Source organism: Equus przewalskii, chromosome 5, assembly GCF_037783145.1.
Source record: "Equus przewalskii isolate Varuska chromosome 5, EquPr2, whole genome shotgun sequence".
Classification (NCBI taxonomy): Eukaryota; Metazoa; Chordata; class Mammalia; order Perissodactyla; family Equidae; genus Equus; species Equus przewalskii.
The window spans coordinates 23127439-23271617 of NC_091835.1; the positions used below are offsets into that span (position 1 = coordinate 23127439).

Below are 144179 nucleotides of genomic sequence, written 5' to 3' on the forward strand. Positions count from 1 at the left end.
GCCCTTTGTCCCACAACGCTGTGTGGGGGACCACGTGAGGCTGTACACCTACAGGGTCAGCTGCGTCCCTCGAGGTTGGAGGAGGAGAGGCGGAGACAGGGACATGCCCCCACTTCTTCTTATTAAAACTCACTCCAGGACCTGAGTGAGGGGCGGCTGAGCTGGGTCTTGTGCGGCTTCTAAAACGTGATCCCTTTGTCTCTCCGTGAAGGAGGCATTTGCCTGCGGTCAAAGGGGTGCTTCCTGCTGGACCCACCTTTTCTCAACACTCCCTTCGTCCTGACCCTTCCCCTGACCACCTGTACAACCCACTCAGCCAGTGGCTTTGAATGGCACAAAGCATTTCGCTGCAGGACAAGGAATCCTCGGGGCAAAATCTCGTTCATGGGGTCCATATCCTTCGAGAGACATGATACTTCAGTTCCGCTCTCCACACCAGCCCTCTGCTGGTTTGGCTTCACCGGCAACTTTCCAAAGAAGATTAGGGCCACTGAGGAAGCGACTGCCTTTGCATTGGGCCCAGCTCAACCTCTCCTGGTAAGAATGTTCATGGCACATCCATCGCGATTGTAACCAGCAGCTCCCCAGAGTCTGCCCACAAAATCCCGTCCCTCCTCCTGACCTGCGGTCGGCTCCTCTGAGCCACATCTGCTCTCAGTGTTCCCTACTGTCTGCTGCGTGCACTCCACCCAACATTAATCATCTGCCTTCTCGAACTCTTTGCATTTAGAATTTCGCTGAAATCCCCAAGGTCTTTCCCTACCATATGATCTGAGTCACTAACTTCACAGATGTCATGAACTTCCCATTTCTCTTGTTCATGATCTTAGGAAAATATTAGCATCCAACTCCACATTCTTACAACACAGCTATTATTTCATTACCACCTTTACTCCCCATTCCACACTCGGAGGTTTGTTTCCAACCCAACAGATGATTACCAGTTTGGCTCCGTGCACCCACCTCACCACGTCTGCCTGACATTATTGTAACAGAACTATTCTCTTTGGACAATGGGCTGGAAAACCTCAAGATTGAGAAGTTGTGGCTTTTTCCAAAATCAGAAAGCAAGTTGAAGGAGGCAACAGGAAAACAACCATTTTTCTTTCGAACCTGCTCCATGGTTGAGAGATTGTGTTGTCAACTGTGTGTGTGTGTGTGTGTGTCTGTGTGTCTGTGTCTGCGTATGCATGTGCATGTGCATTTTAATGCGCATTTTAATAATGTTGCTTTCTGATCTTAGCTGGATGGGGACAGTGCCCCAGGGTCAACCCGGGAGGCTGTGTGGGCGCTGTGGTTTGGCAAACCTCACACTCATCCCCAACTCACTTCTCTCTTGCCTGACTCCAGGTTGACTCTCTCAATCTCCTTTCAGCAAGCGGTGGCCATGTGACATACTTCTGGATGGTGAGACTGAACAGGCCAACATAGGCTAGGCTATGCTGTGGTAACAAATTCACCCTGAAATATCAGGAGTTTAACACAGTAGGGTTGATTTTCACTCACATTGCACCCCCCCCTTGTGGATCTACTGGGCTTTCCACTCCACACAGTCCCACAGGCGCCCAGGCCGACGAAGGCTTTTCCATTCTGTGGCTGTAGCATCTGGAACATTTGGTACGCAAGGTTGCTGCCACCGGGGAGAGGAAGATGGGGACATTTCGGACTTTCAACTGCCATGACTGTAAAGTACCAGGTGTCACTTTTGCCCACTGCCTATCGGACAGAACTTACCTCATATTCTCAACGTAACTGCAAGGAACGCTAAGAAGTGTAGAGAACCAATCTTTCGGAGTCTTGGGTAAGCACTAATTGCCACAGAGATATAAGTAGAAGAACACTGGGGTCCGGGGGTTATTTCTGGAAAAATTTTTGCTTTCCTGATGAAAAGGACAAACATCACCACCACCCCTCCTTCTACCTCGTGCGTGGACTTGATGGCCGGCAGTGGGGCAGCCATCTTGTGACTGTGACACAGCAAACCAACATGCTAAGGACTGTGGAGTAGAAAGAGCTTTTGATGACGCTGATGGCCTGCGTCCCTGGCCCTGGCTTGCTGACTCCAGACTTCCTGTTCTGGGAGACGCTCAACCTCATTGGTTTAGGCCACTGTAGGTTGTACGCTCTCTGACTTGCACACAAACTCATTCCTAAAGGATACTGAAGGCTTTGAAGAGAGGGTACGATTTCAGAAACTATTTGCCACAAAAATTATATGATTGTGGAGGGGGCAGGAAGGGAGAAGGAGGAAAAGAGAGGGGGGGCATGGAGGGAGGGATGAGGAAGGAAAGTGAGGCAAGAGAAGAGGGGAAGGTACCCCAGACATGAGGCTCTGTTAGAACAGAGTTGATACACAATTCCTGCTTCTTGGTACAACGACTGTCTATCCAGCCAGGAGTTGTTCTGGTTAAGGTCCCACTCTGCAGGGACAGCCTTGGAGGTCAGGACTCTGTCGTGACCACCAAAAGACTAGTAGAAAGTTCCTGAGCCCTCATTACCAACAAACAGAACCAGACTACTAAACAGTAAGCATATGTCATTTGTGGCCCCTGGGCTCTTACGATGGAGACGACACTGAATTGATTGGCCCTCTTTGCCCAGCCAGTGAGCTCCTCCAGAGATGGGGAACTCCTCGGGGCTTCCACTCCAAGTTCCGATCCCACTGAATCCTTCAGGTTGAAGGAGCATCTTGCTGGCCGGCAGGCCCTCCCCTCTCACCCTGGTTAGCCAGAGTGAGACTCCGCCCCTTTTCCTTTCTACCCATCCACCTCCCCACCCGCAACAAACCTCAAGGCTGGTGCAGCACAATCCGAGTGAACAGTTAGGAGCCAGAAGGGCATCACATCCCAGGTTTCCTGACATCTTAATATTGGACCTTCTTTGATTTAGACCCTTGGGCCAGTTCCGAAGCTCACGCTCCAGGTCTGCGTCCTGGGGTCCTCTTCCTCGCTTCTCTCTCCCCGCTTCCTCCCTCCCTTGACCCCGACGGACAGGCCCACTTATTCCTAATGCAGACTTCTTAGCTCTGTCTTTTGTTTCTTGGTCTTCTACTAACCCACAGTCCCGAAGACAAGGCCAGAGACTTCTGCTTTCCGCTGTACATTTTCCAGTATTCTCACATCCCCACTCACTCATAGATGCCCCAACACACAAACGAGCTATGAGGGGAGACTGGGTTAACACCAATCCTTTTCCACACGGCTTGTGCCTATGGACCAGCCTCTCATCTCCTCTTCCCCAGTTGTTCCAGGTTTCCCACAGATGAATGCTATCAGGACCCCGAAGTCCATGAGACTTTTCAGTCCTTCTGTCTACGTTTGCTGGGAGATTAGATTCCAAGAAGGAGGGACCCCTGCGTTTCCATGGGTCCGACCCCTGCATGCGTCTTCCCCGCCAAGCACAGAGCTCGCGCACAGTCTGCACAGGTGTTTCCTGCCATGACCTGCTGCTCCTCTGCGACTCGGTGAGGGGTGGGAATGGTTAGAGACCCACACACGCCCCTTCCAGCTTGAGGCTGCCTCAGAGCCCTCTGAAAGCCCCTGCGCCTGTGGGATCCCCTTTGTTACCTGCCACCGTCTTCTCCCTCCTCCCCACGCCCTGAGCAAGTGGGAGTTTCCATTTCCCGTTTCAGGGTCATTTGTTAAAGCCAGCCAGGCAGAAAAGTCAGGGTTGGGGGTTGCATTTGGCAAGAGAGCCAGGCTGGAGATTAGGAAAACTGGATTCCAGACGCTGCTCTGCCACAGGTCAGCGCACTGACCCGGGGCAAGTCACCTCTCCTCGGGCCTCTGTTGCCTCATTTGACTAACAATGGTTCAAAATAACTGGATTACTCCTAAAACACCGTCCGTTTTTAAAAGGTGTCTCTCAGCAAGTTGCGCTCCTGACTTTTCCACGACCTCCCTGGAGTCTTACTACGATGCTAGAAGGTTCCAGAACTTTCCTTTTTGACCCTGGAGACACTGACTCCACTCCCGTCCTGACTTTCCTCTGACCTCGGGTTATTCTTTGGCGGCTGAGACGTCCCCGCATCTGCGGTTTTACTGCAGCCGAGTTGCTCTGCGGTTCACAAACAGCTTATTGTTTTCTTCTTTTCTCTTGAATCACAGTCAAGAGTTTCAAAGGGGATAAAACAGGACGGTCCCGCAGGAGCTGTTGTGCAGCCCAAACACTGTAAGCCCGTGGGTGTGTCTGTCATCAGTTCTTGCACAGACTTCATGGGGCCACCACAGCCTAGTTTCTGAATCGCTCTAGGAGGGTGTTTGACAACTGAATAGGAGGGAGTTGCCAGGGAGCTGCCCCTCCAATATCTTCTGTCTGTATGAGTTTTAATTGGATACCCAGAGGCGTAGAAATGATTTCTTTCCAGGAATAAAAGAATCTCTAAAGAGCTAAGCCTGCAGCCCCCTGGGGAGCCAAATGAACAAGGGTGTGCAGTGAGCTCTTTCAGGAATGCAATGCTGTGTCCCGTGATCCTCAGGGATAAAGAGGAAAACTTTAGAGTTATCCACACCTATGGAAGAATGGAAGATGGCTAAACAAGTCCCACCTGTAAGGGAATTGTCACGCATCCTATTTTATGGACTGGCCAGCTACTTACTTCCCGTTGGCAGATGGTTCAAATGAACCCAGGGATTAGGTCCAGAGGAGATCATTTTGAAAATCTAAGTCGCAGTAAGTAAGAAAATCTATGGGAAAGTGGTTAACACAATACTCAGCATTTTGTGGAAATCCTATAAATATTAATTTTTTTCTCCCATACGCAAATTGTCAAATAAGGCAATTTGTAGGGTAATCTGGACTGGTAGGGAGGTTAAAGGTGGTGTAGTAACTATTTCCCAAGACGGCGGCAGTACCACCTGCCATCCCACACGCTCTTCTGTAATGTGACCTCGCTTCTCGCCCATGAAGAGGGATAGTGTCTTTCTCCTTCCCTGGAATCTGGGCATTTCCCTGTGAGCTTTCTTGACCGATAGAATGTGGCAGAAATGGTGCTGCATAACATCCAGGGCTGAGCCTAAGGATTCTATATCTTATACTTTTGAGTCTTTGAGGAGCCTGACTTCGCTGATACCATCATGCTGTGAAGAAGCACAAGCTAGCCAGTGAGAAAGAGTGGCCATGTGGAGGAGCACCCGGATGCCAGACCTGTGAGTGAAGCCTTCTAAGACCTTCCAGCCCAGTCCAGCCCAGGCAGCAGGTGAATGCAGACTAGCCAATGAGCCCAACTGATAACACATGAAACAGAAGAACCACCTGGCCAGAATTCCTGACCCACGCGCTCACGAACAAATAAAATGATGGCTGTTTGAAACCACTAAACTTAGGGCTTTTTTCTTTGTACAGGAATGGATAAATCAAGTTTTGCAGAACAAATCTAACAGAGAACCAAAGAATTTTACCTTCCCATAGGATTTCTTTCTATCCTCCCTAAATTCTTAATACGATGAATGTACTTTCAAAAGTAAGTGTTCCAGAAAGGTTGTCAAAGGATCTGTGAATTCATTAACTTAACAAGACTTTGTGAAACATTTTCAATATTAAACATTTTAGTATACATATAATCCCAATCCTCAGGGAGTCTAAAATCTAAGTGTGTAGACTAGACATATACACATGGAATGTTGAGAAACTACAAAGCACTAAGAAGAAAGCCAAGTCACCATTAATTCCTCCTCCAGCCCTGACTTTCCATCAGCCCGTGGGGCTGGTATATAACTTACCCCAGAGAAGACTCTTTGAGTCTCTTCCTGCTTCCTCCTCTGATTCTTAGCCCCTGGCTTGTGTCCACATGCTCCCTAGACAAATGACCACCTCAAGATAATTTGCTCACACTTCCGGGCAGGAAGAAAGAAAAGAAAAGGGCAACACTCAAAAGGAAATGCCAGCTCTATCTGTCCCTTTTCGTCAAGAGAGCAGTCTCATTCCTGGGAGCCTCACCTACGAAATTGCTGCTAAATCTTCTTAGTCAGAACTAGGGGACAAGTCTATCCTTAGCTGCAAGGGATCCTGGGCACACTCTGACACCCATTGGCTTCTATGGATAAGGGAAAAGGGATGGGCCTCCACTGGGTGTTAGAAGTAAGGGAGGGAAGACTGTAGGTTGGGCAGCCAATTAGTAGTGTCCACCATAGTCAGAAAGTTAGCAGGCTAAAAAGGTGTTTGGACAAGACTAAATATGGTGGGCAGATGGCAGGAGGGGGTTGACATGGGCTTCTCTCTCTCCTGGGTGCTTTTGCATGGAAGGAGGAAAGAGTACATATACATACATACTAATCACCATGCAATGTTTGGACTTTGGTATTTGAGGCTGATTCTCTGACTTGCCTTGCTCAACATCTTCTCCAACTCTACTTAATGTGTCTTTTTGCTCTACAAAAGCTATAAGCTAAAAACTATATTTCCCTGACTCCCTTGCAGCCAGGATTCCATTGTGACTTAGCCTGTGCCAATCAGAAGCAATCCTTCAAGACATGCATTCGGAAGTGAGTTGAGTTGGGAGAGAAGCAGGTCATCACAAGGCTCCGGAGGCAGCACTGAAGGCATGGTTCCCCACTCGATATGCAGCTTCCTGGGCTGCCCACTTCTATGGCACAGGAGATGTTCCTGGAAGCTCAACTGGAATCCTGTTCTCCAGCACCCCAATGACCCTGCTGTCCATTTAACAACAGAAGTAACTCCTTTTCTGAACTGGCCAGCATGACTCTGTTCTCTGTCACTGAAGCTTGATCACAGCATCATAGAGCCCTCGATCTGTTTCAGCTTCTCCCACTCGCTAGCTGTGTGACTGACCTTAGACAAGTTACTATGTCTCTCCAAGCCACAGCCTCTTTTCTCTAAAATGGAATTCTTGCCTGGATTGATTGAGAAACTGCGTGCAGTGTGCTCTGCATGGTGCCTGACCCAGAGCGAATGTTCAACAAATATTCGCTGTCACCACCTTATCTCTGAACCTTTAGGAGCAATGCAGTGGAAGTAGGTGTCAGATGGGGAGTGGTACTAGAGAGACGTCCTGACATAAGATGATGGCTTTGTACTCTTCAGGGTGCAAAGGGAAGTGGCACACAGGAGCCCAGACTTGGAGTCCTCATTAGTAACGTCCAGCTCCTCTAGTAAAGTGTGAGACCCTGGGGGTCTTAGGCTGAATTTCAATCCTATTTATATTTCCTTTAGCTTCTAGCAGAAAACTATTACAGAGGAGCGTGAGAATGTCCTGGGTGAGAGCTCCAAAGGCTGAGAATGGTATTGGAACCAGAAGCCATGCAATTACTAGCTATGGAACACCACTCCTGTGCTCAACCTCTGCTAAAAGTAGCTGTGATGGTGAACAGGACAGACACTGCCATTCTCTCCGCAGATTTCCCAGTCTAGCACAGGAAACAGCTGCTTAAAGCATTACACTTATGTACATTAACATTAGGATAGATGCTATGGAAGAAGGGAGCACAGTGATGGTGTGGGTGTAGTCTCTGACCCAAGGGAGGGTTTTTCTGAAGAAATCATATTTAGGCTGAAGTCTAATCAAAGAAATAAATCTGTATCAGCTACTTCAGTTCCCCCAGGGGTTTTTTAGTGGCCAAGAAGCTTTTGGTGCCAAGTGTAGTTTGCAGGGAGAGGAACGTAAGTAGATGATGCTGAAGGCAATAGGGAGACAAGGCAGACTGTGGAGGACAAAGCTGTGTGGTAGAGGTTGGGATGGCAGCCGTATGCAGGATACAAAGGAGAATGGAGGGCAGGGGCAGAGGTCATGGGCCTTGGACCTGGACCACTTCAATGGGGATGGAAAAGCAGGTGAAAGAAACCATTTTTGCAGAGAACCTGCAGATTTGGCTACATGTACCCATGCTTCCTTCTCCTTCAGGATCTCCTCAGAAGGTAAAAATGAGGTGAATGTAATCACTTAGTTGGCCCAGCTTCTCCTTGGGGAGCTTTGACCACCCACCTGTGTGTGCCCATCAACAGCTGCAGTCCCACAATTGTTTGGGTGTTGATCTGTCTTAATCCCCTTGATAATGTGGGACCTCAGCGGAGAAAGGATGCCTCCATCTCTGCACCACAATGCCTACAGCTTAAGTGTCCAGGAAGTGGTGGCCAGCAGCGGGAATGATGGTGGATGGCGCTCAGGAAATGTTTATGGAATGAGACCAGGCACCAAGGAGTGACACCACTTTATTAAATAATGAATAACATGGTGACAACCCATTCCCTCTGACTCTCAGAGGAGTGTCCTATCTGCCAGCTAGCAGTGCCCACTGAGGATAGGATGTTGCAATAGATAATAGCTGAGACGTATTGAGCCAAGTCCTGGGCTCAACATGGCTGAGAGCACTGTGGAATGCCTTGGTGGGTGCAGGGAGAGGAAATGGCAGAGGGGAGACGCCAAGTCGATGGAATGGCAGCTCCTTGCTGGAAGATTGAAGGCAGCCAGGGAAGGAGAAGGCCTGGCTTTGGATGCTGTCTGCTCCTCTTCCAGGGTGATGCAGGGAAGGGCAGTAAAATGGAAGTGTCGGTGTCTACTCTGCCCAATTCATAGCATCACAGGTAAGCCCAGATGAGTCAAAGAGGGAAAGAGCTTCTGAGGGCCGTAAAGATGCAACGACTTACTAGTTGAAACATCGCAGGACTGCAGAGTGCAAACTGAGACTGCCTAGGTTGAATCTTGCAGACCATGTGGACTAACATGGCCAGGCTAGCAGCACCAAGTAGACTTGCCGGAGAAGGTGAATTCTGAGCAGAACTTAGAAGCAGGAAATGTATGAATTTGAAGAGAGGAGAGAGAACCCTTCTGGTCACCCTTCCATTTGGTGCCCACCTTATGTAGCTCACTGGATTAGTTCTACAGTTCGCGAGGTTGGCATGCTTTCCAAATGAGACAGAGCAGGAGCTCCGCATGGGTGTCTCCATGCTGCTTGGGCTTCCTCACAGCATGGTGGCTAGATTCCAAGAAGGAGCATTCCAGGAGGACAACATCAGTGTGCAATTGCTCATCAAGCCTCCACTTACATTACACTTGCTGGTGTTCTTTTAGTTGAAGCTGGTCACACGGCCACATCCAGGGGCAATGCGGGAAAGGACCACGTGAGAACCTGAATACCAGGAAGCACTGTTCTTTGGGGGCCCCACAGTAATAGTTTACCACAAAGAGTGGCCAAACGCAACCAAACTAATCAATTTAAAATCATACTAGCATTTTATTGATTTTTTTTTACTTTTTATTGAAGTATAACATACCTATAGAAATGTGCAAAAATCATAATACACACCTTCATGGATTTTCACATATTGAGTACACCCATGTACTCGACATTCGGATCAAGAAACAAAACATTACCAGCACCCCAGAAGCCCCACTTACGCTCCTTTTCGCTCAGTCCCCATTTCCACCCCACTCAGGGGAACCACTCTCTTGACATCTAATAACACCGATTCACTTTGCAAGTTTTTTTTTAACTTTATATTGATGAAGTGAATGACTCCCATCAATGGTTTCTTTTGTTCAACATTCTTTGTGAGTTTATCCACATTGTTCTGTATAATTGTTGTTTGCTCATTTTCATATGATATTCCATTGTATGACTCAACATATTTTATTTATCTGTTCTATTATTAATTTGCTTAGTTTCCAATTTGGGACTGGTGCAAATAGTGTCACCACAAACATTCTAGTACATGTCTCTTGGGAGCGTATCTGTGTATTACTGTTGAGTATATACCTAGGAACAAAATTGCTGGATCCTGAGGTACACATGTGCTTTTAGTAGACAGCACAAAACCGTTTTCCAAAATGATTATGTGAGTTTCCATGTTCACTGGGGTGCATGAAAGTTCTCTTAGCTCCAAACTTTTTCCATCCTTTTCGTTTTAGACATTTTGATGGGTTTGTAGTAACATTGCATTGTGGTTTTAATTTGAATTTTCCTAATGATTAATGAAGTTGAGCACTTCTTCATAGGTTTATTGGCCATTTGGATTTCCTCTTTTGTTTAATGCCTTTCCAAATACTCTGCCAATTTTAAAATCTGATTATTTTGTCTTTTCCTTTTTGCTTTGTATGGGTTCTTTATATATTCTGGGTATGAATCCTTTGTCAGATGTATCTTCTTTCATTCTATATATTATCTTTTCTCTGTATTAGTGATAGCTTTTGATGACTAGGTTTCCATTTTAATGTAGTCTAATTTATCACATTTTTTGTTTATGGTTATTGCTTTTTATATCATAATCAAGAAATCTGTGCCGGCTCCAAGATCACAAAGATATTATCCTGTGATTCCTTCTAAAAGTTTCATTGCCTTACTTCCACATTTAGGTTAATATGGAATTGAATTTTGTGGATGGTGTGAGATAGGGGGCTAAGATTTTTAAACAATAAAATGCGGATATATCCACTTGACCCAGCACCTTTCTTTGAAAAAAAACATCTGTTTAGTCTGCTTGGGCTGCCATAACAAAACATCACAACCTACGTTGCTTAAACAATAGACATTTATTTATTTACAGTTCTGGAGGCTAGAACTCCATGATCAAGGCACCAACAAATTCAATTTCTGGTGAAAGCTCCCTTCCTCATTGTAGATGGTTGCCTTCTCCCTGTATCCTCACATGGCCTTTCCTCCATGTGCACGCAGAGAGAGAGAGAGGGAGGGAGAGAGGAAGGGAGGGAGAGAGAGAGGGAGGGAGGGAGAGCTCTGGTCTATCTTCCTCTTCTTACGAGGGCACCAGTCCTATCGGATGAGAGCCCCACCTTTAAGACTTCATTTACCTTAATTACCTCCCTAAAGGCCCCATCTCCAATACAGCCACATTGAGGGTTCGGGCTTTAACGTAAGAATTGGGCGGGGATGCAGTTCTGTCTATAACAACATCCTTTACACACTGTTCTCCAGTGCCTCATTTTTCATAAACCAGGTAACACATGCATGCATCCGTTACTGAGGTCTCCATTCTGTTCCACTGGTCTATTTGTCCATCCTCCTACCAACACTGCACTTTCTTCATTAGTGTAGCTTTACAATAGCTCTTGATATCTGGTAGTGTATGTTTGAACAGCTTTGTTCTTCTTTAAGATTGCCTTGGCAATATTGGCCCTGTGAATTTCCACATTTTTAGAGCCAGCATGTGAAATGCCATGGAATAAGCCTTTCAAGTTTTCGTTTTTTGTTTTATTTTGTTTTGGCGACGAAGATTGATCCAGAGGTAGCCTCTGTTGCTAATCTTCCTCTTTTTGTCTGAGGAAGATTGTCACTGAGCTAATATCTATGCCAATCTTCCTCTATTTTGTATGTGGGATGTCGTCTCAGCATGGCTTGATGAGCAGTGTGTAGGTCTGCACCCAGAATCTGAACCTGCAAACCCTGGGCTGGAGAAGCAGAGCACACAAGCTTAACCACTACACCACCGGGCTGGCCCCAAAGCCCTTCAAGTTTTGACTGAGATTTTTTTGAACCTATAGATTACTTTAAGTAAGACTGGCATTTTTACAATATCGGATTTTTCAATCAATGAACATGATATAATCCCTCCTTTTACATACAGGAAAAAACTTAAACGAAGATCTGACACTTGGTAGTGTTGAGGATCTTGGAGGGGCTTACACTGAAGAGGGAGTCACAAGTCCACCCATACGCATGAAGAATTGTAGGATCTATTACTTTGAAAGTGGGGCCTCCATCAGCAAGGAGATGAGTACTCTAGAGGAAAAGCAGCGTCAACGGGAGCACGGTGGCACCAAGGCTTAGAGGATCAAAGGAGCATCGAGCCAGGAGTCAAAATTCGTAGCTTCCTAATAAGCTGTCAATCCTTAGCCAAGAATATTGTCTCTGTGTCTCAGAGTTATCGAATATAAGAAACAATCATAATCTTTATCCTGCTACTTCATGTGGTATCTGTAGGAACAAATGAGACAAAGTATACGGAAATTCCCTCTAAATTACAGGATTCTATTCAAATAGAAGCTATCTTTATTTCTACCACACAGCTACTTCACAGGATTGCTGTGAGGAAACAGATTACCAATTTGCGCTTTGCTGACGATCCAGAATGGTAGATGCCAAGAATTGCAAATTAAATAACTGGAAGCAGATTCTTAGGAAAATAGTCCACCAAGCGTGAATGTTTTTAATAAGGCATCGCTTAGCTAAAATTTAACCTGGAAGCCATCCTTGACTCTTTCTTTCTTTACAGTCACCTTCAGTCATCAAGTCCTACATTTTAAATGTTGCTAAACGATGCACTCCTTCCCATGCTCAATTCTCATCCCTCCAGTCCTCGCGTCTTAGAATGGGTGACCCAGGAAAGAGAGCCTGAGGCAGAATCATATATGCTACTATCTTAGCAGGAAGTGCATCCCCTGGGAAACAGCCATGAGCAAGGAGGGGAGTGAGCCGGGGGAAACAAAAGAGAGAGCCAATGTGAGAGTGGAGGCCCCACAAGATGACCACTACTTGGTAGCAAGTTTACTTGCTGGCTAGATCTGATGGGACCATTTTCTGAGAATGTCCAAATCTCTGATTGATCCATCCTAGAGGAGGAAGGGGACATAAATTCTCCACCTGCTCCTGTTCTCTACTGGCCTAGGGTTCACCCCATGGGACTTTAATTCCCCTCATTTTTTCAGGTTGCACATGTATGAGCACTCGGGTGGAGTTAGGAGGTGGGAGAGGAGGCACTGAAGGATTGTGTCGGTGTGATTCCTTGGGATCCATGCAGAGCTGGTCAGAGCAGTGGCTGGTGTAGCACAAGTAGCCAAAGGCCCTGGAAACAGATGAGAGACAAAGGAAGTGTCTGATACCCCTGGCTACCATACTCTCTCACCCGAGTGAGGGCTTCGAGGCCTTCCCAATGTCCAATTCAATGCCTAATCTCAACACACATCCAAAGTATTGGATGAATGACCTTACTGTCTCTTCCTTTAAAAACCTTCCTTATAATGTCATTTTCTACAAAGGGAATCTGTCTTCTCTAACGTCATCTGTTACTTGAGATAGTAGGAAGAGAAATAGAACATGATTTGATACAGAGCCTGGGGTATTAGAAATTGGATTCAAATTCTCTTCTGCTCCACACTTGCTTTGTGACCTTTGATATCTCTGAAATGTGATGATTTCAATTGTAAAATAGGGATAATAATGGTCCTACCAAATAAGATGTTGTGAATATCAAATAGGTAACTATATGTTGGACCACTTAACAGAAAGTAAGGCACAAGGAAGCCTTCAGTGAATGTCAGCTGTCATCAACAACAAAATCATCATTGTCATCATTGTCATCAGCGTCAGAATCACCATCATCATTATCATGAATATCAGCAGCATCACCATCATCAGCAGCATCAGCATCAGCAGCATCGCCATCAGCAGCAGCAGCAGCATCAGCAGCAGCAGCAGCATCATCATGAACATCAGCAGCAGCAGCAGCATCACCATCATCATCAGCATCAGCAGCATCAGCAGCATCACCATCATCACCATCATCATCATAATTGTCATCAACATCAGCATCGCCATCATCAGCGCTGTCATTGTCATTGCTGTCATCATTGTTATCTTATGGTTATTAGGACCCTGCTTTGCTGCTGTCAGTGGTGTGATGTGTTTTCTTCATCTAGAAAACAGAAGTATTAATGATCTCTTCTTAAGACTTTTGGAAGAATAGGATGAGTCAAATTTGTGAAAAAGCTTTATCAACTCTGGTGCCATCTCTGAAGATCAGGGGGTCACCATTGCTCTGACTTCCCTCATAATTCTCAAGCTTCTCAGGATTTGAAATACATTTTAAAAAGGGAAAGCCAGAAAGAGTGGCTTGGATAGAGAAGGAGAGGGTGATGCCTCTCAACAGAGATAGAGAGAGAGACTTATGATACACTGTTTCCCGGGAGCATCACCTCACTCGATCCCCAGGACAGCCCTCCAAGGAAGGATTTATTACCTCCTCTTGCAAATGAGGAAAAGAAAGCTCAAAGAGATCAAGGAATACACCCAAGTTCACAGGACTAGTAAATCACGGAGCCAGGACCGTGTCATTCCATCCCCACTCCCTCCCAACACAGCGCTCCACTTTTGACGTTAGGAGTCCTCTAAATCTCTAGACTCAAACAGTCACTTCTGCACAGTTTGAAAACCAGAAATTAATTCCTGGGCCCGTGGGAATGCTCTTAGAGCAGAGATAATTCTGCAGTCTATCCTTGCGTATATTCTCTGCACATCTCCACTTCCACCTGGTTTAGAGCCATAAGTCAATCTTTTAGCCACTAAGCTAAATTCCCAGGGTGCTCTTAAGATACAGAAATTCCAGCAGTAAATAGCAAAACTGTTAGGCCAGATTAAACTTGCCAAAGTGATTTGAGCAGAACTGAGAAAAATGGACCCCCTTGAAATGATATGCTATCAGCCAACAGTAACATAACCCTGGAAACCAACCTTTCAGTTTATTATTCAACATGCAGAACACATGGTAGGAAGGAGACTTGGCCAAAATCTAGCATCAACAGCGGGTGTGGAAAATGTGAGCTGGGTTTAATTTACTTTTCATTCCCTCTCTCTCTCTTTTTTTTTGCTTTTTCCCAATAAAATGATCCGTGTGGGGAATTCCCTGATTCTGACATTTGGAATCTCCAGAGTCTGTCTGGAAGGTGACTAATGATAGTGCAGCCCCTGAACTAAAGATTGTGATCAGAGGGAGACGGACGAAAGGGAGCAGAGCAGATGTGTGACAAAGCAGGAATCATGCAGATTCAGACGGGGGGCCCATGTCGCAGTGGGGAGGGGTGCATCACAGACATTGAGAGGCAATTTGGTCTCCATTTTCTCTCCCTTTTTCTTGTAACAGCTTAAAAATGGAAAACAAATGCTGTGGGGGACTTTATTTTTCTAGGGAATTGATACCATTTTTTTAAAAAAGACCAACTTGTGCCTACACAGGGCAGTTTTTTTATGACAGCTGAGGACTGCACAATCCTCTCAGCCCCTCTCTGAGGGCCTCTTTAGCTCCGGTCGGTGGACACAAACAACTCTAAGCAAATACTGCACACTCTTGTCTATTTTCACTCCTTCTTTTTAGCTTTGTTTCTGAAGAGGCCCCTCCACTAAGGTGACATTGAGATAAGTACGTCACCTTAGCTATGAAGGAAATATACTGTAATCTTATAACCAGGTGGGTAATTTAATTATAAAATTATTCAGACACCTGGGACAAGGCCCAGATGACAGTGCCATCCTGTTTCTCTTCTCAGCCTGTGTTTTGCATTGTAACTATCATTGTGTTTTATTTGTTTATTTATTTTGCTGAGGAAGATTGGCCCTGCGCTAACATCTGTTACCAATCTTCCTCTTTTTGCTTGAGGAAGATTGTCCCCGAGCTAACATCTGTGCCATTCTTCCTCTACTTTACATATGGGACGCCACCACAGCATGGCTTGATGAGCAGTGTGTAGGTCTGCATCTGGGATCCAAACCCATGAACACGTGAACCCCAGGCTGCCAAAGCAGAGTGTGTGAACTCAACCACTACGCGACTGGGCTGTCCCCAAGCATTGTGTTTTAGAGTAACTTGGGGCATTTGCATTGATTTAGTCTTTCTTCTCACAGCTTCAGCCCGAAGCCCATCCCATGTGTGTGCAAGGGCTTTCGGACGGGTGGACACTTGCTGTGAACTCTCTCTCTCTCTCTCTGGGCCTGACTTCTTCTCTCTCTTTCTCTCTCTCCTGGAGGCTCAAAAAGTCCTTCTTCAATCTTTCCTGTGTGAAAGTGCTTCTAAAATCTGAAATTATGCCATTTTATGACACACATACGTCTTTGTCCTATGTATTTAATATCAGATTGTTACATTAATTGAACCAGGTAGGATTTATTCAAAGAAAGCCAATAACCAACAGATGCTGGTTGAAATCCTTTGATCTTGGGTTTCACAGCAATCATTTAACCCTTGTTATTATATTATACCCTCTGTTCCATTTTCCTTTTATAAGAAATATGTAGCCACTAGCCATCCAACTGTTCATTCTTTTGCAAACATCTATTCCATGGTACTTTTGTCCAGATCCCAGACAAACAAAGCCTATTAATATTGCAGGAAAGGGTGGTGGACATGCTAGGTTTTTGATATTTTTCATTAGTGACATCCTTGGAAATGTCTTAAGACTGTCCCAGCATGTCATAGGCACAAATCAGTTGAGAGGCCCCAGTTGGTAGAGATGAGGTGGGTGACCGGTCACTGAGCCAATGCACACTGTTTGAGTCCCCACCATGCTGTAGGGGCAGCCGCAGAAGGGATCCCCCATTTACAGGTGGGTTGGCCAAAACTGGACAACGCCCTTCTTCCGATTTATTTGCTTCTGGAACTGAGATATGATGCTCCAAGGGAAGCAGCCCTTGGCCGCCTGCCCTGTGGAAAAGATGACCTTATGTGTAGTCAGGAATTCTCCTGGAAGATAAGGGGCTGGAAGTCCAGTTCCCATTGCCCCCACCCCTCTCTTCAGGTCAGATATCAGCCCCTGGGTGATAGTCCTCTGATCTATTTCAGTCTGGAAAACAGTATCCTCCAGAATGGGCCGCTCTGGCCGTCATTGCATGGGCCCTTGGGGGGGACTCTGAAATGCTACTGACAGTTTCCATCAGCAATGAGCACGTCAGCAGGTGGGGACAGAGGCCCAAGGCCGCGCCAGTGGTAGGTGAGTCAGGGGGAGCGAAGGAGCCCGTGTCTCACCCACAGCAGCTGGGCCTGCTCTTCTCACTCATCTTGGACCCCAAACAGATGCAGCTCCTGAGTCTGGCAATTTCCTTCACCCCACCCCCACCCCCATGAACCTCTCCTCATGCCCAGGTCAGTGGTTCCTCCTCTTAAAGGGTCTGGAGGACCCTGGGAGGGCAGGGCTAGCATGATGTGGGGCCCCTCAGCCCCAGGAGCCTGGGCGCAGCTTTGATGTCCACTTGCTGCAAGGTCTTGAGTGCCCTGGGCTGCAGGTTCCTCATCAGGAGAAGTTTTTTCTTTTCTTTACTTTTTTTTTTTTTTTTGAGGAAGACTGGCCCTGAGCTAACATCTGTGCCCATCTTCCTCCACTTTATATGTTGGAAGCCTGCCACAGCATCGTTTGATGAGTGGTGTGTAGGTCTGCACCCAGGATCTGAACCCGCGAACCCCAGGCTGTCACAGCAGAGTGCATGAACTTAACGGCTGCGCCACTGGGCAGGCTCCAGGAGAAGTGTTATTTTTAATGGGTCTTGCTCATCTGACCTTTTATGACCCTGAGTATTTGCCGTGTGCTGAGGGCATTCATCGAAATATGATAAACCCAGGAGCCAGCCCTCTGCAAAGGGGCCTTCAATCTCCGCCTGAGGTGAGCTGTGAAGGGAAGTTCACTCCTAAAACCTTAGAGGCAAACCCGTTTCCATTTGTCAGCTGCATCCTGGACAGATGGGCTTGGCCAGCAGGCACGAGGAGGCCACGATTTCTCTGGAAATTCTAGCCACGTGAGAAGGTTTGGGACCCACTCAGGCAGCTAAGCCCTGAGGCCCAGCGGCCAATTTAGAATGATATCAGCCTCCCTAATTCAAAGAAAACCAGCGTAGTCAACCAATATTTGCAAGTCCCCACTTGGAGACAGATGCAGGCTTTTTGGTGCCTGTATTTAAAGACATTAAAGACGTTTCTACCCTGTATTTAAAACCCTGCCCTGTGATTCTCGGTCACAGAATACGTATGTCAGGGAGAGCTCGCAACAACTTGAAGTGAATGCTTTTCACCCGTTGTCAGAGTCGGTATTTACCTTTGAAGACAAAGAGGTCAGACCTTGTCAAAGGGAGGCTAAGTCAGCGAGCTTGGGTATTTTGTTCAAAGAATGTCGTTAAACTGACATCCCTTAGAAAATGCTGGAATTTTTATCTTAATGGAGAAATGTCAACTAGCCCATTGTGACAAGAATGCACTTGTCACAATAATTTCAACTATTAGTCTTGAGGGATTTCAGGGCACAAGTTCCCTTTTCCGCACCTCATTTTGTGTGTTTCTATTGATCTTTATTTCTTTTTCATGTTGGAGGTGAGGCACCCTGCTCGGTCTTCTGACTCTGGGACAGCAGCGATTTTCCACGACCAAGACCCTCCCCAGCTGCGTCCCCTGGAGCAGGGAACGTGAGGTTTTCTTGTTGACCACTCTTCACCCCAGAGACATGTCCTCAAATTCATCCAAGTTGGAGTCAGCCAGTTGTTGGTCTGGTCACAAATATGAGCAGCACCCAGCGAGGTCCTCCCGGTGACCCTGTCGGGGGTGGCACAGGAAGGCAGCCTGCTCTCCATCGTGCCACGGCCCAAGCCCTCAGCCTGCAGGCAAGCAGCTTTGACAAGCAAAGAGGCGCAGGCACCACTGCCTTCTATGGAAGGCCCCCATGCACCAGCAGCCTCAGTGTTAATTTAAGAAGTTGACCAAGACTATTTGGCGCAGTCCCTGGAAACCGAAGAAGGTGGGAGAGTGATAAACAAAGTTCTTGCTTCGTTAAAAGCACATTTGTAAAAGATTAGGCCTGGCAGAAAAATGACAATGACAGCTAAAATTTTTAAAATCAAGTCATTCTTTCCCAAGAGATTTCTTCCAGACCCTGGCGGATTCAAAATGCTGGGTTCTCTCTTCCAACAGAACCCTAACATCTGAGTTAGGGTGAGCCAAGTGTCAGTTCCTTTATTGTTTTCAAACAAGAAGAACTTTTTTCCCCAAAGTGACCCCATCTCTCAAGCCCATAGCAAGAATGAGGCCTGCTAGGCACATGCCTAGACTTGGCTCCATCCTGAAACATGGGGCGAATGTGGAAAGTACAGGGTGAGTGTTCGTAGGAACAATGGACCTTTGATGTTTTGGTAAACACGGCTTCTGTTAGAAGTCACTCATAAGACTGAACGGCTGCGGCAGAGGAAGGAACTGGGAAAGTGTGGATGGAGGAAAGTGAAATTTTAGTAGTGGCTTGATAGCCATCTTCGTCTCTTTGAAAAAGGAACTGTATAAATATTCTGTAATTCCAGAGGGCAGACCTAGGGCCAATGGGGAAATTACAGAAGGAAGATTCCTAATTAATGGAAGAATTTTCCAACAACTAGCACATCTCAAATAGAAAATGGAGAATGCTTAGTCAGCCCCATTCCTCGACGCGCTGAGGCCCATCATTTCCTGATATTGAGGAGGGGATCCTACAGTGGGGGCAGGGGAATGGGACTAAATTAACATCTGCCTATGACCTAAAAATTGTTTGATTCTAGCTTATTGCACAATGCTCCATAGAAAAAGTTTACAGGTCAGAAGCTCGGAAAACAGTTGTTCTTGCCCATTTTACTGTTTACTTGTCAAATCCTTTTCTGAATGAGGATTCATTTGATAAAGCAAAAACATTTTAACATTCTCTGCTGGTCCGAAAGCCTCATATTTCCTCACTGAATCATTCTAATCTGTGCACATGGACAGCATTCTTGCTCCTGGTGCCAAGAAGTACAATCAACTGAGGGAGAGTGTTTCTTAAATAACAGTGGCATTTCCAGTTGGCGAAACATAGATTATTTTTGCTATGAAATTGATTTCTTAAGACCTTGTGATTAATTATGTCTGTAAAACAGAAAATCCATCAAAGACAAAGTATTTTTCCCTTCAGAAAACACAAATTCCTACAATGTCATTGACTACATATGACATTCTATTAGTAGGCACCTTGTCTCCAAAGATATATTTGGGCTCACTTTCCACTCTGTCTTCCCGGGCTCTTGGGAGATGGATGGCCCACGACAAAACCAGGAGAACACTTGGTGCCATTCTGCTGGTTCTTGAGAATCGAAACGACATTTCTACCCTGTACTTGCTCTGCAGGAAGAGCCCTATGGGGGAAATAATGAAAGATGATTCCATTTCCAATGTGATAGGGATATTTTGGTGAGTCCTGTTGGCCTTACCTTCCACATGGAGCCAGAATCCTAGCACTTTCCGCAGCATCTGCTGGTAACCCCCAGGCCCAAGCAGGGCAATCACGTGGCACTATTCCAACAGTGTTTGTGCAGTGGCGCCCTCTAGGATCATGCAGACACAGCCTATAAGTGGCAGCCCTATCACACACCTGGATTATTGCACTTGCCTCCTAACCAAGCTACCTGAATCCATTTCGCCCTCTTTTTGTTTATTCTAAACATAGCAGCCAAAGTGATTCTGTTACAACCACAATTGGATCACACAACTCCACAGTTCCAGCCCCTCCAAGGGCTTCTCATCCCAACCAGAGTCAAACCCAGAGTCCTCCAGAGGCCTCAGCGCCCGCGTGCTCCAGCTCCTCCCAGCCTCTCTGACTCACCCCCAGCCCAGCTGCACTGACTCTCTATTTCTAGGACAGGCTACCATGGCTCTGGACCTCGCTATTTTTGGTCCCTCTGTCAGGAATTCTTTCTTTCTATGGGCATCATCATGGCCGGCTCTCTCTCCTTTTTTAAATCTTCAATGCAAATGTCACCTTCTCAGAGGAGCTTTGCCCAACCACTCTTGTTAAAATTTCGGCTGCCCCGTCACATTCCCTTTCTCTCTCTCCTGCTTTAGGTTTTCCATAGCACTTACCCCCACTGACAGACTACATAACTTACCTACCTGTCTTTTTTCCTCACAAGGAAGCAACATGTCTGATGGTAGACATTTCTGTCTTCGTCACTTCTGTATCTCCACTGACTGGAGCATGCCTGGCACATCATAGGCCCTTGATGAATATTTTTTGAATGAATAAATGGGTGGATGGATGGATGGATGGATGGATGAAAGGATGGATGGATGGATGATGGATAGATGGATGGATGGATGGATGGAAGGATGGAAGGATGAATGGATGGATGGACGGATGGATGGAAGGAAGGATGAATGGATAGATGGATGGATGGGCGGTTGGATGGATCCCTTCCTCCAAACCAGAGAAAGAACAGTGTGCTACATAAGAAGCGCCTAAAGTTGAGAATACTGGGACCACGGTGGAGATTCTGATTCAGTAGGTTTGGAGCAGGGCTGAGGAATCATTATAATGAGCTCCCCGGGGTTTATCATGTACATTGAAGTTTGAGTTCAACGGATGAGAGAGAGAGGTCTGCAAAAGACTTTCCATTGACCTAACCACTCAGCAAAAGGATTTGGGATGGGCAGACTATTCAGGGAAACATTCTCTGGGAAGAATGGAATTTGAGAAGAGGTGGCAGTGGCCCCCTTTTGTTTGAAGAGCATGATGGCTGTCATGTGTCCTCCTTCAAGTTTTCTCAGACTGCCTACACAATGTCCTGAATTCCTCCTGGAAAAGACATCAGTTGAGCGTGCACTACGGTCTTCTCCTTCCTCGACAGCGAGGTCACTCACCTCCTTCTTTCCTTGCCAGGAAAGCGATGGGAACTTGGAGCAGCCCAGATTCCTCACAGCACGCCGAAACCCTGCCACCTGTTGTACTAATCAAACCTCACTTTTAACTAGCACCTCTTATGCTCTCGGCTCGCCACGTGTGTCTGCATTGCCTTCTCAGGAGTCACTCCATCTAGCATTGTGGCAGTTACTTTCAAGCTAGAAGACACTTCTGAGTTCCACAGTATTCTATGCTTACCTGTTTCACGGCACTCATCTACGCAGCATTGTGAAGGATCTGTGACACAGATGTCCAGGCACCTATCATCACCAAGGCCTAAAATGAGTGGGCGCTCAATAAGCATTTGCAGACAGGGAGGAGGGAAGAAAGAGACGGAAAGGGAGACAGAGTGAGGCCACAGTGGTTTAGCAGAATAAGGCACAAAGCACCAACTTGACAAAGAAATGGGGAAAAAAAAGTAGCAGAAGATAACAAGAAGAGAGTATATAGGCTTTTACTAGATGCTGTCAGAGCCCACCAATGTCACCTTGGCACCCTCCGTTCATGGATATGCCCTTGGCTTCTTGATGCAAGTCCCTGGGACCCCCTGTTTGAGGACTTTCTCTGGCTGCAGAACCAGGCTTGGCTGAACAAGCTGGAGAGTTAACATCCTGGAGAAGCCCTCAGCCTCTAAGGAAAGGAGTGGGTGGGAAAGTATCCAGCTTCCCACCCTAAGGGGGGACAACTTGGGAGCACGTTCTCTGTAATCTGCGAGAGTTCCCCAAACGTCCAGCAGCAGCTCTGCTCATTAGGGCAGGTGCATTGGGTTCCCACCCTTCCCGACTCACTTGCCATTGCTTTTTAGGATCACCTCCAAACCTCATGGTCTGCACTCACATCTTGGTCATGAGGTCTGCTTCTGAGGGAGCCCAACCTAAGACAAGCCCCAACAGAAGGTGAAGGCACTTGCACAGATGTGAGACACATAAAAAGCACACGTGAGCCCCGAGTGGTTCTGAAAACGCAAAGAGTTATTAAAAACCTGGGGAAAACCTCAGACCTGGCACAAGGGCTGACTAGTTGTAAAAATAGTTTACAGCAATTGCACGCTTCCAGCCCGACTCCAGACAGTGCAATGCTTTAATTCCCTGTTCTGTGCAGATTGATTTCTTGACTTCTTATTTTCATTGATCTATTTATACTCTTCTGCTGTAGGAAAAGTTCACCTGTGTAGCTCAGAGCCCTTTTGTGTTCAAGCAGCTCCCAGGAATCACCTATGGAGGAGAGTCAAGCTCTGGGCATGTGGGATGGCCAGGGTCCACCCTGGGAAGTGGCCCCTGCAGGAAAAAAAAAGTTAACATCAAGAACTGAAATGTACATAGAATGGATTCCCTTTTAAGCGTATGGGCAGTTATTTAGTCTGATTTTTTTTCTATATGAAATTTATGGACACAAATGACCCATTATATAATGACCCTGCCTGCTTCAAGTTGACTTCCTTGCTGGGGGTTGGGGTCAGACCTGTGCTCGCTGTTCTTCCCTTCACAGCGTGTGAGTAGAGTAACCTCCTCTAACCACAGACGTGTTCCTCTCCAGAATGCCACCTTCCCCAGAGCTGATGCAATGTCTGTTCACCATCAAATCCTCCACAACCAGCCCCCTGCCTTATAAATATTCAGGAGATGCCGCTCAAGTGAATGACAGATGGAAGGATGGATGGGTGGGTGGTTTTCTGCTGGCTTTCCATTCCACAGGTGTCTGGAAACCCTTTTTCCAAGAATCTGTCTTCTCCATTAAGATGGCCATGTTTTAAAGGGATACTTTGGAGGGAGGTATAAGTTTTTACACAGTCTGAGAGTTTGTCTTTTAATAGAATAGTTTAACACATTTATTTGGCCATATTAACTGATTTGCTTGGTCTTAATTCTGCCATCTTAGTTTATGTTTCCCTCATGTTTCCAATTTAATTTCCTACTTTTTGCCATATTGCTTAATTAAGCAATGCTTGCTCTTGTTTCTCTTTATGATTTGTATAGTTTCTGTTTATTTATAAGAACAGTAATGCCTAAGTTTATGAGTAGAACAGCAATGCCTAAAATATACATATATCTATAATTACAAAAACGAAACTTTTTCCCTCAATGTTTATAACTTGCCTCTCCTAGCTCCTCCACATAGGATGAAAGAATTAGCATGTAACATGTTAATACATTTTTTTCTCTTGTCCTACCTCCCTTCCAAGATTTTGCTCAAGTCACTGGGAATTTGAAGTGCAGACTACTATCCTTAAGTTATTTGTACATAACAGATCATTTCTTTTTAGTATGATTTTTTTAACTTTTGCATTAAGTTGTATATCTTGTTATCAATGTTTACTTACTCATTGCGCATTTCCTGTCATTTATTTTATACCATGTCTTCATTACTGTTGCTTCTCATGTTTTGATCCCTGCTCAGTTTTCAAGGGATCTTCGCTGACGACTTTTGCTGTCGGCTGTAAGGCTCCTTCCAGTTCTGAGGACGTCCTGATGTGGCCACAGTAAGGGGCAACTTGGCAATATTGCAGGCTGGGGTCACGTGTTTCCCGTCAAAACTCAGAAGCCAGTGCTCCACTGGGACTGGTATTTCATGCTGCAAAGAAGTCTGAGTGCCAGGCTGTTTCGCTTTTTTTGGCAGGCCACCTGTGCTTCTGGAAGTCTCAGATCTTCACAAACAATGTCTAGTTATAGGCTTCTCGTCTTTAAATCCAAAATGCAAACGGCTTTGCTTTTTTCTGATTATAAATGTGATAAATGTGGATTGGCTATTTCAGAGCTGTCCTTCGATTTCCAAAGCCAGTGGTCTTCAGGGTGAGATATTTCCTCGAGCTGAGCCCCTTCTTTTAAATCATGGATGCTGTCTGGATATCTTAGGTTTTTCTGCTGGCTGACCGTTCAGGGGAGGGATAGGATTGTCCCTGTGGCCTCACTAAGCTCTTTTAGCGCAGACAGTGGGGAGAGAGACAAAGTACGTTGTCTCAACGCCGATGTTTCAAGTACACAGGTCCCAGTGCCGAGGTGACTTCGGGAGCAGCCCCTCTCAAGAGGTGCACCCAGCTGGTGGGAGGGCTGCCTGTCTGCCAGAGGCCCCGAGATGCCAAGGCGCACCCTCCCAAAGAGGCACCGTGAGAGGGCTGCCCTTACTAGCTGTACCCCCACACAGAGCAGCCCCACGGCGAGCCTAACAGCATTGCTGAGACCGCTGCCCACCTCCCGCTCACCTCCAGCCTTTGCCCTCCAGTCGGGAATCACTGCATCCAAGTAGCCTCCTGGGAGGCGGCTCTGCCCAGAGCAGCGCGCAGTAGGGACTTCACAGCTGTGACCAAAGACTTCCTTTTGGGTTTTCCTTGGTTGCCTGAAGTCGGGACCCTGCCCCGACCCCTGCCCTCCTCTCTAACTGCCATGGGAGCCCTCCTAAGGTTGCAATTCTCCAGAGGCTCCTGAGCCCCTTGAGGGAACCATGGTTCCTTTCAGCGACGATTCGGTGCCCGTTCTCTGATCTGTTTCGGGAACGTGACTGCATCCGATTGTTGGAAAACACCAGTGCTCCATCCAAAGTGGGGCCGGGGCCTTCAATTTAGAAAGACACAGCTAGCCTTCGGGGGAAACCCACCGTGAGCATGTCAGCCCTCTGTATATCTCTTCTCTGAAACAACGACCACATTCTTTGTAGTTTCCAATTCCCCTATAAACACAAATGCTGTCTCATATTCCTGGCTAACTTTAAATTAGGAATGTTTTGTTACTTTCCGTGTCTTCGAGAAAGAGACCACATATTTCCACCTTTTATTCCTCATAACAACCGCGGCTTTGGAAGGTAATACCGGACTGACCCAGGCCCATCGCTTGTTTGCACAGTGGAATTATGGGAAGTACAAATATACAAGTATTTGCAAGACAGGTATTTGAATGTAATATTTTATTCTTTTTTCTAGAGAGCTTGGAAAAGGTCTTGACCCACCCTACATGTGAAGCAATTATTTTTCTGGACAGCTCCCCGACGTTCCCAAGGAGAGAAAGAAAATGACAGGTAATTAAAGGAAAGCATGCCACAGGTCCTCCATCCAAACATGGCAGGAGAGGGCTCGCCACACCTAATTTATCAATGCTTGTTTCTCCTGCCTGAGCCAAGCACACAGAACTGCTCAGCAAACGGAGAAAGAGAAAGGGAAAGTCATTCTTCACCTTTTCCAGAAATGTATTTTTGTTTTGGTCAATTTCCCAAATAAATTACGGCCTTGTCTTGCTGCTGCATTGGTAGAATTCTTGCGAGTTGTATTTAGGATTTTTAAAAGCTGTGCAAAAACCCAAACGTATTTAAAATGTAAAAAGAAAAGTTAGCCAAATAGAGTGCTGGATTTTTTGCATTGTTCCACTGGCTCAAGTTGGAACTTAATCATCACAACCATTCAGTCCACGGTGCCTGCATCAAGATGGAGCACAAATCCCAAATTCAAGAGTCGGGACGTCTTGTTTCCATGTAACTCATTAGGCATTTCCCCCTGTGCTGTGATAAATGTTTCTCTCAGCCAGGAACGTCACATCACGTGTGCCGCAGAGTGGTTCTCAGGACATGCAAGCTAATGATGCCTGTGGTTTCAAAACTTTAGTGTTATTATTTGTGTAGGGCATTTAAAAGGTCTGTAGACAGGTTATTAAGAAGATGCTGAGCACTGAAAACATTATTAGACCTTATTATTGTTTATCGTGCCCAGATGTTACGCATTTCAAGCCCCCCAAAGGACTGGCAGGAATGTCAGATACCAAAAGCTTCCTTTTCCTTGTGGATATTGAGTCTACACTTTCCTCATTAAAAACAAGATGTTTGTGCCGAGCACGTGGCGTCCGTCTGGGCAAAGCCTCAGTTCTCAATAAAGCGACATTGTTCAAATAAGACTCGTGACATAACTGAAGAGCAAAACAAAGCTTTGGCTACTGTCGGAAATTCTGGTCTGAAAAAACAAAAAACAGGTGTATGATGTGTGCACATTTTAATTTTATAGAATTTCCTGTTTGGAAAGGAGACTAACAGGGTACACATCCAGGATGAAATAAATCGTGCCAGCCAATGTGCAGAGGGACAATTTTAAAGGAAACTTCTGTTTTTAATGAAAATGAAAGCAAGACAAAGCAAACCTTGACAAGTGTTAAAATGTACTAAATTCTTAGAAAGGCCTAGGAACCCACTCATTGCTATCAGATTTTTAGCTGTTAGTTAAGATACATCATTGGGAGGCCAGCCTGGTGGTGCAGTGGTTAAGTTCGCACGTTCCGCTTCTCAGCAGCCCGGGGTTCATGGGTTCAGATCCCAGGTGTGGATATGGCACTGCTTGGCACACCATGCTGTAGTAGGCGTCCCACATATAAAGTGGAGGAAGATGGGCACGGATGTTAGCTCAGGGCCCGTCTTCCTCAGCAAAAAGAGGAGGATTGGCAACAGTTATCTCAGGGCTAATCTTCCTCCAAAAAAAAAAAAAAGATACATCATGGGAAACTTATAGTTTGACCAGCAAAATTAGTCCTGCCAGCTCCATTAGATATTAAACTAATTGTATTGTAAAGCAAATAATTGAAATAATGAGGAACTAGTTTTTAAAAAGACATATAGAGCTGCACAACAGAATAAACAGAAATAAGGTTATTATAATAAGAATTCAGTATATAATAAATAAGCATTCTATTCAAAGAAAAGAAGAATTATATAACAATTGATGTTGGGATGGCTTGTAAGAATTTGGAGAAAACTAATCTAGAATGAAACCCAATATGAGCTGTATTTACAGGCTCTCTTGCCTGTTGGCTTGGCCAATGGAGGAAGACAGCAGGAAGAACAGAGGACAGGGTGTGCAGGGTAGTTTTCCCCAGTTCCCCAGGCCAGTTGGCTGCCAGAAGGCTGCTCCTCTGTCCTGAAGGCCACAGCTTGGCATAGCCAGCCTTTCCATACAGCTATCCAGGACTAGCAAACTGCTTACACATTTGCTCCTTTATGGGTAGGGATGATCACAGTTTCCAGCCACTGCCAGGCCCAGCGTGCTCATTGTTCCGGGTTGATTCCCCTCTGCCCTGCTGATGCTACTGTGGTGATCCTCAAGCTTCCCCCAGTTACACAGTTCTAGGGCCGTCTGTTACCCCTGGGCTGCCAAGTGAATGAGGAGCCCCGGGTACGGCCACTAAGTTTCACTTCACATACGATTTTAGATTCTGAAGTTTATCTCTAGGACCAGAGATTGACACTGTGGTTCCGATTCATGCTCACCGGACATGCAAACGACCGGCTGATGGGGATTAACATCATGCTGTAACTCAGTGGGTCTCCATCGGGGACAGCTCAAGGGACCTTTGGTAATGTCTGGAGATATTCGTGGTTGATACAACTCGGAGGCGAGGTGCTACTGGCCTGCTGTGGGTAGAGGCCAGAGATGCTGCTAAGCATCCTACGATGTGCAGGATGGCCCCCACAACAAAGAATGATCCAGCCCAGAATGTCATGAATGCTGCTCTTGTGACCCTTGCTCTGACTACTGGGAGGAACAAGGCATTCATAGCAGCAGGTCAGCAAAGATGACTTCTCCAGTGGGAAGCCAATAAGCCTATTGGAAAATAAAATTTATGCCATTGACCCATCAGTGAGCACTGGCCAGAGGTTGAGGAGTGGCTGGGTGATCTTAAGAAACAGTGTTATCAAGCTCAGAAAGCCCAGTATATCCATTTACAGTCTCGGGATGGGCCTCCCACTTGAACTGGGAATCTCCCATTGGCTGCTCAGAAGAGCCCACTAGTGTGGCTGTATGGGGAGTGTGTACGATGTGGCCTCAGTGTAGGACCGTTGGGATTCGGATCCAGTTCCTATCACTTATCACTTGCTCTGGTTAATTTTTTAGTCTCTCTTAGGTTCTGTTTCATCATTTGTAAAATGTGGCTACTCATGGTAGCAAATTTTTTAGGGTAGTATAAGGATTAAATGAGATAATACATGTGAAATCTCATGCTAAACTCCTATGAATATGGCCCTGGAGAGTCCTGTGGTCAAACCTCTTGTACAATATACTGGGTTAAACGAAATTAATCAGGATTGGCTTCTTTTCTGTGTAAGACCTTTCAGAGGCTTTAAAGTGTTACTGAGCATTTCGACTTTCTAAGAGAGGGACACAATGCTCAAACAGCCCCAAGCCTGGGCACCACCCAATGCCACTCTGAAAGGGACGCTTATTATCTCACAGAAGTAACCTCCAGCACACACTGCCGGAAACACTACTGGACCTCTGCAACATGCTGGTAAATGACCCAGAGTGGTGATTTATATACACAGCCTGTTTATATATGTAGCCTGTTGATGTGATGGATGACATTAATTCATTTTCAAATATCGAACCAGCCTGACACACCCGGGATAAATCCCACCCGTTTAAGGTATACAATTTTTTCCATAAACTATTGAATTTGATTTGCTAATATTTTATTGGGGATTTTTGCATCTGTATTCATGAGAGATATTGGTCTGTGGTTTTCTTTTCTTGAAACATCTTTTTCTTTGGTATTAGGGTAATCCTGGCCTCGTAGAATGAATTAGGAAGTATTCTCTCCGCTTCTATCCTCTGAAAGATACTGTAGAGAATTGGTATAATTTCTATCTTAAATGTTTGATAGACTTCACCAGTGAATCTGTCTAGGCCTGACACTTTCTTATTCGGAAGATTATTAATTATTGATTCAGTTTCTTCAAAAGACACATTACCTATTTATTCTTGTGTGAGTTTTGGCAAATTATGTCTTTCAAGGAATTGGTCCATTTCAACTAAGTTATCAAATTCTGGAGCACGGAATTGTTCATAGCCTTTCTTTATTATACTTTTAAGAGCTCATTAATATTATATTGGTCACTTTGAGCTTCTATTTCAGAGGGTGGTACTCTGATTTCACCCAAATCAAAGTCCACCCTTTGGGAGTCTATAGCTATGTTGGCCAATTTTATCCACCTGACTTTTCATTGTTTTCCTTTGCTGAACTTTTAACACTGGCCTGGATTTTGGTTTTTGGGTTTTTTAAAAAGCTTGGCACCTGAGCTAACAACTGTTACCGATCTTCTTTTTTTTTCTTCTTCCTCCAAAAGCCTCCCAGTACATAGTTGTATATTCTAGCCGTAGGTCCTTCTGGTTGTGCTGTGTAGGATGCTGCCTCAACATGGCTCAATCTGCGCCCGGGTCTGAACCAGTGAAACACTATGCCACTGAAGAGGAGCGTAGGAACTTAACCACTCAGCCACAGGGCCAGCCCAGTGCTGAGCTGGCTTTTAGATTTCCATTGTTTTCAAACATGTACAATATCTTTGGTCATTTAAGGGAGAACATATTTTGTTTTTCAACATTTACCCTTATTAGCTTAATTCAAAAAACAAACAGTTAAATTGGACTACCTGCTCTGAGTCCATATGAAATATAAAAAAACCTCTCTCTACATTATTGTGGGTTCAATTCAAGCAACTGAAATAAATTCACACATAGAGATGATAGGGATTACATTATTTGTCAGAGTCAAAAGCATGTATATTTGAAATATGTTAATAAACCATAAAACATTTTACAAAATATAGAAACATTTAGTCTCAATCTTGAGTTCTGGAACTATGTCACTTAAAAAAAAAAACAGGTAAGGGGCTGGCCCAGTGGCGCAGCGGTTAAGTGCGCACGTTCTGCTTCGGTGGCCAGGGGTTCACCGGTTCGGATCCCGGGTGTGGACGTGGCACCGCTTGGCAAGCCATGCTGTGGTAGGCGTCCCACGTATAAAGTAGAGGAAGATGGGCATGGATGTTAGCTCAGGGCCAGTCTTCCTCAGCAAAAAGAGGAGGCTTGGTAGCAGTTATCTCAGGGCTAATCTTCCTCAAAAAAAAAAAAAAACAGGTAAATCCAAATTACAGAATAACACCTAAAGAAATTAGTACTGAATGAAAAGGAAATGAATTTTGGAATGCCAAGCTTCATGTACCAATAACTCAAAGTTTGGGGAAAATACTGAAGCCCCCCATTCTAATTTCTGGGTGATCACTTATTTGAGTAACACATCCCACATCCAGAGGCCACTTAACTCTATAGGTTAGACAACAGAAAAGAAACCAATCAAGCCATGGAGTACCAAAGCAGACAAGGAAACCCATCTGTTATGTGAAGAATTATGTCCCCCCAAATTCATATGTTACAGTCCTAACGCCCAGTACCTCAGAACGTGACTGTATTTGGAGATAGTGGGGTTTTTTGTTTTTTTTGAGGAAGATTAGCCCTGAGCTAACATCTGCTGCTAAGCCTCCTCTTTTTGCTGAGGAAGATCGACCCTGAGCTAATATCCATGCCCATCTTCCTCTACTTTACACGTGGGATGCCTACCACAGCATGGTATGCCAAGCGGTGCCATGTCCACACCCAGGATCCGAACCGGCGAGCCCCAGGCCGCCGAAGCTGAACATGCGCACTTAACCGCTGCGCCACCGGACCGGCCCCTGGAGATAGTGTCTTTAAAGAGGTGATTAAGTTAAAAAGAGGTCATTAGGGTGAGCTTTCACCCAAGTGACTGGTGTCCTCATAAGAAGGGGAGATTAGGACACAGACACACACAGAGGAATAACCACATGAAGACAGAGAGAAAAGATGGCCATCAACAAACCAAGGAGAGAGACCTCAGGAGAAACTAACCTTGCTGACACTTTGATCTTGGACTTCCAGCCTCCAGAACTGTGAGGAAATCAGTTTCTGATTTTTAAGTCACTCAGTCCATGATGCTTGTCACGGCAGCCCTGAAAGATAATACACTGAGTCCGGTGTTGGCCATCCTTTGAGCACATCCCCAAGTGCAAATCCCATTATCAAGAGCCATAGTTGTCACTTGATAGCGTGCCACTGGAGTATGTCATCACGTAGACTGGCTTTTCTTGTCATGGGTTCTTTCTTTGAAATGTAACCAATGCTTCTCTTTATGTGTTCAGCTTATCAAGGTTTTCCAGCATAGCCATGGAATCCAGTTTCCATGTTAAGATGGAATGATTCACCGGGGACCCTAGATGTTAAATGACGCACCCAGGACCCTAGAGCTGGCAGGACACCTGCCCTTGGCTAGACTGAATTCAGAGGCTGACACTGCCCCCACAGTGTTGTGTGCCTCTCCCAAACAGATGGGATTTCAGAACCAACAGCCTGTAAGCCCTAGGCCAGCAGATGCTGAGCACACCCCAATGCCTCACTGTCATAAAGCAAGGGTTCTAATGCCAGCCTCCTTGTTCTGACAGAGGCAAGTTCCTACACGTGTGGGAAAGATGTTGTTGAGATAATTGAACTGTGCCGTCAATTGCAAACAGCTCCAAGCACAGAGCCATAAACAAAGAAGCCAGACACATGGAACGCCATACTTCAGCATTTCCAGATAGCCCAGTCTTTATGCACCCCCGTTTTTCAGTCAAAGAGCTATCATTGGTTTTAATTGTTCCAATCAATATCAAAATAATTTCAGAGAGTCATTTAATGCAAGGGTGACTCATTTTACACAAAGCAATTAAACTCATTTAACACAGTGACAGGCACTGGTCATGCTGAGCACACCCAATTGCTGTCATTATTTTAGAGCGAGATCTCTGATCCAGGATTTCCTGTGGGGGCTGGTTCACACCGCACTTGGATAGATAAACAAAGAATAACATTTCAAACAGATGTTAATGCAGATTTAATATAATTCATCGTAAATTCGTAACAAAACTATTTTAAGAATCCTTTCCTTAAAATGTTTAAACACTATTTAAAATGCCACGCTTTACATAACGGTGGAGCATTTGAAAGATAACTTCAAGTTCAAGAATGAAACAAAGATAATCATGATCTCCATTACTTTTATATTTTTTAAGCTCCCCACAACACAACAACACAGGAAAATAAATAACAAGTAAATTCACTGGAGAGAGATCTAAAATGTCAGGCGCTACCTGGGCACGGGAGCACAGAGGCGAGTCAGTTAGATGATCTTCCAACCCACACGGCATTTACCTTCTAGGGGGGAAAAAGACAATGAGCACAAGAATAAATAAATGGGTGAATGGCGGGTCACAATAAATGTAATGAATAAAAGTCCAAAAGGGTAGCATAGTAGCAAGTGACAGAGAGGGGCATCTATTTAAATGAGCAATCAGACCTCTGTGAGTTGGTGACACTTGAACTGAAATCCAAATCCAGAGAAGAGTGCAGCCCTTCAAAGATTTGGGGAAGAATATTATAGGCAGAGGGGAAAGCATGTGCGAAGGCCCTGAGGCAGGAACAACCTTGGCATTTTCCAAGGGATAGAATGAAAACAGTGAACATGGAGCACCCAGCACAGGGGGGAGAGTAAATCATGACAAGACCTCAGAGGAAACAAGACCACATGTGCAGGGATATTGGGATTCCATCAATGGGCAATGGAGATCCATCAATGGATGAATGGATAAACATGTAGTCTAGCCACACTGTGGAATATTATGCAGCCTTGAAAAGGAAAGAACTTCTGGCGTATGCTACAATGTAAGTGAACTCAAGGACATTATGCTAAGTGAAATAAGCCAGCCACCAAGTACAAATGCTGTATGACTCTACTTATATGAGGAATATAAGTAGTCAAATTCACAGAGACAGAAAGTAGAATTGTGGGTGCCAGGGGCTGGGGGAGGGGGAGTGAGGAGCTGTTGTTCAATGGATGCAGAACTTCAGTCTTGCAAGATGAGAACGTTCTGGAGATCTGTTACACAATAATGTAAATATACTCAACACGACTGAACTTTACACTTAAAAGTGGTCAAAATGGTAAATTTTATGTGATTTTTTTGCCATAATTAAAAATATTTTTAAGAGTTTGAAAGGGTAATAAGGAACTGTGGGAGAGTTTTAACCAGCGAGCAGCTACGCTTGGATTTTTAAAATATTATTAGTTGGAGATGACCTGACTCTACTCCTACAAAAGTCTAAGAGACAAACTTTTCGAAAACCTAAGGGTTGGTACAAAGACCTCTGTGAAGGGGATGACTATAAGGAAAATATACAGAAAAAAAGTTAAAAAGTCATTAGTCACGGAAAACAAACACACAAACCATTGTGAAATTCAAGACCCTGTTCATAAAAGACTCAAGGATGCGAAATAATACTCAATCAAATTGCTTACATGTGATAGCATCATCAAAAACATGCAAAGTGACTGAGGGGTGCTCCATAGATTGTTACAGGATGGATGAGCAAAATTATAAAGGCTTGTTAAGAGGTTAAAGAAAAAGAAACAGTGGCGAAGCATCGTGTTCTATTTTACAGATAAAATGTGATTCCAATGAAAATATAAATAGGGTCCTTTTTTTTATAACTCAGCCAAATGGTGATAAATTCATCAGCACAGTAAAATAGGTGGGAACAATTGTAGATTTCTCATGAAGGCAGGGAAGCTGAAGTCTCAGCCCGCCTCGTTTTCTCCGGTCCTTCACAGCAGGCACTGAGACATTTTGTGTTTATAATTTTGTCTTGTTTTTCTTAAGAGCGCTCCCAAATTATATAGGCTTCGTGCTCCACAAGATTGGGAGTCTTCCCTGTGTGGGAATATTAAAAAATACTCCAAATAGAAGGAAATGAATTGAAGCTTAGCCTTTTTAGAAACCACAGTATGAGCTCCTGTAACAGTAATAAAAAACCAGGTGGAATTGTGAAGAAATAGAAATAAAGATGAATGGAAAGAATACGCACAGCAGAAGAGACCCCGTATAATATATTATTACACAATCTTCTGAAAACAAAGGGGCCAGGATGAACCGTAACATAAACAATGTTGGGATAATCTGGCAGCAACTTGGAGAAAAGCTCATTTATATCCGTACTTTACTCCATAATCCCTGAATGAAGGAGGTTGTTTAATCATTACAAGCATTTTTATAGAGAAAAATTGGCAGCAATATATCCTGCCTTTGAAGAAATGATCAAGAATATAACTTTTTCAATATTGAACGGGATATGAAGAAAACTGATGAATAATTCAATTTACATTTTTTTTTACTATACTAATTGATTAAAATAAAAAGTACTAGCTAAAATGTAGAGGAAAACACATAAGATAAAACGTTTACCTGAATTTTCTTAGCAAATATGGTTAACATTGATAATGCCCTTTGAAAATACTCACGCAGATTTGGAAGGACTTAAAAACCCTCATAATAAAATGAGTCAGGGCCAAGTACAAAATATATGCACACAAAAGAAAGTAAAAATAACAAACCAGTACTTGAAAAAGAAATTAATATAAAAGCAAATGTAAAATACAATTTTATACTTAAATTAGAGAAATAGTTTAAATAATCACATCTGTTGCTGGCAAAATTGGGATGGAACTAATACAAAGTACACTTGCATATGTGCATAAGTGTGTGTAAAATGTACAGTTGATAGCATTGCAAATCAGGACAAACCTCTTGTAGATAGCCAGACTATGGCAACTAAATTTTTTACCTAGTTTTCCTACTTATAGAAATTTCTGGAAGGAATGATTAAAGGAAATGATTAAATAGAAGATACACGCTATATTTAAAAAGGTAATCATTGACACACTATTGTTAAAGAAAAAATAAGAGCAACTTAAATTTTGAATATCAGAGAAATTGATAAGTAAATTTTGGTACTTTAGTGGAATGTACATGGTCATTAAGCATAACAGTTGAAAGACCAGGTAGAAACCTGGGACAAGCATATGATATAACATAAAATCAACCAACTGCAAGAACCCAGCCCCAAGATGAGCAAATGTCTACCCCTACCCATGATCCAATGGAGTAGAGAAGAAGAAGTTAAATTCAACATTTCTTTGGCCCTCGGTGTGTATGTGTGTGTGCGTCTGGGTGTCTGTGTGTATGTATGGACATGAGATGTGGAAGAGGGGAAGGGTGCTCAGAACTAATGGGGAATCGCCAGATATCATAACTGCTTTAAGTAAGAAAATAGTGGATTCCCCATATTTTATAAAAGAATCCATATTTCCATACTGTGGTTCTATTAAGATTCTGCCTGTCAAGACTAGACTCTCTTAAATGTCAAACCCAGAATGAAGACGTCCATTACCTGCACATAAACCACGAGATCTTGGCAGGCAATTTCTAGACATCAAAAGAGTGCGTAAGGAATTCCAAATAAAAATCGAATCGTACTTTCATTGGCTTAAAAGAGTTTTCTTTCTTCTCACTCTCCTGTTCTTGGTCATGGAACCAGTCTACATCAAATACAATGTTATTTTCCACTTGGGGAGAAATATGACTCAGTGTGACTTTAGCCTTTCAAACTTAAACCTTTGGAGCCAAGTTCCAGTCGGGAAACGAAATTTTATAGCACAGTTAAAAGTAAAGAATGGGAATACTGTGAAATCCTTAACAATTTTCAGCTTTATCACATACTCCATCATCGACACTTAGATGGGTTAATGACCTTAGTGGATGTGTTCATCACCCGTACAGCTCCACCTGAGTTCACGTTCCTATAAATACAAAATTTACTGCAAATTGTGTGTGTTTTAGATGAAAGAATGTGACTTTTATAAAATGAACACTTCGATATTACAAATCAAACAGAAGGGCTTTGAACATATGTTTAAGTAAATAGTATTTAGGTTCATTTTCTATCGAAAGTATATATTATTTGTTTGTGATATAGATGTGTTTTTCAAGGCCCTCTTGAGCTGATTCCATCATATTCACCATGGGGGAGAATCAGTATAGAATCCTCAAATTTTCATATGAAATCAGCACTTAGAACAATGCCTGGCATATGGTAAGCACTACATAGTGTTCATCTGTTATTATTATTATTAATAATTATTATTACTGTTATGAGGGGTACATGTGTTTTCTGAGACCTAGCCAATAATAGAGAATGTTTGGGAGAAGCATCAATGGGCTCAAATGAATATTTTGTAAATGGTGATTTTTATGTAGCAGTCCTGAAGACATTGACCAAGGATGAAATTGGTCAATGAAGACATTGACCAAGAGTAGAATATATTCATATGCAGCACCAACCCTGTGCTTTACAACCCGCAGAAAACATGTGATAATTCATTTTGAAAGAGACAGAGGTCATGGCCTTAGAGAATGAACTCATGTGACATTCAAGGTTAAATACACCATGGGCACGGATTTGGATTATAAACACCACACCACTTCTGGGGGTTCTTTCATGGCTGGGTATTAATTTTAAATTGGCTAGGTTACAGCTGGGGGAAACTGGAGGGGGCCAGAAACAAAAGACCACAAGGGAAATAGTGGAGAAAAATAAACTTTTTAGTTCTTGTTTTTTAAGAGAAGATGAGAATGAGGAAGGAATCGGTTAGCTCGTAGGTTGACTGCAACAGTGGCTCCTCGTTCTTCAACCCCCCTCCCGTAGCCACATGTGAATTTATAGTGAGCCCTGGCTCTGACCTTGGAACCAGTGTAGCCAAGGGTATGTGAGCAAGCGTGATGCGGGCAGAGGTTTGAAATGTGCTTGTGCGATGGGGCTTACTCACTCACGTCCTTCTGCAGTCACCTAAGAATGGGCCTGGGCTAGGTTTCTATTGGGTAAGAAACCATGAACAGAGCCAAGGGTTCCAGTTGCCCCAGCTGAGGCCACCCTGGATCAGCCAACAGCCAGTGGAACCGGGACCTGGGCTCCCAACTGCAATCAGCAGAGCTGCCTGGATGATGACCTCCCCAGAATAGGCAGCAATAACCGTCCATCTTCTCTCCTAAACATTGCCGAGATCTGTCGACGTCTCCTCATCTATGCAATTATCACCAGGATCATTGATTCATTGAAAAAACTGTCTATTCAGTATTTGTTCTATCTGAGGCATTGAGCCAGTTGCCAGACCCCAATAGGGAGCAAGCCAGGTGAGTTCCTTGAGACTCATTGGTCTTTATGCATCTACTCCAGCTCACCTGGACTACCATCTCCACACCGTTCTCAGGGTGACGTTCAATACCAGTATCTCATTCTATCACGTGCTACTAAGGCCTCCTGTGGCTCTTCCTTGATCTGAGGTGGAAATCCTTAATGTGGACCAAGGGTCCTACCCCTTCAGCCACATCTTCCACCACACTCCCCATTGACACCTGTACTTCCCAGTCACTATGCTTCCTCTTACTTTGGAGGCTTTGTACTTTCTAGTCCTTCTGTTGGCAATGCTGCTCCTTCCAGTTCCCAGCAGGTTAACTCATTCTCTAACAAGCCTAACGAGTTCAGGTTCCCTCTTACAGGCTCTCACAATGCGATGCTCTGCTCCTTCATCTTAATCACCGGATTGGTGGTTTTACAGGACGATGATTGGATCAGTATCTGTGCCCCACCTCCCCACTCCTAATCTATAAACTCCATTATGTTCCCAGAATCCAGGTCCCTGGTCAATAAATATTTGTTGAAAGAATGAATAGCATAACTTCTCCTTCAAATACGAAGACGCAAGAATTAGGAAGGTCACGTAACTTACTCAACATCACACACTGAGTAAATGTGCAAGTCTGAATTGGAACCCAGAGTCTCTGATCCCCAAATCCACCCTCTCAAGCTTCCTTCTCCTGCTAGGACTGTGCTCTTAGAAAGAGCCAGCAGCTTTGCCTCCACTCGCACTACGACCTGAGCTGATCCTCTTACCTCAGCAGCCTGGCCAGCGGTCCACCAAGCATAGGGACACAGGGCTACAGATGAGCTTCCTTGGATCAGAATTCTCATTACCGCTGTGTCCACAATTGCTCTGCATCCAGGGGACTGCAGGAGAATAGGGACGTTTCTCTTTGTTTCCACAAACTTCTCTGGCCTTTACTTTTCATTATCTAAAAAAAGAAACCTCGACCGTGTAGACCATGCAAAGACTTCACTTGTTTCAAGGCATCAGCAGCTCATGAAACGGTATGTCTTTGTTGGCACAGAGAAAGGCCACAGAGGCCAGATTTCTATTAAAAGTGGCTAGTTAAGCAACAGTCCTGAGGCAACCGAGGAGGTGATTAATGTGCTGACACAGTGATCGATGATAAACCTAATAGAGCTTGAAGGAAATTAATGATATTTTGAATCTTTAATAATGGTCCGTAACTATCTAAAAGAGATATCTCCATCACCATGAAATGCTTTTAAAAAGCAAAAGGGGCTTGGATGACAACTGAGCAAAAACTTCATATGCATGCACACGAGGGATAGAGGGAAACAGAAAACGAAAATAATTCAGTGTGCCAGAGTGGTGGGAGTGGGTTTGAGCCATTATTTTCATTTCCTTTGATAGTAGCACGATGGGGTTTTGTGCTATCAATTTTCTTAAAAATAAAACACCAAATGGAATGCAATCTTCTTCAAAATAGATGTATGTTTTTCATGAGAATATAAAGATTAAGTTAATTTATGCCCTTTTGCCTGGCCACCAGCAACAAAAACCCTCTCTGTTCCATCCTACAAATGTAAGCTACATGCAGGGCCATTGTTCTGGAGTTTTTGTCTATTAAGAGTTTGGGAAAATGCACGCTCACCCCAAGAGGAAAGGGTCAGATGCCAGAAGAAGGAATGCCTTCGGAGACAATGGATCATTGTGTTACCCGGGGTCCTGATTAATCATCTGCATCTTCGGGAAAATTCTAAGTAGTGCTGCTGGAGACGCCTCGGGTTTAAGGCTGCATCCGAAGGGGAAGGGAGGCACGTTCTGAGCGAATCTGTGAGTCTCTCAGCATAACGGAATTCACGGTCTGGGACGCCATCCCCGGCTTGCAGCAAGCTTTAATTAAATTCTCACTTCTTCACACCCTGGTTTCTTTCACCACTAATTGAATGGGAATATTCTTTCAGATCATGAATAAAATTCCTGTGAAATTACAATATCTGGCCATCAGCAGCATGGTAAGACATCACAGATTTGGAAGGTCTCTTCCCAGCAGCCACGTAGCAAGTCTGCGGGCTCTGACACTGCCCCGCGTGCAACTGCGGAAGGTTACATCATTTCAAAACCGTGTCTAAGCACCTTCTCTGCACAGTTGGCAAATCAGTCACAGGATTGCTTTATAATGATGCAGTTATCTGAGTAGCTAATCATGCCTCGCCTGTATTTAGTTCACTTCCTCTGAGGAGCTGAGAGAGATGTCCCGTGATGACAAACTGAGCATTAAAATAGTCCACTAAGCCTTACGTTCCCTGAATACCACGAAGGTTGGCTTTGCTCTCGCGACGAAGGGGGAGCTGTTTCTTCGATTTAAGGATTGTCTTCAATGATCCTTCCAAAAAGTGACCAGTTTTGATCTACATGATGCCAAACCAACCAGAAAGGAAAAGACGATTCACCCCTGAGTTGCTGATTAAATGTGCAGACTGTTAAATGGCCTGACCTGCCAATTCATTCAAACAGCCCCCGTGAATGCCAGGCCAGGCACATGGAGTCACACACAGACTTATTCCCCCAGCAAACAAATTTGATTCCTGAACTGCAATTTTTGGATTAAAGAAATGTTGACAGTCCTTTGACAGAGACAGAAGGAAAGACAGGACCCAGAGAGGAACTGGTCTGTGGAGGGTTCTCCCTTCTTACGGTCCCTTCCAAGATCTGCAACTAAAAAGGGAGTACTGAGGACAAGAAGGAAATGACAGGATGATGTGAATAAGGAGGAGAGACAGGACATCTTAACCAGAGACTGTTTCCTTCTGAGAATAAAATAGCCAGAAACTCACCTGTGTGAAAAAAGAAGGGGAGAAAAATTTGTGAAAGAGACCAGAGCAATTTCAAGGCCTCCCTGTGCAACCGAACTCAATGGGTCCATCTCTTCGCGAGTGTGGAGCCAAAAAACACAGCCAAGGTTGAAGTGGATGAAGAAAAAAGATTTATTGCTCACGCATGCAATGGAAAACACTGGGGATAGCTCCAGAAGCAGTGCCGCCAGAGTGCAGAGTATATGTTACAACTGTGTAACAACTGGGCCTGATCAGGGCGCATGTGCAGGTTGTTACATCATAGATTCAATGCACCATGCCATTTAGAGCTGCAGCAGTTTGCAGGGGTCCTGCTGCAACTCTGTCAGTTTCACTTAGGATGGCAACATCTGCAAAAACGAGGACATCATCTTCGGAAAACAAGCACATTTAGTTTCCTCCTTGTCTGGAATACATTTGACAGACTTTTAGTTATGGATCAGGTTTTCAGTAACCCTTTGTTTGCCTGGGTTCTGGTCATACCTGGCCCCCATTAGCCACAAAGTTGCAGCCCTGTTGAAACAAAACACACCAAGCCACATCACCCTAGCCCTGTTTAATGTCCCGGCTGCTGCTCTCTTCTTCCTCCCTCAGCGCCTGTCCATGCAGCCCTCCTCCAGGAAAGCTGGGGTCACTGATGTGATAAATACCTTGCAGAACTGAGTTCTGATTTCAGTTTTGCTACCAGGTAACTGTGACCTCAGCATGCTGGGCCTCAGTGTCCTCAGTGAACAGCAGGAGTGCTGGTCCACGTGACTGCTCCATCCGTGTCCAGACTTACTGCTCTAAGACTAGGCTTGGTGTACTTTCTGGTGCCAGTAATACAGCAGTCACCCTTTTAGATGTCACAAAAGAGTCTCCATGGTGGGTGGTCTGACATCAGGGTTATTTACTATTTTCTTATGCACCATGGGCAGCTTACAAAGATGTTACAATGTTACAAAGAAAGTGATCTGGGTCTTAGCAGAAGGACTGGTGAATGTTATACTGGCTTCTTTAGAATTACTAGCCTTTCATGGATAGGGAGTGGTATCTTACACAAGCTTAGCATTATTCTAGGTCTATTACATGCTTCTTTCCAGTGGCCTGGCATTTCAGCCAGTGCTTTTGGAGATTTTCCTTTGCAGGCTCTGCTGACTGCTACAAAGGACATTACATAAAGACATAGTTAAAAAAAAAAAAAAGACATAGTTATTCTGTAGGGTCTCAGAATCTGGTTGAGGAAATCAGGAAGACTCCAAGTTTTCTGGCTGGACAAATTAGACAGAATCAGAAAATAGCTAGGCACAAAGAGCTGATAAGAGAACAAAATGAAAGGCAATACAGTATAGTGGAAACGGCAGAATCAGACCCTTGGGTTCTATGTTAACTAATATTCTCCCTTCATCTCTTAGGACTCAATCTTCTTACTTACTAAATGGGGGAGCTGGACAACATGGTCCCCAAGGTCCCTGTATGGAATACAAAAAATTGCCCCAAACGCCATGCTATAATTAACTTAGAGAAGCAGAGAAAAAGTGTGTACAGGGTGGTTTGGGCCACTCAGTGTGCGATAGAGGTTGGGACATGCAGTATGGGTCATAGTTGGAAATGTTCACAGGGCAAGGCTGGGGAGGCCACTGGAGACCATTGGACACAGAGGACGTAGAAGGCTTAGATGCCCAAGGTGGCCAGGAGCGTGGTGGCCAGGAGCATGGTGCCAACTACAGGGGGCAAGAGGGTGAGAGAGAGCACTGGGCTGAATAGGTGAGATGCTGACCCCTTTCCAATGAGGTCTGTAACCTTTCCATTTTGTCCCACTGACACCAGGGAGCCTGTGAAGATTCAGAGGAGGGGATGCTGTGATCAAAGGGGTATTGCTACAGGGGGGTCTGACTGTCCCTACCAATACATGGTCGTGGGGCATCTCCCTGCCCTTGCCTGAGAGGCTTCTGGTGACACCATCATTACAGTGTCTCCAGGGTTTGTTCCGTATTGAGAGGACACGACAGGTAAAGAAGCTGAGACAATATCAGGGATCCCCAAAGACCTGGCATCCTGTTGAGACTTCTACCAGGTGGGATCTCCCCCGTAATTTGACGCCTTCAGGAGCATAGAGGTTTTGAGCTGTTCTTGATGCCAAAAATGATGTGACAAGCTGGGAAATGGGGAAAATAGAGTCAGTTCCCTTGAGAAGTCGCCCACAGGAAGATCAAACACACACACACAAAACCCACCATACATACCACCATGAACCAGAACGCGCCTCATTTTTAGCCAACATAGGGGATGAGAAAGAGGAGGTTGTCATGTAATCAGACTCTTGATTCACTGACCACCAGAACTGAAGCAATTTTCAGGACTACAGGTGCAAATTCAAATGGAAAGGGAGGACCAATCTTTAAACTCAAGCGTGGTTTTCGGAGAGGGAATCTCCATGACTAACTGGAGGCTAATAAATATTTCTTTCACAGCTGTTGAAACGTTTACACCGTTCTCCATTAAGACAAGATGACTCGGTGACAATGTTACAAAGAAAGTGATCTGAGTCTAGCTGAAGGACTGGGGAATGTTATACTGGCTTCTTCAGAATGAGTAGGCTTCCATGGATAGGAAGTGTATCTTATAAAAGCTTAGCATTATTCCAGGTCTATTACATGCTTCTTTCAAGTGGCCTGGCTAAAATTATTTAGGAAGATAGAAATTTAAATATGACCTTAGTAGATACAAAACAATCTAGTGTAGTCCTTTAGATTTTTCTCAGAAAGCAAGTTAAGGTAAAATTTCTAACTAATTCTTACAAGAATGCAGGGGGGCAGTGGGAGAAGAATCCAATGAGAGGAGCCATCAGTCAGTCGCTCCAACCCAGGGCAGGCAGATTTTTCACTCTGGGACTGCCCTTTGTGCATCTGGGCACCTGCAGCGTCTGCTTACCTGGTCAGAGCTGCTCAGCTTTTCAAGGTTAGTCTAGAAACAACTGCAGAATTGAAGAAGTGCAATCATGTTTGCTAGCAAACTGGCCACTGGGGTCCACTGGGCTTCCAGCATTCCAGCCAGCTCTGGCCCTCTGCCTCCTGCTGTCCTCTTGCTCTGAATCTAGCCCTCAGGTCCCCCTCACTGATGAAGTCACCACTGACGACCAGTCCACACCCAGTGCTGGCCTCCTCTCCCTGGTCCCTAATGCTAACTCAGCCTTGGCCACAGTCCGTTCCCCAGCCACCACTCACCAAGCCTTAGGAGCAGGATGCAGTGAGTGCAGCAGGCAGATCTTCCAAGCACCCACCTACCTTATGCAGAGCCATGAGCTCCATGGAGCTGAGCCGTATCCTCCACTGTCTTGTTGTTACTTTTGGTCTCCAGCACAGGGCCTATGCAAGCTGGGTGCTCAGCAAACACTCTTTGAATAAGTCATCAGAAGAAAGCTGGGGGCAATCCCATTATCCTTGAGTTCATATAATGCTTTAATTCTAATTCTTAGGAAGTATTTGTGAAGATGGAGTTTGAGCTGGGCCTTGCACTATGGACGGGAATTCTGCAAGCTGATGTGTGCTCTCTTCTTCCATCCCAAGCCAACAGACATCACTAATTGATCACCCACTGACAAGCATCACTAGTTGATTGCTGCTCCCTTTCCACCGGAGCTTTGCAAACCTTTTCAATGCAGGCCCCCAGGCTCGCACACCCAGGTCCATGAGGTGCACCCTATTTACTGTCCTGTCCCTGTTTTAGATTGTGACCAGCCATTCTTGTACCCAGCTCAGAATCAAAGGGGTTCCCGAAGGGACAGGCAACCACTGATAACTCAGGGGCCTTGGTGTCTTCTCAGGTCTTAAACTTTCCTCCTCCTCTCACGTTTGGTCATAACTCCATGTCTGCCCACACCCAGAGCCATCTTCCGCCATGCCTCACACAGGGCAGGAAGAGAACACAGTCCTCATTCGCTGTCCACGTAACCTTGAGAGCAATTCCAACAGTGTCAACATCAGAGACAAAATGACACATTGGGACCTTCTTTGGCTTTCTGAGAAGGGAGGAAGAGAGAAAAAGACCTTTTATTAGTCATTAGCTTTGTGTCACACACTTGAACAAGCATTTTCAAACTGGGATCTCATTAAATGATTTAACAGTTCTGAGAGGCCTATTATTTAGATGGATAGATAGATAAACAGACAGACAGGTAGATAGGTGGATAGAAAGATGGAATTTTTTAACCACCAGTATCAAGCAATGCCAGTAACTAAGCCAGCTTGTTTGACCAATAAATACCAAGTTTGGGTATTTCTGACTTTTTCTTACAGGCTTTTGCTGCTGTTGTCAAGTGCTCAAGTTTCCCTAATAGGCAGTCAGACCATGCCCAAGATTAGGAATTCTTTGCAATTTGCTATCAGTCTCTCAAGAGCAGGCAGACATCAAATGGGCTGTAATTAGGGTTTGAAGCCCACGAGATTCTTTTGTCCTCTTCTGGTCCCCTACCATATTCTTGTATTCTCAACCAATAGTAATCTTTTGAAGTCCCTGACTTTCTAAGCTTCAAAGTTCTCTCAGTGCCTTAGGAACAAGAGACTCTTGAAGTAGAAATGCTAAATGGTATACTATGCACAATATAAATAATATACATCTAAGAATATCCAGGACTTCACAACCATTTGTATTAGTGTAGCACAGATGTGAGAGTCTACCCTTGTACGCTGTCTTATTATAAGCATCAGAGTAGAAGAAACCTGGGCAGCTGGGGACCCTTGTTCATTCACATTGGATTTTATCAGTTTTCCCTCCACGATATGTTCAACATGAGACCATCTGAATGTGGCCCAGTGGCTCTCCTGTGCGATCACGCAACTGTTTTCATCAAAGGAAGCAAATACTTTCCCCCGTTATTTTACGGGGCTTGTCATTCAAAATGCTCCTGAGAGAGTTTAAAGCCTTGAGAATTTATAAATATTCTTCATTAGGACACTATTTTTTTAATGAAATCCTAGCCTCCTTTTGACATCTCGCTTTCCTAATTAAAGGTGTAATAACAGCAATGGTGATAAACCCAAGTACCCGGCTCTCTCCGTGCCAGGCATGAGGCTTTGTTCTTTGTCTGCAGCATCTCAGTCAACTTTTGTGAGAGCCCCATTTAAAGATGCGCAAACTGTGGCTGGGAGAGGTTTAGACGATTTGCCTAAGATCAACAATCAGTGACACATGGAGCCAGGATTGGAATACAACCGAAGCCAGTATTTTTCCTCTTCTCTTTAAATTCAGCTTCCCTTTCTTGTTTTCATATAATACGGAAAAACGTTCTTCAATTGATGGATCCCATATATATGGTTTACTTCTGTAACGTTTTAAAAATCTAAGGCCGTCTACAGGTTCTATCCATCAGCAATTATTTCATTCCATGAAATGGGAGGTAGCAGTATTTTCATTTGGCAGGTTGTAAACTCAGTCAGACGGAATCAAATCATTACCCTCAAGCTCACCACAGGAAGGTGGCCCCATTACCTTAAAAAAGAAAAAAAAACCCTCCCTTGTTCATTAGCCTACCTCACAAATATCCTCCACAGTTTATTGCTGCTTTCATTTCTTGGCTCTCTGTAAGGTTTTTCTCCCAGATGTTCTTAATTTGGAGGTTATTTTCCAATTCACATGAGCCCTTCAGTCCTGTAAATATTTGACTTCAGTATTTTCTATGGCTTGGAGAACTTTCTAGTGGTCACTTCAAATATTGCTACAGAATTTTCTCCGCTCCTTTAAGGTTGGTGTGTAAATGGGGAGCATGGTAGCAGATATCTTGCTGGCTCTGTGAACCATTTTTTCTCAGACTTTGATGTCTAGACATGCAGGGTGCAATTTATGCCTTAAGGAAATGTAGGCATGTCCTTTAAGCATAGATAGGGGTAGCTCTTAGGAATGACTATTTTTCCAGTTCATTTCTCCTCCATGTTAGGATCTTCATGTTTGATTTTAAAAAGCTCTCTCCACCTGTCTTCGCTGGTGCATCTCCATCCAGCACATCGGGCAGTCTTGGCTTACCCATGTTTCACGTAGGAAATGCCTTTAGACTCTCCTCACAGTCTCAGGCCGGACCTGCCCCTTGCACATCAGCCTTTCTGCTCCACCCCTTCCCATAACACTGCTAACCAGAGTCCCTCCCTAGAATGCCGTCCTCCCCCAGCCTACCTGCCCTTGGGTCATTTTAATTAATACGCCCTAATAACCATGTTAATATTAATACATCGTATTAATCAGTACTAAATCACTTTTGTGTCTTCTAAGGACACATTCACATAACTAATCTGACTTTCGGAAAATTCTATTCATTTGAAGTTACACAGACTTTTTCTTTTGCACTGATTTACCAACTGACAGCTATAAAAGACAACTAAAAATATTTTTCCCTGTTCATTCCTAAAAGCAATGGCTTCGTTTTGGTGTTACGTTTCCTATTGCAAGAAAATAACATTCTTTATCCTGCAAAAAAATTAGAATGCTATAATTTAAATCATCAGTGGATATGAAAAAAGTCTTATTACCGCATCTGGTCCATCTTGCTAATAGAGGAATGTTGTCGATGATGTGCTGTCTAACTTTTTTTGGTAAGATGTTGATAAATAGCATGTTTATAAATGGCTCACATAATGGATTTTTAACAACTTCCTTAAGAAATAATTTTATGTTCCCCTAAGATTTTCCTGCTACGAAGGAAAGATTTTCCTGCCACTCGTCCTAAATTTCCTTCTGACAGATTTGGTGGCTGACTAAGGTGATAATTTCATTAGGTACTTTATATTGCCAGCACGTAGCTGGCATAAAGGGTCATGAAACTTCAGAGCAGGAAGGGACCTATGAGGCACAAAATCACACAGACCACATGGTTATTATCTTCCCTGTTCAATTCAAATGAAATTGTATATGTTGGTTTATTGACCGGAAAATAGTCTCAACGTGTTTTTAAATGAGAAAGATGCATTTTGTACAACAGTATATTGAGTACCATTTGGGGTGAGGGAGGGGTCATCTGTCTGTGTTGTCTGCTTGTTAGAAACGCACGTGTTAGCTGGGCATCACTGAGTCTCTGGACCATCCGTCCACTTGAGGCGACATGTAGAGAGAAGAGCCGTCCACCCTGAGAGCAGAGAAGCCGTCTTCCACCCGGCTCTCGCTCTGTAGCCCTTCTGTCTCTCCTCCCTGGCCTGAGAGAAGCACCCACACTAGATTTTCTGCAGCCACCATGAGGTGATTCGTTTCTGTAGCTGCTGGCGACCTCTGGTTCTCATCTTTCTCTCCATTCATTAAGAAAATGTTTTTATTTGATTTTTTTTCCCCAGTGGATCTCCTCTGGGAGAAGAGCTTGGGAATTAGGGACCCTACCAATATTTTTCCTTTCAGTTTTCCCTTTTTAGGACACAGAGTTGTTCCCTCAAGGAAGGAAAAAACTAGGTCAGAGAAGGTTCCAGTGTACTCCCACACTAGACCTGAAAACGCTGCTCCATCCTCCCACTAGCCCCCTCCAGGCTTCTCAATCACTTGTGGTGACTTTTCTCTCTGGGCCGTTCTGTCCTTCCCTGCAATTTGGTTTCTATCCTCTTCCCGCCTGCTCCCCCTCCCTAGGTCAGACACGTCTCCACGTATGGATCCCACCTGGGGTAGAGCTGGAGCACTTCCCATTGAATTCCTGGGCCTCATTTAAATGAGGGGACATGACCGCACTTGTCTCCTGTGTCCCCAAACATTCCACAGCCGTGTGGGCGGACTTATCTGCCAAAAACGCAGAAAGGACTGCAGAAAGTGAGGAGTCACCTGGCTCCAAACACCATCGGGATCAGGCCCAGCTCCAAACCAGTCACTCCATTTAATTAAGACCTGAAAGGAATAGGATCCTGGTGGGCACATTTCACAGTGTTCATGGCTGTTTCTAGAAGGTGTGGGTGACGGTAGTTTTTTCCATTTACTTATCAGTGTTGTTTTCATTTTCTTCCTAACATATTAACATTGTAATGTTATTTGCTGTAATAGAGATGTGGGTTACTGACAAAAGGCAGCGGCAGTGAGAATGGAGAGAAAGAAGAAGATTGGAGCATTATTAAGGAATAGACCTGGTGACCACCAAGGAGTGAGGGAGACACTGACCCCAATACTTGGTGGGGTATTAACATATAAATATTGGGCACCCAGGAGGAAGGACGTGTGGCAGATGCCAGGGTGGCCTCAACATCCTCTCCTTGCCGTCCCACTGTATAGTAATTTTGCTAAAAGTGCTTTGGGGCCATTGACTCCATTCTGGTTCTAGACATGCCCACCCCACTGCTGATCTAACTTAGTCAGCCTGATCGCATCCACCTGGTCCACCTGTGGTCCACACAGCACAGTTCTGAGCCAAGCAATAGATGATATTCCCCTGGTCCTCGGAATCACTTCAAGCGGGATCCTACCAACATAAAGCTCCAGACTTGATGGCTGTGGAAAGACCCTCTCCTTCTTATCATGTGTGTTAAGGAAGCAGGGAGTCCAGACAACAGTGGCAGCCATCCCAGCTTTGAATGAAACCAACACAGTAGAAGGCCAAGCAGACACACAGAAACAAATTGGATCCTTGGTGGCAGTGTGGAGCCACTGGACCAGCCTACCCAATGCCCTTCCTACCACTGGGCTTTCCAGTCAATGAGCCAATCCACGACCTGATTGTTTAGAGCATCCCAACCAATGCAGAGCTCACTGGGGGTGAGGGAGGAGATGAGAAAATGAGATCCTTTGGGGAGATGATGAAGTCTAAACTCTGGTGAGATATGCAGCAGGCACATCCAGGAAGCAGTTAGAAAGTGGATCCTGAGCTTGGGATAGACCTTTAGGCTCAGGAATGGACTTTGGAGTTATCAAAATATGTATCAGTCAGCTACGGCTGCGTAACAAACCACCTCCCAAGGCTCAGATGCATACACACATACAAGATGCCCCACACGTTTGCAGGCCAATTGGGGCAGCTCTGCTCATCTCTGCTAAGCTTGGCTGGGCTCAGGTTCCAGAACACAAGCTTAGTTCCAGCTCATTCTGTGGGTTTCTTCTTTTCCTGGGACCAGCAGGCTACTTCAGGCACATTCTTCTCCCTGTGATGGCAAAAGTACAGGAGGGCAAGCCCAGCCCTGCCAGCACATTTACAGTTTCTTGCCTGCATGACATTTATGAGCATTCCATTGGCCAAAGCAAATCACATAAACAGGTCCAACTTCCATGGGCTGGGGACACATACACTGCTTCTACTTCAGAGGCATATTGAAAAGGGTGTGGTTAAAGGGAGAAGTGAAAAATTTGGGAAAATATTGCTGTTTGCCACTTGGCACCACTCCAGATGAAACCGTGGGGATGGCTGAAATGTCCCCAAGAAAGTAGGTCAAGTGAGATAAGGAATAGCCACAGTGGCAGAGCAGAAGATGGACCCATGAAGGACATGAAGAAGGATCTTCCTTTATTCATTCCACAAATATTTACTGATGCCAATTACAGGCCAAGCTCTGTTCCTGTTTCTAGGGAAAAAGACTCTGACAAAAAGCCCTCCCCATGAAGCGTCTACTCCACTGAGAAATTAGGGCAACCAACAAGATATAAGATAAATATTAAAATATATAGGATACTAGCTTTTAAGTGTGAGTGAGGAAAAATATAAAGCAGAGAAATGACGTGAGTCTGTGGTGTTGGGGAAGGGGTTGAAATGTTAGTTCTGGTGGCCAGAGAAGGAGGCGCCGAGAAGGTGCCATGTGAGTGAAGCCCTGAAAGAAATTGGGGAGGGCAACTTGAAATACCCAAGGGGGCAGCATTCAGGCAGAAGGAACAGAAAGTGCACAGACATGAGGCAGGAGTGCGCTGGTGCATTCTGGGCACGGTGGGCAGGCCACATGACTTGAGTGGAATGAGCAAGGGAAAGACAAGTAAGGCAGGGTCACGGGACCCTTGAGTGTCGTAATGAGGATGTGGGCCTTGACTGAGTGAGTTGGTGACCAGTGGGGATTTTGCTCGGGAAAGGGAGCAGAAACCTGATCTGACTTGTAAGAGGACCGCTTTGGCTGCTTTATTGACCATATTGACAAAGGCTGTAGTGGGGCTGAGGGAGGCGGTGGCGGAGGAAAGCCAGAAGCAGGGAGACTAGTTAGAAGGCAGTGGCAGCAATCCAGCTGGGGCAGAACGGGAGCCAGAGCCTCTCCTGGATCCCAGCCCCTGGTGCTCTGCAGCTGGTTGGGCCTCAGGCCCACGCCTGCTCTGGGCCCACACCGGCTGGACCTGAGGCATTGGCCCCTGTGATGACCACCAGCTCTGGACTCTGTCTTTCTCTCCCGTCATGGCAGCCATTTGGTTCTCTGGTCCAGCCCCCCTTTCAACCCTGCTTCCCACATTCCTCCCTCCATCTCTGGCTGCACTTGCTTCACAGGCCAACCAGGGCCCCACCCCAGAGCATGAACAACTTTCCCCCCCCCGGCCTCAGTCTCTTTGCTGCAAACCTTAGCACAGATGCCTCCTCATGGAAATCAGAGACAAGTTTGTTTTGTCTCCCCCCACCCCACCAACTGTACCCAGGGACCATCAGCCCAGCAGAGTGACAGAGGGGGCGTCTTTGGGCAAGGTCTTAGGGCTGCAGCCAGCGACACAAGAGGACTAAGGCTGATTCAAGGATGCAGTAACCGGAAATGGGTCAAAGACAGAAAACAGAGAGGAGCGGGCCCTGAGCAGAGGCAACGTCCAAAACATCATGGGCACACAGACTCCCCACACATCAAAAGACAGTGTGGACTCTCCCTCGGAAAAAATGCACAGGCGTGGAAACCTCTGGAGACAACTTCTGGAGTTTTCTGATTCTCTGAAGTGTTCCCTGGACCTCCAACTAATAAGCCTGAGGATCTGGCTTTTCTGAACAAACTTCAGAACAAGTTGCGTGAGCAGCAACTCTCTCTGCCGCAGCCGCCGTCCACGCCAGGTTCTTGCCGACTCTTAAGGAGGCATTTTATAACATCAGTCTCACTCCTAGCTCACCCCAGCCTTCTTATTGCCTGGAGGAAATTCTCCACTCCCTCCTCCACACTCCAGCGCTCAGCCCTCCCTGCACGTGACAGTCCTCTCCCTGCAAGGACATCAGTCACCTGCCTCTGTGCCATCACGGCAGCTTGTCAACACTCCTGGTTCCATTTACCTGGGCCTCTCCCTACGACACCGTGAGGCCCTGGAGAGGAGAGGGACACTCCCCTGCACCCTGGCTTCCCCGCCATCACCAAGGGCTGGCAGCGAGAGATGCTCAGTAAATTCTGAGCATGTGGATGGGTGCAGAAACGGCTCAGACCCCAACTTTGATTGCTTCCTAATTCTCGGATGTGACTAAGAGGCATTAGCTGCTTCAAAACTCAGACTAAAGGTCTTTCACAAAGGTCTGTTGAGATGACACAGCGTTGCATGGTCTAATGAGTCTTTTTATGAATTACCCCTGGAATGCAAAGCACCCCAATACTCCAAAACTTCACTACACCTCTTTCTTACTCGGAAAATCGACTCCCTTTGCTTCTCATGGTAAAAGTTTTACAGTGGCATTTGGCATGAAGCAACCCAAGTCTATGGAACCCAAACCCCCCCAAGGCATATGTTACCTTAACATCTACGGCCGGCCTGGGATGAACTGTAGGGGAAGAAGGAAGACAGAAGACGGGGAGGCAGGGGGGCAGCTGGGAGATCTGGTGGCCCCAAAGGCACCGAGGGGAGCTGGGAACCATGGAGGGACCTGGAAGGGCAAGCCAGTGTGCCTGGAGAACAGCTGTTGAATATGCAGAATTGAAACCAGTCATTATCAGGCAAAACTCCATTTCACAGGGGGTCAAAATGTAATAACCTTGCAGAAGTAGATGTGGACATTTGATAACCAGTTTCTCGGAGGGCTTCATCAGATATCTCAAAATCCAGAAAAGGGGGACATTCCAGCTACGGAGGGGAATAGCCGCCAGCACTGAGGAAAATGGGGCATCCCTCAGAGAGCATATTTGGGGTGCTGAGCCCTGGGTTCAATTCCATGGGCAGGGCACAGGAGCAGGGGAGGGGCTCTTTCTCTGTGGCCTGGCACCATGGGGAGCAGCTCTGGCTCAGAGCAACCAATGGATTCAGGGCTGGGAGAGGGGGATGTAGGAGTTGCCCAAGGTGTGTCTATGATCCTATATAGGGACAGTCTGGTCTCCCTCTGGGAAGGAGTAAAAGTCAGACTGTGTTAATTCCATGTAAAACAGCATAGACACCTTCTGGAGCCAGAGTGATGCAATAAACATCCCAGTCGGATTGCATCTGTCCTCTGTTCAAAAGCTTCTCCTGGTTCCCCTTCTCACTCAGAACACTCCTCACTATGGCCTTCAAGGCCACTTGACTCCTCTGACCCCATTTTCTAATGCCTCCCGCACCCCGCTCCATCACGCTGGCCTCGTTGCTCCCACCTCAGGGCCTTTGCACATGATGCACCCTCTTTCTGAAACACCCCTCCCTTGTAGAGCTGCCTGGCTTACTCCTGCACTTCCTGGAAGTCTCTGCTCCGTAGGCCCCACCAGGACGGGGCCTTGGATGTGCTGACTGCCGTATCCCCAAAAATTTGCTGAATGAGCTGAATAACAAATGAACCAAATATTCCCTCTCTACCTACACATTGCAGTATGTGGAGGCCCTCTCAATGGCTGCCCGGGGGGCCTGTGTGCAGTTTTTTTCCCACCGGTGCCAACAATCAGTGGCCTACATTAGGCTCCTGGCAAAGCCCAGAGGAGGCGTCTGCTGACTAGGCCTCCCTCCTTTTTAAGCTCTGTATCTAAATCGATTCAGATTGTTAGAAACAAGCTCCCAGACCGCCCTTCATTCATCTCTCTCTCCCCTCTGCGCAGCCGTGGTTCACCATCCTGGCTATGGGTCTTATCAAAGCCCAGAGTGAGAAAGAATATTTTTGTTCTTATTGCACTTTTTTTTCTTAATAAACCCCAATAGGCTTCAAATGCATCAGCGTCCCCAAGTTTCCCACCCGGCGTACCTAATGTGTAATTGCCATTTTTAATGGTAACATATTTTAACTGGACAGATTAGTCTAAGAGAAGACATTTGGAGCAGCGTTTGCTTCTTTGAGCATATTGTTATTGCGATGGATAAAGGACAATGATAACATCAGATTAAATTCTACCTCTTAATGGAAAATTAACTTGGAAACCAAACAGTTTAGGATTTCCGTTTCCTGGAGCTGTGGTTTCCAGTTTGTGGGTGGCAGAGCCCTGGGGGGCAGCAGAGTTCTGTCCTCCTTCAAGGGGCCTGCAGTCACTGTGGCCACAAAGGCCACCTACGTGCTGAATAGATGCCTGATGTGCCAAAGGTTGATTGTCGTTTAAATACGTCCCCATGGGGCTTTGGGATCAACAAGTTAGGACTTCACATAAGTACCCTTCCATCAGTCTGCACCACTCCGTACCCATTATCACACAGGAGGTGCCCAAACTGCCAACCTCACAGAGAACTCTGTACTCACGAGGATTAGAACAACGGTTTCATCCTTTGGAATCTTTGGGGGAACCCAGTGTATTCAGAGTGAGATATCTGTCGTCAGAAGGTCATGGAGACATGAAGGAAAAGCTCAACTACAAGCCACTGGGAGACTTCATGTTCTTAGCCAACGATTACCGGGGAATTTTCTTTTTTCAAGTGTCTTGTCTGATACTCAACTCCCTTCATGTTCCTATCCACTCTCTCCGTGTAATCCAGCAACTCAACAACCATACAACCGCGGTCTGCATTCACTCTGTAATACGTCCCGGATGCGAAAATAAACGCTGCCGCATCAGACACCTGGCTGCTTGCGGTCAGCTAACCACAAACATATTTTTCTGGAAGAGCGACTTCTGTGTGCATGGCAGCCACTCACAGGACCTTCCTTATCTGCCTCTGACTCCCTGTGTCGGCCTCTGAAAAAAGCTGGCCTTCAGATCAGTGGGCAATCAAGGACTGCATGCGGGGGTCTTGGTTCCAGAACATGTGGAGATTACAGTCGCAGGAGGTCCACACACAGGCGGGAAGAGGAATAACACCTGGAGGGGATTTTAGGGCCTCACTCCGTCCACGTCTGTGTAAATAGGATGAGACTGGACGCATCTGAAAGAAGGGATCAGCCGCTGACATTTTCTATCAACTCATTTAAGATCATTGCTAAATTCTGAGTTACCCTTGATATACAAGACCTGTGAATATCAAGACGTGTGTGCACAAACGTGTGTCTTAGAGACTCAGCATCCCACTATTTGTGCATGGCACTGACTCTGCCATTCACATGCTTGGGGCCAGCGTTATATAACTCTGGTGGGAAAACCCAACTAGAGGATTATCATTCAGTCCCATGGCTTCTGCACCAGGGGCGAGAGGGGCAGACGAAACACCCAGGTAGAGAAAAATATGGACGCATCCCCTCCTTGGATCAGAACAGTCCACTGTCACCTGTATACAAATTTATTTATTTTATTATTCATTATTTAAATTTGTACAAAAGTTCTCCATCTAAGGAAGAAGTTTGAAATCCACTGCTGTAGTCTAAGTTTTCAGTAAGACGTAAATAAACTGCTTTACCTGAATCAGCAATGCATTCATTTTGTGATTAAAAGGCCAAACCTTTTTTGTTGAGAACTAGCAAATTGAATTCTACAAATGTTATAGCAGTGTCGTTTGGTGAGCAATTAAAGCAATGGCATAAGTTCTCTGCCGTCGTGAAGGTGGGGTGGGAGAGATGAAAAGCAGCACAGGTGGTAGAGTCAGGTGACCTGGATCACATTCCCCAGGTGGCCCTGAGTGAGCATTTAACCACCGCCATCTGTATCTGTCACATTAGGGGAGACCACTCTCTCCTGCAGATGCTCTCTTCCGGCCCCCAGGGCTGTAACTACCACCTGCATTCTGATGACTCTTGATCTGTCCCTTGTTGCAGAACCCTGCCACCTCCAGCTGCCCACTCCATGTCCCACAGCGTTCTAGATCTCAAAATGGACAAATTGAATTCTTCCCCACCCCATCTCCACCATTCCCCATCTTGATTGGTGGCACCTACACCTCCAGAGTTTCTGCATCTAGCAACTATAGGCTCAAAGAGAAGCCACATCTAAGGACTTTCCCTCCAGAGCGTGTTTCCAGCCCACTCTTTCCCAGACTCCCCTATGACTGCCTCCTGCTTGGACCATTGCAGTAGCTGCCTAATTGATCTTTGTATATCTGAACCCGTTTCTTCCAATATTCCTTTCCCAATCAACAAGAATTCTTCTGAAACACCAGGCTGCTAATCCATCTCTTTGGCTTGAAATACTTCCCTGGCTCCCATAGATCCCAGTTATAGCTCCTTAATGGGGCATGACCTGGCTCCTAACCACCAGTCTGGGTCCATCTCAATGCCCTACTCCTTATCCTGACACTCTAGCAACAAGGCGTCTTCTACGCAGATCAGCCACCATTCTTCCTGGGTGTTGCTGTTCCCTCTACATAATATCCCACCCATCCATACCACAGCCACCCAAAAGGAATGCTGTTTGCTTTTCCAAGCCCAGTCCAGGTTTCAGATCCTCAAGGAAGTGCTCCCTGCTTGCCACACAGAGAGAGACTCTCTCAGAATAATTATTGCATTCCTCACTCTGCCTCGTGCACTGTCTTCCCAGTGCATTCCTCTCTTCCCAATAGCTAGCATGATGCTGAGATGCAGTGAGTGTGCCATGAATATTTGTGGGATAGATGGATGGATGAAAATATCCACAAGTTGTTACAGCAGAAATGTCCTTCTGCTGAAAATATGTGCGGAAAACCTTTGACAGTCCTCAGATCCACTTTTGGAAAGACTCGTTTTATTCAAACACATTTACCGATGAAACTGTCCTTTAATAAAATGTGTCAATATCTCACACTAACTCCATTTTGTAGGCTACCCTTGCTTAACGAGAAAGAAATAATGGTAACATTTCGGCTGTCATAAGAGGAACTTAATATTGAATCTAAAACAGTTAAATTCTACCAGCATAAGACTATTTCCTAAAGAAGTCAGAAAGAAATGGTCATTTGGTTACGTTGCTGGGAAAGGTGGTGAATAAGGGCTATTTATCACCCAGAAAGAGAATAAATTTCTGCTTAGAATCTCTAGCACTGTTTTTCCTCTATTCTTTTAAATTACAAAGCAGGAATAAAGAGACAAACCCTAGAACTGCAAAATGATTTAGAATAAGCAAAGGTAGATAGACTCCAGAGAGATCCATAATCCAGCTTCCAGGCTGGCTCTTATAACATTCCCATTTTTTCTTGATGCCCCTGCCCGGCTCTGCTGCCCATGGTCCTTTCCTCGGGGTCACAGGGACTCCGCCCTCTGGGGAGTCTAAACCTTCCACCCACATGAGCAGCACCTCTGCGTTTACTAATTAGACCTATTTAAGTCAGAAATCCAGTGCCTTGTGCAATTAGGCATTTAATCATTATTTGAGGCTGATGATGATTTTTATAAGTTGGCCAAGGTCATTTAAACCCAATCAACTTGAGTTCAATCTAAACTCCAAGAAGTTGCTCATTTACAGTTTTGATCTGTTTCATATTTGGTAAATTTGTTTTCCCTCTGACAGCACTGGTTTGCTAAAATATTTCAGTCAATAAAATGTTTTAGTAATCTCTTGCATGGTGAGGTTCTGAGATGCCGGCCTTGTGGACACACGTACAAAGCTTTATGAATGTTTTATCTTCCATACGAGCTTTCCATCCCCTTACATGTTTTCTCGTTGCTTCCTTGGGATTTCCTTTTTCTATTGTTTCAGTTTTATCTATCGTCAATGTGTCTCTTTTTTTCCCACAAGATTAAAGTAATTTTTACACCAAAAACTAAGATCCTCTGTCACCAGCTGGTGATAAGATGGAAATGTGGCATCCGGCAATGACATTTATCTTAACAGAATAAGTAATTTATCATTAAATTCTAAATATAAATCTAGTCCAGGAAAAAATGAAGCACCGTTTGTATTCCTTAGCCTTTTTTTTCCCCATAAAAGAGCCTCAGGATCCCTTTTACTGCATGTATCATTTCTTTTCCAAGTCTAATTTGTTAAATGATTTCCTAGCATAGCACGTACCAAAAACTCTATCCTGCGCCAAGCCTTAGAATGATTAAACAGCCGCTATAGCATTCCCCTGTTGAGATTTGCCTTATTATTTATCGTAGGTAGCACACACAGCAGTGGAGCTCAGCAGCTGCTTGTCACAGTGGAATGCTTGCCTTGTGCCAGTAGCTGCGCTGTGATTGACTTGCATGACAACCTTATGAGGTTGGCATTGTTATTCCCATTCTACAGACGAGGACACTGAGGGTCGGAGCATTTAAATAATTTACCCGGCGTCACAGAGCTGGGAAAAGCAATGAAGCCAGAAGCTAGACTCCCACAGGTCTGAATTAAAACCCAGACAGTCACTATATCATAGATGTATCTAGTTTGCCCTTACAGATACCCAGAACTGGCTCTGTGGCCTTTGAGAAAGCGTACATGACATGCTCTCCTCAGTTTTCCCACTAGTGCTAGCAAGGCTTCCTTGAAATTGAAAAGTTGATTTGTGTGGTCTCCATGGGCACCCAATCTTTAAGACTGGAGACCCCATGGACCTCCTCCTCTGTGGGACTCTTGAGAAATCTGAGAGCGGAGCTCTGAGCAAGAAACCAGAGGGTCACCCTAAACCCAGAGACGACAGAATACCCTCCTGAGGGCTGTCAGACTCTAAATTCTAACTTTTGACTCAATTCTGAGTTCCGGTAACTCCCTTGATTCTTCATGAATTGTAAAGACAAGACAGAGCAAAAAAGCAGGCCTGCAGGAAATTAGAACTCCCTCCATGGAATGCTCGTAGCCTTGGGCACACCTGGATGCTCTTTACACCCCCATTTTTAATCACGTCTTTAAAAATCACTTCACTGGGCACATACTACTCACCAGCTGCCACACTAAGAGCTTCACATACACCACAGGAATTCCACCCACCTATGACCAGGATGCTGGCTGACTGCGGGCCGGCAGCAAAGGCTTTGCCATCTGTGATTGACAGCAGCGCCAAGCTTCCCAAATGGCGACATCTGAACAGGCGAAAAATTAGGCAGAGCAGCTTCCTAAGTTGCTCCCTTTATTGATCCATCCAAAGAACACACAACATTAGGAAAAAAGCCACCTGCATTTCTATATGTTGTAGTTATATGCTTTTCTCCCTCTATTTTTGAGAAAGAAGGGGAAAAAAAGAACAGTCCTTGGTTCTGCATTTCCCTAATGATTACTGATGTTGAGCATCTTTTTAGGAGCCTGTTGGCCATCTGTACATATTCTTTGGAAAAATGTCTGTTCGTATCCTCTGCCCATTTTCTGATTGGGTTGTTCGTTTTTTTGTTATTGAGTTGTAGGAGTTCTTTATATATCTTGGAAATTAACCCCTTATGTGACAGGTGATTTGCAAATATTTTCTCCTAGTTGGTGGGTTGTCTTTTCATTTTGTTGATGGTTTCCTTTGCTCAATAAAAGAAAAAAAAAAAATGAGAGGCTGTCCCCATGGCACACCGGTTATGTTCACACACTCCACTTTGGTGGCCCAGGGTTTTGCCAGTTCGGATCCTGGGCGTGGACATAGCACGCTCATCAGGCCATGCTGAGGCGGCCTCCCACATAGAAGAACGAGAAGGACCTACAACTAGAATATACAACTATGTGCTGGGGGGCTTTGGGGAGAAGAAGAAGAAGAAAAGAAAGATTGGCAACAGATGTGAGCTCAGAGGCAATAATTAAAAAAAAAAAAAAAGAAACAGTCTTTGGAATATACAGATGATCATAGAAAAAAAGAGAAGACAAGGGACATTTAGAGTATCCACAAGTTGACACTTTATGTACATGCCTCTGATTATGGTAAAGTTAGACTTTTGAAACTTAAATAAAATTGTTTACACGCTTGTGTTAATTGATAAGAAGCCACCATGTGGTCAGAGCCCAAGAGAATTTCTTCTTGAGACGAAAGATCAGTGCAGGAAAATAGTCTTTCAGATGGTCGCTTTTTCAACATTATTTTTTAACAAAGAAAACTTGCCCATTTTGAGGTGTATTACCTCTGAAGCTAATCCTACGAAGCAGACCCCAAGATATGCTCAACCTGTCACTGACACCTAATAGCCCAGGGCAGGTGTTCTCCTGGATCAATAGACGTTATATTTGTGACCTCCAAGGAAACGGAGCAAACTTGAATTTCCTTCGTAGAAATCTCTCTCCTTAGCTCTCTTTCCTTCTTCCGCTTTGTCAGTTCCACAGCTTGTGTATGTGTATGTGTGTGTGTGGATATGTGTAATCTATCTACACGTAGGTAAAGGAGTATCTTTTAAAGACTGGCCAAACCCCTTCCGCGCCCTGATCCGGTCCCCAGCACACTCGCCTTTCCTCCTCAAGCCCACCGTCCCAGTCAGCTCCGGCTGCCATAACACAATACCGTAGACTGAGCGACTTACACAACAGACGCTTATTTCTCACAGTTCTGCAGCTGCAAGTCCAAGATCAGGGTGACAACACAGTTGGGCTCTGGTGAGAGCCCTCTTTCTGGCTTGCAGACAGCTGCCTTCTCGCTGTGTCCTCAAATGGCAGAGAGAGAGTTCTGGTGTCTCCCCCTCTTCTTATAAGGGCACCAGTTCTACGGAATCAGAGCTCCACTCTTATGACTTCATTTAACCTTAATCACCTCCCTAAAGGCCTTATCTCCAACCCAGTCGCATAGGTCCATTATGGTTTGAATATATGAATTTGGGGGGGGACACAGTGGGTCCATAACACCTGTCTAAAGCAGCCTCAAGCCTTGAGACTTCTCTGGAGAGAGTCAGAACTCATGCTCCCCAGATTCCAGAGGGTGGGAGTCAAGTTTCCCAGTGGGTCCCATTGAAACCCCCTCACCTGGCTCTGGGTGTGCAGGAAGCATCCTCTCCTGTCTCACACAGGAGCTGGGGGATGCTCTGCACCTCAGCATCTTTCCCCAAAGCAGTCCCAGCCCACTGTCCTCTCCTGCCACCTGGTGTGAATTTGCATAGATTTGGGGCAAGTCATAATGCTGGGAAAAGCCACTTTGTCATCATTTCCCATGTCTCGCTCGTGTGTCTCTCCCCTCCTGGCTTTAGGAAATTGATTCTTGGCATTGTTGTGTCATTCTCTGATAAAACTCTGAGTTAGGAAAGTCTCATTTTAACATCCTGCGACAGTCATGAACATCTACTCAGTGATAAAAGCAGATGATAAAAGAAAATTTATCATTTCATATCAGTTTTACTTTATTAAAGTAAATATTTATAGTAAACCCCAAAAGAATAGGCATTAAAATGGTGTGGGAAGTAGAGTTATGAGTGATTCTCATTTTCTTTTAGCTTCTCTGTATGTAACAATTTCTTTTTGCAACGGACATGTGTTTCCTTTATAATCACAGGAAAACACCAAAAATGTTATTATTCAAAATTTGAAAATAAGATGTAGAAAAGACTACATTGCCGTCAGGGTTGTATTACTCAATCTTGAGCAATTTCCTGTAAAAGGAAAATAATTTTCGCAGATTCCTATGGGTGACAAATTCTTTCATCATAATGTTTCTTAAATATGCACAAACATAAGGCTAGTTATGACTCCTTATGCACCAGCAACTGGCATTTGCAGCGGACAGACAAAAAGAAAGGCCTCAAAAATGAATAAAATTCAAATCAATGATATCATTAGCTATGACATATTATGTTATTTTCTGAAACAAAATTGCTAGTTCTGGGTTTATAGTAGAAAAATGTATGAGTGGCTTCTCGTTTACTCGTCATTGCCTGGAATATATTTCATTGTTTAGCTTGTGGAACCACCGTTTGAATTACCACTATTATCACTGGCATAATTTACCCTTTTTATTTTTTTATGTATTCTCCTAGTTATTTTTAACTGCCAATCCATTATGTTGACAGGCCAATCATTTTAAAAGTGTATTCCAAAATGCAATAATGAAAAATCAAAATACGCCATTTAATGAAAACTTTCTCATGGCCCGTCTCCTGCTACATTTACTGCCAACTGACGGTCGCAATTGGTTCTAGGTGAAGTAGATGAAGCTGGGACCTGGCAGACGCATCCTGTGAGCAGAGAGTGTTGGGACAGCTGTGGCTCACGTCCTCTTGTCTCCATCACCAGGTGCAGTGGGAGGTCTAAATTCACCCACCACGCACGTCTGTCGAACCTTGACAAGCCTTTATTCTTAAAGTAAACTATGACTTCATATGTGGTTGGTGCAACTGCATAACTTTAATATTAAGGATGCCTCTGCCCTTATTAATCCAGGACCATTAAAAGAATCTCATGGGGTCGGCCCAGTGGCATAGTGGTTAAGTTCGCACGTTCCACTGCTCTGGGTTCGCAGGTTCGGATCCCGGGCACGGACCTAGCACCGCTAGTCAAGCCACGCTGTGGTGGCATCCCACATAAAATAGAAGAAGATGGGAAGAGATTTTAGCTCAGCCACAATCTTCTTCAAGCAAAAAGGGGAAGACTGGCAACAGGTGTTAGCTCAGGGCCAATCTTCCTCACACACACACACACAGAATCTCACTTTGTAATCCTAGGTCTTTTAAATTATGTCAAAGCAAAGTCTTCACTCGTTAAAAAACTTAAGAAAGTGAAGTTTTTGCCTGTGACAGTGATTGCAGCTATGGAGAAGTTTTGCTATACCTGCTTAAAGAATTGAACTTGAGATAATGGCAGACAAGGGAGGAGGCAGCCCTGTGACATTAGGCTTATTTTCTGAGACCACAGGGCACTGAAGTGGTGAGAAATGTAAGTGTGGGCCTTGAAACAACATGGAAAAAGTGATTTTCCAGATAATCCCAAGTAGGTCTATGCTAATTTTTTTTGTAAGTATTGTAGGGAGGAAGAACTATTCCTCTGCCCTCTGGGTCCTTCTGGCTGGTCTAAAAATTAAAGTGACGTGAGGCAGAATAACAGGAGGAAATCAAACAAAATTTAATAGCAGGTACACAGGGGAGAAACCCAGGAAAACTGAATAACTCACCTAAATGGCTGAAGCCACCACCTTAAATATCATCCTCAGCTGAAGACAAAGGAGGATGTTGGGGGAAATGGGGATGGGTTGGGACTTCAAGGGGAAGCAGGCAATTCACATGGAGATGGAAAAGCAAATGTTGTGTAAACAAATGCTTGCCATACCTTGAAAACAATGGGAGATGGGGAGGACTTGGTTTAGATGGGCCTTGCTAGTTTCCTCCCTGTCTACCACCTAGTTAGATTCTACTTAGTGTCTATGGTATTAGCTCCTTCCTGGAACAAGCCTTCTATCTTAAATTCTTTTAGGCAGTTAGGGGGAAGTTCAAAGTTTCTTTCAGAGTCTTTTGTTCTTAAAAACAATCAAGCCAAAGAGATACATTTTGGGGTGGCAAATTCTGATCCCTCACAGGATGCTCTTCAACCCAGTAAAAAATCAATAAATATTTATTGAGCACCTGTTTAATATATAAGAAACAGTTTTCTATCTCTTAATTTCCCAAATTGCACCTTCCCATGTGAAAGCTCCAAGAAGCACACTCCTTCTGTGTTGGCATAAAGGTCAGCTCTGTTTTCAAGTCGTGAAAGAATACATTATCCTTGCAACAGCATGAATTTTACTGGTGTTTTACTACTTTGGGGGAAAATAGAACTCTTCACTTATTCCTTGTTCAATTAGCATTTTTGAGCACTGAGATGCATGGTTTGCATATATCTTGGGAAGAGAGGGTTTCAATATTCATAAGGCAAGGTCACTGCTCTTAAAATGCTTATTATTCTCAGTGTGGAGAGTCCCCTCCTAGGCCTGGCTCACACTACACAGCAGGGCTAGCCCTTCCCCACTCCAGGGGAAGAAATTCCTTTTGATCCTCCCCATTTCAGGCCAGCAGAAACTTTTTGCAAAGAAAGCAAGAAAGGTAGCACAGAGCTGCTTTGTTAAGGGGCCCGTTTTGCAAATGTAACCTGCCCAAGCAAACTCTTCGTCTGGAAAGTCTAGGGTTTCCCCACGGGACAGAAATTGTCCTTCCTATTGTCAGACAGAATCAAGCAGTGGTTTTTCCTGCTCCAGAAAGGTGGTCCTCATTTCCTATGAGGAGATTTTCCATACTGCCTGACATAGGTTAGATGAAATTTTGAGCAGAGGGAGAGACAGAGCAAAGAGAATGTTTTCCACTGAGGGTGAAACTTGCATAACATTAGGCTGGTTTCCAATACTTGATGTTTTCCTTGTCCATGCAAACATCTATCATTAATTACTTAATGTTTGTCTTGAAGTCAACTCCTTTGAAAATTTAAATAATTTATTCCTATCATAGGCAAAAACATCCATGAAAACACTGGTTTAGTTATATTTTCCAGTTGTATTTTCTCTGGTTCACATTAAAATAATATATAACTAAAAATAAAAAATATTCTGGCCAGGCCCTGTGGCTAGTGGTTAAGTTCTGGCGCTCCACTTCAGCGGCCTGGGGTGTGTGGGGTGTGGGTTCAGATCCTGGGTGTGGACCTCTACCACTCATCAAGCCATGCTGTGGCAGTGACCCACATACAGACCAGAGGAAGACTGGCAACATCTGTTAGCTCAAGGCCAATCTTCCTCGCCAAAAATGAAACAAAACAAAAAATTCAATATTCATCTATCTGCCATGTAAAATCCTCTCAAATATCATTTGTGGAATGTCACCACACTTGAGAAATACTGATTTAATGCAACCTTAATGATGTTGAGTTCCTGCAATCAGCAGTGGTGGCATGGGACCCAACAAGAAAACAATGCAGGTCATAGCAGAGATGGGCATTGAAGACAGTTAGGGGACCAAGAACCTAGAACTCTGCAGCCCTGCAGCCCTGACTTTGGTGCCAGCTCCACTACTGAGCACAGAACCTATCTTCTTTAGACCTCAATTTCTTCGATTGGAATAATATCTCCTTATTCACCATATATCATAGCCAGGTACCTGAGGGTTACTGTAAATTTCCAGTAAGAACCTTGTTCCCAACATAGACACAGATGGAAAGAAGTAAATCTTGTTAATTTGCTATTTTCTGGTTTAACCTGCAGGGTGATTCAAGGGTCACAAGGATTTATGAGCTTTTTTTGCAGAAGAGAATGCCTTTAAGGAAGTTACAATCACCAGATAAACAGTCCTCAGCTGTCATTGACGCCCAGAAGTCTGATTACCTAAGGGTGTATCTGGAATGAAAGAAACACATTTCCCCCTTTGTTTCTTCAAAACTCCTTTTCCCAAGCCCCTTTAGCTCTATAAACCCCCCTGCTTTCTCCTTTTGTTAAGGTGGGTTTGAGAAAACCTATCCTCCTGGCTTCTCCTTTGGGTCAATTCGAATAAACCCTTCTCCATTTCCAAGCACCAGTGTCTTGGTAATTGGCTTACTGTTCTTCAGGCACAGGAACTTGAGACTAAGAGGTTTGGCATCACTATTGTGAGTATTGACATTCATTCATTCACAGACATTTATTAAGCACTCTTATGGGGTACCAAGCACTGTGCTTGGTTCCCAACTCCAGGCAGGAACCCCATCCATGTAACATGCATGTGTCATCATCATCTCTAAGTTACCTATTCAGTCTCTCTATATACACATTCATCCACAGTACAATTTAGTTACTTTCAATTAATGTCCTTATTTCTAATTTTCCAATTAAAGAACTGCAGAATACCTGGGCATGCGTGCACATTCTTAGGATCAGACGTTAACTTTAATGCAGACTAGTTCCTGCCTGCATGGAGTCCCCTGTCTACTGTTAATGAAGAGACATTAATCAACCAATTTCACAAGTTCATATATAATTACAATCCAGGGAAAGTCCAGGGAACAGAGAGCATATGACAAGAGCATATAACACAAAAGCTTGATCTGAATTAAGAAGTAAATGAGATAATGTATATAAAACCTTTTGAAATAGCCTGTTATCCTTGTTCACCTGGTATTGATGGTGAAATAAAACGAGGAGGAATTCCCAGTCTTTGATCCAGGCTAGGCTAGAGGCATTTCCAGTGTTCCAAGAAAGAACACCACCGGACCATCTATTTAGAAGTTGATTTCTCATTAAATCACTCCATGTTCATGGTCACTTATGGTTCCGTAGAGTTTCTTTTAATTAATTTCTTTCTTTGTACTTTTCCAATTAAAGAGCCACTTTGTGATATTGTCTATAAAAGAACGTCTGGACAGTGTGGACCCTGCAGATGATGAAGTCACCACATTAATGCTCGGTAAAGGCTGACCCAATAGAGTATGTAGGTCATGCATCAACAGATGGCATATTTTCATAAAAATCTAGAGTACATCACCAACCGCCCAATGGAACACCGTGGAAGTAATTGGAGACATTCCAAAAGACTGCACATTACATGCTTCTAACTCCATTTATCTAACTGAGGTTGTAGGGTGATTAATCGGATAACACAATAGTGATTTAAAATATTTATTTTTACCATGACATATCATTTATCCAATTTTACTTCTAAACATCACCTGGGTTTTTTCCACTTTGCTGCTGTAATCATGCAAATGTAAACATGTGGATAATGATTGCATGACCTCATTACTTTGAAGTTTATAATGTTTTTTAAAATATCCCTTTCTTTTATAAAGGTACAGGAAATGTAATACTTGTTAAAAATCACTGCGTATGTCCAAAGGGGAATTTTTAATATTTAATGACTGTAGATCCCACTGCTGCTGAGGCCACATTCTCTACTTGTTAGCAGCAAAGCCAAGAAAGGAAATCACAGAAAAATCTTTGATGTCAAAGGAAAGCAACTTGAATGTCAGGGAAGGAGATAATGGGCATCGCTTCCTCAGAAAAGATAGGAGTGACATAAACCAGGACACAGAGGGTGGCAAGGAGGCCTGGCCTGCCCCAGAGCTGGGTGTTTACTTGATAATAATACCAAAGAGACATCCTTAATATTAGACATCATACAATCGCACAGTATCTTTTCCCCAGGATATGTTTAGCTCCTTTACAAGAAGCTGTAAGCAAACCAACTTTTACAGGAAAAATCTAAAACCTCCACGCTAACAGTTTATTTTTTAAAAGAAATAATCAAAGTTAGAATTTTGGCTCAATACATTTTCCCCAAGAAATTTGACCATATGATACTTGGACTGCTTTTCAACATTTTCTTTTAATGTTCATGATTTAAATGATGTTGTTCAGAAGCCAACTGATGAATCTTGTATAGTTTATATAACTTGTATAAAGGAAATTTGCACGGTCATGTGTCGCTTAATGACAAGGATCAATTCTGAGAAATGTGTCCTTAGGCGATTTCGTCGTTGTGTGAACATCATAGCATGTACTTACACAAACATACGATGCACCTAGGCTATATGATACTCATCTTAGGGGACCACTGTGGTACATGAGGTCCATCACTATGGAAACACCGTTATGCAGCATGTGACTGTATGATGAAACTTGAGAACGCCAGGAAGATCTGTTCCTTCTTAGTAACCTTTGCCATATTCTCCACTCACTTATTCAATCATCGAGCTAACATTTGCGAAAACTGGTCAGTCTAGCCAGAGTGGTGGTTTTGGTGCTCACTGTGCTCTGCCCACCCCACGCTGCCATCACCACCTCTCTCTCACTGTGGATTCAGACAGACTTGATTACCTGGCAGCGGGCAGAAACCTTTGAGAAGGGACGTATTCTCAGTGGCAAGAAAGGTTGATAGCTGCTGAGGGGAGAAAGAAGACTTGGAGTGCAAGGGACAGCGTTCAACCCGATGTCAATCAAAGCTCTCTGGGCCACCACACTTCGACACGCAACATCACAACACTGAGTAGTGGTTGATTTTCAGGACTATTCTGACTCATAAAAACAGGGTTATATTAATTTTTTCCTCCATGTTCTATTAATCTGTTATATTTGAAAGTCCCTAATTTAAAAGTTTTGTTCATAAAAATTAGGTTCAATTATCTGGTCATTTTCCTTAGGTGCTGTAATGTATTCCCAGGGATGTCAGCTAACTGAGGTGCTGCTGGAGTTCACTTCAAGAAGTTGATGACTGGGACTGCTGCCCGTTCCTGAAACATCTGCACGGACTGATTAAAACCACAAACAATGGCTAAGCACCCACCAGAGGGAGGGTGATGCAACTAGTAGGGTGACCTTTCTAAGTCCCCAAAAGGAACGTCCAAGGGGAGCATTTCACACATGACATGGAAGTTATTTGGGGAGAGGGCTTGCTTAGGAGTCCCACAAAAACATCAGGGAATAGGGAAGGGGTAGTTCCCTAAAGGAAAACAGGGAGACTGTTACCACAAGAAGAGGAGGAGCAAGCAAAGAGCAGCAGTCCGCCACAAAGGACACAGGTGATTTTTCTAGACTATTCAACCCCCTTCTGGAAGAGTCTCCCACGAGTGCCACACTTGAGGCCGGCAACCTTCCAAGCAAGGAGAAAGGGGGACATCTGTGTTGTGCAAAGGACACATCAAAAGGGAGAGTGAATTTGTATCATCCTTTTCTCCAAAATGAGAATGGCAAATCCCTAGGGTCCTACAAGATTGAGTGCAATGGGAGAGCACACGTAGCTTGTGGTTTGTAGGAGAATGTCTTGTAGACACGGAAAGTTCAACAGCCCATCGGGATCCATCCACCCGTAGAGAGAAGAAAGGCCCCAGCACGGGCGATGGGAGATAGAAAAGCACTCTGCAAGAAGCTTGTCAGAGAGTCTCCAGCTCACTCACGTCCTCACACTGACTGAATAGTCTTCACAGTTCTGTCTAAAGCTCCGACTTACTTTTGAGAAGATAAAAGCCATCAAAAGCCAGGGACTTAAAACATATTTGAAGAGTCACCTTTACCATGTGGCCTTGCGGGTGTTTTGAAACCCTCAGTCGACTCACTAATTTCAGAGAAAAGGCCCGGGCGCACACTGAGCATTCCTTGTTAAGTGGAGCCAGTGCCTGAAGACGAGAGTTAGGCGCTTCCTTGCCCAAGAATTTGGAAAGAAAGGAAAGACTCTGAGGCTCAGGTAAAGAGATAGTCTATAAGGTAAGACTGGGCGCTCATGGGGACACCCATGGCCTCATTCCACATGGACTGGTCATAATCCCAGTGATGCAGCACCAGAATGCGTCCACAGTTATAAAGGCTGCCATCAAACCGCCAAGAAGCCGAGACAATGGAGATAACAGACAGACCCCAACAAGGTTTATCCAGCACTTTCCAAGATCAAAGGACCTTAAATAAAGTGGACACAAATATTCTGGCTACTGAAAAATGTTCTCTGTCATGAAATGGGGAGGTTGTCAAGCTCATCACATCCATCCAATATTCCCTGAATTGATGTTCACCTCTCACTTTCCTGTCTCCCTTTGACTCCCAAGTCCATTAATCTGGAGAAGGGGGACCTAGCTAGCAGTCTCTAAACGGGAAATATCACCTGTGAAAAGTTAATAAATTGCCTTTCTAGTTTATTTCATTTATTCATATCATCAATATTCATTATAACTTCCTATACGCCAAACTCTGTTACAGTTTGATAGTATACAAATTTTATCAGATACAACCCTAGCCCTTGAAAAAGGCTCCATTAGCGTGTCTCTATTCTAGAGATATTTATAATATACCATGGCCCTGCAAACACACAGCTAGAAGGACAAAGAGAAAAGTGACTGTGGGTGGTCAGTGGTCTGAGCCAAGGTTGGATTCTTGTCGGAACCTTTCTCTGGGCTGAATCCTTAACTTGGCCCGTCGGGTAGTAGGTAAAAGAGAAGAGAAGGGCGGGGGAGAGCAGGAGAAGACGCACGGAGGTGCGTTATAGCCTGGCATGTGCGGGAAACCTCAAGAATTTTGGCCTAGGCTTTGAAGTGGTGAATGATGAGAAATGAGGATAGAAAATTACCCAGGAGCCAGAAGTTTGTATGCAAGAGCATCTCCAAAAAGCCTGCGTGGACCCCATGGTGGGGTGGGGTCTGTGGTAGTCAGACACAAGAAAGAGATTAATGCATGGCCATTCAGCATAAAATTTAAACTTTATTGGAAGGCATGAATGACTGCCTGAATAAAGGCTAGATGGACATGTTTATGAAAGGGAAAGGCTCAATATCACAAATATGTCATTTCTCCCAAAGTCAATCTAGTGCCCTTCTAATCAAAGTCCCGATGGGCTTTTCTTTGTGGAACTCAAGAAACTGACTCTGGAATTATGTTTTGATGAAGAACTAAGAGAGAAGTCATTGTGGGCCGAATTGTATCCCCCTCACAATGTATATGTTGGATCCTAACCCCTATTACCTCAGAATGTGACTGAATTTGGAGATAGGGTTTTGCAGAGATAATTAAGTTAAAATGAGATCATCAGGGTGGGCCCGAAATCCAATATGACTGGTGTCCTCATAAGAAGAGAAAATTTGGCACAGACATGTACGGAGGGACGACGATGTGAAGAGACACAGAGAGAAGATGGCCGTCCACAAGCCAAGGAGAGAGGCCTGGAAGAGATCTCCCCTATGACCCTCAGAGGAGACCAACGCTGCCCACGCCTTGACCTTGGACTTCTACCCTCCAGAACTGTGAGAAAATAAATCAGTGTTGCTTAAGCCACTCAGTTTGTGGCACTTTGTTATGGCAGCCCCGAAAACTGATACAGAGGATCTTGTGAAATAGATATTAAAATTTATTGTAAAGCTATGTAATTTAAACAGCATTATATCAGGACCATGATAGACAAACAGACCATTGCAACAGAATACAACATCCAGATTCATGAGGAAAGCAACATTTTAAATCTGACAATACCAGTACTGACAGGTGGCTCTCCAGGGACTTTGACAATACAAGTAAAACTGAAGATGCGCTTACCTATGACCCAAAATTCTCCTGCTCGGTGCAAATCCTAGAAAAATTCTCGTGTGGACAGAAGATAACACACACGTGATGCTCATTACATCATTGCACAATGTGCAAAGACAGGAAAACCACCTAAATGTCCATCAACAGAGAAACGGATAAGCAATTTATGATATGTTCACTTGATGGAACCACTTTTGTGGTCTGAAAAAGTCTTTATTTGACCTTTATCTTTGAAACATATTTTCACTGGGCGAAGAATTCAAGGTTGGCAATTTTTTTCTTTCTGAACATTAAAGATATTGCTCCAGTGTCTTCTCACTTGTATTGTTTCTTATGAGAAATGTGCTGTCACCCACATCTTTTCTGTTTATTTTGTCAGGCTGTTCCTCTTGTCATTTCTGTCTGGCTGCTTTTAAAATTTCTCTTTATCATTGTTTTTGAGCAATTTGACTCTTACGTGCCTTGGCATACTTTTCTTCATTTTCCTGTGCTTGGAGTTCTCTGAGCTTCTTGGATCTGTGAGTTTATCATTTTCATCAAATTTGGGGAAATTTGAGGCCATTATTCCTCCAACTCTTTTTCTGTCTCTGCCGTTTTGGAGATGCCGGTTATATTTGTTTCAGGCTCCCTGTGGTTGTCCCACCCCTCAATGATGTTCTCTTCATTTTTTTCCATATTTTTCTCTCTGTGTATGTTTCATTTTGTATCATTTCTATTGCTATGTCTTCAAATGTATCAGCCTCTTCTCCTGCAGTGTCAAATATGTTGTTAATCCTAGCCAATGTATTTTTCATCTCACACGTTGTAGTTTTCATGTGTAGGAGTTTGGCTTGTGTCATTTTTATACATTTCATGCCTCTACTTAACTTTTTGAATTCCATATGGAATACAGTTATTATCATTGTACTTTAATGTTCTGGTCTCCTAATTCTAACATCTGTATCAGATCCAGGCCAATTTTGCTTGATTTAACTCTCCTTTATGGGTCATACTTTTCTGCTTCTCTGTATGACTGCTGTTGAATGTCGGAAGTTCTTGTATTCCTATCGATACTCTTCAGCTTTATTCTGGAATGCAACTACATTACTTGGAAATAGATCCTTTCGGGTCTGGCTTTTAAGATTTTCTAGGTGGGACCCGGGCAATGCTCAATCTAGTGCTAATTATTGCCCACTAATTAAGGCAGAGCTCTTCCGTGCACTCCCACAAAATGTCCCATGAGTCATGAAGTTCTGCGGTCTGGCTGGTGAAAACAGGAACTAATCTCAGACTATGTCAGCAGCAGGCACCATTACCTAATCCTTTTGGGTCATTCTTTCTCCAGACTAGGGAGGAATCCTTAAATTCTTAATGCTAGTCATATGCAAATCATATTCAACTGAATCGTTGAAGGTGACCCTTTGCAAATCTCCAGAGTTTTGTCTCTGTGAAGCCCTCTCTTCTCGGGCGTTCCGTCCTGTGAGCTCCAGGCCCCATGATTTTCTTGTTCTGTGGCTCTGTCTTCTCTACTCAAGGAGTCATCAGGCTCTGCTGGGCTGCCCACTTCCTGTACCACAGCCTGGAAACTCCCTCACAGCTGGAATATTGGGTAGTTGTTGATTGACTCTCTCACAGGATCACTGTCCTTCATTGCCTGTCGTCCAGAGTCTTGAAAATCATCATTTCATATATTTTGTCTACTTTTTGTCTATTTTAGGCAGGAGGGTTAATCCAGTCTCTATTATGCTATCTTGACGGTGAGAGTAAGGTCATCTTACTTAAGGTAGAAAGGAATATTGCAGTTTTAAGAAAAGAACTAGGTTAATCACTAGATTTATACACATTAACATCAATTTAAATTGAAACAATATTGAGGGGAAAAAAACAAATTTGAAGAATAGCATATTCTGTCTGAAACCATTGGATTAAAAATATACAAAGTTATCCTGTATACTGATTTTGTATACTGGAAACTCAAAGGCATGCATAGGAAAACCTTAAACCACCGTGATGACGGCAATGTCTCAGGGAGGAGTGAGTTGAGAGACAGATCCAAAAGGAATAAACCAGGGGCTTGAACTTTATCTAGAATGTCTTATTTTCTAAAAAAATAAGAAATATGAAACAAATCTGTAAAAGTGTTAGTATATGGCATTACTTAAATCTGATGGTTGGCTAAAAGAATGTTTATCAATTAATTATATTTTTTCTGTATCTTCAGATATTTCATAATGTAAAACACCTATCATTTAGGTTATTAGTAGCTTCTGCTGTCAAGAACGAATATTAGAATTTGCCTTTGGAGGCTCACCATCTTTCGCTCACATTTGCGTAATTAAAAAGCTCACAGAGGTGGCTTCCTGGGGGAAAAAGAACACCCTCTTCTAAGAAGGAAATATTCAAGGTAATATAGCTCTGAAGAGGTAAATTGTTCTGGGCGATTATTAGAGATGTTTTTTAAAAGTGTAAGCTGAGTTCTAGAACTGCATCTCTGCAAAATATTTCCTTATGAAAAAAATGGGTTTTTGTGAATATTCATTTAGACTAAACCGTGCACACAAATTATTGTTCATTCTCGTGCCTTTAGAGAGATGACTCTGTGTGTGTGTGCATCCGTGCACAGGCATGTGCATGCACACACTTTTCCTGTTCAAGGATAACAGGAATAGAGAACCTCAAAGACCCAGGATCGTCTCTAGGCTCATCCTCAGGACTGTGCAGAGGAAGAGGATTCGCTAGATATCCACTCTGTAACGTGACGATATTGATGAATTGATCCCCTGATACGTGCATTTATGTCAGGACGATTGCACAGTTATCTTGCTGGGGCAAGACAGGGCTAGACCACACCCCTGTGAGTAAGTGTGTGTGGAGCCCCACTGTCAAATGGAACAGGGAGATGCAGATCTGGGGACAGCAAATGAAGAATTGCATCATTTCTTTGTGGGAGCTTCTTCCAATTTGGCTTGGTCTCGGAGGCAAAGAGAGCCCAGCTGGTGGGCTCCGAATGTGGTAACATTGGTAGCAATACTAAGCATTTCTTGTGATCTTTTTCCCTTCCATTATCTCCCGAATTTCTAGAAGTCTCTATTAAAAGTCACTGCCTAGTCTCTGCTCTGCTTTGGAGAATTAAGGACAAGGGTATTGCACAGTTGAAGCAGACCATGGAAGAGGCTGCACGGGCATCCACAGCAGAGCCCAGCCGGGGCCGTGAGGCAGCGGTCTCAGGAGGCACTGGCACAGAGGCAGCAGGAGTCAGCAGGACAAGGAGACCATAAAGAAGATCAGAGGTCCCACTCCTGAGCACGGGAGGCAGCAACCTTGGACATCTGTCAATGTAACTTAGAAGTAATGTGAGGGGACCACTTTCCAGTAATTAGACATTTAGGGATCTCTCATGACATTAATATCCAGTTATGTGTTGAAATGAGGTTTTATTTTGAAGTCATGGGTTGGTAAGGACCAGATATCTGGGTACCACTATCAAGAAAGAAATATAAGGGACCAGCCCAGTGGTGTAGTGGTTAAATTCACATGCTCAGCTTTGGCAGGCCAGGGTTCTCAAGTTGGGATCCCTGGTGCAGACCTATGCACCATTCATCGAGCCATGCTGTGGCAGCATCCCACATACAAAATAGAGGAAGATGGGCACAGATGTTAGCTCAGGGCTAATCTTCCTCACAAGAAAAAGAAAAAAGGAAGGAAGAAATATAAATCCAAGTTGGGAAGTGATGACATTCCCTACTGTGGCCCTGCAGCAGGAAATCACAGTATTTTTTCTCGTTTATGACAAGCTTAGCATACGCCCACTCCATGGTGTGAACAGGTGAGGATGGTTAGCTCTCATTCCAGCGTTTTCTCTTCTCAGAAGGAAATATGCGAAGGCTGAAGGAAGAAGAAGTGCAAGGGGCTCAGAGAAACTGGAAGAATAAACAGTAAACACGCTTCTCAGTTCAAGTCTCGTCGGGAAAACAGAAACCACTCTAGATGTTTCAAACAGAGGACATGTAATACAGGAAATCACTTAAACAGGTACTGGAAAGGCAGAGTCTCCAGACAGGGAGGGCAGACAATGTGGAGATCAGCAACAGAGGGCAGCTGCTGCTGTCCCCAGGGCTGGGACGTCACAGAGGAGATCAATAGCAGTCCAGGATCCGGCCACTTGGTGGAAACTTCAGTTGCGGCTGGCATCTCCGCCTAGAGCTGGAGCCATCAGAAAGCATAGCTGCGACTGGAGGCTCCCCCAGAAGGAGAGAGGGGACAGGTAGTCTGGCTCTTCCTGTCCTCCTGCCACCAAACTTAACCAAACTTCTCCGGGATCTGGAGGGCAAGGGAGCTGCGAGATGAAGGCCCTGTGAGGTAGAGCAGAGCAGACGAAGGGCAGGGAGCAGATCTAAGGGTGTGGTTGCCAAATTAAGTACAGATGCCCAGATGAATTAGAATTTCAGAGAAACAGTGAATAATTTCTTTTAGTATAACTGTGCCTTGTGCAATATTTGGTACATAGTTATACAAACATTTATTCATTGCTTATCTCAAATTCAAATGTAACTGGGTGTCTTGTGTGTTTATTTGTCAACCTGGAAGTCCCATCGGAGAGCAAACTGAAAATAACTGGCTTGTGTGATAATGATGCTAATATGGTTCCAGTACTTTCCTTGGCTCACAGGGCAATACCCATGAAGGAAAGGGAATTTTGCAAAAGGCTAAAAGTTCATTGCAAGAAAAAGTGAGAATTAGGGAGGGAGGTAGTTAAGGAATTAATACATCAGGATCTTCAAAATAATTTATAGGGAAAATCAAGGCAAAGGGATTCCCACAGATGTTAGAAAAGGGTGCCCAAGACTAGGGGTTGGGACCAATGGGTTTGCACTCAAGAATTCCTGATAATGAGTCATGCCCCTGATGGAAATCTGAAACCAATTAGAGGCAAAAATATGCTCAGCCTCAAAATTTAACCAGAACTAACAGTGTAAGACATCATTCTGAAGGATGAGGAAGAGCTGGCTTTAACTGGGGCCCCTCTCCACCGGACTGTGCTGTGGTGGAAATAGGCAAATAAATCAGGGAGCAATTGGAGAAAAACACCATCCCTCTCTGGATCCCAGGAGATGCTTAGGAGTTTGGAGCAGTGCCAAGTGTTATCATCTCCTCCTGGAGAGGAAATTGTGTGGAGATGGTAGCTAACTTCGGAGTCCTGGATTACCAATGTGTGTACTGGCAGGCTGGGCTGATCAGACTCTCCCAGGTCCACAGGCCGCTCCTTGGCCATCCTTCCTTAAGAGTGTGCATGTGCACACACACACTGGAGGCAGGGAAGGTAACCTGGAAATGAGTCACACTATCTACCCAACCTGAACACATGGTGCACCTCCTTCATTATGGAGCAGTTAAAGCTCCCTAATTCCGAGGCCTTTCTCCACCATCACTGACCAAAGTCTTCAAGTAAAGAGGGCCTCATGCACACTTACAACAATTACTGAGGGTTGATTCTTTGCAGCAACTAGGACTGGACTATGACAAGGAAAGCATAGCATGAGTTTTCAAGAGTGAGCCCCTCCCCATGAAAGTGGTGCTTCTAAACATGTCATCTAAATGGTTTCCAATCACCAACAAGCAAACGGAAAAGATCTTGGTCAAAGGCTTAGCCATCTATTCAAGAGAGTGATTGGGTCTGGCAGAAAGCTTTCTTGCCTACCCCAATTTTTGCATGAACATTAAGATTTTGCAAGAACTTTGATGACCAGGAAGGAATGTCAAGTTTACGCAACTTGCCTGCGGTGGAATCCTGGCCTCAGAATGAAAGCGTAAAAACAACGGCTGCCCTCTACGGTCTTGCTCTAACTGAAGGGGGACAGGTCTTCAATAAAAGTGGGTTATGGGTTAGAAGGAGCTACATTCAGAAGAGACACACGCTGAGAGTGCAGTAGGGTCTGTGCTGTTTGAGACAGCGATTCTGAGACAAAGAGCTTAAGGAATAGGATGTCCCGGTTTTTGATACTTTTCTCGAACTCTAACCTCTCTTAGCAGAATGAGCCCACGGGTCAACATTTTTACAAAGCTTCCTCCTGAGGCTCCCTATTTGTGGTTATCATATACCAGCACCATTGCTGCTGTTATGCACTCTTTAGAAACAAAATCCTCTAATATCCTTCTATGTTTAGAAACAATATCCTCTAATCTGCATGTCCAATATGGTATCTACAAGCTACATATGACATGACAATTGAGTACTTGAAATGTGGCTAGTGCAACTGAGAAACTAGGTTTTAAAATTTTATTCGACTTTAATTTTAAATTGAAATCGATACTGGATTCACTTACTAGAAAACTCTGATGTTTCTTTGGAACCACTTAGGTTTGGGAATCTATCTCTTCAGTTGTCAGTATTATGAAATTTAAGTACAGATCAAGTCTTTCTCATGAAAATTCAGCATCTGCCTTGAGATGTATTGTAAGTGTACAATACATGAGACTTCAAAGATGGTATGAAGATATTAAAGTTCTCATTAATAAGTTTATATTGATTACATAATAAAATGATAATATTTTGCATATATTGGGCTAAATAAGATATAGTATTTAAATAAATTTCACTTGTTTCCTATTTTCTTTTTTTAATACAGCTACCGGAAAATTTAAAACTTAAAATATAAATTTAAAATATATGTGGCTCACGTTATATTTCTATCGGACAGCACTGCTGTAAATTTCTCCATCTCCACATGCTCTATATCTCCGTACACTTAAATGCACAGATGCTCCTTGACTTACGATGGGGTTACATCCTGATAAACTCATTGTGAGTTGAAAATATCATATGATGAAAATGCATGTATATACCCAACCCACTGAACATCCTAGCTTAGCCTAGCCCACCTTATACGTGCTCAGAACACTTCCATCAGCCTACAGTTGGGGAAAACCATCTAACAAAGAGCCTATTTATAATAAAGTGTTGAATATCTCATGTAATTTATTGAATACTGCACTGAAAGTGACAAACAGTGGTTGTCTGGGTACAGATGGTTGTTAAGTGTATCGGTTATTTATCCCCATGATCACATGGCTAACTGGGAGCTATGCTCGCTGCCGCTGCCCAGCATCATGAGAGAGGATCGTACCGCATATCACTAGCCTGGAAAAAGATCAAAATTCAAAGTACACTTTCCACAGACTGCATATTGCTTTTACACCACCTTAAAGTGGAAAATCGTAAGTGGAACCATCGTAAGTCAAGGACCGTCTGTATAGAGGTCTCACGTTCCGCCCGAGCCTTCTCTCCCTGTGGGTCAACCAGAGCTGTCAGGTGCAAGCAGGCTGAGGGACAGAGAGGCTGGAGATGGGGACCTTACAGCCATCTTAATGGGGATGTTCAGTGTAAGAATTGCATTTTCTTCCCAGCTGCCCTTTGCTTCCTTCAATGTCAAGATCTTCACGAACACAGAGTAAAGAAGTAGAGGCTTTTCGAGCACAATGAAGCACGATAATCATGAAAGATGGCCGTTCTTGGCCTGAGAAACATTGGATTAACCCCTAGAAAGTTCACCTTGAAAATCCTGACTTCTAGATCCTTTACCTTGAAGATTCTCAGGGGCCTGTCACCCCTCCTCCTGCTGTAAGGGCCTGTGGCTCCTGGTAGGATGGAGCCCAGGGATGATTGCTGTGTGGGAAACTCTGAAGGGAATGTAGGACAAGAGAGTAGCGAGAGGAGAGTGGGGCAGAAGGGACACACAGATGATGGTCTGGGCCAGGCTGCACGCGGGCTGGATGGGCAACACATCTCAGCATTGTGGACCATCTTCCAGACCGAGTGGGTTCGTGACTGTACGTGGCTGTGTTACGTCGTTTTCTATCTGGCAATGGACATAGTAAATACAGCCTAGAGATTTCCTTAATAACCTCTAACTCTGGCCTCTAACAGAAGAATTCAATTGAAGTTTCCCTCAGTCTTAGAAGACAGCGCCTGACAATACTAGGTAAAGTTTAAGATAAATTTGGCTAAGTGTCCTGCTTGCTCGATTCTCATGGCTGTTTGGGGAGGTGATCGTATTACCACCAAGGCTGACTTTCACTTCTCCAGAAATAATGACAGGGCTGGAATACGTAAAACTCGTGGACTGTGCAGAGTTCAAAAGATTGTCAAAATGAGGCCAGGCCTCTAATTAAGCCAGACTCTGTCCTTCTCTTTAAGCAGCAAGATCATAAGGGGAGAAAGGGATTCTGACCATATGAGCCTGGGCCCGTGACGCTGGCCGGAATGGCCTGGGATGAAATGAACATGCCCAGCCAAGGCTGCTTCTTGCCAAGTTTTCCCGCTATGGTCCGAAAAGAAAGGGGACTAAAACCTTACAGATGAATGAGTTATTTTCTAAAAAAATCCAGGTAACTCGCAAGGAGATCGTATTATGACCCAAAAGAGTAGTTAACAGATTAAGGTCTCTGTTTGTAGAACCTCACCGTGTCACGTGACGGGAGAGGAATTCAGTCATTGGAGTTGCGTTCCGCTGGGTCTGCTCGATGCCTAGGTGTTATGGGCCCATGGACGCTGCTTAATTAACACCGCTGGTGGGAAGGCAGATGCATCTGCATGGAGCCACGGAATAGAACCTGGGAGAACTTGCGTGCCCCCTTGGCTGAGCAGTCTGCAGAGGGAGGAGAAGCAGAAGGGGATTACCACAAGCCGTGGCCGGAGGCACATCCCAGCAGACTCTGAGGTCATAGGAAGCCATATCCAGGCCCTGCCGAGAGGGGGCTCACAAGGGCTGTCAGCCTAGGTAAGCAGGCATATCTCCGGGTTCACCCTGCTTTTCAATTCCTCCCCTGGGAGACCTCAAATCCACGAGTGTTCACAGCTCTGCCAGAGTCCGCGGCCTAGAGGAGGAGCGGAACCCAGTCCCAGGGGGTTGAGGGTGGATGGGGCTCCCTTGTCAACTTGATGGCAGCGGAAGCTGCAGTACATAAGGAGAGGGCACAGCTCCACTCCACTACCCAGGAGCGCTGACTCTGCGATACCACCGATCAGAAGCAGAGAGTGAATCTCGACAGGGTGCGAGAGTCTTAGCTGGTGCCTTTAAAAATATTTTTAAAGTGCCAAATAAAATATATCTATGAAAACAAAGAACAAAAATGAAAAATCATCCATAATTCCACCATGCACAGATAACCACTGGTAAAATCTTTATAAAACATGTTATTATACTTTGAATTTATTCTTTTGCTTGCTATTTTCATTTCAGAACATTATTCTATATCATTGGATATTTTTCAACATTGTTTATTTAACTCATTATAAAACCCATTTTCTGATACTTACAAATTCATCTCTCCATCCTTTGGGGTTGATGCAGACTTCATATTAAATTACGTACATATTCCCATCAAGATCTGCACATCTTGATTTCAACGGATTTTGCTGCTAAAAGGATTCCTTTTATAAACGTCCCGTTTCTTCCTCTCACCATCACAGGTGACCTTCAAGAAGGTTGTAGAATCATTTATTTCTTTAGCTCTGACTTATTGTCTACTAAGTATTTGCATCGAGGCCACATCTCCCAGGGGTGGCCCCAGCCAATGATGAAGCAATGGCGGGCTTGTCCTGGGGAGACATGGGGCTGAGTCCTCAACCAACCACACACTCTGACTGTGATCGAGGTGCCCAGATTGGATGGTCCTGGGAATCAAGCTCGCAGAAGGTGACCTCACACTGGCTGGTTGGAACATGCAGGCTGGATCTTACAAACGATGCTACGCACCCCGCAAGGCAGGGGCCCCCCTTGACCGTGAAAGGCAGCAGAACTCAGTGAGGATATTTCAGACAGCAGTTGAAATTAATATTTTATGTACACATACACACACACACATACAACACACGAAAAGACAATAAGAGGAAAAAATTTTGGGAAATTTGCTGTTCATGTGACTTTCTGCAAGGACACAGAACACACTTGTTTCCAAAGTTCCAAAGGTCTGGGTTCCCTCCCCAGTGCATCTGGTCTCTGAACAGTCCAGTCACCCTCGGCCCCACCCCGTGTCCTAAGGCAGCCAGCCGGCTGGGCCCTGAATAGCACAGAGCTCTGGTGGTGAGGGAGAGTAACTTGTCTTGGCAGGATGGGGAGAGAGAATGACGCACATCACAGCGAGTGGAAATCTGAGAAACGACGGAAGGTAACGTGGTACAAAAAAGGGAAAATGTGGAAGTGTGTAGCAATAGAATAATTTTTGCATAAACTCGAACTCCTCCCTACCGGTGGAATTTTGGGGTCAGGAGAAAATCCTAAGATCACATTCTGAAGGCTGCTCTGCCTGACTCCCAGATTTTGCCCCGCTTTCAGTATTCTGGGGGGGAAAACAGTTTATCCATCTAGGAAACCACGGATGGCAGGGCGTTCTGTGCCTTCGTTACTGTTCTCAGTTCCCTTTGAAATGGAGCTTTCTTTGCTGGGAGTTCAGGAGGCTGCTCCTGCCATTCTGGACTAGACCTTGGGATGACGCAGGATTAGGTTATCCGAATCAAGCTGGAAATATTGGAAAAGGAGAAAAAGGAAAGGATATCCAGGAAAGTCTCGAATTTCTTTTATGTATATTATTGTTTTCGTAAATCGAGAGTTAATAAAAAGTTTAAGTTCCGGGAAGGAGGGAAGCTTTGAGTGGTCCTAGAATTCTTATGTGCTGAGCGCCACCTTGTGGTTCATCTTTTGCATTTTCCCAAGAACGCAAAGTCTCTGCACCTGGGCTTGGGAACAAGCAGCCCGGCTGCCCACACCTAGACAGGTACCCCAACCTTCCCACCTGAGGGCTCAGACCCACCTTGGACTCGCTCCAGTAGGCTCGTCTCACTTCCTGGAATTAAGACTGAATGTCAGTTTGCTGGCCCAGGCCCAGGGCCGAGGTGTCCCATCACTCACTCTTTTCTCAGGTTGCCCCACACCTGAGATCATTGCCCTACACAGTGCCCTCCCACCGTACCCCACCGCAGGCCCATTTTGACTCAAAACCATCACTCACCAGGAATCTCCCGCATCCTCCGTCCTGGTTAGCAACCGTCCCTCCTCTTTCAGACCCATCCTGCAGGCTGGGGTGGCCAAGGTGAACCAGCAAAGGTGACTTGCCACATGGGTCCAAGAGGCTGGCATGGCTCCACGTTGGACACCAAAGGTAGGCTGTGAAGCTTTGAGATAAGACCTGTAGCAGACAGGTAGAGTGGTGCCACAGCAGAATAAAGCAGAGTCAGAGGACAGGAAGGGAGAAGAGCGGGAGGAAGGGAGTAAGCGGCTGTCGTCATCCGGGAACAGAAGGCACTTGCTCACCTGATTTAATTCAGCCCCACAACAACTCTTTGGGGTAGCTATTGTTTCCCTCATTTTACAGATGAAGAAATCGAGGCTCAGGGAGGTTAAAACTTTGCTTAGCTTGAATTTCCCCAGACATTATCAGCCTGCTAAATGAGTTCACTCTGTCACAGATGCTCAAATTCTATGGCTTGTATTTGGGACCCCCTGGGCATCTCACACGGGCTCTCCTCATTGACACTCTGTTCACAGAGCTGTGGAGGGCAAGCATCCTGTTTCACCATTGCTGCAGGTACACTCTGGGAGAATGTTCCGGACAAACTCCGGAGGGCCCGAGTGTGCGGGGTTCCCTCATTTCTCTCTATGCTCCTTCTCGAAATGGGCAAGATGTCTGTCCCCTACGGGTGCCATGCAGGATCTCACTTGATAACTGCTGTGTCACTCTCTGCCCAGAGCCCTCCTGCCACAGGGCTCAGACCAGGAGCCAATCAGGTCACAGACTCTGCTTTCCTCTCTGCCCCTGTATTAGTTTTCTGTTGTCACAAACTTAGTGGTTTCAGAGAACGCAAATGTGCCATCCTATGTCCTGTAGGTCTCAGCAGACTGCAGGCTAACTGTCGGCAGAGGCGCTGCCTTCTGGAGGGTCCAGGAGGGAGTTCATTTCCTGCTGGTTCAGGTTGTTAGCAGAATGCATTTCCTTGCGCTTGTAGGACTGACACCCCGTTTTCGTGCTGGCTGTCATCTGTGGGCAGTTCCCAGTTTCTAGAGAACGAGAGGGATAAACAACATGTCCATCAGGAGGGCTGTGAACTCTGAGATTCAGCCCGGGGTGCATGTGGGCACCTAGTTTTCCAGGTCTTGGTCCTCAGAATTATCATTCAAATCCAACTCTCTCAAATGCAGAGAGCCGGTCCTCCCAGGTTACTGTTTTACAGAAAGCAGATACTCTTTCCTTCTCAGTTGGTCACTGTGTCTCTCCTGCCTTTGTCCCAAAGCCCTGTCAGAGTCCTGTACATCTCCAGGCAGTGCCCTCCAGTGTGAACATCAGATTCTGTGGGACAGAGGGAGGTAGAGGGGGTGCCCCTCGCCCGGAGCAGTCACCTCCGCTAGGACCCACGGAATGTTCAGGGTCGAGAGCCGATGGGCAGGAGGGCTGGGACTGATAATAGCAGTCGAGGAGAGGGGCTGGAAGGCTTGCAAAGTGGGGAGGGCAGTGTCTGTCATGCAGAGGTGGAAAGTAAAGCTGACAGGGGATCGTTAGCTGGGGAGATAAAGGTGGGAAAGAAGGAGGGGGAGGGAGAGGGTGGCTCTAGGGGGCTCTCTGGGACAAGAGCTGCTGTGCACAGCGGTCCTTAATTGTGCAGAGGGAGAGAACGGTCAGGCTTCATCAAGGAACAGGGCTGGGAAGTGGTGGACCGCCTTTGAGGTCCTGCCACATCTTCCAGGAACTGTGTCTGCCCACCTCTCAGACTCTCAGGTGACCCTGACCTTACACAGGAAGCCCACATTCCTGGGACGGCATATGTGTTAGCCATCTAGACCTGTGGACAGGCAAAGGCAGACTACCACACTCAGGCAGAAAAGGAGGCACCCAGAAATGGTTGGGGAGAAGACAGTAGAATCAGGGCGACGCTGCCAATCTTTGCAGAAACAGTAATACAACCAAACAGAGGGTATTACTGTTATGGGATTGGTGCTAGGGTGAAGACTGGGGCAAAAGAGGGAGCTTAACAGTCCTAATTATGACTTCAAAAAGGCTTTGCAAGAAGTAAGAGATATGCCAGAAAAGGAGGTGTGGGCAATGACCACGTAGATGATGAACTCTGAGAGGAGAACCATGTTAGACCACTGAGGGTGTTGGTCAGGGCTGAGCTCCCTTCATGGACACTGCTGGCTCCTGTCAAGATGGCTCACATCAGGGAGGAGGGCTGCTCAGTGTATATAAGGCCTCATTTTGGATCAAGAAGTTTGAATGGCATCCAACAGAAGTTCTTCCATCACTAGAGAGCTAATAACGCCAAATCTGTGGACCAACATTACTTGTCTTCACTGACGTATTGCTTATGGACAGTAGCCAGGTGACCTGCTGGCTGAGCTTTCTTAGTAAGCTAGTTTTAAAGGGCTCCCCAGGACTATAGACTTGCTGGAATGAATTATCAGGGTGCCATTTGGGACCCCTCTGAAATGCCATGCACAGGAGGCAGGGCACAGTCTGACCCCAGCTGAGCAGCCCACAGAGGTCAGTTGCTTTGGCTTCTGTTTAGGTGGGGAGCAGCTCACCCCTTCCACGGAGACTTCTAGAAGTTGAGCAGGACCACTGGGGCAAGATGGGCAAAGCTGGCATCTCGTCCTCCCCACTCACACCCGGATAAGCCCCATTGGCCCTGGGCTATATGTAGAAATAAGAGCAGAGATTAATATTTCATTTCATTACCCAACATCCTCTGAGTTGATTTAATGGAAAAATCCTGATGTTAAGCTTCCAGAAATGGTTTTAGGCACTGAACTTGAGCTGGATATCCTATCTACCTCCTGTGTTCTGTTCACAGACAGGGAGCCATTTGTGTCTCATCCCCACCCCATTTATCTTTCCCTGTCGTCTTACCTCCACGTGGGAGCAGCCACTGGTGATCCTACCCACTTAAAACAATGTGATCACAGGCTTGGGGCTCCAGGCGCTGGACCACAAAAGAGAGACAGATGTGATAAATAACATTTAAAGCACTGCAAAGTTTGATTTTCATGTCTAATAGCTGCCTCTGGAGACTCTGCAAAACGTCTTTTATTCCTCTGTTCATAAATTCTTATGATAACAGCTTTATTTGGGAATAATCCAGATTCCCATTATTCATTGAATCGCACTTTCTCAGTGTGTAAGTTTCTGCCTTGTTGTAAGTTACAAAACTTTGGAAGCTACATTAAGTCTTTCTGGCCGCCAAAATGATGGGGAGGTATTGCTAATTCTTACATGTTTCAGAATTATATCTTAAAAGCATTCACATGGTTTAAAAGGGTTTCCAAATTAAAACCAGGGTGAAAATTGGCTCCTGAGAGAATCAGATGTATACCATTATGGGATACTTAAATACATTACCATCTAGCCTACTGCCATTGCCTCTTGGCTCCTATATATGGAATGGGCATCCTTCTTGAAGCCACATCGTAGTGTGGTTAAGCCCACAAGCTCTGGGGTAGGACTTCCAGGGTTCCAGCCTTCGCTCCATCTCTCATTAGCTGTGTGGCCTCAGTTGAGTTGCATAACCTCTTTGAGCTTTGGTTTCCTTACTTATAAGTTGGAGAAAATAACACCCACTTCATGGGACACGTAAGGATTCAATGATATGGTGCCAGCAAGGAACTGAGAATGGTGCTTAGCACACAGTAACAATGGGAGTTAATATTTAGTGAGAACTTGCCTGTGCCAGGCATAGTTCTAAGCACTTTAAATGTATTAACTCAATGAGCCTGCTCAACAGCCCTACGTGGTTGGGCCCAGTAAGTGTTGGTCATTACCTGTTGATTTGGAAACCTAGCATCCACTCACCCTACTTCTGGTGACTCCATCTAGACTTCGGTTGAGAAACCATCCCACCCTGCCTCTGCACCCAAGGGCTCTGGGCGGGGTCAGCCATGTGACCTGGGTCTAAGCCAATCAGAGCATCTCACAGCATCACCACAGTGACTGAGCGCTGGACCCCGTGGGACTCTCTCCTGCTGCTCGTGAACCTGAGAGAACATGAGGCTGGAGCTGTTGCAGATCCTGAGGGGAGGGACTGCCTGCGAGGGTGCCAACTTAGGGGACACTGAGTCAACAACTGGACAAGGAGCAACCATCTTCTGTTGGCATCACGTGACCCCATGCGGAAAGCCTGCCTGAAACTGGCCCCGTCTCTAGACTTCTCCATGCCTTGTGCCCATCAGATGCTCTTGGGTTGACACAGCGTAGTTGAGATTTCTGGCATACGTGACACAGAGTCCCAACTGGTCCAGAAATGTAACAAGTCTGCTTATAAAATATATCTGGGCAACTGAACCCCTTTCCTTCTCTTCCCAAGTCCCTATCTTGGCCCACACCATGGGAACTTCCTGGGAAAGCATGGAGGAGCATGCTTGAGCCCAAACGTCCATCCCTCACTCTCTCCTCTCCACAAGAGGAAAGACCCACACTAGTGGGGCGGGCAGAGTTGATGGTTCAAGGCAGGGCTGATGCCTCCCGGCCAGTCACGGCTCCTTCCAACTCTACCCACAGAAAGCAGATTAGAGGTTACCAGGGGCTGGGGCAGAGGGAGGGGGGAGTTATTGCTTAATGGACACAGTATCTATTTGCAGTGATGAAAAAGTTGTGAAAATAGATAGTGATGATGGTTATACAACATTGTGAATGTACTCAATGTCACTGAATTGTATGGTTTAAAATGGCAAGTTATATATATGTATACATTTATATATACATACTTATATATATAACATATCCATTAAAAATTTACCATAATAAAAGAAATATTTTAAAATTTAAACCAAAAACCCAGCTCTACTGAGGACAAGCTGTGTGACTCTGGACGAGTCTCATGGCCTGTCTGCACCTCAATTTCCTCATCTTTCAAATGGAGGCGGTAGGACCAGCGCGTCCAGAGTTTTGTGATGAATGACAGGCACAGGGCCCACCGTGTAGGAACAACTTGACCAGCAGGAACGCCCACAGCAGCCCGGAATCAGGCCACAGTCAAGGCCTCCTGGTCGTAGGGCTCTCCCGCCTGCCCGGTCCTCTCTGTTCCCTGCCACCTGGCTCTCCCAGGCTCTCAGTTGGTGATTTCCCCTGGGATTTGCCTCCCCGTGCCCACTGGCTCAGCTTTCCGACAAGCCAAGCCTATGGGTCCTTTAAGGTCCTACATATTTCCACTTGTTTCATCAGCTCGCCCCATAGACTCTGCTTTTCTAATGCGGGCTAAGCCGTTCCCCTGATGTGGTTCTTTCCCAGCAGCGTCCAGCTCAGGAATCTTGTGTCGTGGGCGTGGTTAGAGCCCACAGAGGAGGAAATGAGTTCTTACCAATTTAGTACTCAGTTAACAACCGGGGAGGCAGTTCATGGATGCTTGTTGATTCAACTTGAAAATAAGGCGACCAGACTTCCCAGCTTGGACAGGACAGCTGCCTGAATGGAAAAGCAGCTGGAAGACACAGCTGGGGGCCTCTCTCTGGTTACATCCAGAGCGCAGTTGTCCACCTTGGTTGGCACTGATGTGTGCCTTGGGTCTGGAAGCTGCGGACCGGGAAAACTCTACCTCCAGCCTGGTGGGTCTGCTGCGCCTGGACTGCCAGCAACCCTTTCTCACCAGCACTGTCTTATGAGGCCACCTGAGGTGACTGCACGGGCAGGGGCCAGGCCCCCTGGGTGGCTGCATAGACCCCTGCCCGCAGCACAGGCCTCTCCCTCCCCACTGCCTCCACTGCCCAGTGTGATGTGAAGGCCTGAGATGGACGTCTGAGCGTGTCCCAGGCCACCCCACCTGTCCGCAGGCCTAGCCTCTTCCTTGCCCCCATGGTCACTCAGACTCCATATCACCCCTCTTTCAAACTCTACTTCTCCCTTCCTCAGGCCACCCAGGCTTTGCCAAACTCAAGGTGAAGGCCTTGATCCTCCAGACCAGCAAGCCAGTCAAGACTCAGACACCAGCTGCAAGTTCAGGAGTCCCCAGGGCCACTCTCACTCAGAGCAGCTGGCTACAAATTTGGGGGAACCCACAATTCAATAATCCGCTAGAATGACTCACAGAACTCAGGAAAGCACTAACTTATGACAGTTTTATTACAGTAGAAGACTATAAATCAGAACCAGCCAAAGGAAGAGACCTCCAGAGCAGATCTGGGATCGGGAGGGGTCCAGACATGCAGCTTCCATGTCCTCGGGGATGCAGGGCCATCCTGTTCTTGATGTGTGGCCATACACGCAGAGTATTGCCAACCCGCAAACTCAGTGGAGTTGCAATATCCAGAGTTCATCATCGGGGCTTCATTACAGAGGGATAAGTAACTGAATCACCACCTTCATGGTTGGACTCCATCTCCAGCCCCGGCCTGTCCCCCTAGACGTCAGGCTGATAATATGTGCATCAAAGCCCCAACTCTCTAACCACGTGGTTAGTCTTTCTGGCATGGCCAGCCTGCATCCTGAGTCATCTCATTAGCGTAAAATACCTAGGGGTCCCCCCATGAGTCAGCTCATTGGCACAGACTATCAGACTTGGTCCAAGGGGCCCACCATGAGTAACAAAGACACTCCCATCACTGGGGAAATTCCAAAGGTTTAGAGGCTACCTCCTGCCAGAACCAAACATAAAGGCCAAGCAAACTTATTATACAATCAGCTACTGACATCCCTTTGGGTGAAAAGGACTCTGGGAAAGAAACACATTTAAATTCTGCAACTAGATTCATATTTAACCAAACAGCAAAATCACAAACCTATAACCATATGCATAACACCACTTTGGCCTACCCACTTTCTGTGACTATTTTCTTTCCAATCCCATAATTACTATCCTATTAGTATCCTATTCTATTGAAGACCGTCTGTTTTGCCAGAGCCGTGTTATCAATCATCCTGAGATTCAGAAACTGCACCCTGGTTTGTCCCCTCGAATAGGGAGGTAGGAACCAGTACATCCACAGTCTGTGTAAGCTGGTGTGTGCCTGGGCTGGCCAAGGGACTTGCTAATGAATATCAGGAAAGTTATTTACCACAAAGCTCTTCTGGGGATTTCAGCACTCAGCAATTAATGCAGAACAAGGAGCTCTAAAAGGAAGTTATTATGTTTGTAAAAATACAAACACTTCCCTCTTCCTTTGGGCAAATGGGCCAACAGTTCGCTATCTGCCCCAGATGACATCACCAACGATTGAACTCATGAAAGAATTCAAATCATGTGGAAAGTTTCCAGTGCCCCCTGGGCAAAAGAACCAAATGTGGTCATCTGTACTTTACAGGTGGGAGGGCTGGGAGCGGTGGGCCCCACCAGAACCTCCGGGACAGAGCCTCAGCTGATGGTGGCAACGGAAGACCCAGTTTCCTGCTGAGCAGGTCAGAGAAACCATCTACTTAGGACGTGGAAACGACCAGAGGAGAAGAGTAATACATCCTAACCAAACCCATCCAAAGGCTGGAGTGTCCTCTCATCTACTAACTTTAAAACCCCATAATGGAAACATCCGTTCTTAGAGGGACAAGATCCCTCCATCAGTCTCTTCTCTGCCTGTGGATGGCTTTCTGGGAACGAACTTCCAATCAGAAGCTCACTGGGGGTGAGAATGAAGGACTTGGGTGATTTTAAAGGCCCTCACCATATCCCCCACCCCTGGCCAACAGAGTCAGGAGTCTTCTTGCCTTCCCTAGGGGTTAGACTTGCCCAAAAGACCATGATTTCAGTGTCCTTGATCATGATACCTCCCCTAGACCATGTTGGATGCACCAACCACATTCCATGTCTGGCCCCAATCTTTTGTATAATATCCAAGAGAGAGGAGGTAGGAGTTGCCAGTTCTCTTAAAAACTAGTCTTCTTAAAGAACTGGCACAATTCACTTCTTCTGTGTTCTGTTGGGCAAAGGAAGACACATGGTCAGCCCAGTTTCTTTTTCTTGATGAGGAAGATTCACCCAAGCTAACATCTATTGCCAATCTTTCTCTTTTTTTTGTATGTGAGCCACTGCCACAGCACGGCCACTAACAGATGAGTGGTATAGGTCCACGCCTGGGGACCAAACCCCGGCTGCCAAAGCAGAGTGTACTGAACTTAACCACTACGTCACCGGGGCCGGCCCAAGTCCAGATTCTTGATGGGGTTAGCCACACATGCATAGTGAGAATAATGGAATTGATGGCGCCATCTTTGAAGTCAATTTGCCACAGCTCAACAATATTCTTCATTCCTTTATAGAGCTATACAGCTCTAAAAAGCACTCTACTGAGGGTATGTCCCATGGTTTCTTCAACCAATCTTCTGTGTCTTAGCACTTAGACTGTTTTCAACTACAAACAATGTCCTCATGAATAAAATTGTGTGTGTTATTTTTTTGTATCATTGGAGCTGTGTCTTCCAGATAAATTCCTAGAAAAGGCATTGTTTGGCCAAAGGGTAAATTTATTCATTGTCTAGGGCAGCCGTAACAAAGTACTACAAACTCGGAGGTTTTAAACAACAGAAATGTATTTTCTCACAGTTCTGGAGGCTAGAATTCCAAAATCAAGTGTTGGCAGGACCATGCTGTCCAGGAAGCCCTTAGAGAAAAATCTTTCCTTGCCTCTTCCAGCTTCTAGCGTTGCTGCAACCCTTGGCCTTCCTTGGTTTATAGACGCATCACTCCAATCTCTGCCTCTGTTGTCACATGGCATTCTCCCCACGTCTGTGTGTCTTTTCTGCTTCTTACAAGGACACCTGTCATATTGGATTTAGGGCCCACCATAATCCAGTATGACCTCCTCTTATCTTAATTATATCTGCAAAGACCCTATTTCCAAAAGAGGTCACATTCACAGGTTCCAGATAGACATGAATTTGGGGGGATGCTATTCAGCTCAGTACTGTAAGCGTATATATAGTCTGGTTATATTGTATCGAGTTTCCCTTCATGGAGTTGAACCTTGTTGCACTCCCCCAGCAGCATGTGGGAGCACCTGCTTCTCCACAGTGGGCAACACGGCGTGTTGTAAAGCTTTTGAATTTTTGCCAATCTGATATGTGAAAAACAGTATCTCTGTGCTCTATATTTCATTATGGACAAAGTTGAGCCATTTTTCTTATGTGTCCATTTGTACTTTTTTTGGTCTGTTCAATTTTTTTCCCATTTCTCTAAAGGCTTTTGGTTTTTTCCCCTCAATGTTTCATACAGAATTTGTCCAACATTTTTCCTCCATCCTTTACTGTTGTCAATTGTATGTGACTCAATTTTCTTCACCATTTAGAAGGAATCCTGGCTCACACCAGCTTTTCTAATCGACAGAGCTGCCTCTGCTGTTATTTGTGTAAATGGTTTTAAAACCATGGCAGCTTGGCTTCTGAAATTTCGTGGCTCTGTTACCTATCTTTACTCGTCTCTAGACCCTATCTTTCCTGTTTCTTGGCTGTCCCATTTCTGCGAAAATATTTACTCCAAGCAGTTTCTCTTTGGCTCAGGGTCCTGTCCTGGAAGAAAGCCCTGGTAGGTCCATTTTGAGAGTCTTCAGGGTCTAGGCATCTCCAGCCTCTTCCAATTTTACCAGGGACAACCGCAACTATTTGCTGTTGAGGTCGGCAATGCTCCTCCCAGCTCCACCTGCTGTGCTCAAATCATCCTTCTGTGCTTTATGATGAAACCCTCTTGGCTATTTTGGGGTTTTCCTCTTCTTAGGTCCATCAAATGTCCTGTTACTTCCCTCTTCTTTTTCTTGTGCAGGCACAAAAACACACAAGTCTTTGCATTGTTAATGGTTTGTTCTCATCTGTTTGTATTTTGAAGTTCTCAAGAATACCTTGTGACCCACTTTCACTGTGAATGTTATCTGTGGCTTTCTCTTCCTCGATCTAGTAGTTCTGGCTATCCTTACGGGAGAATTCAGACAGACTGAAAAACTAGACTGCTGTCAGCATTGCCATCCCCACTCTTCTTTCCCCAATCTTTAAGAATTCTTGGTGTGTTTTGTGAAATCAGCCCTGTGTCTCGGGTCTATATTGCAAATATTTCCTACTAGATTGTGTATGTTTCTTTTTAACATGCTTATGGTACTTTCTGGTGTAGGTAGGTTTCTTTTCAACTTTTATGTGTTCAATTTTATTCCTCTTTTCTTTCATGACATTTGGATTTTGAGTCATAAAGAAAAAGCTTTTCCCCACAGGGAAAGTCACTGATGCCACCTTCAAGAACTTGTATGACTTCATTTTTTACGTTTATATTTCTAATTCATTTGGAGTATATTGTTGCGCACGCGTGAGGTATGGTTATTTAACTGTCTCAGCATCATTAATTAAAAAGTCAATCAGTTTTCCAGCATTTGAAATGTCACCTTTATCATATACTAAATTTCCCTATAGAATTGGGTTGCTTCTGGACTTTTACTCTGCTCCATTGATCTGTCTGTCTATTCATGCACCAATACCATGAATTTTCTTTTAAAAAATACTTTTTTTTACAGCATTTATTATGAAATAGTGAAGACACACCAAAATGTTCAAAGAGTGATACAATGACCTATGTACCTATCACCCAGCTTAAGAAAGAATTAATCACCATAACTGCTGAAACCCCTCTGGTTGGGTGTTCTTCCTCCTCATGCTTGCAGAAATACTGCCAGCTTGGACTGGAAGGGACAGAGACAACACTGCAGGAAAGGAGGAGTTACACCAGCAGGAAATAGACTGAAGAAACCAGTGGCAAACACTTTCTACCTTTCATGAATAAAGGAAGGATAACTCAGTTAGGAACCCAGAGGGCAGAGCCAAGAGGCATGGAAAACTATTCCCAGAACTTGAGACCTAATCCTGGAACTTGTAACATCTCCCTGTCTGAATTTCAGAATTGCTCAGGACCGGTGACTCCTTTATGCCCCCTGTTGCCCACTTTTCGAGCCGGAATATCTACAGTGGTTATCCTATGCCTGTCTCACTCATTAGTGCATAGGGTGCAGGAGACGTGTCTCTTTGGTTTTACCAATCTACAGATTGACAGGAGCTGTATTTAAGAACAGGGGAGCCTTGTTCATACCCAAATCTGATTTAGATGCTGAGATTCGGGACTTTGAGCTCTTGCAACAATGGAATGAACTTTGGGGGATCTTGGGAGGGCAGTGAGTATATTTTGCATGGGAGAAGGATGTGAATCTTTGAGGGCCAGAGGGCAGACTGTGATGGGCAGCCTCTAAGGTGACCCCAATGACCCCCGCCTTCTGGTATTCACACCCTTGTCTGGTATTCAGAGCCCTTCCATTAAGTGTGGCTCGACCTAATGACTCATTTCTAAACAATATAAAATAGCAAAAGTAATGGGATTTTATATCCAATATCCGTTACAAAAAGACCCTGGCTGTCATCTTAGGTGCTGTCTCTTGTTCTCTCTTGTTCTCTCACTCATTCCCCCTGGAGAAAGGCAGCTGGTATGCTGTGAGCTATCCTAGGGAGAGGCCACACCTGGCAAGGAACTGAGAGAGGCTTCATGAGGAACTGATTCCTGCCAACAACCACATGAAGAAGCTCGAAGGGGATCTGTCCCCAGTCAAGCCTTGAGATGAGCCCACAGCCTCAGTCAATACCTTAATTACAGCCATGTGAGAGACCCTGAGAGAGAGAACCCAACTAAGCTACACCAGGATTCTGGAACCACAAGAAGGGTGAGATAATAAATATCTATTGTACTAAATTGCTAAGTTTGGGGATCATTTGTTATGCAATCATAGATAATTAACACAGAAATGAACTGATAAATTCTAGAAAGCCCAGACACAAGAGAACTAGAGGAATTCCTCAAGGAAGTACAGTTGACTGGAGGACAGAGACTGGATCTGTCTGCTGCTGTGTCCCAGCATCTAGAGCAGTGCCCCGTGCACAGTAGCTCCTTTGTACACGATTGACTCCAGGAAGGATGACAGCTGATGTGGGTGGACGTGAGTGGGGCTTAGAGAGGAGGAGTAGACGGGGTGGATCTAGTTGTGGAGGCTTTTTGGGGTTGAAAGAGGTACCAGGAAGGACATGGATTCACAACGTGGCCTCAGAAATTCAGCCGTGACCTGGGTGCAAAGTTGGTTCCAGGCTGCCTCTGGCACTGATCCCCAAGAGTCACACAGGACCTTGAATATCGCTGGAGTGAGTGCTCACTAGTACATGCGGCCCCCTCGATCTGCGCAATGCTGTTGAGAACATCGGCCTTGGAGTCAGACAGCCCTGAGTTCAAATCTCTGATACTTACTAGCTGGGTGATCTTGGGACTGTTACCTAACCTCTCTGAGCCTTGGTTCTTCATTTGGTGGTTGTGAAGGTTGCAGGAGATGATGCAGAGAAGGTCAGCTTAATACATGGTCATTCCAATCTAGTAAAAGCCGGTTTAAAAATCATCCTCAACTCTAACAAACTCAGGCCCAGACCTCCCAAGGTACGAAACACTATATTTTCACAGCTTCTGGCTCGTTCATGCTGGCCACCCCACCACCGTCCCCATCTTCTCTCCCAGACACTTTATCCGGTTTGCCCCTGGATGTCACAGGCTGAGTGTGACCTTTACCCTGAGCCTCAGACATACGTCCGCTCCGCCTGGACCGTCTATGTTAGGATGAACCACCAAGAGGACTGTAGACCCAGGAAGCCAGGAAAATTTAGAGACAAATATAAGACACATGGAAAGGGACTCCTCCAGAGCACAGTGCCCCAGGTTTCCACTTGAAAAAGTCATTTTGAGGAGGAGGAAATAACTGCCCTGAGCTGAAAAATAAAGTATGAAATAAAGCCTATGTGTTACTCCTCTACCCAAGGCCTGTCCGTGTTCCCCCAGTCAGGGAGACAAGCGTAAGATGCTATGCGGTGAGGCAGCTCCCCCTGGTGGGGCATGCTGGGATTGCACCCTGGTCTCCACACTCCTCCGGCCTCACCTGCCTTCTCTCCCCCACTCTGTAGGAGGAGAAAACTGGAAATTATTTCCCCAGGACCGCATCACCTCCAGAAAACTTAAGCATAATGCTTGCTTCCCACTATCAAAGGTTAAAAAAGCTATGTCTTAAAACTCCGTGTAAATAAGGTGATGGGACATCCCAACCCAGCGTTCATCCGGCTGCTTTCACATAATTCACAATAACCACCCAGGCACTGAACTAAGACCAGTCTAATTCAATCCTCACAACAGCCTAGCGGGGCGGCCTGGTTGTTACTTCGGTGTTACAGGTGCAGAAGTAGACTCAGAGAGGGGCCAAGGGTCACCCAAGGTGGCGAGGTCAATGCTAGGATTCTAAGGCTGGGCTATCACACACTCTGCTATAAGTGGCGTGGGAAACACATGATGGTTTTGGCTTTGGTTCCCTAAAAATACATGATGAATACTGTCTGGTTTCCAAAATTCCTCCATTTCTTTCCCCACTGAAGACTGAGTTTCTATTAAGCAACTCCAGACTCCAGTCTATTTCTAGGAAAGTATAAATCATCCCTTTGAGAGAATTTGTTGATCGCACACTATTTGCAAGGGACGTGGGGTAGGCACTGTGGGAAGTCAGCCAGCAGGAGGCTCACATTCTGGGCCTGTGGTGTCTCCAGTCCACTGGGCACAGGATAACCCAAGGCAACTCTGGTGACTCCAATGCAAGGCTACAGAGAGACACCCTGGGCTAGGAAAGCAAATGAAACCCACGGTTCACTGCCAAGTGCACGCTACTGGTGTGAGGCCTGGCTTAGGCCTAGGGGTGGCTGTGATTAGATGGGCTCTGGCACAAGGTCTGCTTGGACTTGGGGAGCCCTGAGCAAGCAGAAGGCAGGAGAGAAGGAGAAATGGGGAGAGAACTGTCCATGGAGAAACAACAATCTATTCTGCCTCTGGAAATGCTCACAAGTAGGACCCCTGATCAAGCACATGGGACACAGCAACTGGGAGAAAACCAGGGCTAATAGGTTGGCAGCAGGCTTCACTCCAGCACAGAGATGCCAACAAGGCTTCCCCTTGCACGCCACCTCTGACTCCTTGGTAGAGACTGGCTCAAGTTCTTTGTTGAGGAGGATTCTGAGACCATGATCAGGCTCCATGGGAAAAAAGGCTGCAATTGATTAGTAATGTCTGCCATGGTCAGTGGCTGAGGCAACAGCAGGATCCATGCCATGAATTTGCCTTTTCTGGTTCCAAGAGAGCTGTCTGTACACAAAGCTGACTATGGAGAGATGACCTAATGCAAAGGGAGAAAATTCAAGAGAATCGGATAAAGTATTAGAGCCCCAGATCAGTAGGAATGGATTGGGGTTCTAAGTGGTCCTGCAGGCCTAGAAGGGTGAAGAGGACAGAAGGAGAAGGAGTCAACATAATTGCAGGACAGAAGTCAGGTGTCGCAGGCAGAGGTACCAGGTACCACTGGGGAAGGCACGTATGAGGAGGAGAGGGGGATTCTGGGAGGTGACCAACATGGCCGTCCTGTCTAGGCTCTCTGAAGACAAGAGCAGTTCTGGCTACACCAGTACTGAGGTCTGGGAGCACACAGTCAGCCAAATCCTTCTCCCTGGGGAGAAGAGAGCGGCATCCAGTTACCCTTTTGTCTTGAGAAGGGTCCTCATTGTCAGAATTGCCACTGGGGCTGAAAACACCAGAACACCCCGCAGAAGACAACAGGAAACGAAGCAAGGATTGATGGACAAAGAGGAAGAGAATGCAAGGCCAAGTCCTGTTCTCAGGGAATGAACAAAAGAAAAGTGAGCATTCACTCAACAAACATTCACTGACCACCTACTATGTTGTGTGTTCACAATTCAAGAGTGTGAGACACTGTCCCTTGGAGCTCACAGAATTAAAATAAAACTAGAAATGGAAAGCTTAATGAACTGTTCTATATGCCCTTCATATTGTCAGCCAAGAGACACGTCTCTACTGAGGAAATAAATAAGGAGTGTGAGAAGCAGCTTTAAATGATGTCACTCTCCTATAAGACTGCCCTGTCACCCGCCATTACCCTGCTCTCGGGGTCTCTCGCACATTCGCTCTCCTTCCTGCTTTATTAGAATCCCTTTGCTTCTAACCCTGCCATCATTTTTCACCGCTTTCTTTATTCCTCCAAACTTTCCCTAACATTTTCCTGCCCTTAGCTCCAGGGCCTTTCTGAAGTTTTGCAAAAATGTTCTTTTTTATTATTCACCTGTGAACACAAGCGTTAGTCAAAAGGGGGAAAAAAGAAAGAGATGTGTCCTATTTTTTAAGTTTGGATTGTTAAAGTCATTTAAGATTCGGGGCAAAAAAAACTTTGTCGTTAAAATCATTTGGCAATATTAAAAGAAATCTTAAAATATTTTTTCATCCATAATCTAGCCCCCTTAACCTTACGATAGTTTTCAGTTCTATGTTCCCTTCCGACATTTATCTATACATCTCGCCTGGAACATAGTAATAACCAAGAGGTATATATAACACTATTTTCTATGTTTTTTTCTTAACATTATTTCAGAAACGCTACTTTACATAGACTTTATGTTTATAAACTTAGTAGCTTCAAAACATCCCCTTGACGGGCCGTGACATTTTTCAACATTCACCTATTAGACATTTAGGTCATTTTAAGGGCTTCAGCTATTGTATTTTTTGTTGCTGTGCCATTTTTAGCTATCATTTATTTCCTCTTTTGCAAGGACTTCCTCTGGATGACTTCCCAGGGCCAGAACTCTACCTTGAAGGCTCAGATTGTGTTCTGGCTCTCATTGTGTATTGTTACCTTGGTTTCCAAAATGGCGGCATCCACTGGCAGCGCCACCCACAGCAGATGACTTTGCCAAGAGCTCTGTTTGAGATTTTACCAGTCAGAGACACAAATGTCCCTCTAACTCAATAGTCCAATGGCAGTACATGAGAACCACATTGGCACCCCCCAAAGCCCAGTTCCTCCAGGGGAAGACTCATCAGAATTAACGTGCTCCTCTACTCTACTGAGAGTTTAATGCCTCTGGAATTAAAAATGCATCCATTTCCCTCCCTACCCGTGGACAGAGACAGTTGCCCATGCTCTGAGGTTAGTTTCCACCGTCAGCATGACGCCCAGGTCCTTGACACAGAGGAGGGCTGGCTCAGAGCTGGCTCATTCTTGCAGCTGCTTCCCTGAAACTCTGATGCAGACTCATATTGTGAATAGACTCCACCCACAGCCCTGGTACTTTGTGGCCCATCCTCTTGCTGCAGGTCCTGCTGCCTCCTGCCAATCCCTTTCTGTCTCTATGGATTTGCTTGAATCCACATTTCATATAATATTTCTTATAAATGGAATCATGCAATAGTTGGTCATTTTCAACTGGCTTATTTCATTTAACACAAGGTTTTCAAGATTTATCCATGCCTTAGCATGTGTCAGGATTTCATTTGTTTTTATTGCCAAATAATATTCCACTGCATAGATATACTACATTTGATTATCTATTCATCAATTGATAGACATTCAGATTATTTCTACTTTTTGGCTATTATGAATAATTGCTATGAACATCCATGCACAAGTTTTCGTGTGGACATATTTTCACCTCTCCTGGATATATACCTAGGAGCAGAATCACGGGGTCATGTGCTATCTCTATGTTCAAACTTTTGAAGAAGTGCCAGACTGCTTTCCAAAGCAGCCGCACCACATTACATTCCCACCAGCAGTGTATAAGCATTCTAACTTCTCCATATCCTCCCCAACACCTATAATCTGTCTTTTTTTACTATAACCACCCTACTGGGTGGGAAATAGCATCTCATTTTGGGTTTGATTTGCATTTTCCTAATGAGGAATGCTGTTGAACATCTTCTCGTGTACTCATTGGCCATTTGTATATCTTCTTTGGAGAAATGACTAACTAAATCCTTTGCTCATTTAAATTGGGTTATTTGCCTTTCTATTCTTGAGTCATGAGAGTTATATATTTAGTCTAAATCCAGATCTCTTATCCAGTATATGATTTGCAAAATTTTCTCCCATTCTGTGATCGTCTTTTCACTTTCTTGATGATGTCCTTTGAAGCACAAAACTTTTTAATTTTGATAACATCCAATTTACTGATTTTTTTCTCTTTTGTTACTTGGACTTTTGGTGTCACATCTAAGAAACAAGTGCATGATCCCAAGTCAGGAAGACTTACCCTATGTTTTTTTCTAACAGTTTTTTAGTTTTAGCTCTTACATTGAGGTCTTTGATCCAGTTTGAGTTAATTATTGCATATGGTGTGAGACAGGGGTCCAACTTCCTTCCTCTGCATGTGGATATCTAGTTGTCCCCACACCATTTGTTCAGAAGACTATTCTTTCCCCCAGGATGGTCTTGACAGACTGCTGACCTATCTGTCTATTATCCACTGACCTACATATCTACCCTGTCTTGATTACTGTAGCTTTGTAGTTAAGTTTTGATATTGGAAAGTGTTCTTAATTTTCAACATTGTTTTGGCTCTTCTGTGGTCCTTGAATTTTTATAGGAATTTTATGATCATCTTGTCAATATCTACAAACAGAATAGCTGTGATTTTGATAGGGATTGCATTGAATGTGAGTGTGCGTAATATTGCCATAATAATATAAAGTCTTCCAATCCGTGAACAAGGGATGCATTACCATTTATTTAGGTTTTCTTCAATTTGTTTGAACAACGTTTTGTAGTTTTCAGAGTATACATTTTGCACTTCTTTTGTTAAATTTATTCCTAAGTATTTTATTCATTTGATCCTATTGTAAATGAAGTTGTTTTCTTAATTTCAGTTTGTTCATGGTTACTGGATAAAAATACAATTGATTTTGTATATTTATCTTCTATCCTGCAATCTTGCTGAATCCATTGATTAGCTTTAATGGTTTTTAGGGGATTCTCTAGGAACCAGGTGAAATTTCAGAGTTCTGAATTAGCTATTCTCCAATTTCTAACCTCCTCGATGACTGTGCTTCCCCTGTGACAAGAGTTGAGAAAGGCATGGCAGTTTGCACAGGGGGCTGAGCCGGGGGAATGGGTATGAGACCTCCAGCCTCCAGCCTCAGGAGCCCACGCTTCCCTTCAGCATGCTGACCCATCCCTCATCCCAAGTGGAGTGGGAAACACAGCCCCTCACTGCCCCAGAGTCAGCATCTCTAGGAAGCAGAGCTTCCTTCTGGCGGCCTCATCTCTACTGTCTTGCTTCTGTGAAATCCTGATCTCTCTTCTGAATCTCACCTCCTGAAATTATTGGCTTTATACCACACTGCCCTTTATCATACCCTTTCACTTCTCCTGTCTATTATTGAAAGTTTGGGGGTAAAATTAGATGCAGCACAGTAAGTATTGAAAAAATGACTATCAGCCATCGCAGCCCTGGAAATCCTTTGGCCCCACACTGCCACTTGGAGTTCTCTAAATCCAGGCCAGGATCTCACCTTAGGCTCCAATTGCTCCACTTTCCCCACCCCCACAGCCCTCTTTCCCTCTCTCAAAGACTCTCTTCCTCCCCTCTCTAGCTCCCAGCCTCCAATTCCCAAATGCCTGTGCCCGTCTGTTAAAGAATAGCTTGGTCCTCTAAATGACACCCAGACTCTACCTCTGAGCTGTGATTGTACGTCCAAAGCCTCACTGGGACTTTTCTGTTCAGCAAAGAACCATCTATAAAGTTTTCACCTTTTAGCAGCCCAAAGTACCTGTCAAGCATTTAAAATCATAATTTCCCTTTAAATGATCAAATTGCCAGGCAATTGATCCCACTGAGTTTTCCTCTGTCCAAAATAGGTTGGGAGCTATTATTACAGGTTGAAAATTCAAAATCCTGCTCCTCAAATTTACGTCAAATGATCTTAGAATCATTTTGTCCTCAGTCCTTCTGTCTTTGTATGATTAATGAAACTTTGATACTTTATTCCCCCAAAATGTCTCTAGTTATACTAGCTATTTGTGTAACTTCGTATTTAAAGTTGGCAATTCTTGGAGGAACTTTCGTAGTGATTTTTCATCTTCATGTTCCACCCAAAGCATTACTAAACACAATCATTTCCACACGGAAACAGTGTTGAATCTGCAAAAATAGTGAGGCTGCCCCTGTCTTGAAATTCTTATCATTTTATCTTTGAGCTTGTGCTTGGTAAGTGAAGTCCATCGGGATCATGGAGCATTTGCACACCAGCAAAGAAATATGTGAAATATGGTGTTTGCCGCCATTCCATATAGAGTTTAGAGTACCCCATGAACATAGAATTCCCAGTGGACCCCCAATGATGGGAGTTCAGCAAGATTCAAAGTGAGTACAAGGGAAGCATGTTACGTCTACAACTGAGTATGCTGGGTGCTCACAGCCCTGAGGGGCCACATTTCCCGTTGGAACCTGAACTTGCCTCAATCACATAATGAGGGCAATGGTGTCCTGAGAAACACAGGTAACCAAGGAACCCGATCATATTCTTTCTTATTTGTGTTACTTCCTTGTATTATGCTGAAATATTCCTTGGTTGTGATAAAAATAATTACATAGCAGGAAAAGGAAGGTTCTTTTTCCTTTCAGCTCTTCCTCACTAACCAGAAAGGCTAAGGTAGGAAGTGCTAGTAGGGCATGTGCCTAAATGAAGTGTCTGAAAAACAGCTGACTTAGTTTTCCGCACTATTTCCAAGGTTCTAAGAACAAAATACACATACATGTATGAGCTATGAAATACAAATTGTCTAATTCCTGTGATTCCACATATGAGTTAAATGCACTTATATTTGTATTTAACACTGTCATTGCACAATATGAAGATGGATGGTAAAATTTAAGCAAAAAATTTAAAATTTCTATTTTTCTTAGAATGACATTAAACCGCAAATTAAAAACTGGTTAGAAAAGTTGAGGGAGACACTGGGAAGAAAGAGAAAAACTTTATATTATCATTCATGGCAGTCCCCAGTTGTTTGAACTAGGGGTCCTGCATTTTCAATTTTCTCCGCGCCCACAAATTATGTAGCCCATTCCGCAGCAGGGAACAAATGGAAGCGTCTTCCCCAGTGGTCTAGTGAGGACGGCAAACCAAAGACGCAAATCAACAATATGCAACGCAGCGTTCGCTAGCAATAAGTACGGTACGGAAAACTAAGGAGGCCAGGATGGCAGGAGCAAGTCAGCGAAGATCTAGGAACCAGACCTTGCAGCCTAAGCGATAGCAAGGAATCCAGATTTTAGGGGTTTGAGCAGCAGAGTAACAACATCTGGTTTATGTTTCAGAAAAAAAAAATTTGGCCATTGTGGCTGTGTAGGGAGTAGCCTGGAGGGAGGCGGGCGGGGAAGTCAGCAGAGCGCCGAGGTTCGGCAGCGTGAGTGGTCCAGCGAGCGAGGGGAGCCCCGCGTGCAAAGAGGGCGTGCCCTTCACTGAGATGGGAAGGGCTGCTGAAGGGGCAGGTTTGGGGGAGAACCAAAAGCTAGGTTATGAGCCTTTAAGCGTGCATGCATGTGTATCAGGCCTCAAAGTGTAGACATCTAACTGTCCGCAAATATGCACAAAACCCCTCCCTACGCCGGTTCGGCCGCCAACTTAAAGACAGCTTGCCGCGGGGATCGGCCAGTCCTCCAGAGCACCGAGAGGGCCGGACAGAGCGTCGGCATCCTCGCCCGGCCGCAGCGACGCCCATCGACGCGCCGGAACCGACGGCGCGCCTGCGCATGGGCCCTTAGCGGCGACGGCGGCGTCTACGTCATCGCGGGCGCGACGCCCGGAGGGATAGTGTGGGGTCTGGGTGTTGGGACCGTGTGGCGGCGGCACCAGCAGGGAAGATGCCAGTGGCAGTGATGGCGGAAGGTGCTTTTAGTTTCAAAAAGTTGCTGGATCAGTGTGAGAACCAGGAGCTCGAGGTAGCCATTCGCGTCGCGTTGGGAGAAACCGCGGGGTCGCTGGCGGCCCCCGGAGGCGCCAGTCTCCAGGGTAACAGGGCCTGGGGCCCGCGGGGCTGGGGACGGGAGCCCCGAGTGTGGAGCCCGGGACGCTGCGGCCTGCTCTGAAGGCTAGAGATCCAGGCGTGGCCTCCCCGAACTCGCTGGGAGCTTGTTGTTTGTCTTCAGCTACCGAGCCCGAAAACCTTGTGCGTCTTTGCTCCTAACATCCTCCAATATCTTCTCGTGTTAGTTGGACTAGTTCTCTTGCCTCTCGTTCTGGGGGATCGTGAGGGAATTTGGATGTTATTAAAGACGTTTGTGCAGGCGCACAAGCAGACCAAAGAAGATGTGACCATTGTAACCTTTTATTAACTCAGAAAGCCTTTCCCGCTTTCATAATGTTATCATGTAAGCTTGTGTTTCGTCTTCAGTAAGACGGGTGAAAGTTATATCATGCACCTGTTAAAGTTAAGGTTTTTTCTTAGGCACTTAGAAAGGATTTATAACGTTAGTATAAAAAGTTAATTAACTAAAGGGGACAGCAGCCACAGGCAGCAACTCACTGATAGACACTTAATAGATGTTTTTTGATTGAATTAAAGTTGAATGAGGAGAGAAAAGGCCTTGTATCTCAGCTGTGCTGTTTTTCCGTTGATCTCTCATTTACGTAGGCATTCAACGTATTGATAGAATGGGCAGAGTCATGATGCTTTACGAATCTGTTGGAAATACTTGTTTCTTACACATCATAGTGAGACTGTTTGAAAGAATTTGAGAACTAGGTGAGGGAAGTCATTTAAATATTCTTGTGCATATAAAGACATAGAGGCTCAGAGGGAGATAAATCACAGCTGAGGACAGATCTAAACTTAAAACTCTGGTTTTTAGTGTTTGATGCTTCTACAACTGTAATAGTAAGTAGTATAAAATATGCTTACTTTTTAGATTAGTGTTAATAAAATACTTTTTAAAAGAATAAAAGTATGGGAATAAATGAGGTTTTTTCTTTAATTTTTGGCCTTTTAGGCTCCTGGAGGAATTGCTACACCCCCAGTGTATGGTCAGCTTCTAGCTTTATATCTGCTCCATAATGACATGTAAGTACGTTCTACCTAAAGCTAAGAGCAGCAGCTTCCTCAAGGTTATACGGAAATTATGCTCGCGTTGAAGTAGCCTCACTAAAACATAGGCACAAGGAGCTGTATCTTTTATTATAATACTTAGTACACCTGTTTTCGTATATTGAATTATGGCTTAAATTCTGACAAGGCTGAGTTATTTTACAATACACTTGTTTTACGTATACCTTCTAAAAAACGTTCTAATTCGTTGTGAGAAACGACACTGTCAGTAGATTTAATTCTCTTGACCTTTTCTGTCTTTTTATAAAACTTTCTTATGACCTCTTTACTTACTTCACATGTAATGAATAGACCAAGAGAAACAGAAGAGAAGATTGAGAAAGTTAAGAGGAACTTGTTACCCACATGTGTGAGATTTCTTGAAAGCCTTTAGTTTTTTAATTATCCCTAACTAACGTCCATTGAAGAAAAGTCAGAAAGCGGAACTGTGCAAGCGGAGTCCCTTATAGTTGTTTCGACGCATTGATGATTGCTGTTAAATTTTGTTTTAAATTCTAAACCTTTTCATTTCATATCTTTTTAAAAAACTAAACTGAGATTTTTATTACACATATATCATTTAAATTATGTTACATTTTTTTGTAATCCCATTGTCATATGTTTGTTGTAATTCAAGCTTCCAAAGTCTTGAAAACTGCCTTGAAGGTTTTGGTGGCTCTCTACACACTTGGGAGGAGGGCTCATGATAAGGATAAAAGTATTGTGTGTCCTTCATCTTGTCAGGGATGCCAGAGCCTTGCAAGCATATGCATTTGCTTGTTACATATATGAATAAATTATTTAGGCAGGCAGTTCTCTTTCAGTCTTTGTGTTTTTAGTGTATATTGCCTTAATTTAAAATCTGGATCAATAATAAAAATTCTCTACAAATGGCAAAACGTTACTTTGGTAAAAATATTTCATGTCTTTTTGTCTGGAAAACTACTCTTACTTCCCTTGGACAAATTCACATAGAACTAAATTTCATTCTGTATTATAAAGAGTGTTTTAAAGTATACTTCTGTGTCTTTGCATTGGGATTTAGAATTTTAAACATTTACCCTGGTGGTTTTTTTTTAATTGCTTATTCTTTCTTGGGGGGCTGTAAATTAGGAATAATGCAAGATATCTTTGGAAAAGAATACCACCTGCTATAAAATCTGTAAGTATTCTTTCGATATATTTTACTGCTTAATATAGTCATAGCATTCCTTTAGATGGCAGCCTCTTAAAAGTTTCTGTTTTTTGACTCATGCGGTTCACAGAAATAGTTGTTAAAGTGGTATTAAAGTTTACGACTAGATCTACAAATTCCGTTAATCGCTTAATTTCCCTTGGATGGTATAGAACTCTGTGCTCAGCTCCTGTGGGTCAGCTTTCTTAAGATGCTTCTTAAGTGTCACTTTACCCAGTAAACAACTGAGCCAGTTTAGTTGAATGTTTGGTTTTTATGTTGTATTGTTTTTTCAACTGATTTTTGCAGTTTCCTAAAATGGTATTTATTTCAGAACTGATATTGTTTACAAGAATATTCTAAAAATGATCATTCTTCACAGTATTATTTCTGCTCATTAGGATTTTAGATTTCTTGTTTTGGCTGGGAGAGTAGATGAAATAACCTTTTTTAAAAGTTTCTTTCAAAGTGAATTGAAGTAAATTTGTAATTTCAAGTGATTCACTGTGTCTAGCATAAATGTGAAGCGAACGTTTTGAAACATTCACAGAGTATTACCAAGAATTCACCCAAATTCTTTTTTTCAGTATTGATTTTCAGCAGCAGATCAGATTGGTATTTTTATTCTCTTTTCTTTTCCCAGACATTCTGTTAAGTAAGATTAGAATGTTCCTCCAGCTTCATTGGCTTAAAATAAAGAACTACAAGCTATACGGCTAGTTTCAGTGATGTTAGTGCGAACTCTATCCTTAGGCGGCAGTGTATGACATCTTAGATTGGCCATCTATATCATTAGCCATTTTGCTATTACTTTTGTCCTAAAAATACATATATATATATATTTATGTACATGTATATATGACTGTTATATATTTTGTGTTGCATATATGTGTATATGAAATATAAATACAACATTTTTAAAAAACGTATAAGATAATTAATTCCCAGACTTAATTCTGAAATATTTTTGGACTACTTTCTCATGACTTAATTTTCTATTGTAATAAAAATTTATATAAAACATACAAATAAATTTTCCATTACCATTTACAGCATTTAAAAACCTTTTTGATAGTGATTGGGCTGAAAAGTAATTACATCTCTTAAAAGAAATGTTGAATTATGTTTAAGATGCAGTTGTTGGTAAATCTGCAGAGCGAATATCCTCAAAGGCAACAATATTTATTGCAGGCAAATTCTGAACTTGGAGGAATTTGGTCAGTGGGACAAAGAATCTGGCAGAGAGATTTCCCTGGGATCTATACAACCATCAACGCGCACCAGTGGTCTGAGACGGTCCAGCCAATCATGGAAGCCCTTAGAGGTAGTGTTTCTTTGTGGCTGAGAATTAAATTAGGCTAGACCTGTTCTGTAAGTGCGGCACTGTTAGAGTCAGTCAGTGATGTATCTAAAATAACAGATATTTTCTGCTCAGTGACGGGGGCAGGTTTCTCAATTCTTTTTTAGATTTGCTATAATCATGCTTCTTCATTTCATGTTGCTTGAGATTATATTGGCAGCTAGGGACCTCACTGTGTCTTAATTCTAGATTGAAATTGCTCTTGTCAGTGAAAGGGTATTGTTGCTACTAAAATGAAATCTTGTAATTCTCCAGTAAGGCCAAGGAATGGGTTGGTTAAGACTTTAGAAAGTTGAGACTGTACTTTAGTCTCTGTCAGCCTCAGCCTTTGATAGGGGTTGTCTTCAGCTTCTTGATTTATAACTAATCCATTCTAATATGTAGATTCTTATATGTTTTTTAATTGCTTTGGAAGATTACAAGCCTGGTGCAGCATAGCGCGGACCCCCGTAAAGCTTGACCCTGCCTGCCTCTTTCTGTCCTCCCACCCCAACACTTGCTTCCAGGCCTCCAGCTTCACTCTTGTCAGTTCATCCAGGGATCCCTTTTTACGTTGTTGTACCCCTATTTCGTATTGCCACCTTCTTCTGTAGTTAATACCTGCCCTCACTGCCCGCCTTCCTGCTCTGGAGGAGCCAGTGAGCAGGAACTTTGGAATAACTGGTCATCGCTCTGCCAAGGGATGTCAACTTTTCAGGGGAGCAGAAGGTAAAGCTTGCTTCCGAGGTGTACCTCATTCTCGTGGAATGGTAAAACCCTATCAGCATAAAACAGAACAATGTAAGCGACCAGACAGGAGGCACTTACTTACAACGTGAGGGAAATGATCAGGAGTACAGGACCAGCAGGAGGGTGTGAAGGGGGGAGTGTGGAGGAAGCTTGCACAGGCACACTAGGGGTGTAGGGACCAGCCGTGAGCTCTTCAAGTGCGCCTTGAGGAATTCGTGGAGTAGTGGACTCTGATAGTTTCTAGTTCAGTCTTACGAGCGTGACGTGAGGACACAGGCCAGGTGCCTTTTCCCAGCGTTAGACAGCAGGCTCATTGGCAGGACTAGGGCTCGGGTCTCCTGACTCAGTCAGCAACTGTCCTTTGTGTCCCTCCGGTGGGTGTAGCTGTAGTCCTTCCCAGGGGATTCTCTGTCAGATTAAGAGCTCCTTTGACAGCAGGCCGGTAGGCCCTGAACAGCTGTGCTCCATGACCTGCGGGAGTTTGGATTCTGGGGCCAGACTTCTGGAGTTCAGAGCTTGGTCCTGTCACTAGGAGTGAGCCCTCTGTGCCTCCTTTTCCTCATTTGTAAAATGGGATTATAAACGGTGCTCTCCTCGGGTTGTTGGAAATGAATCGACGTGTGTAAGCACTTACCGTGTTCTAAAGCACTCTTCTTTTCACCTATGATATTTGTGACTGTGTCCCGAGAGTTTTACAGATCTCCTGATTCGTGAATGGTGCTATGTTTTCCTCCATAGGTTGCGGCCTCATGAGGGTCGTCTCATAACAGATTTGAATTACTGCTAAGTTTAATGGTTTGTTTTTTAGTGTGTTACAAAGTGCTGTTTTCTAGTTAAGAAGAATCGCTTTCTTACATCTCTTCCCATTCTGTTGTGAATCAGTCACAGTCCTGTTAGACGAGTCAACGTGGCCTGAGGAGAGGCCAGTGAAAGAACTGTTCTCAGAGGAGACTCACAGGGGCTGCGGAAGCCCCCAGGGACTAGCTGTACACAGTAGCCACTCTCACCCCAGACCCAGAGGGACAAGGCGAGGGACCAGCGTTACTGGAGCCGCAGGGAAGAGGCTGCCCCTCAGAAGCTGTGGATGCAGAGGGTCAGCCAGCGCAGCGCAGGGACGGGACAGGAAATACCTTCCCTGACCTGCAGAACCCCACTGCCCATAGGGAGCCCAGGGGCTGCAGACGTGGTGCCAGCCTCCCCGGAACGGAGGGGCAGAGTGGGTTGGAAAGGGCAGGACGGCCAGCTCATCTTCCCATCTGTGCCCAGCGCCGAGTGGGCAGTTCCTGGTAGACAATCGGCACTTTTAGGTAGTTTTTGAACGACAGAGTGAGCATTGTGTTAGGGTCTTCCCAAGACTCTGTCCCATGGTGAATTGCCACAGATGTTAGGTGCCGGCTCCATTTATTCCACCTTCCAGCATGTCATGCTAATGCGTGTCCTCGTGAGGTTACACATTCCACCGACCTCGAGGCTGCAGAGTGACTGCTCAGACTGGACGTTAGATTCGTTCGTGCCGCGTGGCCAGCAGCAGCCCGGGTGTGCGGCCTCTCGCTGCCTCTGTGGAGTGCTGGCCTGCACTTCTGCGTCCTCCGCCAGTTGCTTCTGCCTCCCCTTGTGTGTCTCTTTGTTTTCCAGTTATGCCCCTTTCTGTTTCTCCTCTCTCCCTTCTGTTTTTCTCTTCCATTCACATTCTTTTCTTGTTCTGTTCCCCTATCTTTTTTCTCACAACTCTGACAATCTGACCAGAGTACTTGAACTAAAGTAGATGTTTTTAAAACATGGTAGGCTTATCAAGTGAATATCGTTTTTGGTGTACACTTGTGTTTTCCTTTTCTCTTGTTGCTCTCAGTTCTTTTCCATTGACTGTCTGTAGCCTTCAATAGAAGAAGTTCCTTGGTCTCTAAGATGTTTTAAAAGCCTGATTTAAGGTCATTTGCTGGGAGGTTGGTAGTTAGAAGGAAGGAATTGACTGTAAAGATTTGGGAGGAGGAGCAAGGAGTGGCTCGGTGAGAAATGAGGAAACATGATTGAATGTCAGCGATTTGTAAGGAATGTGCGAGAACAGAGCCCAAGACATTTGGGTTCTGGTGGTGCCATCAGTGAGCATGTATTCAGCACATCCTTCGTCAGAGATGCTAGGCACTTGGGGAGATACAAAGATATAAAAGACAGCCCTCCTGTAGAGAAGTTTGGGGTGTAAATGAGATGAGGGGAGCAGAGAGCGTATGGCATGGGTGGTGGAGGATGGCTGGGTAAGTGAGCAGTGTAAGCAGTCCTGTGACTTCAGAGAAGGGCAGAGACGCAGTGCATTTCAGTGCCGCGGGAGGAGTTTGTAAAGTCCTAGGAATAGTAGAGAGCAGGGAGGAGGGCGTGTCCGACCACACGACAGGATGACCCCAAGGCTGGGAGATGAGAGGGTGGAAGGCTCGTCTGAGACCCTGGGCGCTAGTTTGGAGCAAAGGATGTCTGAGGAGATTGGCGTAGTTGTTAGGCAGCGTCTCAGGAATGGAGAGTGGATTTTCAGTGTGTTGCAGGGCTTTCTTCTGCCTGCAGTCTTGCCTGTTAAATGTGGCGGGTACAATCCAGAATCTTCCGTGTGCATGTTGACCGCCAGGTGAAGGAGCCCTTGTGCTACTGAAAGAGCAGCAGACAGGAGGACAAGCTAGCCGGGCTCCGCTTCCACCCTCCTGCCTCGGAATCATTGACGCTGGAGACTGAAGCCTGGGGACATCCCGTGTGCCAGCTCTAGGCAGGGCTCCTTGCTGGAGTTGTTTGCAGCCGCTTGTCTTAGGTCACTCGTTGAAGCTTGACCTTAGGACTTGAACCCGAACGAGGTCAGGAGATTAGAGCCGACTTGAAAGTTAGGAAGAGTGCTCTAGTTACAAGGTTTGTTCTGCAGCTCCCAGGTGTGATCCCGTATCAGAGACCCTCCTGAGAAAGGACAGCTAAGGGCAGAAGTAGGGCATTTCTGTGCCACTGATTCCAGTGTTTGTAGATAGAATAAAAGAGAAATTTAAAAATCTACATCCTAAATACACAAATATATTTAAATGAAATTTTTTTAGGGTTTGAGTCTTGTGTATATTAACTTTTTTCTCTCTGTATTTTTTATTGTCATTTGAGAGAGACTTTTCGTCTAAGAGGAAGTATAAGAAATGCATTTATGGGGCCGGCCCAGTGGTGGAGTGATTAGTGTGCGTGCTCTGCTTCAGCGGGGTTCAAAGGTTTGGATCCCAGGTGCAGACCTACACACCACTCATCAAGCTATGCTGTGGTGGCATCCCACATAGAAAGTAGAGGAAGATTGGCACCAGTGTTAGGTCAGGGCCAATCTTCCTCACCAAAAAAAAAAGGCATTTGTTTATTCAGCAATATTTGAGCACCTCTTACATGCTAGGCACATATATTTATAAGCATAGAAACCTGTGAGTTGATCTAGTCTTCCTTGTAAAATTTGGACAAGGACAATAATGTAATTTAATTGTGTGTTGTAAAAATGCCAGCTCTTTTGGTTCACTGTCTGCCAACCCTCCACTCCCCAATAGATGCGACACGGAGGCGAGCCTTCACCCTGGTCTCTCAAGCCTATACCTCGATCATTGCCGATGATTTTGCAGCCTTTGTCGGACTTCCTGTGGAGGAGGCTGTGAAAGGTATATTTGGCTTACTAATTACTTTCCAGGAAAGTGGAAAATGGAGGTGTAAATTTTAGGTCCACGGTCTCTTATCTGAACACTGAAACAGGGTATGTTTTTGAAACTTAGGTTGTGTTTCTTCTTTAGAGAGGTGATAGGAAACGTATTGCACAGCACCCCCAGCAGGGTCTTGGGCAGCAGGCCCCTGTGACCAGGCACGGTGACAGTCCTGCAGCAGGCCCAGTGTGTGAATGCCCACCCCGTTGGTGTGAGGAGAGAACAGAAATAGACTCACAATGGGGTACTTCAGGTTTTGCCACCAAATGAGTTAAGAAAAAATTTTTTGGTTTGTAGAGCTTTCTGGACTTCTGAGTGTGAATGAGATTTTTGATTTGTATTTACTTTTAAAGCACTTTTTTCCAAAGATAGGCACCAGTTGATGTTCCTGTAGTCATTTCTTGTCGTGATTCCCATGGCAGGACCCCTCAATATCTTCTACTTTTATTGCTAAGACCTTTGATCAAGACTTAAACCCTATGAAATCGTGGTCAGCCCTCCAAGTTGATGCCCAGGAAGGAAGATGGAGCTGCTGTTGACTGATAGTGGGAGGGAAAAGGAAGATGGCGAGAGCAGAGAGTTCCTGGAAGAAAAGGGTACAGAATGAAGCATTTGATAGCAGCCAACACTGGGGCCCCAGGTTGCATCCTGCTTCTTACAAGTGGTACAAAGTGACGTGCAAGAAAATAAAGGATGTGCAAATTATTTGCTTTTAAGTATACCAAGTGGCTGACATTATATTTGTAATTCTGAGCTTAAACTTGTATAACTTCTTTAAATTATTTCTATCCCTCTGAAAATCAACATATTGGTAATTTCGTTTTTAAGAAAATAAGTCTTAACTGATCTCATTGCTTGCATTCAGAAATCCTCATTTCACCCATTCTTCGTAAAGACAGTCTCATCCCAGTATCCCTTTGCAGTCCGTTTTTTCCTCCTCCATTTCTTAACCAGTGACCCAGGTTCTTGCGCCCCACTCTTACCCACAGGTCTCCAGATGTGCTCCTGCACTTTATTTCTCAGGTGGTGCCCAGACTAACCCCTCCCCTTGCTGGACGGCTGTGGAATATTGCATGAACCTTGTGGCATTGTTTTACCATGAGTAACATTTTGGATTCTCTAACCGAAATATGAGCCCCATTAAGCACCATATCTTATTAAATTTCCAAGGCCTATCACAATTCTAGACACATACAGGGCAGGTCAATGAAAAGTCTTATAGTAAATCATCCTGTTACTTACTCATATGAACATTTGTTTGTTTGGACTCTTCTGTTGAAATTGATCCATAATTTATTATCTAATAAGTAAGATGCCCCAGAGCCTGTACTCCTAACTGACTGCCTGGGTGTGAATCCTGGCACCCTTACCCACCACTGCCAGCTCTGTGATCTAGGACAAGTCACTGGAATTCTCTAAACTTCATTTTCCGCATCCGTTAGATTGTGGTCTCGTGTCCCACTTCACAGAGTTCTGGTGACAGTTGCATAAAATGATCCCTCTAAAAGCAGCTAGCATGGTACCCACTGATCATGCTTCTGTGTATGTGAGCTGTTGATTTTATCATTGCCGTCGTCTTTGTTATTACTGATAGAATGATTACAGAAGATACTGTGTAAGGTTTCCTTACTTCTGTTTTTAATAATGTTGATCAGGTTAATACCGTGAGATATGCAAATTCACATGAAAATGCGACCTGTAATATACCTTTCTAGTAAAAATACACATTACAGGTTAAACCACACGTTATGTCTCCCATACAAGTAATGTCACTGACAGATTGTGGATCTTGTAAATGAAAATTGTGGAGGTTTTTTGGTTATTTCTTCATTTGTGTCAAATATACATTTTTAGGTATATTAGAGCAAGGATGGCAAGCGGACTCCACCACAAGAATGGTTATGCCCAAAAAGCCAGGTAGGTGGAGCTGTTCGTCCATTTGTGCAGCGTTGAACTCTTGTAAGACTTGCAGTTTTTCAGACATTGAATTTGGATAATTTGATAGGAAAATCTATACCAACAAAATGAAAGTAACTCGTATGTTAAATATAGATATAGAATGATAGACATTTAGGGTAGAAAAGATCTTAAAGGTCACCTAGTTTTACGTTAATTTTTAAAAATGTATTTCTTGTATAAAAAACTATTCTGTATGGTGTTTCATAATCCTTATTACAACTTAAATTTTACTGTGTTAATCTTCCATCCTTTTATTTATGGGGCCATTTCTAACTGGTTATCCTTGTATCTAAACTAGTGCCTTTTTAAAAAATATTTTGAATACTCAGATACTCAGCGTCTTCTCCTTGTACTGTTGACATGCAGACTCTTCTAAACAAGACTTTCAGTGGCTTTAGCTTTCTCAAAATTAAGTTCTCTGGTCTTTTGAGGCCTTAAATTATCTGACCCGTCCTCATTATCTCAGTCTGAATTCCCGGCCCCTCAGTCTTCCTCCCTCAAATGAGCCACACTTACTCCTGCTTGGCGGTTTCTCTCCCTCCTGCTTACCAGGAGCAACTTTTCTGCCAGGCCTTTCGAGCTGGGCGCAATCTAACTTCCCTAAACCCTTCTGATCTGCTTCACCCCAGAGTTCCCTTCACCTGCTCTGCATTCCTGGTGTTTAGACATGGTTGACCCCACAGTAAGTGGGACACAAATCTCAGTGTGCACAGCCCTGAGAGGGCGCAGGAGTGGACAGACAGGAATGGTCCCCGCCCATCTGGATGGTGAGACAGGACTATTGTAATAAAAAGACTAATGCAGAAAGATAGCATAATTGTTGGCCCTGTTTGAGAAGTAAATGACCACAATGCCAGTGCATTAAAAATGACATGTTCCACGTGAAAGTTCTTTACCATGACTGCTCTAAATCGGGCTGTGAATTTTGTTTAGTTGCAGGGGCCCTGGATCTTCCCTTTAGCAGGTTTATTCCCCTGTCAGGTATGTAGTGTCGCATGCTCCTTGAGAAGATGTTCGGTTGTGATTCTTCTTCGTTTCTTTTTGTAGTGTGTCTCTATCTTTCTGAGCTCTAACCTTGTAAACAAAGACTGAATTCTCTGCTTGGTATTTATGATACTACATCTGGGTACAAGAGGGTGTGTGGGTTCCCCTCTGTAGCTGCCCTTAAGGCAGTGCCCTCTGGCCGGCCCACAGAGCCTCCTGTGGGAGCCTCTCACAGCATTTAGAAGGCATCCATGCCCTGGCTGGCATGTGGTCGCTTCTAGATGCTAGAACTAACTCTGACAGCGGGGTTCTCTGTGTTTTTGTGTTCTCTGACAACTTAATATTCTCCTTGAGCGGCGCCCAGCACGTGGTAATTATTCACTGAATTGAGTATCACATGGGTAGGCGTCTTTCCAAGAAGAGCTATGTTCTCTTCAAAGAGCTGTCCCATGTTAATTGTTTTTAACCATCACATGGAAAACTAGTAACAAAGCCAGATGTCTTTACTCCCACTTTGGGAAAAGTACTCATAAAAGTTGAGACTTCTTGGCTTGTTTTTCCAAAAAGTCCAAAATCACTGTAAATCTAAGAAAGTTCCCTTATTGTTAAAATTAAAAACATTGGGGGGTGTGGGTGGCAGGACCAGAGCTTTGTTACGCTGGTGTCTAACTTTAAGTATTTTTCTCTCTCTAACATACAGAGCCTGCCCCAGTTCCACCAATCCCCAATGAACAGCAGTTAGCCAGACTGACCGATTACGTGGCTTTCCTTGAAAACTGATTTGTTATTCTGAGTTCAAGATCCACCTTCAGAATCCTCTATACTGACGAATACAGAAATGTAAAATTTTTATTTTCAATTTATTGGATGAAGTACCTCAGCATTCCTTAGTATGTGATAAAATACTTATATAATATAAAGTATATTATATATATTTTGTCCTTAAACATGATGCTGAAGAGTTGTTGAAACAGTTCTCATTTTGTAACATTTGACAATTTGGAGCCCGTCAGTATTACGCAGTTTATGTTTCCCAGTGATTCCTAAACTAGAGCTCTCCTGCTTCATGTGGAGCGGTGGCCGTCAGCTGGCTCTCCTGCCCCGAGACCCGGCGTGCTCCCGTCTGTACCCCTGAGCGGTAGTTGTAGTGATGCATCTGGGGTTTGAGGATGTCCCCAAGGGCGGCATCTGAGTTGCTGGGGATTCTTCTTCTTCCTCTTTGGAGAATATGCTCTCTTTTCTCCTCAGCTCCTAGGAATCACTAATACAGAATGCTGAAATACAGCTGAGGAACAAAAGACAATTTCCTAGTAAACCAGTGTGTTAACCGTAGATTTTTTTCCGATAGTGTGAGTACATCCATTGCTGGCAGTGGAGGGCTTGCCATGAAAATGCGATTTATTTAAGACATTCATGAGGAGTATTAAGTTGTAATAGTTCCTTTCAGAAGAAGGGAAACATAAGTGTGGAATGCATTATGTTGGGAAGGAAGCGATTAAGATAAGAGATACACTTCTTCGTACGGCTGTCCTGCAGCCCATTGGTTGCCTATATTTATCCCTTGGTTCAAGTTCTGCCTTTTGGAGAAATACTGAATAAGTCTCTCATTTTTTGTGTGACAGCCCTCTGATTATTTGAAGTTGTTTATTGTATCTTCAGGTTAAAACACCCTCTAGTTCATTTATTCTGCATTTGTTCAATAAATATTTAATTGACTTCTTTAACTGTTTGATCTAAGGTAGTTTCTAGAAATGTCACTATCCTGGTCTTTCTGTGGATACATTCTAGTTTGTCTCTCTCAAAATACGAATTTCTTAATTTAAATAGAAATGACCTGTGTGGTGGTAATTACATGATTCATATTTTCACTCATTTTAAATACATTTTACTGGCTAGATCAGTTACTGTTAAGATTGATGGAAATACCTTTTAAATTAACATATTATTTAACCCTGATAGGTAAATCATGTTGTTAAAACTCTTTGTTTTACAGTTGAGGAAGTGGAAATTCAAGAAGTCAGAGGATCGATAGCTACAAAATGATAATGCCAATTTTTGGACTTCTAGGTATTAAGTACAAATTGTATCCATGGGCCTTATTTTTAATAGATTGGAATCAGCCCAAATGTTCATTAGTAGGGGTCAGTTGAGTAAACAGTAGTATACGCTGTAGTGCCATGTGGCTGTAGAATGCGTGAATGAATGAAGATCTCCATATACTAAAACCACTTGGTCTCCCAGGTGAAAACGTAGGCAGTGTAAGGGTTTGTACTGTGACTCTGTGGGTAAGAAAGGGTGATGGATGCACAGCTGTTTGCTTCCGTTTCCAAAAGAAATAATTGAAGGATAAACCAAAAAGTAATAAAAATGGTTCTCCAAAGGGGAAGGGGAAGACAGTGAACTACATAGAGAGGAAATAATTATTTCAGGGGACTCAGACACAGCATTTTGATTCTACGTTGTCAATGGGATGTACACTAAGGACAAAAAAACTCAGACTCTGAATGCGGTTTCATGGTTAATTTCAAAAACTAGCTTGATATCATCACTGTTATTAAAAGTATATTATAGGATAAAACAAATTAGAAATTATGTGATCTTGTTAGAAGCTAGTAATCTTAAATTTGGCTTAGAAACCTCATATGATTGATTTCTCTTTCTGAACAGTAAGTTGTTCCTCTCTCTGTCCAGCTGAAAAGACCTAGAATAACTCCAGCTCAGTAACAGTGAGAACCACTAAGGCCCAGATTGTGGTCTTTAAATGCCATCGTCAGTTAAACAGAAGAAGAATTTATTTGCAAAATAGTTAATACATCTCTAAGGTCTCGGGCAATAATTGTACAGGTTGCTGTCTGGTACAAGATGTCCCAGGTTCAAGAATGTTTGAGACTAATAGGTTCTTTGAAAAGGTTATAGACGCCAACTTGAAGGCGTTCCCACTAGCCAAACATGAGACAGATTAGGCGTGGAAAATATGTGTATGTGTTTATATTTTTAATTCCTAATAACACTAAAATAAACTCATCATTGTAAAGAAAGGTGGGATAAGTGTTTGATGCCACCTCTCCCTTATTTATCCATTTTCAGAGTAATGATGCCCAGCAATCTCCAAAGTCACAAAACTGAACCTGCAAAGTAGTCAAACAAGCAATGATGGAAAATTCTTTATGGAAGAATTCCACCTGATAAATGTAGAGAAAATTAGAGAATCAGTTCTTTGCAGCCCCTAATGAAATAAGGGATCTGGGGAATAAGTATCAGTGGCTGCTGAGACCACCGGGTGAGGAAATGAGACTGAGTATAAAACATGTCCCACACCCACACACCAGCCTGTCTTTGTGCTCTGGCTCTGCCGAGACTACGGGCTGCAGGCAGGTGTAGCCTGACAGCATCCTGCTTTAGATCCACTGAGGGTCTCTACCTTTTGCCCTGGGGCTTACCCTGACACTGACAAGGGATGCCCACACAAACCTGGGTAAGAGGGAGTTAGCGCCAGAACACCCTTCAGCAGTTGGGGATGTGACACAGTGAGTAAACACTCCCTCGTCTTGGGAAGCCAGTCCCAGGGGGCATTCTGTACCCAATTCCTGAAAAACAACCCCCACAGGGCTGAGCTGTGGTTGCTGATTGTAACCCGCTCTGTATGTAGTGTGGCCTGGGGTTGTGTCTTCCTCCTTCCTGTTCCACTCTTCCCAGTTCCCTGTCTCTGTTTCCTGGGATCAAGAGAAGTGATCTATCTCCATGCAACCTGAAGGCACCTGAATCCATCCATTCTTAACATTGCCAGTGGGACCCAGGAGCCTGGTGTGATGGCAGAGTAACCTGCCATTGCATCACCTGTGAGGTTTTCTTCTCAGGACAAACCCCTTCCCCAGAGGTGAATGTGAATCTAATTGAGGTTTTAGATCTAACTGCCTATTTACATGAATGTGGGAAATAGATGAACAAATTAAACAACCCACTAAGAAGCAATCAGCCAAATCTAGAATGTGAGGAATTTAACAGGACAAATAAGTGAGTTTCCTTAAAAAATAAATGACGTAAGTGTCAGAGTGTGGTGGAAATGGCAGTAAGTACATGAAGATTGCTGCTGCTGGGTTGAAGTACTCTTGAGACAGACTCACAGTGGTGCCAAGAACTACGAAAAGATGAATACATAGAAAAATAATCTGTTGGAAAGACGTCAGCGAGCTCCTGAAGGAATGAGGAATAGAGGAGCTAAGATTTGAGAGGGGAGAACCATGAAGAGGTGTTGTGCAGCAACCTTTTCTGACCTGATTCTGGCAGGGTTCCTCTGCTAGGGGACCTCGCAAGCTGTGGGCCTGGGCACTTCCACAGGGCTGGAGTGATACAAACGGGGACTTGAGATAGCTACACCACACAGCTGTTTGTCCTTGAAGACATTTGGTGAACTTTTAGGTTGCTTGGGGTAGGAATTCAAAAGGCCAAGTCAAAAACCTCTTTGAGAAACAGCTTAATTTTTGAGAAACAGCACAGTTGCTCTGCTGGGCTCCAGTAAACACACAAGGCTGGGGGAGGTGGGGGCACCTGTAAGCATGAACCAGAGTAGAACATGAGTGAAACTACGTGGAGACAGGTCACTAGAAAATACTCAAACTGAGGCCCAGAAAGAAGAGAGTGGACCATACTGCAAAGAGTGTTAGAGACATTTAGTGCCCAGCAAAGAGATCTACTATGTATGTAGCTGGAATCCAAGCAGGAGAGAGAAAATGGAGCAGAAAAATAGTACTTGAGGAAGTCCTGGCCAAGACTTTCCCAAAGCTGATGAAAGGAATCAAGCCACAGATTCAAGAAGCTCAGAAAACCCCACACGGGATGAATACAAAGAAAACCACACCCCGACACAGGTCATAGGACAACTGCTGGAAACCAAAGACAGAGAGAGAAGATTGAAGCGTGGGGGATGGCTGGGGGAGGGGAGGGACATCATCTCCAAACAAGCAACGGTGAAGCCAGGAGACAACGAAATGGCGTTTTTGAAGTGTTGAAAGAAAAAGTGCCCTTTAACAAGAGACAGCGCCTTCACTTTTGATCATCCTATGTTGTTAAATTTAAAAGTTGGAAAGAAATACAGCTTGGACGTATGTCTTTTTTGGACATATAATCGTCTTGTCATTTTCCAAGTTTTGGATAAATAATCTTTAACACATGTCATAGAGGCAGTGTTTTCAAGGAGGGGCTGCCCAGCAGGAGAAGAAACGATGGGGTGGGATGGTGATTGTCTCCAAATGTTGGACTGTCATGTGGAGACACTTCGCTTATTGCTTCCAAAGGCAAAATTGAGTGATGGTTAGAAAAGGCCAGTTCTGACTCAACACAAAGAGCTTTTAAACTGTCTAGACCAGCACCATCCAATAGAAAGAGCAGGTGAGTCCCATATGTAATTTTAAATTTTCTAGTAGCCACAATAAAAAAGTGAAAGAGGAAAACAGATGAAATTAATTTTCACAACATATTTTATTCAGCCCAATCCAAAATATTATCAGTTTAACATGTCATCAAGATCAGAAATAGTCATGAGATGTTCTACATTCTCTTCATGCTGAGTCTTTGGAAGGCCGTGTGGAGTTTACCCTCACAGCACAGCTCAGTTTGGACTAGACGCAGTCCGAGTGGTCGCTAGCACGTGTGACTAGTGCCTATTAGACAGCAGTGGTCTGGGTCATCTCAGAGACGGTGAGGGTCCCATCGATCAGGTGTCACTGAAACCAGGTTAAATAACCACCATCGAGGACGTCTGGAGGAATGTTCATGCACTGATTATGTGAGGGGCAGTTTCCTGCCTCCCCTCCCCCTTACCCCATCTCCAGGTTTTGTAGCAAATGCAGGAAGGCCAGAACTCCACCTAACAGCGTCCATCCCCTCGGCCCCCAACCACACAAATTACGGCAGTGAGGGTTGATATGGCTTCTGGGAGAGATTAGCAGTTTTCCAGGAGTCTCCTAGCTTTCAGTGTTTGGCAGGTTTTTGTAACAACCTGCAACTAAACCCTGCTTTGAAAAGCAGGGAATCAGAGGCATCTACTGGCTCTTGGCTAGAGCAGCCATGAGTTGGAGCCAGTACCTCCTTGTTAGCAAATGCTATACCAGTTTCCTCTCATTTGAGAACCACTGATAGCACTATGAGTGGAGGAAGATGGAGCTTTGCCTTTTTGATGGGGTTCATAACCATGAGTCATCTGACCGTTCTTTTTACAAGTAAGCAAAGCAATAACTTTCCTCTGATATTGTTGCTTCTCTGAGTAAAGGAAGTTTTCAGAATGTAGTGGAAAAGACGGTGTTAATTTTATCTAAATATCAAAACACAAGTTAAAACCAGGGTGAAGAATTTTCATGATTTAAATGATTAACAATGTTCTCCTGGGTCAGTTGAGACAGTGAGAAACCAGGAGCTCTTCAGACATCTTTTTAAGAAACAAGTGAACGTTAATGATCACATCACGTGCACCCACCTGACCGGAGTATGTGCGTCCTGAATATGAATCGTTTTTTCTCTCCTGGGTGGAGCTGTAGGAAAAGGTTTCATTCTGAATAAAAGAGGAACCAGGCCATTTTCCACTTGTGAGTCACATGATGGGGGAATCGCCAAAAACCAGTTTTGATTTAATAATGTTCCCTGAGCTGCATGCCTGTGCGTAGTCTCTAAGAAGAGCAACTCAGGACAGCCAGCGAAATGCCGCATGCATTATAATCCATGCAGTGCTAAAGGGCTATTTGCAGGTATCCATGTCAGTTAAATAACACGATTTAAAACCTGGACTAGGTTGTTTGTGAGATTGGGCGGTGAATGATGTCAAAGGAGAATGGTCCAAGAAATTCCAAATCCATCTGGCAGCCCGAAGCCTGCTGGATGCCTGCCCTGAAAATCTAGATTTCCAGCAGATGCTGCACAGGGTTTTGAGCCCATTTCCCTGTAAAACACAAAGAATGTGGATGAAAATACGGAAATGTGTCCTCACTGCTTTAGTTTTGCCCGAACACTTTAATGTGGACCAATTTCAAAAGATCAGGAGGTTTTAGTTTTCATCCTCGTCCTACATTATCAACCTTCTCTTGGCTAAACACTTGTTTTGATGGTCTGCCTCATGCCCTTCATGTGAGCAGAGCTGCTGCTCTAGATGTGGGCATCTGTGCAGGGTAGCTTTCCTTCATGCCCACCCATCCCTTCCTCAAGGGAGCCGAGGGCTCTGACGAGGAAAACCAAAGACGCGGGCAGAACGCTGGGTTTTGAGACTCTCTTGCGATGTCTGAAGTAAACGGTGTAGCCAGGCCAGGCGTCTGAGTCTTACCCTCACTGCTTTTCTTATTGTCTGAAATTTGCCGCTGTGGCTCACTGGGTGGTTAGGCTCTTTGCTGTCATCCATCTTTGAATATCGGGGCACTGTCGCTCCTGGCTGAAAAAACAATCTCTGCAGAGAAAGAAGTCTTTTCCAAAGGCCAGAGAAAGTGCGATTAGATATTTTTAAAGAGAAGTTTTGTTTTCTTGGTTTCTAATTTTTTTTGATTGAGGCTTGAGATGTCAGTCCTTTTGTCACAAGAGTGGAATGGAGGAGTTTACTAAGTCTTGTCAGGACAGAAAATTTGTAGCAAATTTGGAGCTGAAAAAAAGACCCAGCCGAGGTCACCCCACTCCTTGGGGGTGTGGTCGCACACTTCCAGTTCATCAGTTAAGAGGCCCAAATCCTAAACTAAAAAATTTAAATAGTTAAATAAAAATTAAGATTTTAAATTAAATTTAAAAAATAAAATAGACAAAACCTAGCCAAACTATCCTGGATGGTTGCTAAGAGGGATAACGGGCAGAGTCATCAGCATAGGGGGCTACAGCCCGAGGCTGATTGAGGACGCGGCCCTCCCTGGAGAAGGGCAGTGCCCTTAGCTGCAGGCGCCAGTCCTGGTGGGCCCCTCAGCAGTATGAGGGACTGCAGAGTGTGTGGCCCAGCTTTGACGGCAACACGGGATGTAAAAGCCCCCTGCTGTCATCCGAAATGAACTCCTAGTGCTGTGCTATCCGGGTTTTATCAAAGGCTCAGTTGTGAAAAATGATATTCACGGAGCGATCCCTGAAGCCCTGATTCTCAGAGTGTGTTCCCTGGGCCAGAAGGTGGGCCTCAGCCGGCAGCCCTGTCCAGGCCCGCTGAGTCAGGGTCCGAGTTTAACAAGCCCCCTGGGGGATCCGTGCGCGTGGGCGCTCAGGGGGGCCGCTCCAAGGACTGCAGCCTCTCCCTTCTAGACCCTGCTGGGGGCTTGGTCTGCGTCCTGCCCCTGAGAAGACGCTCTGAGAAGGAGCCTCAGGCCACTAATGTGTTTACTGTGGATACGGAGAAGGTCAAATGACTTTGCTAGACGTTTCTACAGGAGGCCCCCACAAGTGAGAAATTCCTCTCGGGTCTCCATGTCAGGAGAGCGCCTTGTGGATCCTGGGCGTCGTATAACCCTTCTCTCTGCCATTTTGCTTTGGCCCATAGGGAGCTCAGAGCCGAACACTGAACCCAGCCACTGTCCACACGCATGTGTCATTGTTTTTTCTCCTTAAACTCGTGAGCTCTCTCTTTCCCTCTGCTGCCCACGCCACCTGCTTTTGTACCTAATTCTCCTCATCCTGAGTGACTTCCTGTAAATACCCTCCATATTTTTTCCAGAACAAGTGAGGAAATAAGTTAATAAATTAATGTCATTAGCGTAAACTAATAGTCTTCTCTGATGGTGAAGTTTCCTGTGTTGATAAAGGAAGTTTTTGTGATGTTTTTCAAAGAACGGTTTGCCAAATTTCTTGCCCCGGGCGTTCGGCCTTCCCGTCCTCCGTGGCAGCTGCTCCTGGGCACCAGGTGTGAATGCGCCATACCACCCCTCGATTTGTGATCGTTTCTCCTTTGTCATCAGACGGGGAAGAGAGACCAACTGTCAGAACTGACGTTGATTTTTGCCTGTGTGTTTAGTGCAAATAAAGTTTGTTATTTTAGCTGAGCGCACTGCTGTGTTGTCAGTATACATTATTTCGTCCCCACAGAACCGTGGGGCTGACCTCTGAGGCTCCGTTTGGTAAACAGAAGTGTGGCCTCAGCTTGCCCAAGTTCACACAGCTGTGACGGGGCCAGGACACCAACGCCAGTTATGTGAGTTACCACGCTGGCCTGACACAGGAGAGAGATTAAAGAGCTTACCAGGGTCCTTCTGAGGCCGTAGATACTAATGATCAACTAGACAGGAAGTTCCAGAGAGAAAACGGAGGCATCTTGAAACCCTTAGCATCCCAGGTTCAGACAAAAGCAGCCTGTGTAAATACCTTAAGAATCTCTATCCGTTTGGCCCAATAATTTTTCTCCTTATGATTTTTTCTAAAGAAGTCGTCTGAGGTGTGGCTGAAGATTTTGGGAACAAGAATAGTCATCACCACATTACTTAGAAAATTAAAAGGCGCTCACAAAGGAAGCAGATATATTGGTAAGCAGCGGCTTAAACGGAAAGCCCTGTTCTCACAGTCATGCTGTGGTTTGGCTGGTAGGGGCTGAACGTGGCAGACTTCCTCCCCGGGAGGGTCTGGGGTCTTGGGGTGAGGAGGATGAGCAAGGACTGAACTAAGCAGTGGTCCCAAAGGACACTCCTGTGCTAAGCGGTGGGGAGTCATCGCTGCAGGGCTGCTCTAGGGGCCGGGGGGAGGCTCCCGGTCATTCAGGTGGGGGCTGCACCTGTGAAGAGCTGGCTATCACATGTGGGGACGTTGGGTCTCCCAGCTCTCGAGCATGACCGTGTCAGATCTGAAAATCAGTGTTCTGCTTCCCTGTTTATAAAATGATGCAGAAAAATTACAGTGTCTTCTGGTCCCTGAAACATGGCTCTAACAGCCATGGTTGGTCTTTACTCCAACTGCCAAAACCAGCTTCGGGAAGACGAGTCATCGTGGTTTTAGAAAAATACCCTCAGACCCCTGCTACTGCCTCAGCATGCTTTTCCATTCCTACTCCCCCAGAATCCCGATCCCCCAGCAAGTTCCAGACATCTGAAAAGAGATGCGCAATTTGACTGCACTGCACGCTTCTCTAATCAAATTCGTTCTTTAGTGTTTAAAATTCAGCTTAGAGTGGTAAGAAAGATGTTTAGAAAAGAAACTCATTGCTTTAAATATTTTTAAAAGAAGAACCACTTTTGCTTAAGGTGCTGCCCTTAATTGCTCTAAGTTAAAGCAGACCCACCACAACTGAGAAATTTCAGTGGTGCCCACAACCGTTCCTGCCACGGGCCTTCCCGGCCATGAAATCGTGCTCCGCTGGGAAACCACCTCCCTCAATGACGTCATTGCTGCCCTCACCCCGGCCCTGCAGGGGACACTGGTCCACCCTGTCTCCCCTTTCCCCTAGGCCCCCATGGCACAGCAGAGACCAGTTTCCACATCTGAATACAATTTGCTGAGAGTTCAAGGATAAGGGCAGACAGATGCAGCCCGAGCTTATCTTACATTGGAGGAAGTACCCTTTCCTTGAAATCGTGGAGCGGCCTCCTGGCCACCTACATCCATTTCACAAAGTCTCGGCAGCTCAACTTTAAACAACGGCCCATCTAGGGTTGCTCTGCCAAGCTCCACGCTGTTTTGTTCACGCTCTCCTCACCAAAGGTCCACAGGCCTGCGATCCAGCCCCGCTCAGAGCCACTCTGCACCTTCAGAGGCCAGCTCCTAACAGAAAGCCAGGGGGCCTTCCCTCCACCCACCCGCCACACCCCCAGACGTGCTTCCCGGAACCCGGGGCTGCGAGAGCACGTGGGACGGCTACTGGCTCCTTCACACGGCCGAAATGTCCCTTGCTCAAAGGGTACATTTGTTTGGCATTCATACTTTCAGCTAAAAGGTGGCATTTGGGGAGAATCTTCTCATCTGAAAGAGGCCCACGAGCAGTGGTTCTGACTGATGAAGGCCCTCGAGGGGCCCTTCTGTCATCTCTCCCGTCTGGGTGATGGAAGGCGGCTGGAGGCCCCACTGGTTGCTTTGGAGAGAGACCAGCCGTGAGTTCCTGGTATTTGCTCCCACCGAGGACTCGCTGGCCGGCGCCTGGACAGCTAGTCCAGCTCCTCCCTCCAGAAGCTCCCAGGCCTGGGTTCTGAGGCTTCTCAGTGGTTTATGTACAGACCTCCGCCTTGTAACAGTGGCACAGCCCTTTCCCGGGCATCCCCTGCTCAGATCCTCATACAGGCAGGAGGCCCACCAGCTCCTCGGGCTCGCCAGTGTTTACACTGATGAAAACAGAGGCTGAGACAGGACACGTGGTTTCGGAGAACCACCAAGTGGGCAAGGGACAGCGACACACTCCCTACTCTTCCTGGCCTGTCTGCCCCTCACACCGGGGTCCTCACACACAGTGTGCACCCTTGCCTGAGCCCCAAACAACTGCCCTCTCTCTCTCAGCAAAGGAGAGAAAGGGGGCCTGATGGGAGTGAGAATGGAAGTCAGCGTGCTGTGGTGCTGGATGTGCCTGTGTGTGGATACAGAGCTGCAAAAGAGAGCCGGTGTGCTGAGGGGCTTTGGGGGGGCACGCACCCCTTTCCCTGTCTGCAGGCTCCACATTTTATGGAGCTTGGCTAAAACCAGCCTTAATATTACCCACTCAAGTCACAGTCCCCCAGCCCCTGCCAAGCACCCATCTTCTCTTTCCCTCTGTGACCCACTGATCCTTCATTTCTAAAAGAAACCAGAGCCCCGTGACAGAACAATGATCCTGGACACCCACATTTGTCACAACCAAGGTCCTCACCCTCCCTGAGCCTCATTTTTGCCAGATGAGCAAAAGCTTTCTTGAAGAAATTAATCATTCAATTAACTTCAAAATATATTTAGAACCTTTGGGATTTACAAACCCATTCTGTAATTGGAAACACAAATAACTGAAGAGTTTTCCATTGTTCTAAAGCATCGGTTTCAACTAATCGAATTATTTTGTTGTCGTTTTGCTTGTCTAGCTTGGTCTAGACAAAAATCAGGAGGGGCACTAAATGCTTAATCTGTTTTCTAACAACATAACTATGATTGTGAATTTTAACACGCTCGATGTCCCTAATGTCAGTCCCTGAAAAGGAATTTGCAATGCTTCAAAAACTGGGAATTAAAAATGCCCAAGTCTAGAAATGCATTTCCTCAGCATTTGCAGAAAAAGATAGAACTGGCATTTTTATCTAATTGACTAAATTTTTCTACCATGAAGAAGATTGCATTTCTTTCAAGTTTGAAATGTAAACCTAGAGCTATCATTCAAATTTAAGATGCCCTCCTACTCCAAACAAATACATTAATATTTACATACGCACGTATGTGAGCATGCCCGTATGTAAAGCACAAGATCACCGACTCAAAGCATGGCAGAAATAACTAACCAGAACTCATCTCTCTCCCTCATCTTCCTCTCCCCGCAGAATCCCTTCCTTCCTCACGTCCTCTTGCTGTGTGTCCCCACCCCAGCGCAGCCCACCGTGGGCACCCTCTCTGGATGGAGGCCCTCTCTCATGGCGGGTGCAGGTGCGGAGCAGCACTGGGGGCCGTTGGAACCCAGCCTCAAGGTCCCAGTCCAGCCCATCTGGCTTCCCTCCTAGGCCCACCCAAGAGCCCCAGTCTCAGCTTCACTTTTAGGGCTGATAGAGGGGGTCTGTGTGGATCTGAGCTTTGAACCAAGGTCTGTGCATGGGCTGCAGGGTGGGTCTGTGGAGGCCACGAAGTCAAGGGCAATGATGGAAGCAGGGCACGTGACTTCCTTCTGGGTCTTCAGGGGACACAGGTATGAAGCACCTGGCCCGAGGCCAGCCCCTGGGTAGGGGCATCAGCGCTCAGCCTGGACCCCCACCCAATCCTCTCCACTGGGGGACACTCAAGGCTGGTCCGGGATCTACTAGGTTCCCCGCATCCCACCTACTCCAAATCAGGCCTGGATCTGGTCTTCAGGCCCACCCTGGTATGAAATCTGAGCCCAGCATCCCACGAGGGCCCCGCCTCAGGGCCACCCTGTGGATCGCCATTTCTTTTCTTTGCCCACTCCTCCTCCCACCCCACACCCCTGTTTTATATCCCTTTCCCTCTGTGAACCACCGTTTCTGTTGGCAGGCTCATCAGCCCTCTCCACCTCCTCTTCTTTTTCTTCCTCCATTTCCTTTTGAACCGAAACCAAATATTGTAAAATTCAGTCTAAAAGACACTTTTCTCGACACCATTGTCTCCACCCACCGATGAAAGGGAAGCAGAGGCTTCGACACGAGGATTTTCTCCAGCCTCACCAAGCGTCCCTTGCTTCCTTGGACAGTGTTGTCCCAGGTCAGCGACTGGAGCTCTGCCTCGTCTGCAGGGTCCCTGATGACGAGCTGGTGACATGTCCCAGTGAGCAGGGCAGCAGGCCGACCCCATCAGCCTTGACTCCCTCTGTGAGCCCAGGCGTGTTCTGAATAACTCTGGGTTTTGTTTTCCGTAGTTTCTGGAGGAAAAATGAGGATGTGGAGTGTGATACCACACTTCTTTGAGGCAGCCACTCCCCTGGGGCTGCCTCCCCTTGAACCTGTATTTCTGCGAGGTGGAAGGTGGGAAGCTTTCCAGCCCTGATGCTGACGCTAATTAGCGTTAAAGAGGGAAACTGCCAGATTCATTCCAAATGCCTCAAAATCTAGGACAGCTGGTTTGGTTAGAAGGAAATTTTAGCGGTAGTTGCATCTGGGCCTCTGTAAGTCACTGGATCTCAGCTCCTTTGAGAAGCAGTTTAAAAAGTCTGCTAATTTTGGACATTTCTAGCAGCTAAAACATTCTACTTTCCCCTTTGCCTTAAATACTAAGAAATCCCCCGAGAAACAAACATGAGAAGCATTCGGGCTATTTAGCTCTTCCTCGTGACCCTTATCAACAGCTCTCAGATGAAAACACCCCACAAGTCTGTGTATATTTCCTAAAATCTCCTGTTTGCGGGGACTTTTGTGAGGGCCGCATCAGCTAAAATCAGAGTTTCTAACAGCTGCTTTGTTCTGGGCTCCTTCTGCGAGATCGGCGAGGAGCCTGGCTGTGGGCTCCACTTTGCTTCTGGGCGGACACCCTTCTTGGTCCCATTCGTCCGCAGCATCGCGCTCCAGCTCCAGCCCAGGGCAGCCGGCTTCCTCCTCAGTGGTGGGGCACGGGAAAGTCCTCACTGTGGGCCCTGGGGGGTCTGCGGGGCACCCGGAGGCCCAGCACCAAACGGGGAGAACAGGCTGGTGTCCGGCAGGCACGTCCTCCTCGTCCCGCCTCCTTTCTGAACCTCTGGTCGAGAGTGACACAGCTTTTCCTCCCCATTTCACGCCCCCGCCGCCCAAGAAAGCACCTGGGGGAAGTCCAGCTTCTTGAAGTGGTTCAATAAACAAGGGCTTATGATTCATCACGGGATGAGGCGCCTGGAAGATGCAGAGGACCAAGTGCCAAACCCATGATGTGCTGCTTCCTCCTGGGAACCCTGAGTCAGAGAGGGAAGCGGGATCTGCAACGTTTCTGAGGGGTGAAGACTGAGTGGGAGTGTGTAAGTGTGTGAGGGAGAGAGTGTGTGAGAGGCTGCGTGTGTGAGAGGCTGTGGGTGTGAGAGTGAGTTTGTCTGTGAGGCTGAGTCTATGAGTGAGTGTGTGAGAACCTGAATGTGTGAAAGAGTCTGTGCATGAGTATTGGAGAGTGTATGTGTGTGTGTGAACTTTGTACATATGTGTGTGAGCAAATGTGTAAGTGTACATGTGAGAAACTGTGAGATTGAGTGTGTGTTCATGTTTGTGTGTGTGTGTGTGTGTTCCCAAAAACTGCTTTTCAAGGATAGGCCTTGAAACAAGGCTCTCTCAGTTGACCCCTGACTTACATCAGTTCTAAAAAATTGGTTGTCGTCTTGGCCCCACTCAAACCCCTCCCCTCCCCCCACCCTCCTTGCACCCTCGCCCCCGCCTCCTCTGCCAACCTGGGCTGAGTGGATAGTGAGGCTGCACAAGGCCTTCTTTTTCAGCATACCGCACCTCTTTGTTTATTGGGGGTCATCCTGTGCTCATTCGGGAGATGTTTACGAAAGTCTCAAGTTCTGCTTTCAGTCTCGTAAAGCTGTCCGTTCTGCCCGGTTCCTGAGGAGGACCAAGACTGCAGGCAGCAACGTGGAGAGCCGTCCCTTGCTCATGGTTCTCCTCCACTGCGATAAGGTGGAAAAATAGGCACGTAAAAAGGAGGAGAGAGGGTAACTAGAAACCCAACCGGCCTAAAACAGGAAGGAAGAATTCAGGGGAAGGCGTTACTGAATGCTTTGCAAGTGGGATGCCATTTACTCCTCGAAAGAAGCTTGTGGGTTGGGTATTATTTTACAGTGTGAGAAAATTCTCCCCTGCCCCCCGTCCCACAGAGAAACTTGAGCCTACCCGATGGGGAAACAGGGGCAGAAAGCCAGGATTCTAAACCCTCTCTCTCACTCTAGCTCGTTCTCTTTCCTCAATACCAAATGGTCTCAAATATTTTGAAAGGTATTAGAAAACACAAGCGTTATTTTTTTCATATGTTTTATAGGAAAACCGTCTTTGGAGCTGGTGAAGGGCCTGAGGCTGTCTGAGAAAGTGGCCTTTCACAGTGGAAGCAGTTATGTGAAGATGGACCTGGAGTCCTGACCTCACCTAACTCGATGCAGAAAAGCAACCCCTTATTACAAAGCAAATCCAGGGAATTTTTGTGACCATCTACTGAAATTTATTTATCCAAAACCTTAGGATCTTTCCTTTGCTGAGAATGAAACCCTAAATCAGTGATTCTCAACCAGGGGCAATTTTGGCCCCCAAGGTTCCTTTGACAATGTCTGGAGATATTTTTGGTTGTCACAATTGGTGGTGGAGGGCACAGAGGCCGGGGATGCTGCGAACCTCCCTAGAGTGCACAGGAGAGCCCCCGTCACAAAGGATGATCAGGCTCAACATGTCAGTAGAGGAATTCCTTCCTTTGCCTGCTGGTCCACGGGCACAAGGAGCCCACCGTGATGGTAGCCTCAACTTCAGTGGAACTCTTAACAGTGCCCCCTAGTGGAAACAGACTTGTAATCCAGTGGAGCCCTAACTTTGTGACTGTAGGTCAACGGGCAGTGCAAATTCCCTGTGAGTGACGATGACAAGTACCACTGAGGACACAGCATGGATTTTAGCTTAGGCTTAGCCCATATGTGGCAGCCTGAGTGACAGGGCTCTGCTTTGTTCGTTGTCCCCTTATTAAACTCTCTTATGCTCCCCAGCTTGAGTGTGCCATCTGTTTCCTGCTGAGACCTTGACTGACATGATGCCAATCTTCTTGCAGAGTGGCTCCCAGCGCACAGAGCCCCAACATATTTCTGGCAAACAACAGGAAGAACCCATTTCTGGGATTCCAAACCCTTGATCCAAGGGTTATGGTTCCACTTAGGGAGTGTTGCAAAGTGATTGTACCAATTTACACTCCCATGAGCAGCATGGGAAAGTTACAGTTGCTGTACATTCTTGTCAACACTTAGTATTGTCTGTTTTTTAAAATTTATTTTAGCCATTCTGATGGGTGTGTAGCGTAACCTCACAGTGGTTTTAATTTGCACTACTCTAATGACCAATGATGTAGAGCATCTTTTCATATGTTTATGGCCCATTGGATATCATTTTTTTCAAAATCTTTTGCCCATTTTACGGTTGGGTTGGCTTTACTGTTTTACTATTATTGATCTTCAGGAGCTCTACATGCATTCTAGAGATGAGTCTTTGTCAGGCATATGGAATGCAAATCCCGTCCCTCACTCTATGGGTCGCCTTTTCATTCTCCATGTGTCATTTGTCTTAATGTTAGTATCCTGGAGTTTCTTTTCATTGCCCTTCTGGTTTATTCCCGTTGTTTCTTGAATTTCGTGTTTTCTTTTCCTTGATCCCTCTTTTATTTTGCTGAATTTTATTCCTCAGCACATTTTTCTGGTCCCAGAAAGGACATGTAGAAGATAATATTCTGATTTCTTGAATGTTAGTAGGTCTTTATTTTGCCTTCATCCTTTATTGGCAGTTTAGCTGGGTATATAATACTTTGAGAATACTCTTTTTCTCAAATTGCATCAGTGAAACAGTCATGAAAAAAACATGTCTCCTCAAATCTCATTTACAATATGTATTTCAACTTTCTTAACCTTGGTTCCTTTTTTTTTTCTTTAATTTTCTTCTGTTCCTTGAAATACCTCTGTTTCTTGAAGATTCAATTTCCTTGAATGGGCCGACTGACCTCCATCTTTCCATCTGCAGAAACTGGCCAGTTTTCAGTGCTTTTCTAGCCTTTACCGAGGGAAATCTATCCCAGATAAAAGAATGGAAAATTTTAGAATTCTTGACCTTTCCTTTTGGTAGATTTAATGTAATTTGATGTGTAAGATAGGAACTGTAATTAGTGGAAGGTGGTGCAAACCTGAGAATCTTGTGCCAGAACGTCTTCTCTCCCAGTCGGCCATCTGCTGTGGCAGTCTACACCAGCTGGGCACACTGGACCTTTATCTGCCAGTGCCAGCTGACAAACTTCAGCAGGAGCTGACACAACAGAATTTCCTGCTCCACTTGGGAAGCCGCCATCCCACCTCTCTTGGCAATTATCACAGGCTGAGATTGCCTCAGCCGTGGGCTGCAGCAAGACTGAAATTCATTCCCTGTTAACTGAACCACCATAATGTGCAGCTCCCTCTGGAAGATGTAAATTGCGGGGTGGGCCACCTTTCGCTTATCCCACCCCCCTTTTTTTGGTACCATTTCTTATTACAAATCATCAAGAATTTAGGAATTTGAATGGTGCCTTTTCCTGGTTTCCATTGATCATAGAGAATTTTCCCTAGTATTCTTAGGTCATTTTAGTGGGGATTTGGTGGAGTGATGGAGACAAAAACTACGAAAGGTTAGCGTGTCATCTTGTATGGGGAGACTTGATGGAAGTCCTGTGATGGAAACTGTGTGTGGTTTTAAATGTACGCCAAACAGTAAATTCAGAGACTGCAGACTAAATGTGATTACAATTCAAGTTGATATCCAGGCTTGTGACTATTGCTTCACTTTCTGGTAAAGCCCATAGTCAGTTGGAGGGTCTCCCTTATTAGCTCATTCTGAAATCGTCAGTAGTTTCCATCTTACTCAAGCAATCCAAGAGCCCTGGATTTCCATGAAACTGAAGCTGGCCTTCAACAAGAAGAGCTAATTGACGTGCTTAATTCAGCTGCAGGAAATCCAAGGTGTGTCTCTGAAAATGCCTTGATTAAATGCATACTTTTGTGAGATTCTCAATTAATCTTTGCTGAGTGTTCCTATAAATGATCGTTTGAGTTCTTTTTTAATCAGGACAGCACGTCAAGCATTTGTATAATTATTTCAACTTGACCTCTTAATAGTCAACATTGTTGATTTTGGATGACTATTAACTCCACTGCTCACCACCAAAATACAGTCCCTTTCCCAGCTAATTTTACTTCCAAGATTTTTAAATAAGCTCTATGTTGTTAGTTTGTTAGTTTTTAAAGAAGAGGCCAAGCCATGTGACCTAATGAAAGGTTCAGTATTGCTAAAATATCAATTTTCCTCAAAATTATTAGTAAATGAAATTTCCAATAAAAAATTTTGAAACCCTACAAAATCATGCATCATTTTTTCTGGTTTTTTGGTTTTTGATTTTTATTTTGAAATAATTTCAGACTTATAATACAATTGCAAAAGTGGTACAGGAATTCTACTGTGCTCTTCTTCCAGCTTCTCCAAAGGTTAACATCTAACTTAACCAATAGCACAATTATCAACACCAGGAGATTAACATTGATTAACACTATTAACTAATCTTCAGACCTCATTCACATTTCACGAGTCATCCCACACGTGGCCTTTTTCTGGTCAAGGATGCAATTTGGAATCCCACATTGCATTTGGTTATCCTTTCTCCTTGGTCTCCTTCAATCTGGGGCAGTTCCCTCAGTCTCTGTCTTTCATGACCTTGATGTGATGAAGAATACGGGTCATTGTTTTGCAGACACTCTCTCAATTTGAATTTGCCTGATATTTTCTCATGATGAGACTGAGGTTATACATTTTTGTCAAGGATGATCCAGAGGCAATGCTGTGTCCCTCTCAGTGCCCTGTAGCACCGGGTACATGAGGTCCATATGTCCTATTACTAGTAATGGTCACTGTGATGATTTGGTTAGAGTGGTGTCTGCCAGGTTTCTCCACTATCAAGTTAGTATATTTCCCTTTGTATTTAATGAGTATCTAGTGGGGAGATACTTTGAAACTGTATAAATACTCCATTTCTCATCATACTCTCACTTGCTAGTTTTCTTTTCTTTTCCAGTAATTTTATTGAGATCATAATGGTTTATATTGTGTAATTTCAGGTGTACATTATTATTTATCAATTTCTGAATAGCCTTCATCCTGCTCACCACCAGTAGTCTAATTTTTATCCATCACCATACATATGTGCCCTTTTACCCCTTTCGCCCACCCCCACAATCCCCTTCCCGTCTGGTAGCCACTAATCTGTTCTCTTTATCCATGTGTTTGTTATGTTCCACATATGAGAGAAATCATGCAGTGTTTGTCTGTCTCTCTCTGGCTTATTTTGCTTAACGTCATACCCTCAGGGTCCATCCCTGTTGGACGATGTTGCAAATGGGATGATTTTGTCTTTTTTATAGCCAAATAGTATTCCACTGTATATATGCACCATATCTTCTTTATGATTTCATCCAGAGAAGGGCGCTTGAGTTGCTTCCACGTCCTGGCTATTGTGAATAATGCTGTAATGAACATAGGGGCCATAAACCTTTTTGGATCATTGATTTCAAGCTCTCTGGATAAATAACCAATAGTGGGATAGCTGGATCCTATGGTATTTCTATTTTTAGTTTTTGTCTCACTCACTAATTTTACCATCCATTGAATGGTTTTTGCCTACAATATTTATTTATATGTGTTAGCTGAATAACGACTATTTCCATCATTCTTTCTACATATATTGGTGGGAATTTTACTGTAAGAGCCGTCTTTCTCTCCTATTTATTTATTCAATTATTTATTTGTATTAGTATGGACTTGTGGGTATTTAGTTTATTCTAAGAGTTATAATCCATCACTGTCATTATATATTTTGTTGCCCAACTTTTTCCAGATTCACTCATTGGGAGGTCCTTCAAGTTGGCTCCTGTTTTGGCATGACCCCATCAGTTTTTAATCACTGTCTTACTTTCTGGCACCATAAAATTTTCCTGGCTAATCTTCTACATTCCCTGGGCCAGCCCTGGTGTCAGCTGTCTCTCCAAGGAGCCCTTTTCCTTTAATTGGAGAATGTTATTTAGAAACCAAGATCTGGGCACCAGGTGTGTTCACTGCTAGTGAGGTGTCATTGCCTCTCAGGCCTGTCATTTGTCATTTAGGTTTATTTGTTACTGATTCTCTTTTGGATTCCTTCCGCACTCTGTATTTGGAACAAAGTGAGATGGTCTCCGTTTCCTTTACTGTAGCTTTGTTTTACCTCCACCTAATGGAAGCCAGAGGCCAATACTTCTAACTACCTCTCTACCCCTCTTTTCTCCCTTTCTTGCCTTACATGTCAAGCGTACAGAATATGTTTGACAAATTTGATAGAGTTCCTAAGGGAGCAGGTGGGAGCTTCAGTCCCAGAGGCTGGCTGGCAGGCAGGCTGGGGCATCCCCAGTTGACCTCAGATTCAGGGTCTGAGAGCCCAGCAAACGGCCCATTTGCCCTTGTGCTTGATTGAGTTCAGCTCCAAATCTCAGGCACACTCTTAGGAGGGGAAAAGATTTGTCATGCAGAGGGAAAACTCTTTTCCTCAATAGGGTTTAGGAGAACTCAAATACCAGTTCGACCTTAGTGTTTCTGGTTTTTTGTTTTTCTTAGATTTGCTTCAGTTAACCTGGTTGAAATACTGTAAACCTCTAGCTTGGGAAGAATTCCTACTGAAATATGTGGATGAATATTCCTGTCCACAGTGTGCATCTGAGTGTGGGGGGGAGTTGTTTTTAAAATAACAAGTTGTTGTTTTCCCCTGTGCTCGAGCTTGCCCAAAGCCAGAGAGGGTATGAAAACAGGCACTTTTAATACACTGTTGGAGGGGAAATAAGTCATTTCAAAATTTTTTGAAACAATTTTGCAACACATTTTATGAGATTGAAAAATGTTCACATTTTTTTACTCATGAATTTCTTCTTTGGGAATCTATTCTGGGGACTAAACCAAAATATATTAAAAAATAAACAGAGATTCATTTCAGCATTTTTACAATAATAAACTTGAGGAAAAAAACTCCTGAAATATTGATAATCATAGAAAAGGTGAAAAATTATTACAAATGCACTTGATTTAATATTATAGAGTGATTAAGCAGCTTTCTCAATAAATTGTATTAGTAACATGGAAAAGTCTTATAATATAATAATTAAGTTTAAAAAGGAAGATGCTAGGTTATTTGTACAGTTGGACAACACACAGACACACACACACACACACACACACACACACACATTATTATTTGCTCATATTTAAAAGACCAAGAGGAAATGCACCAAAGTATAAATAGTGATTATGTTACAGTAATTCATGTATTTTTCCTTCTTTCTACTTTTTTGTATCTTGTAATTATTCCTAAATGAGCACAAATTACTTTGATAACAGAGTGGAGAAAATAAGGTTTTCCATTACTAGTGAGAATAAGTGAATGGGCTCAGTCAGTAGATTTATTTATAGTGGTATTGAAGACTAGTTATAGTAGTGTTGAAGATTAGTTCTAATATTAAAAATAATTTTAAACTAATCATTCTCAACCAGAATGAGTGTAGCTAGCAGAATCATCTGGAATATCTTTCCAGAATACATATCCACGTATCCAGCTCCCATGACCATCTGATACACTTGCACACACACCCATGTGCCCGCACACATGCACCCAGTCTCTGGGACTAAAATCCATGGTTCTCATTCTCCGCCACAAGGGTGACTCACCAAGGGGTTGAAAAATCTGTACTGAGAAGGAGGTGGCCCTTTCTCCAGAGGGACACAGAGATGAACAAGGGCTCACACAAGCCTTTACTAATGACTGTACTAAATTTGTTAAAACATATAAAAAAGAATGTTTGGAAACCAAAGAAAAGAAGGAAGTTACCTATAGTCCTACTAGAAGGGCCAGTTTGCATTCTTGTGTGCTTTATGCCGGTGTTTATGAAACACGTCACAGCCCCTGGAAAGAAATGCCTCCCCAGCCCTTCCTTGCTTGTGAAGGCAGTGTGGCACGGTGGTTTGGGCATGGGCTCCAGGGGCTGATAATCTCTAGGTGTGTGACCTTGGGCATGCTCCTTGACATTTTTGAGATGATTTGTCTCTGTTTATCTGAATAAAACCAGAGGATGATAATAGTTCCTGCCTCATAATATTGTAGTGAGGATTCAAAGAGATATCCATGTAAGACACTTAGAATGATGCCTAGCACATGGTGAGCGCTCACTGCCTTTGATTATCATTATTCTCACTATTAAAGAAATGGCTTTATTCAAAGCAGAGGACACAAATGGTGGTCCATGGGCCAAGTCTGCTCAGCAGACATGTTTTGGTTGGATCTCACAGTGTTTTAAACACTAATAAATTAACATCTGAAAAGTGGGAGATTTGTCTTCTCTTGAGAAACTCTGAGCATCTGGTAATCGTGGGCCAGCATTCCTGTGGGATGAGAATTGGCAGGACCTACGTTGCTGCTGCCCCCTTCAGAGACTCATGACCCTCCAGTACAGGGCCAGCTTCACTCATTCCTGTCGATGGCCCCATCCCTGCAGGCAGTGGGGCTCACGACTTCTCATTTATGAATGCTCACCATCCTCCCTCTCCAAAATGGTACTCTGATTTGTAAAAACCAGGGAAGATGCAGTCTGGGAGGCCAGGGAGATGTAGAATGTCGAATTAGTGCTGAGTGTAGACAGCCAAGGACACCATTAACTGAGGGACATTGGTGGAGACACTGGTTGAAAAGTGGGTCTTGGTCTGGGCAATGGGTATAAGAGAACAGAGCTGGCACAGGGCCACAAGCTAAGGTCAGAGCAGGCACAAGGTCTGGCACGCTAATCCAAGTAGACCTGGGGGAAGCCTGACATGCAGGGGATGGCACCCAACAGAGGTCCTGCCAGAGGCTCCCCAGCCTCCAGAATCCCTTGCACAGGCTCTGGGATTCCAAGTTCTGAGAGATGGGTCAGGGGGCCTGGGACTCAGCCTCAAGGCCTACAAAGCAGCCATTTGTCCAAAATGGTCGTAGCAAGACCAGCAGTGGGCTAACTGCACATTGAGCCAGAGAGCTACTGAGACCAGACCCACCACGCCACTTTGAGCTGCTCTGGCGGTGCTGTGGTCTCCTTGTCTGGTTGAGAAGAACAGGGGCTGGGAGAAGCAGCAGATGTTTAGAACAGTAGGACATGACCTTAAGGTCAGGAGGCAGCCTCAGGTCACAGGTCAGGGTGGAGTGGATTGGCCTGTGTAGGGACTGAGCCCGGGACTCTGGCCTCCTTCACCCTGAGACTTCACTGAGCAGACTATGGCTCCTCACAATGTCGCTGTAGTTTCCTAGAGACCTACTTGCTGTTGCATAAATGCTGTCTCATTTGTGGGTCTCCTGACTCACGAGTTCCAGCAGATTCAAGTAGGAGGGAGAATGGGCTGAGTGACCCTAAGCGGAACCTTGGGGCCACAGCCCTCCCCAAAGCCAAGGTCGCTGATTCATGTTCCCACATGCCGTCTTCTCCTTGGTTTGAGGGAACTTCTATTGGCCAGCAGCCCTTAGCTGTGGGTGGGGAAATTGCATCTTCAGGACAGAGAACACTTAATACTCTTCATTTCTATACCCTTGCTAACCACAATGAAATGGCAAAAATCATCTACGTATCTGGAGTTTCCAACCACGGGCACACACCAAGCCTTCTGCCTCGAGATCCTCACGTACTCTTGAGAGAAGTGCTATTCCGCAGCCAAGGGGCAAATTAGGTGTGAGGTCAGAAAGGCCTGGGTGGGTCTGCTCCCAGCCTCTCTCCTCCTCTGGGCCAGGCTGCCCCACATCCTGTTCTCCATCCTGAAGCAACCCGCTCTGCAGAGGAGATGGTTTCGCCATTGAAAGTCTTCAGTCTGTGGTTTAAGATGGCAAACCCCTGAATCAAACTTTTCTCTCTCCAAAATTCCCATGGGAAATGATTGAAGAAACATAAGAATGGTGTGGAGAAGTGATTTAATACTGGAAAACAGGGAAGACTGGTATTCACAGGCAAGAAACTTCAGGAAACGTCTTCAACATACCAAGCAGATGACTGGACTGAAGGAAGATGTACTAACGAGTATAATTGTGCATATATTGGAAAAACAATGGAGGGAATCCCCGCAGAGGCCCCAAGGAGCCTCAAAGTGCCAGGACCTGGAGGCCATGAGGCTGAGGGACAAATTGAGAAGTGTGGCGGGGTCAGCAGGTGGTGGGCAGAGGCCATGGGGGGTCCAGCTTATATGGGCTAAAACAAACATCGCCAAGGAGAGACACACAGAGAGAGATTAAGTGTCCTGCTGCAGGACAGTCCCCCGCAGAAGCTGGCCTCGTCTTCCCACAGTCCACTGAGTCTTTAATCAGGTACAGACACCCCCTAATCCAAGAGCAACAGTCTCCAGAGGGCAACCAGCAGGGGGGCAGTCAGTGGACAGGGAAGTGGGGAAGATGGCAGGGAGTGACCTGGCCCAAAACATGAAGCTGGTCTCTCCTTAGTTGGTGACAGGACCATCCTTCATCTATGGCCTGAGATGGGCCAAATTAGGGGTAAGAAGAGTGAGACAAAGGAAAGCTCATCTTGACAGGTCCTGAAGATCATCTCAGATGTGGCCTCAGACACAGAGACACATAGCTTCTTGTCCTAGGCCTTCTCATTACCAGCTGTGACCTTCGGGCCTCAGTTTCCTCATCTGCAGAATAAGTGTAACCTCAGCACCTAGCGCACGGATTTTGGGAGGACCATGTGTGGTAATGTGTGTACGGCACCCTAGATGGGGGTCTTAGGATGACTACTCTGAACTGCCCACCTGAGACTCAGTGCCGGGCACCGAGAACTCAGACAGGGGTAGATGTTCAGATAATATTTGTTGAACTTAAGTTATTGTTGATTTTAGTTACCCGACGCTACAAAACAAATCACTCCAAAACTCAGCGTTTTAAAACAACAGTAAATCATTTATTGTCTCCCATGGTTTCTTGTGGATCAGGAATCGAGGAGCAGCTTGGCTGGGTGGTTCTGGCTTGAACTGTCTCAGGAGGTGGCACCGTGAGAGGTCAGCCAGGTTTGCAGTCATCTGAAGGCTGGATTGGAGCTGGAGGATTCACTTCCAAGGTGGCTCATTTGCATGGTTAGCAAATTGATGCTCATCTCCATGTGGGTCTCTCCATGTGGCTTGGTCTTCCTCACGTAATGGTGTCTAGACTCCAAAGATGAACATCCTGACATCTAGAGAATGAAAGAGAGAGAGAGAGGACCAGGAGGAGGCTGAATCTTTTTTATGACTTAGCATAGGAAATCAGATGTCATCAAACTTCCGCCATACTCCATTGGTCATGGCAGTGACAAGTCTCTATCCAGATTTGAGTGGAGGAACCTAGACCCCCTCTCTCAGTGAGAAGAGTATGTGGAACAGAATAAATATCTGTGAATATAAATGTGTGTCTTTGGAACATACAGTCCCACACATTATTATTCTTATTATCGGTCATTAAGAGGGCAGCTTCACATCCATCTTTTGTCAAAAGTTACTGGCAGTCAGAAACTCGTCTTGTTTGTCCCATGTGTGAACAGAGGTGGACTTTTCTTGTAAAGCTCCTAGTTTGATAAAACTGTCTGGAATTTTTTTTAAATGAAAAAATTGGCTGGTCTAGTGAGGTAGTATAAAAAACAGAACACAAAAGAACAGTTCAAGAACTCATCAAATTTACATCATATTGCAAAATTTCTTGCAGTTCAAAAAAAAGCTGGCTGTGAGAGTCAATGACATAATTGCCCATGATATGCGGCTTTGAGGAGGGAGCAGCTGGAAGCACAGACTCCAGGAATGTCTGGAGAGAATTTCCCTCACTTGGATTTAAGGCCTCCACTCTACTCAAGCCTCTGACCCCATTCAACCCCTTACTCCCAAGATATGACCTTGCTTCCTTCTTCCCAGAGAAAGTAGAAACCGTCACATGGAGCTCTCTCAACTTTGCACCTCCAAATCTGCACTCGCACTTCTGTCTTCTCTTATCCCACCCTCTTTCTCTCTTGGGTCAGCAAAAGAGTGGCTCCTGCCCTGACTGTGGCCAGCCGCTCCCCCCTGCTCTGGAGCCCATCCCACCTCTTAATTCAAAGGACCATTAACATGTTGACTCTGACTCATGCCTGTATCTTTGACATGTTGCTTTGGCTGTCTCCTTTTCATCATTTCATGCCATTCTCATCTTTAAAAGCATACACAAAATTACCATCACCACCACCAGTCAAAACCACCACAACCACCACCACCACCAGAAACAGTATTTTATGCAAGCCTGTATTAGTCTGGGTTTTCCCAGAAACAGAACCAGTAAGATAGAAATAGATATAGATAATATAGATGTAGATATATATCTCCATACATAACAAGTAATTGCATCAAATGGTTATGGAGGCTGAGAAGTCCCCAAACCTGTAGTTGGCAAGCTAGAGACCCAGAAGAGCTGGTGGGGTAAGTTCCAGTCTGAGTCTGAGTCCAAAGGCGGGAGAAGACCAATGTCCCAACCTGAAGACCATCAGGCAGAGCTGGGTGAATTTTCTCCTGCTCTGCCTTCTTGTTCTATCCAGGGCTTCAACAAAGAGGGTGAGGCCCGCCCACATTGGGGGGCTGATCTGCTTTACTCAGTCTGCTCATCCAGATGCTGATCTCCAGAAACACCCTCACAGACACACCCAGAAACAGCACTTAACCACATATCTCGGCACCCCATGGCTCAGTCAAGTTGACACATAAAATTAATCATCACAACCCTAGGTCCCCCACTCCCATCCCCCTGCAGTTCCTATCTTGTCTTTCAGCTCCCTTCACACACAAACTTCAACAAACTGTCCTCACTTACTGTCGCCATTTTCTCGTGTCTCACTCAGTCCTCAGTTCACTTTGATGTGGTTTCTGCCTACATGACTTCATTCGACTTGCTCCCACTATGGTCATCAGTCAGTCCCACAGACACCTTTGGTCCCTCCCACCATGCCCAGCCTCTGCAAGAGTCTGCACTGCTAACTGTGCTCTAGGAATGGAAACTATCTTCCTGGGGCTTCTGGAACACAACACTCTCTTGGTTTGCCCCTTACCCAGGATCCTCCTTAATTTGCTTTCTTGCCCGCTCCCTCCTCTGCCTAACCATTAAGTGCTGGAGTTTCTCAGGCATCCTTCTAACAGACGCTTCTCTCACTCCAAACAGTCTCTCTGAGGAGAGATTGAAAGAAGGGAATGAACCCAAATGGTATCACTCCCTTTGGGGCATCTCCTCCTATGTACACATTCTCCTCCTGCACCAACCCTGACCAGTCTGCCTGCAACCGGCTGAATGGAGGATTTTGAGGAGGATGGAAGGAGTAAATGTGAGGGAGGCCTATTGTGGGCACAGATGAGGTCAAGCTTTCCACTTAATTGTATCAACAATGAAGCTGGTATTTTTATTTCCACCTGTCTGACACCTGTGCCTTCTTTCTCAATTGTGTGAGAACTTAGCAGGAGAAGACAGGGGCTATTGTTTATTGTTGTAGTCAAACTCCAACATATATAGTTAATGTGTGCTTTCCCCGCCAGCCTGTAAACTCCAGGAGGGCGAGAATTTCTCTGTAATGTACACTTTGGGTCTTTCTAACGTAGCCCCAACACACGTTTAAGGCAATAACATTTGTATAACATATTTCAATTTTCAAAAGACTTTTGCATAATCATTGCATTTAATTTTTATAATGACAGTATTCTGCACTCCCTCCCATAGCACCCGTAAATTTAGAAATTAAAGACTGAGAGGGATTAATCAATGGAGATTCTGAGTCATAGAACCAATAACTTTGCCAGGATGTAAAGCCAAGTCTTCCTAAGTGTAATATAACAATTTTTCTAAGTCTCAGTGCTGCCGTAGGGGTTCTGCAATTTAGGTATGTAATTGGATCTATACAGAAGTTTAAAAAATAATTATGTGGCTAAGAGACCTGCTTGTCTGATTAGTAATTTTCACACTTGTCAGCCCTTGACTTCTGGAATGGCAGAATGAGAAGCTTGGCATGTCCTCTCCCCTAAAAGCAATAATAAAACTGGACAAAATTATCAGAAACAGCCATTCCATTTCAGGACTCTAAAAATTGACCAAAGCCATACAAAAAATTGAAAAGCATTAATTTAAGAAAAACTACTGAAATCTGGGTAAGAAAAATGTGAGTCTGTGTTGTTTTTAGCCTGGGCTTCCTCCCCCTTCCCCACCCCTTGGTGCGGTCAATGCAGTAGTTTTACCAGGACAGGCACACCTTGAAAACCAGCACTCCCCTTCCAGAGGAGGCTGACTTGATTTGGAGCTATGCACAAAAAAACACTGGTGAAGATAAGTAGTGGTCTCTGTGGCAAACAAACAGGAAAGGCCAATGTCATGGCTAACCTGATGTTTAGATACTGCTTGGAACAAGCAACATACTGGCAGACTAGCCAGAAAGGCAAGCGGGAAATCCAAGTAATGAGACATTCATAGTGGACCTTGATAAGCTTCTTGGCAGTTTGAGAGGTTGTGTATATGTGCAAAGCTATGAGTATGTTCAGGAGAGAACAGAGAGGGCCCTAACTATCTACGTATTCCTGGCTGAACATGAGGCCTTGAGCACATACAGAGAAGACACAAGAAGTGTGTCCTGCAGAAAGTAAAACTCAGGGAAGATTTGTAAACTGGCTGAACTTTGAATGCATCCCCAACCTACAACTAGATTCATCAGCAAAGGATGGAAGGTGTACTGGCTCGAGATATTTGAGCACAAACTGTGATTGATCATTGCATGACTACTAAGCTCTGATGAAGTAAGAATGATTCTGAGAAAGTTAGGATCAAAAATAAAAACAGTAATAATGATTTTTTATGAAACTGAGTGGAGACATTAGCAGCCACACAATAATGGGGAGACAGACTCTGTAGAATTAGTCTGGGCAATTCACTAAGCAGACAAAAGTAGTAAGAACAGAAACTCTCAGAGTTGTGGGAAAATCAGAATCCAAAGTTGATACGATGTTATCTAAAATGTCTAGTTTCCAACAAAAATATGAGATTTGCAAAGAAACAGAAAAGTGTGATGTATATACAAGATTTTTAAAAATCAGTAGAAACCACCTCTGAAGGTCCCCAAAGGTTGGGCTTAGCAGACAAAGACTTCAAAGTAACTATTACATGTTCAAAAACATTTAAGGTAACCATGTTTAAAGAATTAAAGGAAAGTATGATGGCAATGACTCATCAAATAGAGAATATCAATAAGGAAATAGAAATTACAAGAAAAGAGTCAAATGGAAATTGTGGAGTTGTAAACACCAGTGCAAGAAATACTTTGGGTTTTCTTGTTTCACCCTGACATTGACCCAAAGGAGGCACAGATTAGACTGAGGCACAGAGAGGATATTGAGTGGTGAAGCTAGGACTGCATGGCTCCAAAGCCAGTGCTCCTCATCACCATACTGAATGCTTTTCGAGCACCCAATGTGGCTGGCATTATGCTGGGCTTCTGGGATATAAAGAGTGAAAACACTGGCAGCTTGCGGCCTTTGGTTTGTGCAGGACACATGTCTGATTGATTTTAAATGGCAAATGCACATTTCCTCTACTTGTGGTTCGGTAGACAGGTCTCCTATGTGTGTGATCCAAGAAGAAAAATGAGATAAATCTTTAAGGGTGGGATCCTATGGCTTATGCCCTCACCTATCCATTGCCAAATGGCCATGGTCCACTTGCAAGAAGGGGATAGGCTGGCCTTTCTGGAGTGACAGAGCACCTTAATCTCCTGAAGATGTGTCAGAAGGTCTTCTTACCTGGCTTTTCTGGGTGCAGTCTGAGTCAGATACTTGAGGCTCTGCATCCAGTTACAACTTCTCCTGCTTCTAGAGAAAGAACCTTTAGGAAGGAAGAAAAAGATATTCACTGTTTTTACTCTGGAGATCTTTTATTTGAGGTCCCCTCATAGACAAAAGAAGGACCAGAAAGCTAGTGCAGTGTTTCCTTCTGAGGATATCAAAACAAACAAAAAAGACCTCATTATTAGACCATCAAATCGGTGCTTTTGCATTTTTTTAACTCCCATATTTACATACTATGAGGATCTTCACTTAATTGAGAACCTCAGCTTTTATAGTCTTCATTCCAATCCTTCCATTTTAGGTTGTTTGGCTGAAACTTCTTTCTTTATGATTAATTCCTATGATCACTTTGGATCCTGTTTTAGTTTTCAGTTAAATATTATTTAATCCAAATTGTACTGAATTTTACTTCTCATGGGTGTTAATGTTCTTTATTTCTCTGAGAAATTTTTATTTTATCCAATTTCTTATTTAGCTTCACGATGGCATTAATATTGTTTGGGAGCTAGGCCATCCACTGGTGGGGCAAATCCTCTCTGTGCTGCATTTGATTGATTGGCACAGAACAGTCATCCACATGTACGTCCTGGCTTCTAAATCAAGTAGATTAGTTAAAATTAAGAAGAAAAGGGCATTTCTACCTCCTTGGTTGAAAGGAAGAAGCCATTCCTAGAGAAGCTTTATGTCAATGCCAGAAGGGGTACAGCCTTCCAAGAAATCCCACTGCAGACCACACTGGTGACACGAGCCCAATGTCACCTGGAACATTCTAGAAACAAGGAGATTGACATTGGCCATGATGGTTTTGAAATCCAGGAATTTTAGATCTGCTCAAATAGGCTACCTTGCATCTAGTAACTGGTTGTTCCTCCTCCTCCCAGAGAGAGCCAGTCATCCTCATCGCCCTCACAAAAGAGACAACAGGGAGGGGATTTGCAGGCCCCCTGGAAGGCTGCTGTCCTAGTGAGGTAATGGATTCTCTCTCACAGACTTTTTCTTACCTGTCCTTCATAGCAGGTAGATGAAGTCTCCTACACCAGATCTTTCTGTATCAATAATTCTCACCACTGGCATGTGGGATTAGGCCAGAGAAGAACTGATGGTGGTCACTATTTTGAGGTTTGGATGCTGCTCATTTGCTACTCAATGAACTAGGAAAGCAGAGTTCACAGCAATCTGGATGGCCATCCATGAACCTACTTTTGTAGCCTGACTGGACTTGGGAGCCAGAGATATTGGGGGTGGGAAGGGCCCTTATCTTTTT

General features: G+C 44.7%; 1 protein-coding gene and 2 long non-coding RNA genes across 7 annotated transcripts; 2 read left to right on the forward strand and 1 right to left on the reverse strand.

Annotated features, from left to right (window-relative positions):
* Positions 1–19919: 19919 nt before the first annotated feature.
* LOC139083286 (uncharacterized) lies at positions 19920–79598 on the reverse strand. 4 transcript variants are annotated; one of them, XR_011539888.1, is made up of 6 exons: positions 79255–79598; positions 78399–78583; positions 32324–32387; positions 31047–31147; positions 22552–22662; positions 19920–21661 (listed from the first exon to the last, which is right to left on the reverse strand). It is a non-coding gene; the product is annotated as an uncharacterized lncRNA (long non-coding RNA). The 4 variants fall into 4 exon arrangements; XR_011539886.1 differs by lacking the exons at positions 19920–21661; positions 22552–22662 and adding an exon at positions 28888–30017 and having other exon boundaries at positions 30848–31147; XR_011539887.1 differs by lacking the exons at positions 19920–21661; positions 22552–22662; positions 32324–32387 and adding an exon at positions 26435–30017 and having other exon boundaries at positions 30848–31147; positions 79255–79579.
* A 430-nt stretch (positions 79599–80028) lies between these two features.
* Positions 80029–85514, forward strand: LOC139083287 (uncharacterized). Its single transcript, XR_011539889.1, has 3 exons — positions 80029–80105; positions 80999–81095; positions 84798–85514. It is a non-coding gene; the product is annotated as an uncharacterized lncRNA (long non-coding RNA).
* A 15641-nt stretch (positions 85515–101155) lies between these two features.
* Positions 101156–114487, forward strand: COPS8 (COP9 signalosome subunit 8). 2 transcript variants are annotated; one of them, XM_008530225.2, is made up of 8 exons: positions 101156–101723; positions 102771–102841; positions 103979–104027; positions 105231–105363; positions 109674–109781; positions 111675–111737; positions 112713–112760; positions 113464–114487. In XM_008530225.2, the coding sequence occupies exons 1-8, from the start codon at positions 101646–101648 to the stop codon at positions 113541–113543; spliced, it is 630 nt and encodes a 209-aa protein (XP_008528447.2). In that variant the 5' UTR covers positions 101156–101645; the 3' UTR covers positions 113544–114487. The 2 variants fall into 2 exon arrangements, with proteins under 2 accessions (XP_008528447.2, XP_008528448.2); XM_008530226.2 differs by lacking the exon at positions 109674–109781 and having other exon boundaries at positions 101502–101723.
* Positions 114488–144179: the final 29692 nt, after the last annotated feature.

What these genes read in the sequence shown, in the direction of transcription:
- COPS8 (XM_008530225.2), top strand. Translation starts at nt 101,646, where the DNA reads ATGCCAGTGGCAGTGATGGCGGAAGGTGCTTTTAGTTTCAAAAAGTTG. An exon ending in TATCTGCTCCATAATGACAT is followed by an intron (nt 102,842 to 103,978) that starts GTAAGTACGTTC and finishes GCTGTAAATTAG; the next exon opens with GAATAATGCAAGATATCTTT. An exon ending in AATCATGGAAGCCCTTAGAG is followed by an intron (nt 105,364 to 109,673) that starts GTAGTGTTTCTT and finishes ACTCCCCAATAG; the next exon opens with ATGCGACACGGAGGCGAGCC.